Here is a 144,179-nt window from a genome sequence, read left to right as displayed (position 1 = left end):
GTAACTTGTGACTTCCCTGTATCTGGAGCCCCGGGGCATGGATGGTCAGGTGTGCTGGGCCCAGAACAGATGCCGCAGATTCTTTCATTTATCATGTTAATTGTTCCTGCACCCACCTAAGTATGTGTCCATCATTTTACTTTTTATCCTATCACAGAGGTTTCCCCCGCTTCGCTTAATCCCACCTCCTTAAATCTGTCACCAATGAATTTCATGTGTAAATACGGATGTAACCCTGCCATTCTCCGGAGCACTATCTCAATTCGTTGAGGTTCTGCTTCCCGGCATATGTCGACAGTTTGGCTCAAATAAACTCACAAAAATTCTTTACAGGTTTCAATGGTTTTTTACGTTAACACATCTTATATGTGAGGAGAATGAGGTGAAGAGAGACCAAAGGGACTTGCCAAGCTCAGCAACTAAGGACATAAAAAAGTAGCACCTGCTTCCTAATTCTCTTGGTACATCCCCAGGGTCACAAATTAAATTTGGGAAGCTCTATGGAGTTAGTCACAGATGATCTGATCTTGTTATATTTCCCCCCTTAGTACTGGGTAAATAAGATATATTTTTAAAAACAAGAAAAAGAAAGTACACTCTCCATGAAGTTCCCTGATTTGGCATAACCACTGTTTACCAATGTGGCTGATGCATACAGTGACCGAATAATGGCAAGTGGATTTAAATCTCAGGATGAGGAAACTGTGTGTGTGTGTGTGTGTGTGTGTGTGTGTGTGTGTGTGTGTGTGTGTTCAGAACAATTATCTAAGAAATATAGTTGAGCTCTAGCTGGTTGTGTTCAGAACAATTATCTAAGAAATATAGTTGAGCTCTAGCTGGTTTGGCTCAATGGCTAGAGTGTTGGCCTGTGAACCAAAGCGCCGGGGTCCAACCCCAGCAGGTCCAGGGGTCCCCAAAGGTGTGGACGGAGTCGGCAATGAAGGAATGACACAGAGACAGCGTTCAGTTGATCAGCAGCCTAGCCAGGATCTCTAGCCACGTTCTGGTCAGGATCTCCAGCGAAGTTCTGGGTAGGATCTCCAGCCAGGTTCTGTGTCCATGTTCTCTCGGTAGGTTCTCCAGCCAGGTTCTGTAGCCATGTTCCCTCGCTAGGTTCTCCAGCCAGGTTCTGTCCAGGTTCTGTCTAGGTTCTGTGTCTAGGTTCTGTGGCCAGTTTCTGTCCAGGATCTTTTGCCATGTTCTCTCCAGCGAAGTTCTTCTGTCTCTAGGTTCTGTGTAGGATCTGTGCCTAGGTTCTGTGTCTAGGTTCTGTGTCTAGGTTCTGTGTCCTGTTGTCTTGTTACATCTGTATTTATACCAGTTGATTCCAATCCTGTCAATCTCTATTCCAAAGGTTAGGGCGTTTTTTTTTTTATCTCCATTCCAGGGAGTAAAGATTATGTAGCTTAAGCATGATTGTTCATAGTTACCCGCCTGGCACTTATTTAAGGGTTTTTATTCCCTCCCTAACTTCAGGGGAAAATCCCTACCTGGGAAAACAACCTTTCTCAGAGAGGAGACCTTGGTTAAAACACATAGTGCCAAGAAGGTGAGCAAACATATTAAGAACAGTATGCCATATATGCCAGGTCCCTTGAAACAGCAAGGATGGACCGGCTCCCGGCACCAAAGGGTCCCAAGTTTGATTCTGGTCAAGGGCACATACCTTGGTTGCAGGCTCCTGGCCCTGGTTGGGGTGTGTACAGGAGCAACCAATCTATGTGTCTCTCTCATGTCAATGTTTTGCTATATCTCTCCCTCTCCTTCCACTCTCTCTAAAAGTCAATGGAAAAATATCCTCAGCTGAGGATTAACAACAACAAAAAACAAAACATACCTGAAATAAGTATGGAGGAAAATGTCTAGTTTCCTTGGAGTTTTTTTTTAGTGCTTGTTTTTCTTTGAAATTTATAGAAAAATATTTGTTGAGAGACCACTGTGTGTGAGAATCCTAGGTTCTGAGAAAAAGACAACAGAAGGAGGTTGAGATTTATTATTTATGACTTGAATTTCTCAAGCATCTAAAAATACAGAGAAAAACAAGTTGAAATGTTAAAATACAATAATCCTGAAGTTACATAAGTAGGGCATTGAATGAGAATAATTGATTATGTGGCATGTTAAAAAATGTGAAGTGCAGTGTTGTTGTTGTTTTTTTTTAATTCCTTGTGGATGGGAACCTATTGCCCTGCTCAAGCTGAATTGCTTAATCTGCCAAAATTAGACAAGCCAACATACTTAGGCGTGGTTAGGGTATAGAAATGCACAATATGGGAAAATCCTGATGCAAATGAGAGAAATAATTTGCACCTGTTTGAGCCCTTTGCCATTTTGGGTCATAGTTCTGTAAGGTCTGGTTTGCTGATATATGGCTTATTTTTCCTATGGTATTTGTTAAATCGGTTTTTTTTCCATACCGTAAATTACCCCAAAAGAGCAAAGCAGTTCACTTTGGAAATCAAATGAACACTTCCAGGTCATTGGGTGTCTTGCGCTACAGTTCACTCGTCACTATATTATGAACTATGGGAATATTTAGGAAAATTAGTAAACTAGAGACAATGTACATAATTCGACTCAGGGAAGCACTCACATTTTTACTTCTTTGTAGCCATGAGATCATCGGAAGGGGAATTAAGCAGAAAGAGGAGAGGAGAGAGATGGTGTTGAAAGGACATTTCTGAGATGAGTTGGAGTTGGTGGGGGAGAAGTTGGGCACCTTGAAAGCTAACATCGGTTTCAGATCATAACTCTTTACAACTTGCAAAGGTCTGAAGTTTCTGCAGAGGGCGGATGGATGGGAGCTGTCATCCTGTGCTGAGCAGGTCCGGCTTTGAGACTGACTGATCAGTCAAGCAATTTGGATAAGGACTTCTGGGTCAGAAATTGCACAAAGGACGATGGCAGCAGTGAGAAGTCTGGATGATATCATGGACCATCCTTCTCTTGAAGCAAACATCTTGGGTCTCTGTGCAGCCTTTAATAGAAAACCAGCTAATTCCACCTGAGGGCAACAAAGAGGCAAAGAGGCAGAGACAGTCTTTGGCGAGGTGCAACCTACCTGGCCTCAGATAACAGGTTCAAAAAATAAACAGCGCCCTCGCCGGTTTGGCTCAGTGGATAGAGCTTTGGAAGGGTCACAGGTTCGATTCTGGTCAAGGGCACATGCACAGGTTTGGGGCTTGATCCCCAGTAGTGGGTGTGCAGGAGGCAGCTGATTCTCTCTCATCATTGATGTTTCTCTCTCTCTCTCTCTCTCCCTTTCTTTCTAAACTCAATAAAAATATATTTTGAAAAATAAAACAGCCCTAGCTGGTTTGGTTCAGTGGATAGAGCATCGGCCTGCGGGCTGAAGGGTCCCAGGTTTGATTCCAGTCAAGGGCATATGCCCAGGTTGTGGGCTTGATCCCCAGTGGGGGGCAGGCGGGAGGCAGCCGATCAATGATTCTCTCTCATCATTGATGTCTCTATTTCTCTTTCTCCCTCTTCCTTCTTCTCTGAAACTAGTAAAGAAATATATTAAAAATAAAATTAAAAATAAAATAAACAGCAACAAACACTAAGCAAAAGTCTAAGGCTTTTTTGATACAATCATCTTGCCTTTAAGAATTCCCACCTAAAAGTATTCTAATTGAGGACATTGCAATACAAAAGCCCTGAAATTGTAAGACAAAAAAAGCTTTCAAACTCTAGGTAAAAGCCATGCGATTGCCATTGACTGTAAAACTGTTGAATGGTTAGCGGTTTGGAAGCTTCCTAATGCCCTCCCCCAGTTTAACCCAGGCCATGAATTATTCAAAGGGTTGAATCCTCAGAAGGACCATTCAGATGTGTGTTTCTCAAAAATGAGGTGTGTCCTTGACTTCACTGAATTTCCCCCATTGCAGAAGTAACGCTGTTCCCTGTAGAAGTAACGCTGTTCCCTGTAGAAGTAACGCTGTTCACTGCAGAAACTGAGGAAAATACACAGAAGTGCAAAGTCAGTGTCAGCCGTGTCCTGGACCCAGCATCCCAGCTTCGGTTGGGAAAGTGCAGAAGAGTAATTCCCCAAAGGCAGCAAAACATAGGGTGGTTGGAAACGTGAGCAACCAGTCGTCTCTTGAGGGGGGGGGGGGGCCCTTTTGCTCCCCCACCCCCAGGACAGTAAATGATGTGCAGGAGATATTTTTGTTGTTTGATTTGGAAGGTATTACTGGCATGTAGTGGGCAGAGGCCAGGATGTGCTAAATAAACATCGTACAATCCACAAGATAGCCCTGCACAACAAACAATTATCCTGCCAGTGTCAACAGTATCAAAGATGAGAAGCCCTGTTGATAAAACTGTCAAAAGGGTGAATCCCAGTTCTAATTGTTTCACATCCTTGAGATACTGAAGCAGGACTTGGGGGGGAACATAGGCAGGCTTAGGGATTTTTTAGAATTGGGGTCCATGGAAAAGCAGGGGGTGGGGGCTGCAGACTGGGAGAAGGTACATTTCCATTACACAAGGGAGCCGGGTGCAGCTACATCTCCATAAGACAAGGGAGTAGCAACAGGTATATTTCCATAAGACAAGGGAACTGGAAGTAGCCAAGAAAGGTCTATACTTACAAAATGAGGAGGAAGCAAGCCCAGAGGGAATAGGAGAACAATGAGGGAGGAGAGCCTCACACATCCCATGTGAGGATTGACCTTTGAGCTCAGGGTTGCTATAGTGACCAAAGGATACTGACCAATCAGAGGGGATATCAAGGCACAAAGATCTGCAGCCTTTATAAACTAGAGAAAAGGGACTCAGTGGGACCCTGTTCGCCTCCCTACGTGGGAGTCCATTCTGTAGGACTCTTCCCTCTCCCCACGTGGGAGTCTGTACTTGTTCTTCAATAAATCTCCACCTTTGCTATTCCACTTTCTGTCCGTGGAGTGGATTCATTCTTCGTTTCCAGCGGACAAAGAAACCGGGTTCCAGTCCAAAAATTCGGTATCAATATGGCTGTTAGGTTGGAGAGAGCCCAGGATCGGATACATGCAGACATGACAAGATAATGGACTTCCCCTGGAATTTCTCACAGATCAAGGTGCCAGACACAGATACCAGCTTCTTCTCCCTGAATTCACATACCCCCACACAGATAAGAACTTCGTCCTGAATATTCCGCCCATTCCCTGCAGCAGAGAATTCCTCAGCTCATGTCCCCGCCCCTCACCCAACCGCAGTATAAAAAAAGCGCCCCCCTCCCTGTTGGCGTGAATCCACGTGCCCTGTCCTTGGGGTACGTGGGTCTCCCGGGGACGCAGAATAAACCTTTTCCTTTCCTTTCTTTTCTGACTCACTGGACTCTATTTCTTGCGCCGCCTCCTGAGCCACCTAACCTAACATTTGGTGCCTTGAAACCCGGGTGGCGCGAGCACTCCCTTTGTCCGTCCCTCCACGGCTCTGGATGCCCGCCTCTCCCTCCTCGTGGCTCTGGACCCATCAGGACCTCATCTCTTCAGCTCAGCAACTTTTCCCAGTTTGGCAGCATCAGCGGTGAGTCCCGCCCTGCCCCGTGCCGGTCCCATGTGGCCGCCCGCCCGCCGGCATCTCTGTCCCTAAACCGTGGCCACGTCAGAGATTGCCTCTCCGGACCCTTCCAGGAAGGCTCCTCCGGACCTGGGGGGGTAGCAGGGATGCCTCTACCCCGCCCACGGTCCCTCCGTCCCTCCGTAGCGTGGGTTAAACCGCTGGGACGCCAGCCTTTAGCCCCGCTACAGGCCACAGGGATCAAGCACAGGGGGAATCCAAATTCCAAACCTGACCTGAGCACACCTCTAGGGTGCCTGCTCGCTGATCTGGCTAAATGCTGGGCCTGCCCCGGACCTGCGTCCTCAGTATGAAAACGGGACCCTGACTTTACCGTCACACCGACCTCAGTAATTTCTGCCAGCGAACTGGGAAATTTGCCCAAGTCTCTCTCAGTCTCTCTCAGTCTCTCTCTCAGCCTCTCTCCATCTCTCTGCGTTCCCCGCCCCCCCCCCCCACCCCAAAGTTCCTTCTGCCATTTCTCCTCCTCCTGTCCTTCCTCCTCCCTCCGGGCTGTCCCTGCGCCGTGCAGCTCCCCGCACCGCTGAGCCCGCGGTGTGTGCGGTGCATGTGGGGGTGGGTTCATGTGCTGTGTGTGGGTGGCGGAGCGCCGTAATCATCATCATTGTCTCCATGCTCTCCCACCCCCCCTTCACCAGAGGCCACCACAAATTCCCCCGGCGTAAGCCGCAGCTCTCCCACGGCCTCGTGCCCCAGTCCGTCCACACTCTCCCCTCCTCCCTCCCTGCTGGACTCTCCTCCAGCCACGCCTTCTGCGAACCAATGACCCCGCCTCCCCCCCCCCCCCCCCCCCCCCCCGCCCCACCGGGCCGAAAACTCAAACCGCCTTTCACAACCCCACCTCCCTCCCTGCATGCCTCCGGCGCCGCGCACCGCCGCAGCCGCTAAAGCCGTAGCCACTGCGGGAGCCGGCAACTCAAGTCCCCTGCCGCCTCTGCCTGCTTTCCCAGTCGGTGCACACACGTGTCCGTAGGCTCTACCTTCCTTCTGTCCTTCCTCCCCCGTTCTGCCCCTGGGAGGTTGCAGCTTTTAAACTCAACTGCCGATACCTCTCCCAAGCCCACCCAGGCCACCTCTCCCGCGCTCTCCCCTCCCCTTACAGCCTGCCTTAGTAACCAGTACCCCACTCAGTGCCCTCTGTAAGGTCTAACCGTCCGCCTTCCTCTGTGCACTCCGCCCCCATGACTGCCAGCACTTTAATTCACAGGTGGCCGACCAGTTCCCTTTGCGAGAGGTTGCAGCTGTGCTCTCTTCAGACCCTCTTAACGAGAAGCTTCCTTCTCCCCTAGAGCCCAAATCCTAAGAACGTCAGCTCCAAAACAGCCTCTCTAACCCGACCTTTAAGGTCTTTATTGGTCCTCAGACCCAGGTCCGAGATCGAGTGAAAAATGGCCTTGAAGGTTCTTAATGCCCTGGAGGAGCAGGCACAGTCAGAATGGGAGGCCTGCCTTCCACAGGAGGTAGACCTGCAGACACGTCTTAGTTGTTTGTGGCCCTGAGGTGGACGGCAGCCGCCATGGCCCTAAGGGGGCTGTGAGCGGTGGGGGTGCAACGAAAGGAACGCCACCGGAGAATGCTTCAAATGTGGAAATGAAGGCCACTGGGCAATGCAGTGCCCCTGGCCCCGAGCTCCGACCAAGCCCTGCCCGGCATGCGGTCAAAATGGTCACTGGAAGAGTGTCCCTGGAAAAGTGGCGGGCCCCTTGTGCCTCAGCATGGGGGGACCACCCTTCCAGTCCAGGACCACCCGCTGGCCATGTTGGAATTGGCTGAAGACTGAAGAAGCCCAGCCTCGATGACTCCAATCCCCTCGCTGAGCCTCGGGTCACAATGAAGGTAGTAGGTCACCTTCCCGGTTGACACGGGGGCTGCCTTCTCTGTCCTGCCCTCCTTTTTAGGGCCCCTTTATCCTTCCAAGATCTCGGACATGGGTATTGACGGCAAATCCACCTGCCCTCTGGCCACTGGACCCCTTCCCTGCCTCCTTGATGATAGCATGCCCCATGCCCCTGTTAGGACGAGACATCCTCACCATCCTAGTGGCCACTCTGCAGCTCATTCTGAGCCCTTCAGCTTCCCTGATCATCTCACTCCTGGCCCCCTCCCTTTACAGGGACACCGATCCTCCACTGCCTTGCATCCTGTCATGGGGCCCTGTTGTCCCAGACCACAGTAGCCTAGCTCAGTCGTCGCCTACCTCAGTCTTCGCTGTGAACGCCTTTTCTCCTTCTCTCCACCACAACTGTCCCCTCCTCTGAACTGAAAACTGCTCTGACCTCGCCCCATCCCCCTCCACCCTCCCCAAAGGAAAAATGCGGCAGTTTTAAAATCCAAGCGGCTAGAGGTCTGGGAACAGGCTGCGCGACCTGCTCCCTCCCTCTCTGCCTTTTCTTCAGCCTCCAGGTCCCTGGCTTCCACTGCTCCTTCCATTTTCCTTTGGATATCAGCGCATTCTAACGTTTTCTCCCACTTTCGCTGCAATACCTACCTCTCTCAGGCTCACCGAGTGCCTCCCACCATCCCCGAAGAAGATTCGGCGACAATCCAGGACCGGATGACCCATCATTCCTCACAGGCTCTTACCTGGCAAGGCACCCTCCAATTTTGCTCAGGTTTTTCATATTTTCAGGTGAAACGGACACGGAATGATGAGGGAATCATCAATTCTACTGTCTGGATGGGAAATCCTCTAATGTCGCTCTCTATTTACGAACCCTGGACCTACTCCTATGCCCACCCTCATCAACACAACTTTCCATCTACTCTCTAACATCAATCCCTCCTCCTCTACATCCTGCTGGATTTCTGTCACTGGCTCGAACCCTCATCATAGCCACTCAATTCCAACTTATTGAACCATCTAACTAAACTCTCTCTAGAAATTCGCAGCTCCTGGCCGGACCTCCTGCCCATGGCCCTGGCCAAACTCCAGCTACACCAAGGAGCCCCATTTTCTTGAGCCCTTTTGACTCTTCTTGCTCAACCACCATCTTCTTACTGATCCCCCTCCCCTGGGTACGTATCTCCCATATCTGTCTTTAACCAGGCAATTGCTCCGAGAACATGAGAACAGGTTTCTGCCCAAGCCAGAGCCGACCGACCAGGACTCCCAAGACCAGCCCTTCATCCTGGTGACTCGGTCCTCCTTAAGAACCTACAACCACAAGCCTTGGAGCCTAGGTGGACGGGACCTCACACTGTAATCCTCACAGCCCCCACCGCGGCCAAGCTGCTTGGCGACTCCAGCTTGACGACCTGTCCTGGCACCACCTCTCCAGACTCAAGAGGACCCCGGAGCAGCATGACTTCTATAAATGTGAGGTGTTGGGCCCCACTAAGGTCTGCCTTAACCGCCCTCCCCTCCTCCTTCTCCTCCTGGCCCTGAGCAACCTACACCCACCCCCACCCGCTTATGTGTGGAGGTTCAAGGTCCATGAAACCTACTACCAGAACAGCAAACAAGTCACCCGGCAGGTAGGATCTCAGGACTGCCCTCTGTTCGGATGTCAGACAAAGATCCAGATGGCTGTCGACATCCAGTCAGTGTCCAAAACTGGCTGACCCTATGTGTGTTTTGCTTACAACCAGCGGAACCCAGACAGATGTAATCAAGATGTCAACACCTATGGGGTTGCCACAGAAGAGACTATCATACCACACCGCAGTCAGTCTCACCAAGGCCAGCCCAGCCCCCTGCCTCCTCAAGTTCATCCACTCCCGGATCGCGGAGATGTCACGAGTGACTGTGAATCAGCTCCTGCTCCATCCCTACACTCGGCTCCCCTCCGACCTGCCTCTGCCAAACCCTGGCCTTTAACCGCCCCCCCTACGCCGCCCGTGGTCAGCTGGAAGTAGCTAGAAAGAGTCGTCGTCCCCTATCACCAAAAGGCCGGGATGTTAGGTTGGAGAGAGCCCAGGATCGGATACATGCAGACATGACAAGATAATGGACTTCCCCTGGAATTTCTCACAGATCAAGGTGCCAGACACAGATACCAGCTTCTTCTCCCTGAATTCACATACCCCCACACAGATAAGAACTTCGTCCTGAATATTCCGCCCATTCCCTGCAGCAGAGAATTCCTCAGCTCATGTCCCCGCCCCTCACCCAACCGCAGTATAAAAAAAGCGCCCCCCTCCCTGTTGGCGTGAATCCACGTGCCCTGTCCTTGGGGTACGTGGGTCTCCCGGGGACGCAGAATAAACCTTTTCCTTTCCTTTCTTTTCTGACTCACTGGACTCTATTTCTTGCGCCGCCTCCTGAGCCACCTAACCTAACAATGGCAACATCTCCAAGTGAGGAAACTGCTCTTCACAACATTGCAGTCACTAGGTCCTTGACCCACCAAGAACTGTTGTCAATGTTGTGCTGTATAAACTTCCAGGCTCGCTCTTCTGTGCAAAGTCCTCTAATACTTGTTTTCTTGAACAGACTGTCAAACCTCAGAGGGAAGGCAGGCATGGACACAGACAATAGGGTGGTGAAGGTCTGGGGTGGGGGTGAGGGAGGGGTGGGAGAGGTCAATGGGGGAAAAAGGGGATATATGTAATACTTTAAACAATAAAGATTTTTTAAAAAACCCACACAACTGGTTTTGATGTCGAGCTGACTAGATGACTGAAGAAGGGAGGGGGACTCCAGGGAGCCTTTGAAGTATGGTAGCAGCCATCTCAGGTAGAAACTGTAGTTTAACTCTAACCCTGCTGTTTGGCTTAACTATAGAAAAGTTATTTTGGTTTTCTGAATTGTATACATCATCCCATTCGATTGAATGACTATCCCATTGATTGTTATCTTACTGGCTTTAGAAAGCACATTCTTCTGTACCTGGGAAACAGGACAGCATAATTATCCTAAATTGTTTTAGTGGCCACAGATAATGCGTTCCAGTTGACTCAGTGGTCCCAAGACCAGGACAGCGCAATTACTCTAAATTACCTCGATGGCTCTAGATAATGAGTTCCTGGCAACTCAGTGGTCTCAAGACCTGAGGGCTCTAGATAAGGTGTTTCTGTCAATTCAGTGACCCTGAGACCCAAAACTATAATTAACATGCTTAATTCTGCTTCTGTAAACTGCTTTTTTGCAAAACCAGGTTCCTCAGTTGTAATGTACCCCGCGAATCACAGAAGGACGCCTCAAGAAGTCGAATTAAAGAGTCACATTTATTGCAATCTGGGACTATGAGGGGCCATTCCCCAAATCTCATAGTCATAAGATGGTGGCAAAACCAGACTTATATAGGCAAAGATCACAAAGGTATTGATTACATCTCAAGGTTTGGAATGTGGCACCTGGCTCCCAAAAAAGCAGATTACAGAAGCAGAATTAAGCATGTTAATTACAGTTTCGGGTCTCGGGGTCACTGAATTGACAGAAATACATTATCTAGAACCCTCGGGTCTCCCGACCACTGAGTTGTCAGGACAATTTAGAATAATTATACTGTTCTGGTCTCGGGACCACTAAGTCAGCTGGAACGCACCACCTGTGGCCACTAAAACAATTTAGGGTAATTGTGCTGTCCCGTTTCCAGGTACAGTAGAATGTGCTCTCTAAGACCAGTATGGTAACAATCAATGGAATAGTCATTCAATCGATAAGGCATTCAATCGAATGGGATGACTTATACAATTTAGAAAATCAAAGTAACTTTTATATTGTTAAGCCAAGCAACAGGGTTGGAGTTAAACTACAGTTTCCACCTGAAATGGTTGCTACCATACTTCACAACACCTTGGCACATTTCTCCTTCAAAAAGAAGGGGCCCTGACTGGCAAAGGTGCAAGTCACGGGGAACTCAAGGTGCAGAGAGGGGATCTAGACTGGACAAGGTGAACAAAGCTCAAGAAATCTTCTTAACCTATAACCCCAGCAGATTTGACCCCTGAATTCTATTCCTTTTTCCCAACTAAATTTGATCTCCTCTTCCAATTCCATTAGGAAATTTAGAGTTTTGCTTTGTGGAGATTTCTGTGCATAAGTGGTACACTATACATACTGTTTTGCAACTTTTTTTCTACTCAACAATGTTTTAGAGATGTTCCTATGTTAACAAAGGGATCTAGTTCATTCTAAGTGTTGCCTAGCATTTCATAGTGTGAATGTATCACAGTTTTAGTAACATCTAAAGGCAAACATTTAGGTTATTTCCATTACTTTACTATTAAATATGAAGTTGCGATGAGCTCAGCCGGCATGGCTCAGAGGTTGAGCGTTGACCTATGAACCAGGAGATGGTTCACTTCCAGGCCAGGGCATATGCCCTGGTTATGGGCTCGATCCCCAGTGTGGGGCATGTAGGAAGCAGCCAATCAATGATTCACTCTCATCATTGATGTTTACATCTCTCTCTCTCCCTCTCCCTTCCTCTCTGATATCAATAAAAATATATTTAAAGTTGCAATGATAACCTTAATACATGTCTTTTTTTGTGTTTCATGTAACTTTATTTCTCTGCAGTAGATACCAAGAAATAGAATTGCTTTCTACAAGGCAGTGCTCATTTAAAATCTTAACGAGGTTGTCTAAAATGCTAAATCAATCTAAGCTGTTATTGGCAATGTACGAGAGTTCCCATTTCCCCATACTCTCACTACACCTTGCTATTATAAACCTTTATAAGTTTTACCAATATAATGGGCTAAAATACATTATTTCTATAGCTTGCATTTCTTTGATATTCACTGATGAGTTGTGCAGATTTTTGTTTTCAGGTCAGGTCACTTCTATTTTCTCCTTTACATTTCCTTCAACATGTTTAAATTTTTGCCCTTGATTGTTGGTCTTTTAAAAAATTGTTTTTTGGGGAAGATCTTTATTCTGAATAGATAGTAATATTTTTTCTGTGATTTATATCTCAAATATTTTCATCCAGTTTATTCCTTATCCTTTACATTTTGGGGTTGTCATTCATTTAAACATTTTAAAATATTGATATATTAAAATTTATCTACCATCTTGTTTACCTTTGCCTTTTGGATGTTAAGGAGGCTTTCTCTCTTTCCATTGATTGGCTGCCTCCTGCACACCCCACACGGGGGATGGAGCCTAAAACCTAGGCATGTGCCTTTGGCCGGGATCGAACCTGGGACCCTTCAGTCTGCAGGCCGATGCTCTATCCACTGAACCAAGCCGGCTAGGGCCAAGCAAAATTTTTAATCTTTCTATTTCTTAGATTTCTCATGTTTCAAAACTGGAGATAGTGACCAGATCCAGCCCATACCATTGTTTTGTTTTGTGGGTGTAATGTACTTCAGGTAAATGCTCAGAGAATCTGCTCATTTTAAATGTTTTCTCTTTTTTAGGTGGCTTACCTTTAATGTGATACTCTTTAAAACAGTACTGACCAGGCTTTGTTCTGCAGGTTCCAAAGTCTAAAAGACATCCATGGAAGGGCAATGAAAGGTTGCATAACCTACAAATCACACCTTCAACATCTCCAAGGACTGGAGAGAAAATAGAAGGGGAAAATAGAGATGAAAACCAGAGAGAGGAAAAATAGGGGAAGAAAGAGAGATCCAAAAATAAAGCAGTGATTTTCAACTTTAAAAAGTAAGCAATATTTTAAAAATTTGGTTTCACATATGCTACATTTCATGAATTGCAAGTATTAGAAATTAGGCCAGGTGGTCTAAAAAACTTACTTGGTTAAAATGTATTTAGTTCCTCAGTGCCTAATTAAATCAATTCAAAGTTATTTAGCCAGAAAAATTCATTTCAGCCATATGGCCACTATTAGGTCTTCTTTTCAATGTCTAAAGCAGCACATTATACATAGTAAATTCTCTGTCAGTATTTATTGCTTGAGTCATGTTTATAGATTGCTTATCTTCAATACTTAAATTCAATGGCTCAAAAAATGTTATTCATTTTGGTTATGTAGAAATAGCCCAGAAATTCTTAAAACATGCTCAACATCCATAAGAGTGGAAGATATCATCTGGAAGATCTGTTTCCAAAATTGATTTTGAATTTGATTTACTTAAGTAGTTAAAATAAGCACAGATTCCCAGAGGGAACCCCCTCCCCCAAGTAAGAATCTACAGGGGTTGGGGCTCAGGAATCTGTATTTTAGACATGCAGAAACAGCAGAAGTCATGTGACTGAGATATAGATATCAAGACCAGTTTTTGAGAACCACTGGTTCTACCAAATTCAGGAATCTCCATTTTGATAACTCCTCAGGGAGCCTTGGCAAGTGATAGAGAGCTCATCACTACTAAAACCAGCTCTGATTATGAAAGATTCTTCTGAAATTCAGCTATAATTCATCTTCGTGTTCATATCCCCTTATCTACACTAATAAAAGAGAAAGATGCAAATTGACCATATGTTCATGACACCCACCAGCCAATCAGGAGTGAGTATGCAAATCAACCCAACAAAAATGGTGGTTTAATTTGCATAATGTTCTGCACTGCCCCAGCCACTCTGGGCCTCTGGGCAGTGTGGAAAGGCAGAAAGGCGGCTCTGAGCCAGTGTGAAGGCAGTGCCTGCAGCCAGGAGAAAGAAGGCCCATTCTTGCATGAATCTTCATGCATTGGGCCTCTAGTAATATATGAAGAGCATTGCCATTCACTCCTATTCATTGATAACTCAAAGAAGAGTTTACTAGACATTGTGTGCAGTGTAGTTTTTATATCTCCCTCTGTCATGTTGGGGTTAGAAGAGATCACTTTTAATAGAAAATAGTCTGGCTGATGAGGCTAATTAACCTCTCCTGACTATTCTTCCCAGTTTCAACCTCAACTGAAGACACTCTGGACATTTCACATTGGTTTTCCCATTAAGCATGACAGACTTTCAGTCCATAATCAAGTATCAATCAACAAATATCTTTAGGAACTAAACGTATGCCAATTGATAAGCCATTTACTAGTATTAGTCCAATTATTTCCCATAATAAACCTTTCCAGCAGGTGTTGTAGTTGCCCACATTTCACATAAAAGAAAACTGATTTCAGTCGTTTGCTCAACTGGCAGAGATAGGCTTAAAAGTGTTTGTTGGAATCCCAAACCCTTGTTCTTAGTAACCACACCAGGTCACTGGAGCTACCAACCTTTTGATGTCACAGCCTTCTTTCTCTCCCTCTCAGATGGTCCCTACTCTCTCTGATTCCACACCCAATATCCATGATCTTCTTCAAACCTTGTTTCCCACAGTCTTTATTATGACTGAAGAAGATGCCTTCACTTTTAGGCCTTCATGCTGATTGTAAATTTTCAGTTACCTGAATACTTATACACATATTCTCAGATCCCATTTACTTCCTTTTAAGTCTTTTTCTGTCTTAAAAATGTATTGTTGATTTTTAACACATGATACATTTTGATTTGACAATTAAATTTAAAGCTTCAGATTATATGTAAAATAAATAGTTTCTTTACATAGTTAATTCTGAAGTATGCTATTCTATTTTATAACTTTATTTGTTAGCTCATATTATGTTGTATAAGAGCTTATTCAGGCCTTGTTGTAAGCACCTTAATTAGACCACACACCACGTATATTATGCTTCTGTAACTTCTTAGAAAAATTCCCCTCGTATTTATTTATGCTTTTTTAATGACTCACCACCTAAAAGGCACAATAAGACAAAAACACGACTGATGACAATCCTCATTCTTAGGTTTCTAGACAAAAAAGAAGATGGAAGGAGAAATACATCCCACTGTTAAATCTTTCCTGGGGAAGTAATCAGTTACACATTTATGTTAGCTATTATGAAAAAGGGAAATGACAGGCAAAGTTTTTTTTTATTTCATTAATAAAGTATAAATAAATTTATTCTGTGATGGAGGAAAAATAAGGTACCTGTCTTTACAAAAAATTCACCATAAAACTTCTCAATCCAAGAAACATTTTAAGTTGAGATGTGTTCTCATCAAATACCACCCCCTCCCTTATTTCCCTGAATAGTAATTATTTAATGCAAAAATATAAAGTGAGATAGATGTGTTTCTAGATTGATATTGTGTTAAAAATCCTCTTAACCATTAGCCAAGAAGTAAGTATTTATTAATTCTTCTTTATAAACTAATACTTTCGTTGCAAATGATCATATTTATAAGGCAAAGTATTATATATAGTTAATAGTAACTAGTACTTATTAAAATGAAGAGAAAGACATTTCCAGATTGGCTAAAATGTAACATTTAGTTGTTCATGACTTACCTACTTGAGGTATTATAGATGTGAAGTTTTTTAAAGGATAGCAACAAGTAAACTTTGTGATGTAATGAAGTCCGTTATAACAGAAACCAACAAAGCAAGTCTCTGATCCACCAGATTCCAAACAGTTTAAACAGTAAAAATTGCCCAAGTAAAAACAGGTAATTTTTTTGTTTGAACACTCTGACCTATATAGAATTTAAATGCCTTAGTCATGAAATTAGCATATAAGACTAAGTCAATCAACAGTTAAATTGATTAAATTTTGCTGAAGATTTCTATATTCGCTATGGTATAGATTAATTAGTTCACATGCTCATAACCATGTGGGTATACTATCTGTTCATCATATAAAATACTTGGTCTTGATTATTAGAAATCTATGTATATAGCAGAACTAGGTACATTAAGAAAGCAATTTGATTTTTTAAAATGTGTATTTCAAGGGGAAAAGGGGAGGCATATGTAAAACTTTCAACAATAAAGAGTTTAAAAAATGTTTATTTCTAAATTAATATATAGTTCCAAATTAATACAGTCTTCTTGAACTGAATAAAAATACTAAGAATATTAAAATCTTTGACCATGCTCCCTACCAAATCCAGTGTCTTTCCGAATGTAACCACATTATTAAAATGATGAGTATCCTTTTTCATTCTGTGCATTTTATAATATATTTGCAACTTGGAAATATGCATAATATTGCTTTTTGTTTAATTTTTTCAAAAATAGTGTTACATATTATTTCCCTCTTGCTTAATTATGTTGAAAATCTATGTCAGTCTTTAATAGCAATTCATTATTTTTATTGCTATATAATATTTTTGGTATGGCTTATACCATTGTGATTTTGATTTGCATTTCTTTGATGATTAATAATGTAGAGCATCTTTTCATGTACCAGTTGGCCATGTGTATGTGTTTTTTGGAAAAATATCTATTCAAATCTTTTGCCCATTTTTTAATCAGATTTTTGTTGTTTTGTTATTGAGTTGTCTGAGTTTTTTTTGCATATTAAGTCTTTATTAAATATACTAGAGGCCTGGTGCATGAATTTGTGCACAGGTGGGGCTGGCTGGCCCAACCCAATGGGGGCCGATCGGGTCCAGGCTGGTGGGGGGAGGAGATATGGGGAGGTTGGCCATCAGCCCCACCCCTGATCAGGGTTGGGCTGGCCACGGGGGGCTGTGGGAGGTCTGCCGGCTCTGCACCAATGGGGGGGAGCTGATTGGGGGCCCAGCTGGCCAGGGGGAGAGGCTGTGGGAGGTTGGGTGGGGCCCAATCGGGCTGATTGGCTGCAGCAGTGTGTTGTCATAGCGACCAGTTGTTTCAGTCGTCCGGTTGTTCCGTTATTCTGGTCACTTGGCTTTTATATATACAGACTAGAGGCCTGATGCACGAATTCATGCACGGGTGGGGTCCCGAGGGCATGGGGGGTGGGGGGGAAGGACATGATAGGGACTCTCTGGGTGGGTGGTGGGATGCCCTTGCTGGCCTGGGATCTGGATCTGTCCCGCTGACATTTGCACCGGTTGTCAGAAGCCACCTGGTGGCTACTTTTATATTGTTTCTTCCTTGGGGAGTGCCGGAAGCCGGTCCATCCTTGCTGCTTGACACAGTCGCTGCAGGAAAGAAACATCTGCACAGCATATGTTTCAAGGGACCTGGCGTATATAGCATACTGTTCTTAATATGTTTGCTCCCCTTAGCGCTGTGTGTTTTAACCAAGGTCACCTCTCGGAGAAAGGTTGTTTCCCCAGGTAGGAATTTTTCCCTGAAGTCAGGGAGGGGATGAAACTCCTTAACTAAGTGCCAGGCGGGTAGTTAATCACTACAAACAATCATGCTTAAGCTACATAATCTTTACTCCCTGGAATGGAGATAAGAAACGCCCTAACCTTTGTAATAGAAATTGACAGGATTAAAATCAACTGGGATAAATATGGATGTAACAAGACAATAAACAGCAGAACTTCGCTGGAGATCCAGACCAGAACTTGGCTGGAGATCCTGGCTAGAGATCCTGGCTAGGCTGCTGATCAACTGAACGCTGTCTCTGTGTCATTCCTTCTTCGCCGACTCCATCCACACCTTTGGGGACCCCTGGACCTGCTGGGGTTGGACTCCGGCAGGGGAGCATCTAGGGAAGGGAAGCAGCCACGGTGCCCGAGGCTGACTTCCAGGAGGCCAGCAGTGCTGTCAGGATTGTGCCAACAACACTGGTTTGTTGGTGCCTGGCCCGTTCTCTGGAGATTGGACCTGCAGGACCACTGAGGGAGTGAGTGGCTGCCACCTGGCTGGTGGGCCACTGGGATGGGTTGGTCAGCTGAGCAGTGCTCCTGCTGTGGGAGCGCACTGACCACCAGGGGGCAGCTCCTGCACTGAGTATCTGCCCCTTGGTGGTCAGTGCATGTCATAGCGACCAGTTGTTCTGGTCATTCTGGTCGTTTGTTCACTTAGGCTTTTATATATATACTAGAGGTCTGTTGCACGAAAAGATTCGTGCAATAGGTCTTCCCTTCCCCTAGCTGCTGGCACTGGTTTTCCTCCGGCACCCGGGACCCAGGCCTTCGCTTTGGCCGGAGCCGCCTTCCGTCCTCCATCTTCGCAGCCCCTGCTGGAGCTGCCTTCCATCTTCCATCTTCGTGGCTCTGGCTTGCTTTCAGTCTTCGCTCCGCCGCTTGGAGCCTATGTATACAAATTAACCTCCATCTTTGTTGGCAGTTAATTTGCATATCATGCTGATTAGACAATGGGAGGCATAGCGAAGATATGGTCAATTACCCTGTTTCTCTATTATTAGATAGGATAGATGATTTGTAAATATTTTCTCCCATTCGGTAGGTTGCCATTTTTTGTTGATAGTTTCTTTGTTTGTGCTTAACCTTTATTTAAAGCTTTAGTGTTGAAAGTGTTACATTTGTCCCCTTTTTTCCTCTATTGACTCAAGAATGCTCCCTCTCCCCCTACTCTGTCTTGTTCCTGTTGTTAGGGGAAATGATTTTAGTTCTTGCCCACTGAGTATGATGTTGGTTGTAGGTTTGTCACATATGACCTTCATTATGTTGAGATATGATCCCTCTATTCCCACTTTGCTGAGAGTTCCTGTCAAAAAATGGGTGTTGGATTTTGTCAAATGCTTTTTCCTCATCTGTTGACATGATCATGTGAGTTTTGTCTTTCAATTTGTTTATGTGATGTATCACATTTATTGATTTGTGAATACCGCACCAGTCTTGCACCCCTTGCATCATACTTGGTCATGGTGTATGATGTTCTCAATATATTGCTGGATCTGATTTGCTAATATTTTGTTGAGGATTCTAGCATCTATGTTCATCAGGGATATTGGCCTGCAATTCTTTTTTTTTTCTGTAATGTCTTTATCTGGTTCTGGAATTTGTGCAGAAGCCTTTTAGTTTGATATAGTCCCACTATTTATTTTTGCTTCTGTTGCTTTTGGTGTCAGATTAAAAAAAAATTATTGCCAAGTTCTATGTCAAGGAGCTTATAGTTTCAGGTTCTACGTTTATGTTTTTACCGATAATCTCTTTTGATCTACTTTTTGGTCCAGTTTCATTCTTTTGCATCTGGCTGTTCAATTTTTCCAGCACCATTTATTGAAAAGACTGTCCTTTCCTCATTGTATATTTTTGGCTCCTTTGTTGTGAAATTAATTGGCCATATATGCATGGATATATTTCTGGGCTCTCTATTCTGTTCCAATGATCTATATGTCTATTTTTATGCCAGTACCATACTGTTTTTAAATGACATTTAAATAATATTCTGGAAAAGGCAAAACTATAGTGGTTTGCCAGAGTTGAGAGGGAGAGGAGGGACTGACTACAAATGATAACATGAGGAGAATTTTGAGGATGGCCCAATGATTCTGTATCTTGTTTGTGGTAGTGGTTACAAGACTATGCATTTGTGAATTTTAGTTAATATAAATTAAAAAATAAATTTAAAGTATTAATAGGAAAAAAATCTCTAAGTGCTGACAGGGAGAGATAATAGGAGTTAAAAGAAACAGTAAGAGGGGGTTCTAATTGATTATTTATATTGACAGATCAGGGAAGGCTCATGATAACAGAATTGAAAATTAAGCTGAACTGTGAAGAATAGTGAGGAATTGGCCAGGAGAGAGATGGGGAAAGAGGATTTCAGGCAGAGGAAATAGCTTTTAGAAAGTACTTGCCTTAATAAGACATGGAACTATTTTGGTTCTCAAATGCTAAGAGAAAACCAATGTGATTGTAGCCCAGAGCACTAGTGTAAGAGTAATGAGAGAGGGGCAAGTCCTGCCTGGCCTTATGGGCCACCCATTTAAGGATTTTGGCTTCTATCCAAAAACAATGGCATTTTTACTAGTGATTAGAACTAGCATGATTAGATTTATAACTGTACTTTAAAGATGAGTCTACAGGTTGAGAAAATGGGAGATGAGGTAGAGTGGAAGTTGGAATATTTGCATAAAAGAAAAAATGATCTGGGACACATCCTTTTACAGGCTGTAATTCACACCCTCTTTCTGGGGCAAATGAGCATTTCTTTTTTTTTTTTTTTTTAAATATATTTTATTGATTTTTTACAGAGAGGAAGGGAGAGAGATAGAGAGTTAGAAACATCGATGAGAGAGAAACATCGATCAGCTGCCTCCTGCACATCTCCCACTGGGGATGTGCCCGCAACCCAGGTACATGCCCTTGACTGGAATCGAACCTGGGACCTTTCAGTCCACAGGCCGACGCTCTATCCACTGAGCCAAGCCGGTTTCGGCTGAGCATTTCTAATAAACCCTTATGCCAGTTTCTAATGATGGAATAAAGCCTTGTTCTGGAGAGTGATACACCCAGTTGACTATCAGGTGACTACCAGTCAAGAATCTAGTGACCTTCAACCAGACAGTGTTTTCTATATCTGGTCCATTCCCATTTTCTAAAAAATTTTTCTACCAAGAAGAAATATTTTAATTGACCTACAAAGAGCATTTTTTCTTGCATGCATGCAAGATCTCAATAAGATGTTGACATATGTTAATTAGAAAAATTTTTTGAAAAAGTTTCTAGAAACAAGGTCAGTGTCCAAAAATTAATTGCCTTCCTGAATATCATCAATAAACCACTAACAAACATAAACTCTAAAAGTTGCCATTTACAATAACAATAAAAATAAGGAACTTGCAAATAAATATAACAAATGATATGCAAGATTATCATGGTGTTCCCAGGTGTCCTTGGCTTGTGGCTGTATAGCTCTGATTTCTGACTCCACCTTTGCATGGCCTTCTCTCTGTTTTCTGTCTCTTGTGGCATTTGCCATTAGATGTAATGTCCATCTGAATCATCCAGGGTGATAGCATCTTGAGATCCTTAATTACATCAAAGATTCTTTTTTTCAAATAAGGCCACATTCACAGGTTCCAGGGGTTAGAACATGGACATATCTTTGCGGGAGAGGGAGGGTACCATTTAACCCTTTACCCACAGTAAAGAACCAAATAAATGGAGGAATGGACCATGTTCAGATTAATGAAGACAAATATTTAAATGATGTAAATCCTTACCAAATTGATTCAATGCATATCAATTATATTCCCAAAGAATTTTTCAATGGAACCTGACGAATTGGTCCTAAAAGGGACAAATAGCCAGGATATTCTTTAGAAAGATCTGGGCTAGGAAATGTGACCAACTAGATATCAAGATTTATTTGAAAACTATAGTAAATAAGACCATGTGGTACTGGCACAAAGATAAGCATGCTGACCAATGAAACAGAAATTAACCTACGCATGTATTGAAACTTGCTATATAAATTATGAAAGATGTGGCATTGCAGGTCAATGGGAAAAGGATGTCTTTTTAGGAAATTTTTCTGAAGGGATAGGCTATCCACATTTAAAAAAAAACTGCAATCAGATTCCTACTTCACACAATATCCAAACATCAATTCCAAATGTATTAAAGCCCTACATGTGAAAGCCAAAACTTTAATACTATTTGAAGAAAATATAGAAAATTATCTTCATAACAACAGAATAGGAAATTATTTTTTCTTTTTTTATGCAAAAAGCTTTATTGTTTCATTTGGTTCAATGCATGAAAGAGGGCTTCAGGATGGTTAAAAGAATGGCTAGTAATTCAGGTAAAAGCCAGACCCAGGGGGATGCAGAGGGGCCCCTCAAAGGCCTCTGGGCTCCACAGGCTCCTAGTCCGCTTGAGGGGGAGCCTTTCAAAGAGATACCCGCCCCGCCCCGCCCAGCCTGGGGGCCGCCAGCCTGCGGAGGTGAGTCAGGTGTCGCCCATCCTCTTGATGAGTTTCACCTCCTCACCCGGAAGTGGTTCTCCAGGAAGCCACAGAGCTGAGGGTCTGCGCGGGTAGAACCAGGGCCTGCGGCTCCAAAAGGGCCTGGTTCAGTTCCTCTCCAAGGCCAGGGCGGTTTCCATGGCCCTGAGTTCTGCCCACTCATCCTGGGGAGGCTTCAGCAGGTCCTGGGAGAGAATGCGGCCACCGCGCTTTTTGCAACTTTAGGAGAAGCTCAGCGCCCTCGTGCTTCTTCTCCACCAACTGGCCCTCCAGAGCCACATCTTCACGGGGAAATAGAAGCCCAGAGAGAGGTAGGTGTCAGGCCCGCAGGTGCAGGATGGCCAGGCGGTTGACCGCAGCCTCCACCTGGGTGGAGTAATTCTGACGAATTTGGGAGCTCACGGTTGTTCAGCAATAAGGAGTTAAGGTAGAAAAAACACGGTGTGTTGGCTGGTCCAGGGGGTGGTTCTGAAGGTTGTGACTGGATGAGATGCAGGAGAGCGGCCTGAGGCTGGAAGAAGGGGTGTCCCTGGGTCTGTTCATTCCACACTGTTGAAGCAAGAGACAGATCCGGGACCACGAGGGCACTGCCGGAAATTATTTCTTACGCAAGAAACAAAAAGTACTAACAAAAAAAGATAAAGATGATAGCCCTGGCTGGTGTGGCTCAGTTGTTTGGGTGCCAAAAGTTGCCAGTTTGATTCCTACATGTCTGGGTTGTAGGATCCTTAATAGGGGGCAGCCAATCAGTATTTCACTTTCACATCAATGTTTCTCTCCCTCTCCTGTCTTCTCTCTCTAATAATAAAAATATTTAAAAAATAAAGATAAATTTGACTACATTAAGATTTTTTTTTGTCTATGAAAAGGTATTATAAAAAAAATAAAAAGACAAGTCAAAAACCTAGAGAAGACATTGGAATACATACAAAGGAGATTGATATTCAGAATATATTAAGAATTTCTGAAAAAATTAAGAAGAAAAAGACCAACATATTTTAAAGAGGAAATCTGAATACTCAATAAGCATACCAAAACATGTTCAATCTCATTATTAACCATGGAAATATAAAAAAATGAAAACATAAGTGAGATATCACTTGACACCCACTAGATTAACAAAAATTAAAAGGTTGTAAAAAGTTTTATTCTGTTGGGCCTGAGGAGCAACAGAAACTCTTGCTGGTGGTAGTGAATATTGGTACAAGCATTTCGGACCACAATATGGCATTATCTAGTAAATTCCAACTTGCCCATACCCTGTAACTCAGTAGTTCTCTTCCCAGGAATAGACTGGGCCTACAGAACCTCTCAAACTGTGGATAGTAGACATGTACAAGATGGTTCACTGAAGCAAGGTTTGTAATGACAAGTATCTGGAAACAACCCATGTATCTATCAGTAGGAAAATGGACAAGTAAATAAAGATGTTGTCATATGAAAGAACTGTGGATAACCAAGAAGATGGGTCAACTACAGCTGCTCACATAAGCACGGAGGACTTGTTGAGGCTTAATATCAAGTGAAGAAAAAACCATGGCTTAGAAGAATACTTTCAAGTTTTATAAAGTTTACACTGTAGTTTTTGTTAATCCTCACCCGAGGATATTTTTTCCATTGATTAACCACTGAGCCAAACTGGCTAGGGCTACAATTTAATTTTATAAAGTTTGCCAGCTAGCAAAATCAAACAACATTTCCCATTTCATACATTGGGCAGTGGACAGGGCTGTGAAAAAGCAGACGTTAAGTGAGGCACTGGCCTCAGGTACTAATTTAAGGGATGTCAAAAAGCTCAGTAGTAGAGATAAATCATATTTTAATACTATATTAAGAAAATCAAATTAGCAAATCACTGCACTCAGGCCAGCCACCTGGTTTTCTAAACAAAATTTTATTGCAAACAGAGTTCTGGGATTAGGGTGAGAAAGTATAGAAGTATAGAGTCAGATCCCACCTTTATCTAAAATTGTCATATTTTGTTTGCTTTTGCCTCTTAAATTTTGCACCCAAACCAATTGCCTCATTTGCCCCACCTTAATCCTGGTCCTGTATGGGTTGATTTTACTATTATGCTTCATCACTCACAGAAATGCTGTATGTATTCCTTTGAATGAATCTAATATTTCAAAATTTAAAAAATTATATAAAAAATAAAACACACAAAAAGAAAAGAGAGCTAGGGAAATAATTCTGGGAGCCCTCCAATTTTCAGTAATGTGAAAGAGATGTTGCAAGTTAAAGAGACCAAGAAGAAGCCAGCAAGATAAAAGGAAAACCAGAGACTGGTGTCTTCCAACAGTAGGAATATTTCCAAGTCCTTTGGGTCAAGGCAACTGCTGACAAAAATAGCTCGATAATCACCTATTAAATATGTACCTTTTCAATCACCTAGGCCTTGGCTTTAGAAACCTTGTCTAATAGCCTTGCTGAGAGAAGAAAACACGTGCATTCATGCACAGGAAACAAATTATAATGTGCAATTATGAAAAGCTGTATTCTTGAGGAATCAGAAGTTTAGGTATTGTCTTAAGCATTTTGAGTTGTTGACAAGGCCTGCTGAATTCATTTGAGAGACCACTGTGTCTCTACCTGTCTTACTTTGCTGACCAGTATATTCCTTTTATGCTTTGAGCCTCAGCTCAAGTGTAGTCTCCTCTTAGATACCTTCCTTGTGGCCAGCTGTTCTGTTTTTCACCTGGCATAATTGCACCCCAGAACACTGTGCATAAAAAAGCTTTGAGGAATGCTTTGGACAGGAGGAAGGGCAAAACTGGAAGTGAGGAGAGTAAATTTAGGATCTCTGATGATTTACGGCAATGGGGCAAGCTGAAATCCCCTGGAGAAAGAACTTGTAGTTATGACTGAGCTAGTTGGAATAGAAATGTTGGAGAATATGAACCAAAATTTGGACTTTAAAAAAAAAAATATTTTATTGATTTTTTACAGAGAGGAAGGGAGAGGGACAGAGAATTAGAAACATCGATGAGAGAGAAACATTGATCAGCTGCCTCCTGCACACTCCCTACTGGGGATTTGCCCGCAACCAAGGTACACGCCCTTGACAGGAATCGAACCTGCAACCCTTGAGTCCGCAGGCTGACGCTCTATCCACTGAGCCAAACCGGTTAGGGCCAAAATTTGGACTTTAAAAGAATGAAAGGGAAGAAGGTTATGTATCATTCTGAGGACTGTGTTCAGATGCTATATAGTCAAACCTGCCTCTCTCCCTCCTTTCTTCCTCTTTCCTTCCTTCCTTCCTTCCTTCCTTCCTTCCTTCCTTCCTTCCTTCCTTCCTTCCTTCCTCCCTCCCTCCCTCCCTCCCTCCCTCCCTCCCTCCCTCCCTCCCCCTTTCCCTTTTTCTTTCAGCATTTATTGACCACTTACTGTATGTCAAATGCTGACTTAGGGACAGAGGTTGCTAAAATTAAGACATCACCTGAACATGACAGATTAAGAGTGCTGTCATATTTTGTTGATTCTAATTTGTGCATTATTTTTTTTTACATTACATTATCTTTGATGTTGGACTATATCTTACAAACATATCATGGTGATAACATCTTTCTTTATTATGTCTTTTAGTTGAAAGTAACTTAGATTTAATAAAAGATCTTAGATACTCTGTGTCAATTTTACGTGATAGCCAGAGGTGTTGGAATGGAGCCTCCTGTATGGCTTCCTCTTAGAATTGCCAATAGGGGGATAGGGGACAAGCTCCTCAGCCCTCATGATGGAGTTAATTCATATCACTATGTCCCTTTAAATGACAAAGCTTGGAGAGAGAACTCTGGAGTGACCACATGACCACATCACTTCCTTCTCTCTTTCTTATCCTGCAACTTCTAACCTAACCCCAGGCAGAAAAAAAAATGTGTGGACTTTTACTTCCCTTATATCATACTAGAGGCCTGATGCATGAAAATTCGTGCAAGAGTAGGCCTTCCTTCCCCAAGCTGCCAGCACCGGCTTCCCTTTGGCACCAGGGACCTGGGCTCCTCCGGCTACCCTCAGGCACCTGGGACCCCGGCCAGCTTCCCTCCAGCCCTGGCTTTGTCAGGAAGGACGTCTGGTCTAATTAGCATATTACCCTTTTATTATTATAGATCAGTGGTTCTCAACCTACGGGTTGCGACCCCTTTCACAGGGTTCACCTAAGACCATCCTGCATATCAGATATTTACATTACGATTCATTACAGTAGCAACATTACAGTTATGAAGTAGCAACGAAAATAATTTTATGGTTGGGTCACAACATGAGGAACTGTATTTAAAGGGCCAGAAGGTTGAGAACCATTGTTATAGATGATCCTTGTCCAGATTTAAGATCAATGGTGAACATTACTATCTTCTCTAGTCTATAGGAGGGACTTTAGAATCTTATTCATAGGAATTAATATTTGACATGTTAAATGGGAACCAGAAGAATTTGGCAAAACTTATTTAGCAGCTGTTTTCTGCCCTGAGTTTTTAAGTCGCACAGGGTGAAAGGCTGTAAGAAATGTGATTTAGGATGGGCGTGGGGTGGGGAGGATTAAAGGAGATGCCAGCTTAATAGTTGTAAAATATCCTTTTGTACTCATCTCTTTTGTCTCATTGCTTTAGTAAGAACATTTAGAACAATATTAAGTACTAGGGGCCCAGTGCATGAATTTGTGTACCTTGAAATGAACTGTAGGCCTCAAGGCTGCAGTGGGCACAGGGGCAGGTCTCGGCCCATCCTCCATGCCCCCACCTGGCACCATCCTGCCACGGCCCCCGGTCCCCCATCTGCTGGCAGCCCCGCTCCCACCACCACCGCTCCCATTGTGCTGATGGTGCCAGCCCCACTTGCACTTACTGACAGTGCAGAGCGATTGGGGCCGGAGCTGGCAGCTGGTGCGAGCCGGGCCGGTGCCATCAGGGTGTGAGCGGCGGCTTCTGCCCCGATCACCCCTCAGGAGCAGGGGGAGGTGGAGAAGTCCTCAGGGGCGATCAGGGCTGGCAGCTGCTGTTCGAACCCACTGACGGCACCGAGCCATCAGGGCCGGTGCTGGCAGTGGGTGCGAGCAGTGGCTCTGGCACCGGCAGTGGGTGCAAGCAGGGCCATTGCTGGCAGCGGGTGCAAGAGGCATTTTCTGGCTCCGATCACCCCTCAGGAGCAGGGGGAGGTGGAGAAGCCCTGAGGGGAGATCGGGGCCAGCAGCTGCCACTCACACCCACTGACAGTGCTGAGTGATTGGGGCCGGCAGCAGGTGGGACTGCGGTGCATGGGAGCAAAGAATTTTCAGTAACCACCGGAGGTTCACCCCAATGCAGCGACCGGTGCCCCACCTTGGTCTGGCACCCCCACTCACCTGCTCCACCATCCCACTGCAGCCGACGCCCGCCATGTTCCACAGGTGCACTCCTGGTAGTCAGTGCACATCATAGCGACCGGTTGGTTGTTCGGTTGTTCCACCATTCAGTCTATTAGGGTTTTACATATATAGATTCCAAACTTCAATGGAAATATATCTAGGTTTCACTTGACTATTGTCCTGGCTGCTTTTTTGAGGGGGAAAAAAGTCTGAATCATATTAAGAAAATGTCTTAGAGTTTTTATTAGAAAATGACATTGACTTATATATTAAACTAGAGGCCCAGTGCATGAAATTGAGGCATGGGTAGGGTCCCTAGACCTGGCTGGCGATCAGGGCCAATCTGTGGGGTGACTGGCGGGGCTATCTGGGGGCTCTTATGGGCACCCGCCTGAGCCGCTTGGTGCCGCCTGCTCGCTGGCCCCACCCCCTGCTGCCACCGCTGGTCACCTCCCTCTCCAGGACGATCTGCAGAGCGATTGGGAGGCCCCTGCTGGCACCTGCCTTGGCTGGCCTTGGGCCTGCAGGCTGGGGGCAGCTTCTGTGTTCAGCATCTGCCCCCTGGTGGTCAGTGTGTGTCATAGCGACTGGCCGTTCTGCCAGTCATCCCACCGTTTGGTCAATTTGCATATTAGACTTTATTATATAGGATGCCTTTGATATATCAAATTTATCAAAATTATTATGGGATTTTTCCTTTGATCTATTAATACAATATTATACATTTTCTGAATAAATAACACTTGCATTACTGAAATAAACATTGTTATAGTGTATTATTTATTTTATTTTATTTTAATATACATTTGATTTTCTGGTGTTTTATTTTTGCTTTTTCCATCTCTATGTTAAGTGAACTTAATCTACATGGTGTGTGTGCATTTGCTATTTTGGTCAGGTTTGCTAACAACATTATGGAAGTTTTTAAAATAAATTGAGAAGCTTTCCATATTGTTTTAGATGCTGTGAAATTTCAAATTCATGCTCTGCTTCCTATAAGATATGTCATTTTTGGCAAGCTGCTTTATTTGTTTTTAAACTTATTTTTAAAAAAATTGACTACTCAGGCTTTTCCCACTTTTAAAATAATTTTTATAATTTATATTTATCATATATGTATATTTATAATTTATATATTTCTCTATAAATTTCAAATGTATTACCAGATACATACTAAGAATTTTTAAAAAATATTTTTATTGATTTTTATAGAGAGTAAGGGGGAGAGAGAGAGAAAGAGAGAGAAAGAGAAACATCCTTCAGCTGCCTTCCACGTCCCCTACTGGAGACCAAGTCTGCAACCCAGGCATGTGCTCTGACTGGGAATCAAAGCAGCAACTTTTTGGTGCATGGATGATGCCCAACCAACTGAGCCACACTGGCCAGGGCTATACTATTTAGCAAACATTTCTTCCTTTTCAAATGACCAGAATTGCTGTAAGATGTTTTCTTGTTTATAATAGTTACAGGTGATTCCAGTGGTTAACTTGGATGGAATAAAGGGTAGTTAAATGTATCCTCAAGTCACCATTTTTAGCTGAAAACCATCCGCTTTTCTGAAATCTGGGACAGCTACCAAATGAACACCCACATGTACTAGTGATGGCTGGCAGAGTAGGGAATTGGGGGCAAGAAGATTTATGCTATATACTTATTCCATTTTCTCAGTCATCACCTACAAACAGATGTCTTCTACAAGAGCATCAGTTCAGTGGCCAAGAGTGTCTTGGAAAGAGGAAGCCAAGCTATTTTCTGCAATGCTTGGTCTCCCGATATCTTTGATCCCTCAGAGCCACCAGATCAGTGAGATGTTCAGTCATGGCCTGCTGCTTGCTGCTTCCTTTAATCCCAGCTGTTGCTGCTGCCAGGGTCTTTCAGGAACACAGGTGGGCACCTTTATAACATCTCATTGTGCCCACTGTAAAGTAGTTTATGTTAATAAGATTTGCCTTCAAGTGGATGGAAATTCAAATCATTTCTTCCATATGTAAGTTTTCTTCTAAATTTAGATCATCAGCATCCCGTTGCACCTGTCCATCAAACTAGACTAAGCAATTTGGATAAGCATACCCAGGTTTCCTTTTAAAGCTCTAGAAGCATATACATAGCTTATCATTTTCCACTTAGGTTCAATTTCCCGTAGAATAATTTTCTTTAGGTTCTGGCTATATTTCCTCTTACCTCCCACTAACCACTATGTACTAGGCAGCGCTTAAATTCAGTGAGTTAGCAAAACTTTCAGAAATTTAGCATTTGGCCAAAGCCTCAAAGAAGAAGAATGCCAAGATTTCGGTTATTTCTGGGAGGTACATGGGGAAAGGACACTTGAGCAGAAAAGCCCGTTAGCAGCTGAGGTTTGAGGCGAGGTTACTAGAGGATTTGGTGCAGGATTAGCCAGGTGGTGTGACATTGAATGTGGAGAGGACCCAATCACAGGAAGATTGCCAGGGGCTATATTGTATAGTCATGCTCCACTTAAGAATGGCACTTAAGTGGAGGTGGGGGTGGGGGGTGGGGATAGGCCCTGAGAAATGCGTCATGAGGTGGTTTTTGTCCTTATGTGAGCACCATAGAGTGCACTTACACAAACTACTCTCATTGTATGTGCTCCACTTTTATAAGACCGGCAGCAGCGCTGTAGGTTTGTTTACACCAGTGTCACCACAAACACATGAGGAATTGCAGTGCAGGCGCCTGACTTAAGCTTAGATTGCCCAGGCAACCACTCCACTTCAAAACCACGATCTCTGATAAACACATTACCACGAAGCTGGATGAAGAGCCCCCTCCCTTAACTGAGGCTCCTTTGATTTTGAGATCTGGGTTGATTTCCATTACGGACCATTTGGGCTACTTGTTTTTTTTTCTTCCTGCACTTAAAATTCTTGCTCTTATGTTTTAAATTCACCAATAAAGAGTGAGCCTTGAAACCTATGCTCAACTCCAATAAAAGCAGAACCCAAGCCTGTCTCCTTTCTCCCTCTATCCCGCCCTCCCCCGCCCTCTCTTTCCCTGAGACCTTACAGTGTGCCTGTACACTCCAGGGCGTGTACTAGTAAGTAATGAACTCCTTTTTCTCTTCAAAATTTCCTAATGGTTATTGCCTACGGGTGTCTTGCAATCCTAGTAAGAACTACAGGAATCCAGGTGAATGCCCCCAGGTATTTCCAACTCTTGGTTTAGAAAGGAAGCAGCTGGATGAGAAACTGGAGCCCAGGTGAATGTCCCCAGGTATTTCTAACTCTGGGTTTAGAAAGGAAGCAGGTGGATGAGAAACTGGAGCCCAGGTGAATGCCCCCAGGTATTTCCAAGAAAGGAAGCAGGTGGATGAGAAACTGGAGCCCAGGTGAATGCCTCCAGGTATTTCTAACTCTGGGTTTAGAAAGGAAGCAGGTGGATGAGAAACTGGAGCCCAGGTGAATGTCCCCAGGTATTTCTCGCCCATGACATTCCTCTTTGCCCTAAGACCTTACCACAGCTATGTAGGACTTAACGATGCAGTAGGAATTTTCCAGCTCCATAGAAATCTATAGGGCACTGCTGTATATATGGTCTGTCGTTGACCATATGTTGCTGTGTGGCACATAAGTGTACTGCTAACAAAACCGGAAGCCTTCTAAACTTACAAGTGACTAACCAGTGGTTCTCAACCTTCCTAATGCCGTGACCCTTTAATACAGTTCCTCATGTTGTGGTGACCCCCAACCATAAAATTATTTTCGTTGCTACTTCATAACTGTAATTTTGCTATTGTTATGAATCGCAATGTAAATAACTGATATGCAGGATGTATTTTCATTGTTGGCGACCCACAGGTTGAGAACCGCTGGCAAATTTGACGAGAGTAATAGAGTGCTATTAATGCTAAAAGTGGTTATTGCCATTCAATAAACATTTATCAAGGGACTACTATATTCTGGACTCTGTGCAAAGACCATAGTATACCAAGATGCATAAGTTGTGCTAACCACGAAGTTGATCTGATTATTTAGGGAAAAGATTGTAGTAAAAAGAGGAGCTTATAAAATTCTGTGATTCGACCAATTATGTTTCCTCTAACTCCTTAATGAATATTGATATTTACATGTTTTTATTTTAGGAAATTTCAAATATGATATAAAGGTAGACAGAGTAGTTTAGTGAACTTAATGTATTCATCACTTAGCTTTAAAAATTAATATATGGTTGAGTCCCTTTTACCTATATTCCCTCAACTCTTCCCTCATTGAGATAATTTTGAAGTAAATCCTGAACATCATATAATTTTCTGTATAAATATTTCAGTATGTATCTTCTGAAATAAGGACTCCCTTTTTTAACATACCCACCCACCATCACCATCACATGCAAACAAATTGATAATAGCTCATCAGTGTCATCACTTAAATGTTCACATTGAACTGATTGCCCTATTTAAAAAAACTTTTCCTTACAGTTTTTTTTTTTTTTTTTTTTGGTTTGTTTGTTTTGCTCCTGGTTGGTGTGGCTCAGTTGGTTGAGCACCATCCAGTACACCCAAAGGTCTCTGGTTCGAATCCAGGTGAGGGCACATACCCATGTTGTGGGTTTGATTGTGCAAGCAGGAGGCAACCGATCAAAGTTTCTCTCTTTCATCGATGTTTCTTTCTCTCTCTCTCTCTTTCTCTCTCTCTCTCTCTCTCTCTCTCTCTCTCCCCCCTTCCCCCTTCCTCTCTTTCTAAAAAAAATCTTCTATTCCTGTTCTCTCTACCATGTCCTTTTTCTCCCTCCTATAACTATCTATTTCTAAAACTGGCTTATCTTTTCATTGTTTTAAAATACATATAATTGAATATATACATATAAAATAATTATTTATTTGGACCCTTGAGCCCAGCCTAGTTGAGTTAAAAATTTACAGGGAACAAAAGAATACCCAGGTGAGCCCTGCCCAAGTCCCTGTCTCACAGAACATGAAAAATATTAAAGCGTTGTTTTACATACAGTAACTGTGTATATATATCCCCAAGATGGCCCAAGCCACCACCTAAGTATCATCTTTAGCTAACAATAAAAAAACTACCCTTCTAAGTCCTTTGGCTGGTCTAATAATTAAAACAGATTAACAGGAGGAAAAAAAAAGTACATTTAATTCATACATACAGAGATCTCATAGATATGGGACTAAAGGAAATGTCCAAAGCAAGCAGCTTTTACGCATTTTAGACGAATAAACTATAAATTGGTGAAGAACTAATAAGACAAAAAAACTTAGGCTAATTAAGTGGGTACTTAGTTAGTGAAGAATGGAAACAGAGTTTGTTTATATCTTGGCCCCAAATTCCCTATCTCTGGCCGTAGAATGTCACTCTACTTCCCAGTGCAAGGAGGGTGCTTTTCATACCATGTATTTTCTGCTGACAGTGAGACAGAGGATGGTCAGAGTGTCCTTTTTGCACTGGCCGTTTCTTCAGTAACTTTCATTTAAAATAATGAACATGCCAAAGTGACCTACTTTAGGGCAGCCAGGCCCGAGCCACATCAGTATCCTGCTCCTCACATCCTGGACGGTGTTGCCAAATTCACTTCCTTTTCTTTGTCTCTCCCGAAACAATATCCATGAATCAAAATGGAAAGCAGAGAGATTATTGGCATCATTGCAATGTATCATGCCTTCTGATTGAGAATGTTTCTGGGTTCTTGTTGATGTTTGGAGTCCTGAGAAGCACCATAAGTTAAATAAGATAGCTGCTTCTCCTAGCAGGGCACTGGAATGACTCCAGCTAGGAACCGATCCAGTAACAAACAACTTAATTTATGATGGCATAACAAGCCTCCGCCTCAGAATATAATTAGGAAAAATCCAGCTGAGACTGAGGTGTGCTAAAATGAACATTCTCCTTTCTTCCTGCAACACACACCCTGTTTTTCTCAGATTCTCAGAGTCAGAATACTCTGTAAGAAATCTTTGGGCCTAGCATGTAGGCTTTTTGGCTTTTTGAATGAATAAAATATCCTGAAATTGGGATAATATTCTTTTTTAAAAAGTATTTTTTTATTGATTTCAGAGAGGAAGGGAGAGGGAGAGAGAGATAGAAACATCAGTGATCAGAGAGAATCGTTGATCAGCTGCCTCCTGCATACCTCCTACTGGGGACAGAGCCCACAATCCAGGCATGTGCCCTTGACCAGAATCGAACCTGGGACCCTTCAGTCCGCTGGCCAACGCTCTATCCACTGAGTCAAACTGGCTAGGGCTGGGATAATATTCTTAAAAAAAGACTTTATATGGTACTGTTTCTACTCTGGCATGTTTTTAGACTGCAAAATGGACTCAGTAATAAAAGTCTACCTGCCCTGCTTCCCGGTCATCTTGCCATCCTTCCTAAATCAGTTAGGATTAGCTGCAGCTATGAATGACACAAACTCCCACATGCCAGCAACTAATAAAGGTAGAAATCTATTTCTCTCTCATGAAGGCAGTATCCCAAGAAAAGCAGTCCCAAGTTTGGCCTGATGAAGCTGCTCTTATCATGGACCTTGATTCCTTTCTGCTGCTTTGCTATTGTCAAAATGAGGCTTTTCTCCCATGCCCAAGTAGTTTCAGGAAGCAGGTCCACAATCTGGCCGGTGTAAAGAAGTGGGAGAGGCCCGGCCAGTATGGCTCAGTGGTTGAGGGTAGATCTTTGAGCCAGTAGGTCAAGGTTCAATTCCTGGTCAGGGCACATGGCTGGGTTTCAGACTCAATCCCCAGTAGGGGTCATGCAGGAGGCAGACAATCAATGATTCTCTCTCATCATTGATGTTTCTCCCTCTCCCTTTCCCTCCCCCCCTCCCCCTTTCTCTTTCCCTCTCTCTCTCCCTTTCCCTTTCTCTCTGCTGCAAATAATAACTAAGACACATCCTGTTAATTTATGTCTCTTATTTTATTCTCTTGTCTAATTACATCAATTATACTAGCTAGTAGTTCTATAATAAAATAATAGAAAAACTTTTTTTTTTCAAATAAACTCCTTTTTAGGAACCAGATATAGAAAAGAAATAGCAGTAAAGCTTTTCTAGTTGATGTAAGCATAGGGGTCCCTGATGCCCACCAACTACCTCCCCCTGCCCCCCGCCCCCCATTAGCTGGATCCTTACATGCATCCTAATATACATATGAAAACCTGTAGGGTTAATGGAGCATAGTTTGAAAACTGCTTACAGATTCTAGCACTTTATTTTGCTGATGAGGAATCAGACCTTAAGATTTGTCCAAAGGAAAAAAAGGCACTGTTTTTAAAATAAAATGACTATATCATGTGAAACAATGAATTCAATTTATAGTTATTTTCATGTATTCATCAATTCACTCATTTAACAAATACTTATTTTGAACTTATTAAATATTAAGGAGACAACACAAAAGACAGTCTAGGGCTGAGGTCATAAACTATGGCACAAAGGCCAAATCTAGCCTGCTCCCTGTTTTTATATGACCTGTGAGCTAAGAATAAGAATTATGTGTATTATATATATAATTATATGTATTAATCCTCACCTGATGATATGTTTTTATTGATATTTTGGAGGGAGAGAGAGAAAGAGAGAGAGAGAGAGAGAGAGAGAGAGAGAGAGAGAGAGAGAGAGAGAAACATCTATGTGAAAGAGAACCATTGATCAGTTGTCCCGACTGGCAATCCAATCCACAGCCTTTGGGTGTGTGGGACAAAGTCTAATCAATTGAGCCTGGCCAGGGCTATTTTTTATATTTTAAATGCCTGAAAAAGATTAAAATAAGAATAACACATGGCACAAGAAAACTATATAAAATTTCAGTATCCACAAAGTTGTATTGAAACAGCCGTGCTCATTCATTTATGTATTGTCTACAGCTGATTTCTTGCTACAATGGCAAAGTTGAGTAGTTACGAAGGAGACTATATGACCCATACAGTGTAAAATATTTACTAGCTGGCCCTGGAAAATTCACCAATCTTTGGTCTAGGTTGGTGGTTCTCAAAGTATCAAAATCATTGAGGATGACCTAGGAATCTGTATTTTGAGAAAGTGTCTCGCCAAAATCGGTTTGGCTCAGTGGATAGAGTGTCGGCCTGTGGACTGAAAGGTGCCAGGTTCGATTCCGGTCAAGGGCATGTACCTGGGTTGCGGGCACATCCCCCGTAGGAGATGTGCGGAGGCAGCTGATTGATGTTTCTCTCTCATCAATGTTTCTGGCTCTCTATCTCTCTCCCTTCCTCTCTGTAAAAAATCAATAAAATATATATTTAAAAAAAAAAAGAAAGTGTCTTTCCTCTCTCCTTATGCCCATTATGAAAAACAAGCATGAAAATAAATAGAAACAATACAAGATGATAATTGTTTCAATGGCTGTGGGTGGGCATTGGGAGTAGATAATATAGCATCTAGATCTACCTCGGGGGAGACAGGAAGTCATCATCTCACATGGTGATATTGGAGGATGAACGGACTTTTTCCTGTAGAATAGCAGAAATAGAGCATTCCAGAGGTCAACTAAAGATAGCACAGGATGTTCTGAACATTGTTCCAGAGAGGTCATATCAAACAATGTTGAGGAATGTGGACTCTGAAGTGCCTCTCTCGCTTACTATCTAAGGGACCTGGGGCAAGTTATTTAACCTCCTGGTGCCTCAGTCTCCACATCTGCAACTGTATTTAGTGACTATGCTTCAGTTTACTCCCCTATTGATTGTGTTGTTATGAAAATAATAACTGTTATTAGGACAGTGTCTGGTACATACTAAGTGAGTTGCAAGAGTTATTATTATGGATGAAGGGTGAAGTCAGAGGGCAGAGTAGGGAAAGATAGGGTTAGGGAGGGAGGTAACTTTAGATACAATTTTGGTAGTGATGCACATCTGTGGAAGACTGTTAAATGGGTAGCCTCCAATGAACCACATCTCTCAGCATTCACAACCTTAGGTTATCCCTTCTTACATTGACTTTGGATATTGCCATGTGACTCGCTTTTACTAATTGAACATTAGCATGTGCAATGCAAGTAGAGGCTTGATAAGCACCTTGGAGCATATCCTCTTTAAATGCACCTTCTTAAAATCCTGACCACCATGTAAAGAGATCCAATTATCCTTATGGAGACACCATATGGAGGGATGCCTAGCCAGGTCCCAACTTTTCTAGCCACATCAGCTGAGATCCAGTAATCTTGGATTTCCAGTTGAGCTGTTAGATGACTGGAGCCACAAAAATGACCCTAGACAAGAACAAACAGTATTTCCTCTCCGTGCCCAGTCCTGATTTTAAAGCTGTGATCTAATAAATGGTTGTTGTTTTACATCACTAGGGAAACAGATAACTGAACTATCAGCACTAAGGAATTATGTCCATGAAAATGATTGGATTTGTATATATCAAAGGAGACTTTGGTGGCAGTATGTCCAATGAGAAGAAGGGATGCTGGTAAGGGTGTTATTTCAATACTCCAAAGAAAAATTATGAAGAGTTGAAATAAAACAGTGAGAGAGGGGATGGAAAAGAGAGAAATGAGAAGACTCTCTTCTCTGGATGTTAGCTCATCAGAATTCATCCTAACATTATAAATATGTACCATGTTTCTGTCAGTCCTTAAAGAGAAGCTAAGAATCTCACCAGGCACTCAGGATAACCTTTTCTTCTTCTCTGTTGCTTAATCAAGGTCTAACGTCACCTCCTGCCTACCTGGAATCTTCATTCCCAACTTGGTTTCCCTCTGATTTTGTTTTCCTCTCTCTGAACTTTGGGTTCCAGGACTTTCTCTGATCCTTTGATCTGACAGGGTTCATTTTCCTAGTCTATTGGGTTGATGCACATTTACCTCAGCTCCAAGACCCTCTTAGTTATCCATTTGGAGGTGACAGGGAAGGGTTGGAAAGAATCAAGATATTTATAAGGTGACGAAAGTAGGATTTGATCGATGGGTAAATGGAGAGGTGGGTTTCTAGTTTATGTGACTGGGAATATATTGGTGCTATTAACCAAGGTAGAGATATCAGGGGAAAGAGTAGATTTGGGGGAAGATGATATAAATTTAGCTTTAGAATTATTGCATTGAATGTGTCTATTGGACATTCAGATGGAGAAATTCAGTAGGCTCTTGTATATATAGATCACGAGTACAGAGTGTGGATTGGAGATAGAATCAGCATTCATGTGAAACATAAATACATGCCCAGGGAGAATGAGAAAAAGACAGAGCACAGACCCTAGCCATTTTGGCTCAGTGGATAGAGCGTTGGCCTGTGGACCGAAGGGTCTCAGGTTAGATTGCAGTCAAGGGCACATACCTAGGCCCTGGTCAGGACGCTTGAGGGAGGCAACTTCTCTCTGTCTTCCACTCTCTCTAAAGATATCCTTGGGTGAGGATTAAAAAAAAAAAAAAAAGGTAGAGCACAAGTCTCTGGGGATGCTGACTTTTAAGGGACAATGAGAAAAAAAATGAAGATTAACGGAAGCAATCAGAGGTGAGCCAGAAATTAGTATTATCATACAAAGAAGGCAAAGAAACAATGAAGGTAAGTATCAGATACCAAAGAGTTTCAGGTGAAATGATGACTGAAAAGTGCCCACTGGATTGAGGAATTAGGAGGGCACTGGTGATGGCCTTAATGAAAGAGGCTTCTGTGGAGTAGTGAGGAGAGTAGAGCCTGTTTGTTACAAGTTGAGGAATGAATGGAAAATGAGGAGAGGGACAGCACCCATAGACTGTTCTTCTTGAAAGTTTGACATGAAAGTACGAAGAAGCATAGGGCACATGCAAAAATTGGACATAAATTGTAGGAAACAACTTAAACATTTTAATATCTAAGTAAGATACAAGAAAAGTTAGAGAATCAAATGGTGCCAAGAGGCTTATTAGAATACTAGAGGCCTGGTGTACAAAATTCAGCCCAGCCTGCGCCCTCTCGCAGTCCAGGACCCCTCAGGGGATGTCTGCCTGGGGCTTGGGCTTAAGCCGGCAGTCAGATATCCCTCTCACAGTCCGGGGCTCTCACAATCCGGGACTCCTTGCTCCTTATGGCCCACCTGCAGGGGAGGCGGGAGAGGCTTCCACCATCGCTGCTGGCTCGCCTGCCGTGAGCTGGCTGAGCGTCGCTCACCTTGTGGGAGTGCACTGACCACCAGAGGACAGTTCCTGCGTTGAGCGTCTGTCCCTGGTGGTCAGTGTGGTCATAGCGACTGATCATTCTGTTCAGTCGATTTGCATATTAGCCTTTTATTATATAGGAAGAGCAATTCCTTGTTTCTTAGTAGTAACTACATTCAGTTCTTCTAGGTGTTTATAACTAATATGCTTATATTGTTATTTTATTGACCGTTCTGTTGTAGATTTACAAATATTCAAATAAGACTATCTATATCTATACCTACATACATTACTATATGCTAATATTTTTACTGTTGCAAATATAAAATCATGCTATTCATGTTGTTTGGTGCCTTTTCTCACAGACATATTTCTAACTTAGTACTTATAAATACTCCTCAGTGTGTTTCAAGCGATTCAGTGTATGGAGGTGCCACAATTTTTTAAACCACTACAGTTGTGCTTCTGCAGTCACCAATAATGAAATGACTCTTGCTGAGGCCACTAACAAACTTCATGTCTTTAAATCCAATGAGTCTCTTTTTAGAGTTCTATTCTTATAAAGGCCGTCCCTTGCAGTCGTCTTCTTTGATATGTTTTCTTTGATGTTGGTACTATGATTGATAGATTCTTTGCTTCAAGCCACACCCATTTCAGACATGATTTAAAAAGAATTAGAAAATGTGATAAATTCAAAGTCAAATCGTGATATAAGATTGAATGGGGTTTGTTTTTTTATGTCCTTTTTTTTAAAAATTTTCAAAGCTGTTTGCTCCCGAATTTTCTGTAAGCAAGGAAAAAACTCAAAAATGTTTGACTTGATCTTGGAAAAAGATATCTGCTAATTATAGTTTGTGGGCAAGTGCAACAAAATAACAGACATGTGGATTACAGCACTCTGTATGCTTTGTTGACACGGAGTGAAATTATTAGTTGAGAATCATGTGGGCAGGATATAGATGGGGAATTGTAACAATTAAGTAAAAAGACATCTTTATCTCCTTTCAATGTCAGTACATATTATTGTCTTTCAAACATTAGTTTTATTATTTGAAATATATATATATATATGTTTAGAGAGAATGGAAAAGAGAGGGAAAGACAGAGAGAAATATTGGTGTGAGAGAGACACATGGATTGGTTGCCTCCTGCATGAGCCCTGACCAGGGCCCAGTCTCGGAAAAACCTGCATCCGAAGGGAAGAATGTCTGTTGGGTTCTAACCAGCAATGTCTGCCACACCCTTTCCAATACCTCAGTTTTTGTATTTGCTCCATTTCCTCCTCACTTGCAGCACACTTTGGCCACTGGAATAAAATAATCATGTCCTCATTTTTAAAGAGTCTTTCATTGGACAGAAGTGGGCAGACTATCTGGCCTGTCTATGATTAAAATTAAGAAAAAGCCTAGCCATCCAAACCCTCCTCATCTTTGGAACTAGAATATAGCAAAGGCCTCCAAGGTGGCCTCCCTGCCTCCAGACATTCTGCTCTAATCCATGTTCCTCACAGTCAACGCAGTGACTTTTTAAATCCCAGACATAATAGTTTTGCTCTTCTGCTTAAACATTTCTATGGTTCCTATCACCTCTCATATCTAAACTCTTCCGCATCACAAACCATGCCCTTCACAGTCTTGTCTCACCCTACCTCCCCATCTTCAACTCCCTTTTCTTACGCATTCCAGCTTCGCTTTGTCATGAAAGACATTCTAATGAACCTGTGACTTGTACAATGGCATTTCTTCTTTCTGGAGCATCTTCCTCACTTTGTCTGCCTAAATACACCAGGTTTGTATTGAGAAAGAGAGAGGTGGAGAATGGTAGGGAGAGGGAAAGAGAGTGGAAAAAGATTGGAGGAGACACAAGGGCAGGAAGAGAGAAATGAGTAATTATTGTGTATTAGCTCCTTGTTGGTATGATATTTAATTCCAAGAAAAATAACCATATAGGCATTTTGACCCACATTTTATGAGGGAGGAAATGGAGGCTGAGTGAAAGGTTAAATTATTTACCCAAGATCCCTGAGCTTCTTAGCAGCTGAGCTGGAATTTAGACTGATGCACTGTCACTCCAATGTCCTGATAATTACCATACCTGTACCACTCACTGTCTGACCAAATATTCCCAATTAATCTGGTGGTACCTGAAACTCTACTTGAAGCTGGTTGCATTTGATGGATTTAAAAGAATATAAAAATCCTCCTCTCATTTGGACGGCGCTGGACTGAAACTCATGAAGCTGGAAGCCAACTCTGAGAGATAGTGGCACAGCATGCCTTCCACTTTGTCTCTGCAAGGGAAAGTCCAAATGCCCTCAGTTAACCAGTTCTAATGGCTCTGGATACACCTTTCTACAGGAAAGTGCTCCCCTGCTACTCTCTAATAACCTTTTTCTGAAGGGAGGCCTTTCACCAATGCCAGTGGTTTTCCACTATGAGCTCCTAAGAGGACGAAGCAATGGGACGCTCACTGCTGTCCATGAGACATTATACATGTTTATTTCTCTAGTCTAGAAAGAGTACCTTGTGTCCTCAGAATGTAAAGCTAAATGTTCCAGATGGACCAAAGCTCCTGGGATTGTAGGGGACAGTTTGTCCCTTTGCGCCTTCTTCTTTTTCAATGCCTCCTTGATGTCTCTGTGTCTACAGAACTCCTTTCAATTATTGCCTACTCCAGCTAAGACAAATGTCTGTGTCTGAAAGTCTCAGGTTAGTTTCAATCTAGTGATGTGAGGATTTGTCTTCTGCAGTGCATAGATTGTGCTGTGAACCCAGATTAAGAGGAAACGAATTGGCCCTTGACTGCTGTGTTACTAGAATGTCAAGTCAGCAGAATCTACTCAAGCATCCCACAGAACAAAGGATCTGAACATAGGCATTTCAGTCTGCTTGATTTATAAACTTGGGCTAGTCCTGAGGGAGGTCAACCCGAATTAAGAAAAACTCTGAATTATAGTTTAATGTACTAGAAAGAACATTTGTCTTTTATTTGCATTTAAGAAATAGAATTAATTCAGTCTAAAGTATTTCCAAGTTGAGATTCACCTTTTATATGTATAACCTATGCACCTAATAGTGCTATATTTTGTTCATTAGATGATATCCTATCTAATAAAAGAGAAACATGGTAATTAACCGTAGCTCCGACACGCTTCCCATTGGCTAATCAGCGAGATATGCAAATTAACTGCCAACCAAGATGGCGGCTGGCAGCCAGGCAGCTGAAGCGAACAGGGAGGCTTGCTTGCTCCAGTGACGGAGGAAGCCAGGTTCCCCGCCTGCCGCTGCCGGCCTCTCAGCTGCTCTCTAAGAAACAGTGTTGCAAATATAGAAGCTAAACAAACTCCAGAGACCTGCTTTCAGTCAGCCGGGATCTCAGAGCTGGAGTCGCAACAAAGTTTCAAATACAGAAGGTAAACAAAGTCCAGAAACCTGCTTTCAGCAGCCGAGGTCTGAGCTAAAGCCGGCTCTTAGCTCCAGTGACAGCCATAGAAGGTAAATAAATCCCAGAATTAAAAAAAAGGAAAAAAAGGAGAGGCTGGGAGCTTCAGTCACCCGCCAGCCTGAAAACGGCCCTCAGCCCCTCACCCAGACTGGCCAGGCACCCCGTGGGGACCCCCACCCTGAAGGGGGTGTGACCAGCTGGAAACAGCCATCATCCCCTCATCCAGGCTGGCCAGGCACCCCAGTGGGGACCCCCACCCTGAAGGGGGTGTGACCAGCTGGAAACAGCCATCATCCCCTCATCCAGGCTGGCTAGGCACCCAAGTGGGATCAGCGGAGCCGCGAGGCCTCCCGGCCTGGGATCAGCGGAGCCACAAGGCCTCCCGAACCCAGGGTCAGTGGAGCCGCAAGGCCTCCTGGCACCAGGATCAGTGGAGCCGCAAGGCCTCCTGGCACCGGGATCAGTGGAGCTGCAAGGCCTCCTGGCACCGGGATCAGCGGAGCCATGAGGCCTCCCGGTCTGGGATCAGTGGAGCCACAAGGCCTCCCGAACCCAGGATCAGCAGAGCCATGAGGCCTCCCAGCACTGGGATCAGCGGAGCCGTGAGGCCTCCTGGCCCCTGGAGCAGCGTGACGGGGCAGTGCCCAAACCCCCTAATCGCCCTGCGGCTCTGTGTGTGACAGAGGGCCACAACCTCCCTATCTGCCCTGCTCTGTTCGTGACAGGGAAAGGCGCCCCAACCCCCTGATCGGCCCTGCTCTGTGCCTGATAGGGGGGAGCTCCCCAACCCCCTGATTGGCCCTGCTCTGTGTGTGACGGGGTGGAGCCACAACCTCCCCATCGGCCCTCCCTTGAGTGTGACAGGGGGTGGCACCCCAACCCCCCAATCGGCCCTACCCTGAGCGTGACTTAGGGTGGCATCACAACTTCCTGATCCGCCCTGCTCTGTGCATGGCAGGGGGGATCTCCCCAACCCCCTGATTGGCCCTGCTCTGTGGGTGACAGGGGGGAGCTCCCCAACCCCTTGATCGACCCTGCTCTGTGTGTGACAGGGTACGGAGCCCCAACCCCCTGATCAGCCGGCTCTGAATATGACAGGGGTGGCGCCACAACCTCCTGATCTGCCCTGCTCTGTGCGTGACGGGGTGGCACCGCAACCTCCCCATCGACCCTGCCTTGAGCGTGACAGGGGGTGGCACCCCAACTCCCCAATCGACCCTGCCTTGAGCGTGACAGGGGGCGGCACCCCAACCCCCCAATCAGCCCTACCCTGAGCGTGACTGAGGGTGACATTGCAACCTCCTGATCTGCCCTGTTCTGTGCATGACAGGGGGCGGCGCCCCAACCCCCCAATCAGCCCTACCCTGAGCGTGACTGAGGGTGACATTGCAACCTCCTGATCTGCCCTGTTCTGTGCATGACAGGGGGCGGCGCCCCAACTCCCCAATCGGCCCTGCTCTGAGCCCGACCATGGGCTGCGGGGCAGGCACCTAGGGATTGGGCCTGCCCTCTGCCACCCGGGAGCAGGCCTAAGCCAGCAGGATGTTATCTCCCGAGGGGTCCCAGACTGTGAGAGGGCACAAGTGGGGCTGAGGGATACGCCCCCGCCAGTGCACAAATTTTTGTGCACCGGGCCTCTAGTTTAAAATAATAGTACAAGTTCTTAAAATATAGGCAGTTATCTTAAGTTATTGATCTTGAATATGATGTAAATTTAACAAAATCAGAAACTTGTACAAATGTAATCATAGCCCCACCAAGCTGAACTACTAGAAAATGGGGAAGAGGGAAGTGAGGTGACGTCCACAGATGGCAGTAACAGCTACTATTTATTGTGTGCTAGTACCATACCAGCAGCAGAACCTTAAGAGGTAATACTTTATCCTAACTTTTCAGTTAAGTCCCAGTGTCTGAGGGGTTTAAACGACTAGCCCAAAGCCACACTGCTAGTAAATAACAGAAAGAGCCCAGGCTCTAACTGAGATGGACTTGGTTGTAGTTCCTTTGTTCCTAATGCCCACTTTCCAATGCTATCACTTTAGGACTAACAGATTTGAGAGTTAATCTAGTTCAGTGTTTCTCAAGTAATGAACTTTTAGTGATGATCCCTGTTAAGGAAAATAACTCATGTGGATCCATGGTGTTGATATAAATTGTTTTTGTTATATGAAGCTTAAATATGTACTAAATATGTGCTTTTATGCCCATATTTTTATATAACCATGAAGTCAAACAACATTTCAAATTAAATACCAAGCAAATTGCAAAACCAATAAAATTTAAATTAGTTGCTTTACCATGACTGAAGATGCTGTTTTGCTGCAAATAAATTGCTCATACTAAAAAGATATCTACTAATCACCCCTATAGATAATCAGAGTTTATAGAAATGAGGTGTTCATATAAATGTTAATAACTTCAAGTCACTGAGAAATGCTTAATTGCCCATTTAAAAAAAATTAATCTTTATTCTTGAGATTATTACAGATGTCCCTCTTTTTTCCTCCCATAAATCCCCTCCACCAGGTTCCCACCCCACCCCAGGTCCTTGCCACCCTATTGTCTGTGTCCATAGGTAATGCATACATGCATATAAGATCTTTGTCTAATCTTTTCCCGTACCCACCCCATGTACTCCCTTCCCTCTGAGAATCATCAGTCTCTTCCATTTCCATGCCCCTGATTCTATGCCATTCACCAGTTTATTCTGTTCATCAGATTTTATATTTATTTGATTTTTAGATTCACTTGTTGATAGATATATATTTGTTGTCACTTTGTTGTTCATATTTTTATCTTTACTTTTTTCTTCTTCCTCTTCTTAAAGAATACCCTTCACCATTTCATATAATACTGGTTTGGTGGTGATGAACTCCTTTAGCTTTTTCTTATCTCTGAAGCTCTTTATCTGACCTTCAATTCTGAATGATAGCTTTCCTGAGTAAAGTAATCTTGATTGTAGGTTCTTGCTATTCATCACTTTGAATATTTCTTGCCATCCCCTTCTGGCCTGCATAGTTTCTGTTGAGAAATCAGCTGAAGTTAGTTACTTGTAGGTAACTAACTGTTTTTCTCCTGCTGCTTTTAAGATTCTCTCTTTGTCTTTTGCTCTTGGCATTTTAATTGTGATGTGTCTTGGTGTGGTCCTCTTTGGATTCCTTTTGTTTGGGGTTCTCTGCACTTCCTGGGCTTGTAAGTCTATTTCTTTCATGAGGTAGCGGAAGTTTTCTGTCATTATTTCTTCAAATAAGTTTTCAATATCTTGCTCCCTCTTTTCTTCTGGCACCCCCATAATTCAGATGTTGGTACGCTTGAAGTTGTCCCAGAGGCTCCTTACACTGTTTTCATATTTTTGGATTCTTTTTTCTTTTTGCTTTTCTGGTTGGGTGTTTTTTGCTTCCTCATATTTCAAATCATTGGTTTGATTCTCGGGATCCTCTAATCTACTGTTGAATCCTTGTATATTATTCTTTATTTAAGTCAGTGTATGCTTAATTTCTGACTGGTCCTTTTCCATTTTTTGGCATTATCACTAAGATCCTTGAAAGTCTCACTAAGTTCTTCGGTGTTTCTAGAAGATTCTTGATTAACCTTATAACTGTGGTTTTGAACTCTATATCCAGTAGTTTGCTTTCTTCCATTTCTTTCATTTGTGATATGTTTCTTTGTCTCTGTATTTTGTTTGCTTCCCTGTTTTGTTTCTATGTATTGGGTAGCTGCTAAGTCGCCTTGATTTGATAGAGTGGCCTTGTGTAGTAGGTGTCTTCTAGGGCCCAGTGGCTCAGCCTTCCCACTCACCTGAGGTGGACACTCTTGGTGCACCCCTTTGTGGGCTTTGTGCACAGTTTTGTTGTAGTTGAGCCTTGATTGCTGTTGGTGTCACTGGAGGAATTAACCTCCAAGCCCATTGTCTGTGGGGGACCAGCTGCGACTACAGTGGGAGAGCTGCTGTGCAGGAGACACCCTTATGGAGCAGGACTTGCTTCAGTGGGGCTTTGGTGCTCACTGAGTCTGCCACTTGAGTGTGTTGCTTATGGATGTGAACAGTTGTAATCTGGTATGGTCTCACAGTATCCACTGGTACACTGGCTTTTGGGTCTCCAGGGAGGTGCAAAGTCAGCCACTTCCTGAGGCCATTGAGCAGGAGCTACAGAGAAGTCTGTAGATTCCTCCTCTTTGTATTGGGTGTGGAAGTGCCCAGACAAGGCCCAGCTGTGAAGCAAGGCAGGCTGTGCCTGTTTTGGGGCCTTTTATTGACAGGTTTGGGGCTCTCGGACCCAGCTGCAGCTTGTTTGACAGGTTTTTAGCCCAAGAAAGGACAAACCATTCATATGCAAAAGCCACTGCGCACAACTTGGGTAGGGTTGTATATTGGGTGGGGTGGGGTCTTAGGGAATCACCAGGGTGGAGCATACAGAAATGGCTGCCAGTTAGCCCTGCACTGGGGAGGTCCCAGCATGGGAACAGTGACCACTAGGAGTACCTCTGTCTGGAAGAAAGCCGCCCCAGTGTTCCTGCCCCGATGCCAGAAAGTCCAGTTTCTCCCCATATGTGTCTGGGTTCCCCAGAGCCTCACCCAGCACTGGAGCTCAGAGGAAATGGGAGCTTGTAAATTCAGTTCGTGGTGCCTGCCTTTTAAGAGGAGCAGCTGGGTCTCAGTCTATTCTCTACATATATCTATGAGTCTGTTTCTATTTTGTTTGTTAGTTTATTTTGTTCATTAGATTCAAACATACAAGTGAAATCAAATCTGCGACTGACTTATTTCACTTAGCATAATATTCTCCAGATCCATCCATGTTGTCACAAAAGATAAGATTTCCTTTTTTTTTATGGCCAAGTAGCATTCCATTGTAAAATAATAGTTAAATAACAAGAATTCTCTATTAAACATTTATCTTATTGTAATTTATAGCATCAACAACAATAAAATAGTGGAGGAAATAATATTTAGTAATAAAGAATTTATATTCTAAATATTAGAAATTAAGATAACAGTTAATACAAAAATTGCAAATTACTTAATAACAATGAAGATATTCATAAATGTACATTATCAAGTCAAAAAAGGTTTCAAAATAGCATGATCTCTTGTTAAAAACATGGATATATGGAAATGCTTAGAAAAAATTGTGGAAACATATGCAAAAAAATGTGAACCGATTTTTTCACTATGATGGAAATATAGCTTATTCTTTTGTATATGTTTTTTATACTTGACATGTATTGTTTTTGTAACAAGGAAGAGAAGAATAAATATCCTTTTCTTCAAGTGCTTGATCTAAAAAATAATTTCTCTCCATTTGATTACTCCTAATCAAATTTCATTATTTTATTTTGGTAATGATGGCTTGAGGCTGGCATGGCTCAGTTGTTGATCATTGACCTATGAACCAGGAGGTCCTGGTTGAATTCCTGGTCAGGGCACATGCCAGGTTGCAGTCTCCATCCCCAGTGTGAGGCATGTAGGAGGCAGCCAATCAATGATTCTCTCTCATCATTGATGTTTCTTTCTCTCTCTTCCTCTCCCTTCCTCTCTGAAATCAATAAAAAATATACATTTTAAAAAAGATATAAACTTTATCAACCAAAATAAGCATAAAGAACCAATAAGTGGTATTTTTGTGACAGATTGTGGGATGTTTTCCCACTGTGAAAGTTGGATATTTTCCCACTTTTCTGCAGCAAAGATACAGGTTGTTAAATGCTATTGTAAAGATTAACAAAAGGAGTCGTAAATTTCCGTGTTGATTGTAGAATCACATCCTTTAGTTTGACCCTCACAATTAAGTGTATTGTATTCAAAGTGAAGCCTCAACCTTGTATATCTTATGTGCAAGAACAGCAACTTAATGTTTTTAAAAAGCTGCTTGCTTGCTTCTCTCTCTTTGCCAGTGCTATTAAAGAGTGGTATAAGCACACTTATCAATGAGTCATATCAATAGTTATGAGTAACAGAAATACTTTTACCAAAGATGTGCACCATCTTTTAAAAACTCTAAGTAAAATGGCATCTTTAAAACTCTAAGTAAAATGGCAAGTGAATGATGTGAGAGGCTGTTTTGAAGCAGTGGGGTCTTTTGTTGATTTTGGTCAATCCATATTGTAGGTGAGAAACAAGTGATCCAGTAAACATAAACCATGGCATTTTTATTTTATTTTATTTATTTATTTATTTTTTTTTTTTTGATTTTTTACAGAGAGGAAGGGAGAGAAATAGAGAGTCAGAAACATCGATGAGAGAGAAACATCGACCAGCTGCCTCCTGCACATCCCCCACTGAGGATATGCCCGCAACCCAGGCACATGCCCCCGACCGGAATCGAACCCAGGACCTGTCAGTCCGCAGGCCGACGCTCTATCCACTGAGCCAAACCGGTCTCGGCAACCATGGCATTTTTAATATGAACCATGTGATGCACATAGTATTGGGCATGGACTTGTTCTTAAGACATGATTAAAATTCCCTGACATGTTTTGTAAGGCCCATCATGTTTATTAGCAACCTCCAGGGAGATTCCTGGGATCTCCATCGTGGTTATTTAAAGATTTTTCTGCTTTTTTCAAGCCTACGCTTCTATATTCTGCTCCTTAACACATAACCTCCACCCTTGCATCATTCAGAAAACAGAAGCACCAGGCAGAAAAATGACTCTACTTTGCTCCACTGAATCTACAAACCTACCTACTTTAGCACCCACCAAGCCACTCTCCTTTCTGTAGCAGTTCCTCCACCTGTGCTCTGGATCTCAGCTTCCCCTACCTCTTTAGGGACTACACTCTACAACAGGCGTGGGCAACCCCTGGCACGCGTGCCAAACATGGCACGCCAGTAACTTTTGCTGGCACGTGAAACCCTCTCTTATAATCTTCCATTTACAATTGTTTTCCTTAATATTGACTTTTTTATTTTTCAGATAAATTCAGTGTAGGTGCATCTTAGATAAATAAATAATTTTACATAACAAGTTATCTTAAAGACGATAGACATGGATTGACAAGAGAGGGGAAGAACAATTTCAATAGTGTCAAAAACGAACTATTGAGGACTTGGAATGCCATTCCAGAAAATTTTTTCTGTTTAAAAAACTTTGCAACAGCATTACTCTCCATGTTTTCATCCACATACGCTTGTGAATCTTTGTTCTCAGTGATGAATTTTGTGAAGTCTCGTAATAGGAGTAGCCTGACGGATGAAAGTAGTAGCTCGTGCATATCTCTGAAGGTCACGAAATATAAACCTGATGTAAAATCTCTGTCATCAGTGATGCAGCAGCAAAAGTCCCACTGATAATATCAAACGGAGTCATAACGTTTTCTGTCGGACTATCAGTGTACATGTATACATTAAAAAATAAATGTATATTTCATCATCATATACTGTGTTTTTGTTGCTCGAATGAATTTTATTGTTTCTTCAAGGTTCTTCACATACGTACACCTTAAGAGATATCAAGTAGGTGTAGCATGTTCTCAAAAAATTAAGGTTGGCATGCAGAAGAATTTTGAGTTAGAGATTTTGCTGGTTTTGGCACGCACTCACAAAAAGGTTGCCCACCCCTGCTCTACAGTGAGCCTCCTTTCCCACATTTCAGTTTCTTACTTCCGTCATGGGCCTTTCAACATCCTTTTCAATAATATATGAATAGAATTAATAAAATGGCAATCCCCATTTACTAAGCATGTAGTCTATACTGGATATGGAACTAAAGGCTTTTCAATCTACGAACTTACTTTTTTTAACCTCTTTTAAAGGTTGATGTTGCTTTCCATATTATGCAGAAGAGGGAACTGAAGCTCAGAAATGGTAAGCACCAGGTAAGACTATGCAGTATGTTGTGACAAAGTAGGCATTCAAACCAAACTCTGTCTGATTAGAAGATTATATTTTAATCATTGTGTTATTCTGCCCTTGTTCATCCCTGAAAAACCCTCTCTTGGACCCAGCCTCTAGTTCATCATAGACAAACTGCCTGAAAGACTTGTATTCACTTGCTCTCTCCATCTCTCACACCTCAACCCACTGCAGTGTGGCGTGTGTCCCATGGCATCACTGAGACCACTCTGGGCAACATCATCAGTTATCTTCTCACTTCTTGAGTCCCCCTTACAGCTTGATTTGTAGCAAGCAGCCTTTGACTCTATTGACAGTTCTCTCCTTGAAACATTCTCTTCCATGGACTTTCAGAAAACACCTACTTTGTTAGTTTTTCTCCTACTTAATCTTTGGGGTTGCAAGTTGCTCTTTTTTCCTCTATTCCTTATGTGTTGAAATTCCTCAGATCTGTCTTCATTTTATTTCAAATACAAATACTTTCATTACAAATACTGTCCTGGAAATCTCACCCATGCCCATGGTTTTACTTCCATTTGCTGGTAAATGCCACATTTCTATTTGGAGCCCAGGCTGCTATCCTAATCCTCAGACCTGAATATCTGCTGCCTGTTTCACTCCTGGCTTTACACGTCCCACAGGCATAGGGCAAGAGCAGTGAAGTAGTGAGAGCATCCAGTTTAGACTCAGACCTCTGGGTTTGAATCCTGGCACCACCCCCCTTGAATCCTGTACCTCTGAGCATTCATTTCTCTGCACCTACGTTTCCTCATCTCACCTGCACTTTCTGAGTGCACACACAAACACACACACGTATACTTTTTCTCTTTTTAAGAAAAACATGTCTTATACAAATACAGACACTAACATACTATCACAGGTTTTTTTTCATAATTTTTATGTAGGCCACTGGCCACTCCACTATTAAATGAGTGATGATGTTATGCTCTTTAACATTTGATATCCTATTTATTGTGGATAAACAACTGAGAGAGAGAGATATTATGCTTGAAATTATTTTTAAAAAAGAAGGAAACCTGAATTTTCACAAAATTTTACACAAATAAATATTCACTAATGATAGCATTCAAGGTAACTAGTATAAATAACACACTAAGAGGGACTTGTTGCACTCAGGCAGAATGGTACTCAGTAAACAATAATTAAGGGTAGTGTTTCTCAAATCTGGTGATCATCAGAATCACTGCAGAAAACTTAAAATATATGCATGTGGATATCTCCCCAGGATCTCTGGAGACAGGAGCCAAGAATGTGTGCATTTTAAAGTTCCCATATGGTTTTGGTGGTCACTCTTATTTGGAAACCACTGATGAGCGAGGTTATAACTCTTATGTAATAAAACTAGAGGCCCGATGCATGAAAATTCATGCAAGAGTAAGCCTTCCTATCCCTGGCTGTCGGCATCAGCTTCCCTTTGGCACCCAGGACCTGGGCTTCCCTCCTCCGGCCACTGGCAGGCACCTGGTACTCGGGCTGACTTCCCTCCAGCTGCCCGCAGGAACCTAGGACCTGGGCTGGCTTCCCTCCAGCCCCAGCTTCATCAGGAAGGACGTCTGGAATGATGTCCGGAAGATGTCCGCTCTAATTAGCATATTACCCTTTTATTGTTATAGACTAGAGGACCGGTGCACAAAATTTGTGCACGTGGGGGACAGGGGTTGTCCCTCAGCCCAGCCTGTGCCCTCTCGCAGTTGGGAGCCCTTGGGGGATGTCCAGCTGACAGCTTAGGCCTGCTCCCCATGGGCATCCTTAGTGCTGCCACAGAGGCGAGAGAGGCTTCCCCCACCACTGCTGCACTCTCCAGCCATGAGCCAAGCTTCTGGCACACAGAACACCAGGAGGCAGTTCCTGCTTTGAGCATCTTCCCAGTTGTTCTGTGGTTTGGTTGATTTGCATATTAGCCTTTTATTATATAGGATAGTTATTATCTTTCTTAGAACAAATGAAAACTATTTTAGTGTTGTCTGATAGAAATATTTATCAATACATTCAATAACAAGACTTATGATCAGGTTAATGGCAGAATTATGAACATTAGGGCAGCTTGGAGTGAAGGTGGGAGAGAGATTTCAAGGTAGGTAATGTCTTAGATAGAGAACATTTAGGTTTCTCTGGCCTCTTAGATTGAATTAACTCTATTTTTATGTTTCCTAGTCCCTAAAAATTTCCAACTTTGTCCCCATCTTACCCAAAGTCTGATTCTTAACAAAAGTTACTTAGAGGAGAAAAAAAGTTATATATAATGGATACGGCTTTTCTTTTCTTTTTAAAAAATATATTTTTATTGATTTCAGAGAAGAAGGGAGAGGGAGAGAAAGAGAGAGAAACATCAATGATGAAAATCATTGATTGGCTGACTCCTGCACACCCCCTAATGGGGATTGAGCCCACAACCCAGACCTATGCCCTGACCGGGAAATGAACCTGTAACCTCCTAGTTCATAGTCGACACTCAATCACTGAGCCACGCCAGCTGGGCTGGATATAGCTTTTCAAAGAATTAGGAAAGTATAGGGTTGGTTCAGAAATATTTTGTGTGTGTGTGTGTGTGTGTGTGTGTGTGTGGCTTAAAACACATTTATTATGTATGGTTCTATAGCTCAGAAGTCTGGCATGGGTCTCACCAGGCTAAAATAAAGATGTTGGTAGGGTTGCATTTCTTTCTAGGAGAAAATCTGTTTCCAGCTTCTAGGGCTACTCTCATTCCTTGGACATGGATCTCTTCCTCCATCTTCAACACCAGCAGAATTGGACCGACTCCTCAAATCATATTTGTCTAACCTTTCTTCTACATTCACATCTCCTTTTAAGTCTAATCTCTGCAGGGAAATGTTCTCTGCTTTTAAGAACTCATGTGATTAGGTTGGATTCAGGAATGTGTTTTGTTTTGTTTTTAAATCAAGACAGGGGCCTTTTTAGAGTATGATGACCCTGGTTTCCTGGATTTTGTTAACCTGCCTGAAAGAAGCAATATTTCCTTTATTGGGCTCTTCAGTACCTACATTACTCATCCATCTATCCATCTATTCAACAAATATTTTTTGAGTGTCTGCTCTACTCCAGACACTGAGGTATTGTGCTGATTAATAAATGTTGGTGACTCACAAACCTGCCAGTGTTCAGTAGTGGTTATGACTTGTTGTGACAGACAAGTGGCATCTTAGCCTTAAGTCTTGTCCAATTAGAACAAGTTAGAAATGAGGTTTACAGAAAAGTATAAAGGGATATTGAGAAATTGGTTAGTTTTTTGCTCCCTATTTCAAATTGTCTTGTAACTGCCTGACACTTTCTTAGCCTATTTGGGTGTCTTTTTGAGCAAACTGTCAGCCTGCCATAGATCAGTTCAAAGAAAACATACAAAGTCATTCCTAGGACCCCGGCCGGTGTAGCTCAGTTGTTGATCATCAGCCTGTGAACCAGGAGGTCACCATTCAATTCCTGGTCAGGGCACATGCCTGGGTTGTGGGTTCGATCCCCAGTGTGGGGCATGCAGGAGACAGCCAATCAATGACACTCTATCATCATTGATGTTTCTCTCTCTCTCTCCCTCTCCCTTCTTCTCTGAAATCAATAAAAATATATTCTAAAAAAAAGCCATTACTAGGAAACATCCCAGAATAAAAAAATTCTCTGTGACCCTAAAAATACAAAATGGCCATCTGCATGGTTCAAGATCATTGGGAAATTTGTTGTATCCTACATTTCCATTTATTTATGCCTGACAGCCTGATCTTTTAAAAACTGCATGACACTTTTTATATTTCATGGGCTACTTAAAGTGGAGTAGAAATTATATCTTTCTTTTTAAGCATTTGAACCAGGTTGAATCAAAACCAAATTTTTAAAATTTAAATTGGATGATGGAAAAATAAACAAAAAACCCCCCAAAATGGTATGAAAGTAAATCTTACCTGAAAGAACCTACAACATGTCTGCAGGTTTAGTTGTTCTTTCCTTTCAGGCTAGTCCTTGGACATTCTTTCAGGTTATCTGCCTACACTGTCATTGTAAGGAGCAAATGAATGGTGTATGAGACAGGCCTCCTCAGCTCTCCTGTTGTTCTATGCAAAAATGCGGTATTGTCACTCTCAACTGATGACCTTGGAAGTCGTTTCCTCCAAAATAGGAAATGTATCTGTTGATCTTTTTTATCCATTCGGTTTCTATGTATCTGTTTACCTTTTAGTCTTGGCCTGCATGTTATTTTTCTTATCTACGTGTGACTGTAAACCATTTGTCAGAGAGGGCTTTGAGTTCTATCACAATTACATCCACTGTTTTGCTTGGTTTTACTTGAGCCAGACACTTCCAGATTTTCCTGTTTAGTGGGTTACTGGGTTTTTATTATTCGATACCCACATCCCCAAAGAAAGGGGATTTAAATAGGAAATCATGTCCTTTTAGAAGGACATGAACGTAACTGGCGTAGCAATAAATGGGTAAGATGAATGAGAGTTGTATGGCTGCTTTTATACATGCCTACCGCTGCTATATTACCCTTGCTGCATTTATAAAGCAGTCTCTATAACTAAGTGCATGGAAAGTGGCAAGTGTGTGTATTCACCACTCCATATTCTCTTAAATAAGGGGCTCGGATACTGGAATGGTGGTTGTACCAGAACGGGGACTCAGCCTAGAGCGAGTCTGCCTCGGGGTGGCCTGTAGTGTGTGAGTTCTTGACTACGTGCAGGGAAGATTTCACATCATGAGTCCGGGTGATTTTGAGAGTATGTTTACTGAAGCTGGGGACAGTGAAACAAGGAAGGGCTTAGGATAGAGCAGCAGCCGGAGAGAGCCTAGGTTTTGGCTCTCTAGAAAGTTATGGGAAAGAAGTGAGCCAAGGAGGGGCTGCTGTCAGCTCACTAGAGTCAGAGAAAAGGGAGCCTTGGGGACAGTTTCAGGGGGTTAACCTGGGACAAGCTGCTCCTACCATTGCTCCCTGGTTGCAAGCCTCCTGAGGTCCCTTAGAGTGTAGGACAGAGGTGTGGAATGTCCAGCCCGTGGGCCCATATAAGGCCTGAGAAATCATTTGGTCTGGCCCTGCCAAGGCAACCTCAGGCAGGACTCGAAATTCAGTAAATCTAGGAGCAAGTGAATTACACTGAGTGGCCAGATTATTATGACCAGCCAGATTATTATGACCACCCCATCAGTATAATGAAGTGATTTAGTTATGCAAATAATAATAATAATAAAACCTTGAGAGCATTTGCTTAGGAAATTTTCAATATTCAGTATTTTTGGAAGTGTCAATGAAGTACTGTTGGCGTGGTCATAATAATCTGGCTGGTCATAATAATCTGGCCACTCAGATTGTTATGACCACCTCACGTTTGTAGGCAAATTAGCTATAATTTCCTGCTGAAGTTGCTGGAGGGCCAGACCATTATAAATAGGGAAACAGGTTGTTTACCACGACAGTAGAAATGATTTTTTTTCTGAAGATATGGGTAAACAACGTGATTTAACAGCCTTTGAATGTGGGATATATATTATTACAAGTGGCCAGATTATTATGACCACCTGACGTTTGTAGGCAAATTAGCTGTACACTGCATTGTATGGGATATGGAAGCCGAAGGCCTGTTCGAACACCTTTGCTGTCTGCAGTTACCAAGATAAAACGTCTCCAATTTTCACAGGAACACAAGGATTGGACAGTCGAGCACTGGAAAAAAAGTCATGTGGTCCGATGAATCACGTTTCCAGTTGCATCATGCAGATGGCAGAGTGAGAATTTGGCAGAAACAGCATGAAAGTATGCACCCACATGCATGAGTACAACCTTTCAAGCTGGTGGGGGCAGTGTTATGGTTTGCGGCATGATTTGGGCCCTTTAATTCGTGTGGAACAACATCTGAATAGCACAACATACCTAAGTATCGTTGCTGATCAAGTTCATCCTATCATGTTGATGGCGTATCCCAATGGAGATGGCTTCTTTCAACAAGACAATGCTCCATGCCATGGTGCTTGTATTGTGCAGGAGTGGTTTCAAGAACATGAGGGAGACTTTACCTTGCTTAGGTGGCCCCCACAATCACCAGATCTCAATCCAATTGAGCATTTGTGGGATGAAATTAAAAGAGCCATCAGGCATCTGGTTCCACAACCATCAAATCTCACAGAACTGGACAGTGGTATTCATCAGGCATGGTGTCAGATTCCTCGCATCACCTTTCAACATCGCGTGGAGTCAATGCCAAGAAGAATCACCACAATATTGAAGGCAAAAGGTGGCCCAATGAAGGACTGATGGGGTGGTCATAACAATCTGGCCACTCACATTCAAATATATCCCACGTTCAAAGGCTGTTAAATTGCGTTGTTTACCCATATCTTCAGAATAAAATCACTTCTACTGTCGTGGTAAACAACCTGCTTCCCTATTATGATGGTCTGGCCCTCTAGCAACTTCAGGGGGAAATTATAGCTAATTTGCCTACAAATGTGAGGTGGTCATAATAATCTGGCCACTCAGTGTATATTAAATGAAAGATGTTATAAATACCAAAATGGACCTTGGCAGGAAAAAGGTTTCCCCCTGTGGGGGGAGCAAAAGGGGAAGGAAAAGGTACAGGGTGATCCTGAGAGGGAGAGGACACTGGATCCTTGGTCTTGAAGGCTTTAAAGGCTAGTAGTTTAGGGGAGATCTTCAAGGAGGATCTCAATAAAATATTCATCAGCTTTTCCAGGTGTTCCTTTCAGGGTCATGGTCTCCACTGATGGGTCGGTACTGGGGCAGAGGGTCATTAGTAATTGAAGCTGGTCCTGGCATTGCCCGCCTGTTTTGCTGATACAGCTGAGGTTTAGATGTCATCTCTAGGGAGGAAAGGTCAGAAGCATCTAAACTGTATAGCCAGCAATCACCCTGGGAGTGAGGTCCCATGCCAGTTTCACCCTTTGCTAGGCACCTGGGCTCTCCATCCTGGCGACCCTCTGTATCTGGCTGTAAATTGCTCTGCCAGTTGGTTCAGCTATCTGTCTCCGTTTCCCCATTCCACTTGCTGAGGGGTTTTCCTAGCTTCTTCTTACTCTGCCTCAGTGGAATGTGGTAGAGTGGGAGTGTGTTGGGTGGCTTTCTCTTCATTCTTCTGAAAATTTGCTTTACATTGTCAATCTCTTTGCTGATTGTAATATTAATAATGATAATTTTAAAGCAACTACTCATATTAAGTGAGGTAGAAATGATGGAATTGCTGTGACAGACAGCATTACACAACAGAGAAAGGAAAGAATGTGTTTGGCACCTTTCTTCTCTTGCCCTATTTGATGGTAAATGACATGTGCAGCAATATCAGTGTATTTATATTATGGCTATATTATTCTGACAATCTCCAAAACGAAGCCAGAGGATGTAGATTATTGTAAATAATACCACTCCAAGAATATCCCGTAGGGACTCAGTAGTCCAAACATACCAAGAGACTCCCAGGCCATGGATGGTTCTGCAGGACCCATGTAGTCCTCTCACCTCCCTCCACTCTATCCTCAACCTGACCTAATGGTCCACATTTGTGTCTCTGGCTTACAATACCCCATTATGTAGGGCAGCTCTGGATATATGTACCTCATTATCGTATGGGGTCCACCATTTTCAAGGACAAAGTGTAACCGAGGAAGAAAAGGAGACAGTTCCGTGTGCCCTGTGTGATCATTTCAGGGAACTGTTCATCTCTGATAACAAGAAGTAATTTCTGATTAGGAAGCAATCTCTGAGCTTTCTTTTTTATCTGGTCTCAATCTCTATCATCTATTGGTTTGCATGTTCCAGAATTTCAGCTATTTTAGATGACTTCTTTCCTATTCTAAAAATCAGCAAAGTGTATAATCTAGATACCGCTTAGACATCCCTTATGTACACGAACATTGTTCTTTGGGAATGTCAGGCTGAGAATGTTGGCTTTTAGATTATCCAAGTGACCTTAGCTCACATGGAAATTATTCCCTGGTCACTTGTTTTTAAACTCCAGGCCTTCCATCATCTTGACTTCCCATGGTCAGAATAGATCTTCACTCTGGTTACAATTTAAGGAGAATTAGGAAAACTACCTCATTTCTTCTTTCACTAACTGCCTTCCTAGAAGTATTCTCCCAAACAATACTAAAAATTGTACTACTGTAACTCTATGAATGGGGTCCAAAATAGTCACTGTATAATGCATTAAGTTTTATTCAATGCTTAGCAATTTGGCCCTTTGGGTGACATATGGTACTCTCTCTGTGTTTTTCATTTACTGCATAAGAACCGATCAGATTCTCTCTTTACTTCCTGTCTAAGATTGGAAACCATTGATATAATGGGGAGCAGGAAGACCATGAAAAGGAGAATAAATGAAGAGGAAAGGGAAGGGGCTTGGCAAATAGGGGTAAACACCAGTTTTTGGCTGGTATTTGCTCAAATAAAAGATCAAATAGAGTGATGGAAAGAGCTTTGAACTAATTGCCAAAAGTCCGAGGATCTTAGAGAAGCAGTACTGTGATTTTAGACATGGCATTTAATGTTTGTTTATCTTCATTCCTTCATCTGTAAAGTGCAAAGTTCTATGTCTGCCCTGCTTATCTTCCTGAGACTCAAATGTATATTTCTGAAGACTCTCCATAAAACATTACTGTGCTCTAGGAGGCACTTGGTTTTTATTAAGGGTTTTTAAGCATGCATAAATTCTGCCTCAAAAATCTATTGGGAAAGAAGTTGGGTACAAAAGGGTATATATGTCACAAATTAACATTTGTGAGATATATCAAGAGTAGAGGTACTTCTGCTTAACAGTTTTGCCTGGTAGCATTTGAGTACTCACAACTGTAAACCTACTTTTTTATTTATCTTATTTCAGTTAATTCTGATAGTGAAACAGAGTGGATATTTGAATTTCTGTCTTGAGAAAGTGAGATTTAAGATGAAACCACAAACACAAGATTGTGTATCCTGTAGATCCAGAATTCAGACCAGCTTTGTCTGATTTTGAACGCCAGGTCGTTATTCATTTTGCTCTCCTATATTCCTTCACCTGAGGGGGAAAGGATGAATAAACTGGTACTTCTGTTCTCATCAAGCCCCATTTAATGTTTGGATGAGCATTATAAAAACTATTATCAAGGGGCCCACAAGATTACTAAAATACTATTTTATAGAAATAATACATTTTTTACAATTTGAGAGGAAATATCCTATTTTTAAGCAATAAAATTAGTAACAGAATGTGTGGTATATATTGACTTCAACAAGGCATCAGACAATTTTTATTTTATAAAATCTTTGAGGAAGAGATGTAGAAATATTATGTAAATGACAGCGTGTATGGAGAATTTCAGAGCTGATTGAAGCTTTACATCAAAATGTGTTGCCTAATGTAGTCAAGATGAAGCTGGAGTTTAGGCTGGTTTTTACCACTTTCAACTTAAAGTCTTTACATTTACATACCTCAAACTCAAGTTACATTTTCTTCATTTTACAACATATGATAATATTATGTACACTATGGCAATTGTAATATTTTTATTTATTTTAGACAGAGGAAGGGAGAGGGAGAGATAGAAATATTGATGAGAAAGGAACATCATCTATTGGCTGCCTTCTGTATGTCCCCTACTGGGGATCAATCCTGCAACCTGGGCATTTGTCCTGAATGGGAATCGGACCATGACCTCCTGGTTCATGGGCAGATACTCAACTGCTGAGCACACGGGCTGGGCATACACTATGGCAATTTTAATGCTTGAGGAAGGAAATGAGTAAGTCTGAATTGGGATATTAGAGTATATAATCTGAGATTAATTCATCTACTATTTACTGAGTCTCTATTATGTGCCCTTGCATAAAGAATTCTGAAAAAACAAACCAAATTTATAAAAGCAACAACAAAAGTTGCTTCTTTTTTATGCTTTCCCCCTCCCATTTGGGCTAAATTTATAATTAGTGTCCTTTGCTTTTCATATGAAAGAGTCCTCCATAAATGGTAAGTTCCTTTATATATATATATAATATTAAAAATCATCCCTTTAGAAATATTCAGAGAGGAAGGAATTTTTGACATTCATTTATAGTTCCCCAAGTAAGTTTAATTTTATATATTCAAATAAGGCTATAAGGATTTCCAAAAATCTTTTATTTTCTTTATAAGCATTATTTTTTTTGTTACAATTTGATTTTCAGTTAGTTTTTAATTTCCATATGAAATATACACTTATCCAAAGGGACACTAAATGTGTAGCTTTTCTAAGGATTATAATAGTTGGCTTTCTGCTGGGGTAGAAGCCCAAATTTGGCATGGCTGCTAGGAGCATGGACTCACATGCATGCAACAGCTCTTAGTATATAGCCTATCACGTCATTAGTTGAGCTGAGCCTTTTCCCAACTTGGGAACCACTGTCAGCTCAAACTACTTGAGCTGTGCATGGACGTCTGTGAGAAAAACCAACCCTTCCTTGTTGTCTCAAGAATTAGTACGTAAATAGGATTTCATTCTCTAAGTCTCGCTTGTCAGTGTGGCATGTTGGATATGTATAAAGTGAACTCTTTTAGTTCAAGGCAGAAAAATTGACTAATTAAATGTGTGAAATCATGTTAATGATTCCCTACTCCAACAAATTCAAAACCATTTTTCTTAAGCTATTACTAACACTTGTCCAACAGGAGATAGATTGCATGAACTAAGTAAAATGGTAGGTCTGCTTTGGGTTTGAATTATGTTACTTCAACATGATAATACGAGATAGTTCATGTTGATCAGAAGCTGTGGAAGGTGGTTAATTTAGTCTTTCATTAATGAAAATGGGGTAATTCATGCAACAAGTTATATTGGGCATCTATCTTTTCTTCTTTATAGATAAAATGTTTTAAAAGGTCTGAGCCCTAGCTGGTTTGGGTAGGTAAATAGAGCGTCAGCCTGCGGACTTAAAGGTCCCAGGTTCGATTCTGGTCAAGGGCATATGCCCTGGTTGCGCAGGAGGCAGCTAATTAATGATTCTCTTTCTTTCCCTCTCCCTTCCTCTCTGAAATCAAGAAAAAAAATATATATATTTAAATATATTTTATTGATTTTTTTACAGAGAGGAAGGAAGAGGGATAGAGAGTTCGAAACATCGATGAGAGAGAAACATTGATCAGCTGCCTCCTGCACACTCCCTACTGGGGATGTGCCCGCAACCAAGGTACATGCCCTTGACCGGAATCGAACCTGGGACCCTTGAGTCCGCAGGCTGACACTCTATCCACTGAGCCAAACCAGTTAGGGCAAGAAAAAATATTTTTTAAAAATCTGAAACTATTCCATAATCTGCCACTTGAAAAATGCTGTTACAATATTTAGAAAAAATAAAATAAAATGTAAGGTCTGAGAAGGAGAAATAAAATGAGTTTTGGGGAGTGAAGAAGTATGGAACCAGTGATCGTATGTGATCTCCCATTTTACAGATGCAGAAACCAAGGTCTGAAGAGGTGGAATGACTCTCCCAATGTATCACTAGCTAGAGACTGAGCTGGAATAGAAACCCATAGATATTGATTCTATATAGTGCTTATCCTTTGGTGTTAAATGTGGGATATCTTTATAACCCATTTTAGGGTAGAAATGTAGATAAAGTAATACCAGGTCAATAGTAGTATTAGCTTTGAGCTTGCTGTCATAGCTAAGGTGCTACCTGATTCTAAGGATCTGCAGTAAGGGTAGTGATGGAGACAGTCTCTTATGTGGTACTGAAAGCTTTCTATCCAGGAAAAAAAAAATCTTCCTGCACCAGCCTGGCATAAAACCTTGTTCAAGTTGAAATTCAGTTCTCTTGTTTTGAAGTTCTCCTGTCTTCATTAAAATTCAGGTAAAACATATGTCTTTTCCCAATTTTCTCCAAATTTAGTTGCTATTCTACAAAGTAGAGGCAGCTTTTTTTCTAGCTTACTTTTCCCTCTACAAACCTCTAGTCTCTCATCTTTTGTCTTTTCTATATTTGAACTTTTCTAAGAAAACCTCCAGGATGCTAATGGTGATGATAGGTCTGGATTGTGAGATATGAATAGCTTTTAAAAATATTCCAATCTCTTAAAATGAACATACCAATTTTACAAAATAAAATATCTGCTTAAAAATATAGACCTCTTTAAAACAATGATAAAGAAATCACATCTGCATTCTTACCAATATGTGTCACTTTAGCTCTAATCTTAAGTGCCTTTTATTACATTCCTATCAAAATTTTATATGCAGTATATATGATAATATGCTATTCTCCAATCATGGTAGGGACATGTTATGCTAATACTATGAAAACTATTAATTCCACTCCTAGAGGTGAGAAGGAAGATTAGTGTAAGTTGCATATGGGTAGGACAACATGTATTTCATACATTGTCATATCCACAGTGCTTAGCATAATGCCTGCTATACTGTAGATTTCCAAAAAGTATTGGTTGCATGAGCAAACAGAATAAAATATATAGGGACTAGCACTACAGGTCATAAAAATTGGCTAAGTGAGGATTGAGCCATCTCTCTATTGCTAGTAAATGCTGCTAGTAAATGCAGAAGTGAGGCACCCACAGGCATAACTATGCTATAAAGATAAAGTAATTTGGGGAGGGGGGACAGAGTACTCCTTTGATGGGTATGCAAACTTGCATTCTCACTTAAGAACTGGAAAATTGAGATCATTATGATTTGCTATCCATCAAGGCTTCCTACTCAGAAGAACACAATTTTAAAAGGAATGCATTTATTCCATCTCAGATTTTTGGTGTGCCTTTTTTCCCCTTAAAGCATAACGAGCTTGTCAGTTTCCATGGTGAACATGGAGCACCATGGAAACTGATAGATTTAGCTACACAAAAAGAATAAATAAAATAGGCAGGCATTTACTTCCCTGTGCAACGACAACTTTTTCCTGGATAGGAGAGGAAAGCGGCTTCTCATTTAACCCTCCTGCCCTTTATTCTCTGCGCCTCCGAAAACACGCGTTATTTTCACTGGGTCATTTCACTAACCTATGCTGATTGGGTTGCTTATCTCCTCGAGGTCCTACTGTTATTCCTACTTTGGTTTTACTTCAGGGTGGGCCGGTGTGTCACTGACAATGGTTGGAAAACCCTGTACAATGTGGAAGTTGTAGATGACAACTCACAATGACCAAGTGAGTCATGGAAAAACTGAATGTAAAATTCTTCGCTGTCTATTAGGGGGAGACAATGTGTGAGGATAACTGCAGTCAAGGCCCAGGTCCATCTGCACTAAGTAGATAGGCAAGCCAAAGCCCCTGAACCTCAGTTTCCCCATCTCTGAAATGATTAAAGTACACCCTCTTCCTACTTTATAGGGTTGTTGTGTGGCTCAAAATGAGATAGAAGAAGAGAAAGCCTTTTAAAACAGGTCAAATTCTATCTAGCAGGAGAGTTTGATCAGCTGCTGGTATAATTACACCAATAAGGTGACCTGAATGTCAAAACTGATTATGCTATGATCCTGTCCTTTGCCTCAGGCAATTAGAGTTTCAGAATATATTTGACCCACCTAGTAGTTGGGGAATTTTGAGACCATTGTTTCCATTGGGGATGAATGTGGTCTTAAGAAATGAAGCTTTTCAACTTTTCGGTATGTTTGAAATTTTTCATAATAAAATGTTGAAAGACTAAATCAAGAAAATAAAGCTCTTTCTTTTTTAAAAATATAGTTTTATTGATTTTTAGAGAGAGGGAGAAACTGCCTCCTGCACGCCCCCTACTGGGGATGGAACCCACAACCTAGGCATGTGCCCTGATAGGGAATGGAGCTGCTGACCTTCTTGGGACTTTGGTCAACCAACCAAGCCACCCTGGCCCAGGGCTAAAGCTCTTTCTTAAATTCTAGTCCCAATAAAAATCTCACCATTAACACACTTACTATAGCCCTTTATTTTTTTAAGCACTAAACTATAGGCAATAGAGCCATCTCTTGAAATTCAGCATTTATATAAATCTCTTGAGCAGCTTCTCTTGGCCAGGCACTGTGTTAGGGGATACAGAGAAAGAAAGGGGGAAGAAAGAGAGAGCTTGGTCTTTTAGGCGACCACAATCTTCTGGGGAGATAGACTAATAAAGGAGAAGCACCTAACACCAGAGAGAGAGGGAGCATAAAGATTTCCTGGAGGGGGTTAAGAGTGAGCAATTAAGCTGAAGGATTTGATCAGGGGAAAGTAGGTAGTAAAATGAGGCCAGCACCATGGAAGGCAGAGAGATCACGAGCCAAGCAGATGCAACGTGTGTGGGAGAGGAGGAGGAAGAGCCGGAAGAAGCAGCCATATGAAGGAGAGTCTCTTTTCTTTGGAAGTGAAATGTGGGGGTTGGACCCTGAAAGTGCACACCATTGGTGGCTTTCCTTTTGAGGAACTGAGTAGGTGGGGGTTGAAAGGAGCCATTGCTGACAGGGAATGATAATACTAGAGAATAGCAGTGAAATGCACATTAAATAATAATTTGTAAGACTCTCAGTCCTAATATTGCATGGATTTAAACATGGGCTGTAGAAAGAACTGGAGAATAGAAACTGCCATTCCTTGAGACTTTGGAGGCACAATAAATGCCATTTGTTGCATACTTTGCCCTGTCGGGTAACCACACTAACCAGAAGCTGGCTTGCCACGTGCTTGGGCTATGTTTCAAAGGTGACTATAAAAGCTCTGCAACTCCTTTCCCCTCTAAACCTCAGTGACCTTGAGGACATTTCCCTGGGGAGACCAGGATGGGCTTCACAATTGCAGGAGGACCAACAATTTAAAGGAGTGTCTGAATCTTAGGGTGGAGGAGGGATGAGAGTTGTCCAGATTTTCTGATGTGTGGCTGAGCTGAGCGTGCTGGATGCTGAGCAAGGGGTCTACAACTGGGCTGTGAATGGGAGCAGAGCTGTGCACTTACCTGAGGAACACAAACGCCATGTCACCGGGAGGCCTGTGGCCATTCCTTCTGTGTAAGATGAACTTCGTTTAAATCTACACTGTAATTACTCATACCATGAGCCACAGACAACAATAGCAGTAAACATCAAAACAAAACGCCCTAGCAATTCCATTAGCCCAATAAGACCATAGCCACTGTTCGCTATACTTTTTCAAGTATATGCCTATAGGTGTTTCATGATTTGAACCAAGCATAAATACCTTTTTAAAAAAACTTAAAATTTTATTACATATAATTCCCAGATGCCTACATATTTGCCCTAATTGTTTTTAATAACTGCATAATATCCTACTGAGCAAATATATTCAAATTCACTAGTCTCAATTGTTGGATATTGAGATGGCTTTCATTAGAAATATACTAGCTGTATCTGTTTTAGGAGACCCACACATCTATTAGGAGCATTTAACTGATTTCTGTTTTTTACAATAATAGCCAGACACTTTCTTCACTTTTCCTTCTGAGGTTTGTGTGTATACAGGCCTAGATCAAGAGGATGTTTTCGGTGTTCTGGCTGTTGGGACTGCCAGGAGGGAGCGTGGTCTCCAGGATCAGGAGAAAGTGACAGGGAGAGAGGGCTAATGTCTCCACAAGGCAAGATTCAGGGCTTCCCAATCTGAGTCTTTGGCAGGGAGACCAACCTCCTTGGTGGACTCGGGACTGAGGAGTTTTCTGGGTTTCAAGACTTTCTGTTCTAAAACCAGGAAAGTCTCCCATAACTGGGATGAGGTGGTCACCCTAGACATTAGGGGGAATGAAGGAACTGAGAAAATAATAAATCATTCATATAAGCTAGCCCTGCATTATAAAAGCAGCAATTCAGGGAAAGCCTGCTCGTACATGGCAATGGGACATTCATTCTTTATGTCATCACCAAAACTGGATACTTATCTCAGGTTATTGTTCTGCTCCCAGGAAAACCATTTCTTCCTTTATTCAATAAATATGTATGCGACACCAGGCACTGTTCTAGGCACAAGACCCCTATTCTAGTGGTATTTCCATTACTGTGTGTGTATATTGGGAGAAGGGAAGCAGAAATAAATAGATAAAAAACATAAAATACATGATGGTGGATATAATCAATGCAATGGCAGATGTAGGATGCATTATGGAATAGAAATTTCAGGGGCAGGGGTTTGCTACTAGCTTGGTGGTGCGGGGGAAGGTTAAGAGCTGACAATTGAAGTAAACCAGTAACAGGAAGAGCTGGCCATGTGCAGACCCACAGGAGGCCTGAGGGGCAGGGGGAGCAGCAGGTGCAAAGGCCCTGAGGAGAACCCAGCTGGTTTTCTGGGAGGAACTTAGTGAGGAGCTGTGTGGGTGTCATGTGGGCAAGGAATATGGACCTAGAAGCAGTCTTTGCAGCACCCAATCCAAGTTCCATTTTCACAAAGGACGGTGATAAGGATGCTGAGGCCCACCTCGTGGACCATAGTCTCCCGATTCCTAACCCAGCACTTTTCCCACCATGCCATGTCACACTGCCAATCCTAGCTAGTTGGCTAGAGTATTTATTTTCTCCCCTTTGTACAACTGCAAATAAATCAAAGAGATTGATTTAGGTGTGAGAAAATTTAGAATTGTAATTGTCTGTGAATGGGCAGAAGGATCAACATATTGGCCTCAAAGTGAAGAGAGGTACTTTGGGGTCCAGATTAACCTCCAGCGGCGGGAGGGGGCGGGGGGCGCTCCTAGCAATTCTGTACAGTGATGGCGAACCTATGACATGCGTGTCAGAGGTGACACGCGAACTCATTTTTTTGGTTGATTTTTCTTTGTTAAATGGCACTTAAATATATAAAATAAATATCAAAAATAGAAGTCTTTGTTTTACTATGGTTGCAAATATCAAAAAATTTCTATATGTGACACAGCACCAGAATTAAGTTAGGGTTTTTCAAAATGCTGACACGCCAAGCTCAAAGGGTTCGCCATCACTGCTAGAATATGCTTCCAGACCATTAGGACAAATCTGCCGCTGGCAGAAGCTGAAAATGAAACTTGTCTGTAAGGTTGGCTGCTCTAACCGACCTTTCATCCGTGTCTGAACTTGTGCCAGGTCAGAGTGTGTGGGTGTGACAGGTCGAAGAGTCCAAGGTTTGGCCACAAACAGCCCTAGGAGCCTAAAGGAGCGAGAAAACAGGCAGGTACAACTCCAGGTGTGCCAACTAAAGGAAGGTGGAGAGGGTTGGGGGACAGAGAGCAAAAGCACCTTTAGTGACCAATTCGAGGTCCGGGGCTGGAATCCCGACTCCCCCAGCTCCTTCCTTCATCTCCTGCCCCCTGGGTGGGTGACAGCCACCACGGATCCAAAGAACTGCAGCGTGAGCCGTGATTTTGGAAACTCAAAGAGTTAATACATCAAAAACGAACGCGGTGGAGGAGGGAAAGACCACACCCACGGAGTGGAGCAGGGAGCCAACTCCAGGCAGGAACATCCCATTGGTATAGAAAAGACAGGGAGCCACCCCTGGGCGCGGCCTGCAGGGGGCAGGTGATTTCCAGAAAAGCAGGGGCAGGAGAAGCAGGAGCCGGTGCGGGTTCAGCAGCCGTCCACAGCCGCGGGAGCCTCGCTGCGCCTCCGCCTGGTGCGCCCCTCTCGGCCCGCTGCGCTCTGCCACTGACATGTGTGCCGCCGGGATGCCGCTCCTGTCGCACATCTTCCGAGGGACGTTCGTCCACTCCACCTGGACCTGCCCCATGGAGGTGCTGCGGGATCACCTCCTGGGAGTGAGCGACAGCGGCAAAGTAAGAGGGCGCGGGGTCTGGCGCAGCCCACGGGCGGGCGGGTGGAAGGAGTGGCGCCCGGTGCCCTGCGAGCCCAGAGCTCGCGAGTGCCAGCTCCGGAGTAGAACTCGAGGGCTTGGCTGCGGGGGAAGCCGGAAGACTCCTGGCGGGCCCGTGAGGAGCGTGTTCCTAGAAGCCAAACAGGTGTCCCAGAAGCCGGGAGCCCTTGGGCGACAGCCGTCCAGGTTGTCGAGGAAGGGAAGCGAGGCTGTGCCCTCGCAAATCCTGAGAGATTGCTACTAGACTAGAACCTTGTCTATCAGGTGCCTGGCTTAGGCTAGGCGCTTTGTAAATGTCTCATGAAAGGAATAACAGAGGAGGGGAAATTTGATCAGTGTTCTTAGTCCTCTCAGTGCATAGAATCAGCAAAGTACTAATTTCATTCATGTGATCATTCAACAGACAGTATGCTTACTAATGACTCAAACTAAACTTGGAATCCTAAAAGGAGAGTCTGCAGAAATTATCCACCCCACTCCCCCAACACACACCCAGAGCCATTTGCATCACAGCAAGCAGTTCCATTTTAAGGTGCAAAATGTCTCCTACCCGTGTATCTTCCACACTTCCTTTTCCAAAGTCAGGTTTCTACAAACAACAAGGGGAACTCGATGTCTGCTATTTACTGTTCCATATGCATCGGTGCTCACTGTAGTGGCGTGGCCAGTTTGATAAGTGAAAGGCATTCCATTTGTTTAGAAGGAAAAAACTAAGATGGGGATGGGATATTTTTAAGCTTTCCCCCACCAGTTTGTTTAGCAAAAGTACAGGTATTGTGACTTGTCAGCTTGAAGATGCTATTCCTGACTTAAAATTCTTCCGAGTCAGTGAGAGTTTTAAATAATGACTCTTACATTTGGGGATAACTAGACCTTGTTTTCTTATGGCGCTTAAAAAAAAATATTCTCTGTGCGTATTCAGGGAGCCTGCTCTGGTATTTCCAAGGTGATTGAACTCTCAGAGCTGCTCCAAATGGGGAGATTCCCATAAACCCCCAGACTGATGCACTATATTGCCTTGAGTACTTTACCCCCAAAGTTTCAGGGAACTCTTAGGCTCAAGGAAAGTCCCAGGAAGCCAATGAACAGAGACTGCTAAGCTGGGGAAAGGCCAGAGGAGTTTGCCTAACCACAAGGAGCTGTTCAACTCTTAGGGTTCTTTTTTTTAAATTAATTTCCCGTATCCTGAATTTTAATTGGTAGGGTAGCAGGCAACAGAGTGAGTTTGAGGACTGGGTTTAACCAGTGGAGAGGAATAAGAAAAGGAAGTAATTTATCTAAAAAAAAGTTACCTTTGCTAGGTGTTGTACAGAAGAAGAATCAAAGAGAGTCTCAAACATGCAATTAGTAGTTCAGTCAGGAAGTCTATCCTAACTAGGGGACATACTGAAGTAATAAATTTAGAAAAATGCCATTTCCCCACAAGATAACATTAATTAGGAGTTGAATGCAAAGGTGAGTTCATTAAGTGGCTTCCATTTGTGGTGTAAAATGCCCCCATCACTGAATTGGTAACTGTTGACAGCTCTGCTCCGAAGTACAAAGCAGTTGATTTCTGACTGCATACAGGGATAATGTGCCATCGATATGTCAAGACTTGATTTCCCTCATTTTCAAAGTGCGAATGCCTCTCCTTTAGAGCTGCTGGGATATTATCTTATTTACTTAAAAATTATATCTCCATGAAATAAATCTGAGGAATCATCACGGTCTTTGCATTTTTACTGAGCTCTGAGAGCTGTTCTCACACCGTGGGATGAATCAGAGCCATTGAGGGGTGCTTGCGACAGTGCTGGGTCCTGGGCATCATCCTCTGAGAAGGTGAATCTGTAGGCCTGGAGGGGGCCCCAGGAAGTGGCATTCCAACAACAGGCCCTGGAGGTTCCAACCCAGGTCATGGGTGGATTACATGTTGGGTAACCACAGTAAGTAGGTTGTGTGATAGAATCAGTTGTGTCGGGTCTTGGGAGCTTAGTTCTCCACTTTGAGCTCAGTTCTGGGGTAGCATCTCAGAGAGAGGGGACATGATTTCCTCTGACCCACTCTCTCTCCCTTCTAGACCTCATCCCTTATTTCATATAAATTCATTTTGGCTCAGAGAATGGCAATGACTCACTACTTTTAGTGTGTTAATTAAAGCTCATTCAAAATTAGGTTAATTAAAATTAATTCTCTAGTCAATATTTTAGTATGGGGCATTTTGAATTCAGAGTTAGTTTTTCTACTCAAGTGACATGTAGCTTTTCAAAAGAAAGACCCAGCCTGTATAATTCATTTGCAGATATTTAATTAATCGTGAGACACTGTGTGCTCACATATTACTAAACTGCCTGATTCCACATGCAGCAGGGTCAGGTTGACTTCAAAGACACATAAAGATGCTTTTGGTCTTTTAAAATATTTTTATTGATTTCATAGAGGAAGGGAGAGGGAGAGAGAGATAGAAACATCAATGATGAGAGAGAATCATTGATTGGCTGCCTCCTGCACTCCCCACACTGGGGCTCAAGCCTGCAATCTGGGCATGTGCCCCAACAGGGAATGGAACTGTGACCTCCTGGTTCATAGATTGACACTCAGCCACTGAGCCACACCTGCCAGGGAAGCTTTTTGGCCTTTTAATGAAAACTTACATGTAGGCAAGAGCAAGAAAGAGAATCATTTGGAGGTAATGTCCTGGGGTAGCAGGAGAAAGTTCTGTGGAGAAACAGAGACCTGGGTTCAAGTTCGGTCTTTACCGTTTACCTGCTCACTTACAACCTATGTGAATTTGATCAAATTATTAACAATTTATTTCTAAGTAATCTTATGTATAAAATATTACTATAGTCTACCTCATAGGGTCGTTGAGAAGATTAAATGAGTTAATAGTTGTAAAGTACATAGATTAATGCCTTGCATTATAGCCCATGCCCAATAAACACCAGCAGTTATTATCAGCAATTTAGATGGAGATAAGTGGTAGCTATTTATGTCAAGTCACCTGGATTTGATGATAGGGTTGGAAAGATATTTGTGAATGTCTTCAATTGTGTGGTGGGATACAGATTGGCCAGTGATAGAAAAAGCTTGATGAAGGAAGCCAAAATTGAGCTGGACATTAAGAACACACAGGACTTGGACATGCAGAAAAGGGTTAAATGGCTCTGGTGAAGGGAATGAGGAAATGTTCTTTGTTTCCTGAAGCTGTTGGGAGGACCAAGAGTTGTATTTCACCTGACAATGCATCACCATCTTGCTTTGCCAGTTCTCACAGTGAAAATCACACATCATAGTGGTTCTGAATCATCCTCTCCTTCTGCTTTGGCAAGTGAAGACCCATCTTCCTTGCCAAGCTCAGAACCCAGAGTATGCTGTGAATTTGAAGAGGGAATTTGGGCTAAGCCCTCCCTTCTGAAACTGCCAAATCAGAGCTTTGCTGTCATTAGAAACGTGTTCATGCCCAAATATCATGTTATTATCTTGTAAATTCCTACTTTCCGGAAGGCAGATTGTTTTGTTTAAAATGCTCATGGCAGGAACTGTTGGTTACCCCTTCAATAGCTATAACCCCTGCTTCCTTATTAGCGTGTCTGACTTTGATCTGCTTGTAATACACAGATACATTATGGGGTAAGCCAGTCTTGGTCATCATAATCTCGTTTGCCCGATACTTCTTTTCCCAGCTTCTTGGTCGCTCAGGGTGGCCAGGAAGACATTCTGACATGAAGGAAGCTGGCTCAAGGCTTCTGGTAAATATTTCTCTCCCTAATCAGTGGATACAGATGTGGGAAGATAACTCCTTTCTCTCTTTTTTTTTTATTATTGGTGGGAAAGTCAGTTATACCTCAACATTTTCTTACTCAGCAATTTTACTTTATGATTACTTCCTGGGTCAAACTATTTTATATTCCCACTCCTGGCTGAGCAGCTGGAGTGAAAAAAAAATGTTGTCTTGGGACACTCATATCTTTGTCATATATAGACTTCATCACAAAGATAAATATATAGGCAACCAATCTAGGAAGTTAGAAAGGACATTAGAAAATCCTATCTAATAAAAGAGAAACATGGTAATTAGCCGTACATCTGCTACCCTTCCCATTGGCTAATCAGGGCGATATGCAAATTAACTGCCAGCCAAGATGGTGGACGGCAGCCAGGCAGCTTGAAGCGAACATGAGGCTTGCTTGCTTCAGTGACGGAGGACTCCAATGTTCCCTGCCTGCCTTGCCAGCCTCTGAGCTTGCAATTTGAAACATTGTTGCAAATATAGAATCTAAACAAACTCCAGAAACCTGCTTTCAGCCAGCCGGGATCTCAGAGCTGGAGTTGAAACAGTGTTTGCATTATAGAAACCAAACAAACCGGATACCTGCTTTCAGCAGTGGAGGCTTTAGAGCTGGAGCCAAGCCTCAGAGCTAAAGCTGGCCCAGGATAAAAGAAAAAAAGGAGCGGTTGGGAGCTTCAGTCACCCGCCAGCCTGAAAACAGCCCTCAGCCCCTCACCCAGACTGGCCAGGCACCCCAATGGGGAGCCCCATACTGAAGGGTGTGTGACCAGCTGCAAACAGCCCTCAGCCCCTCATCCAGGCTGGCCAGGCACCCCAGTGGGGACCCCCACCCTGATCCAGGACACCCTTCAGGGCAAACCAGCCGGCCCCCAACCGTGCACTAGGCCTCTATCCTATATAGTAAAAGGGTAATATGCCTCCCAGCACCGGGATCAGCGGAGCAGTGAGGCCTCCCGGCACCGGGATCAGCGTGACAGGGGGCAGCGCCCAAACCCCCTGATCGCCCTGCGGCTCTGTGTGTGACAGGGGGCGGGGCCACAACCTCCCTATCCGCCCTGCTCTGTTCGTGACAGGGGAAGGTGCCCCAACCCCCTGATCAGCCCTGCTCTGTGCCTGATAGGGGGGAGCTCCCCAACCCCTGATCGTCCTGTGGTTCTGTGTGTGATAGGGTGCAGCGCCCCAACCCCCCCACCCCCCACAGGCCCTGCTCTGTGTGTGACGGGGTAGAGCCATAACCTCCCCATCGGCCCTGCCCTGAGTGTGACAGTGGCGGTGCCCCAACCCCCTGATCCACCCTGCTCTGTGTGTGACAGGGGGCGGTGCCCCAACTCCCCTATCGGCCCTACTCTGTGAGTGACAGGGGGGAGCTCCTCAACCTCCTGATGGGCCCTGCTCTGTGCGTGACAGGGTATGGAGCCCCAACCCCCCTGATGGGCCCTGCTCTGTGAGTGACAGGGGGCAGCGCCCCAACCTCCTGATTGGCCTTGTTCTGTGCGTGACAGGGGGTGGCGCCAAAACCTCCCCATCGACCCTGCCTTGAGTGTGACAGGGGGCGGTGCCCCAACCCCCCAATTGGCCCTGCCCTGAGCGTGACTGAGGGTGGCATTGCAACCTCCAGATCCGCCCTGCTCTGTGCATGACAGGGTGTGGTGCCCCAACTCCCCAATCAGCCCTGCTCTGAGCCCGACCAGGGGCTGCACCTATGGATTGGGCCTGCCCTCTGCCACCCTGGAGCAGGCCTAAGCCAGCAGGTCGTTATCTCCCGAGGGGTCCCAGACTGCGAGAAGGCACAGGCCAGGCTGAGGGACCACCCCCCCCCACCTCCCCGAGTGCACAAATTTTTGTGCACCGGGCCTCTAGTGAATATATAAGCAGAAAGAAAACTATCTGCAGGTTATCTGTACCAACCGCCAAAAACTATAGTATGAAGAACTATGACTCAAACATTGAAAAGAATATAGCCTGGTAATTATTACTCAACCTTCTGACCCTCAGATTCTTTTTTTTTCTTTTTTAATTAAATCTTTATTGTTCAGATTATTACAGTTGTTCCTCTTTTTCCCCCCATAGCTCCTCTCCACCTGGTTCCCACCCCACTCTCTGCCCTCACTCCACCCCCACTGTCCTCATCCATAGGTGCACGATTTTTGTCCAGTCTCTTCCTGCATCCCCCACACCCCTTTCCCCCCTAAGAATAGTCAGTCCACTCCCTTTCTATGCCCCTGATTCTATTATATTCACCAGTTTATTCTGTTCATCAGATTATTTATTCACTTGATTTTTAGATTCACTTGTTGATAGATGTGTATTTGTTGTTCATAATTTGTATCTTTACCTTCTTCTTCTTCCTCTTCTTAAAGGATACCTTTCAGCATTTCATATAATACTGGTTTGGTGGTGATGAACTCCTTTAGCTTTTTCTTATCTGTGAAGCTCTTTATCTGACCTTCAATTCCGAATGATAGCTTTGCTGGATAAAGTAATCTTGGTTGTAGGTTCTTGGCATTCATCACTTTGAATATTTCTTGCCACTCCCTTCTGGCCTGCAAAGTTTCTGTTGAGAAATCAGCTGACAGTTGTATGGGTACTGAGTTTCTTTCTCTTGCTGCTTTTAGGATTCTCTCTTTGTCTTTTGCTTTTGCATTTTAATTATGATGTGTCTTGGTGTGGTCCTCTTTGGATTCCTTTTGTTTGGGGTTCTCTGGGCTTCCTGGACTTGTAAGTCTATTTCTTTCACCAGGTAGGGGAAGTTTTCTGTCATTATTTCTTCAAATAGGTTTTCAATATCTTCCTCTCTCCTTCTGGCACCCCTATAATTCAGATGTTGGTACGCTTGAGGCTGTCCCAGAGACTCCTTACACTGTCTTCGTATTTTTGGATTCTTTTTTCATTTTGCTTTTCCAGTTGGGTGTTTTTTGCTTCTTCGTATTTCAAATCTTTGACTTGATTCTTGAGATCCTCTAGTCTGCTGTTGGAACTCTGCATAATATCTTTTATTTCAGTCAGTGTATGCTTAATTTCTAGTTGGTCCTTTTTTATAACCTCGAGGGTCTCACTAGATTTCTTGAGGGTCTCACTACATTTATTGGCGGTCTCACCAGTCTTTTTGAGGGTCTTACTAAATTTATCGGCAGTTTCTAGAAAGTTCTTGAAAAACCTTAAAAGTGTGGTTTTGAACTCTATATCCAGTCGTTTGCTTTCCTTCATTTCTGTCATTTGTGACCTGCTTCTTTGTCTCCGCATTTTTTATGCTTCTCTGTGTTGGTACAGTGGCTTTGTGTGCTAGGTGTCCTATAGGGCCCAGTGGCTCAGCCTCCCCAATTACCTGAGGTGGACACTCTTGGTGCACCCCTTTGTGGGCTTTGTGCACAGTCTTGTTGTAGTTAAGCCTTGGTTGTTGTAGTATCACTGGGAGGAATTGACCTCCAGGCCAATTGGCTGTGAGAGTCAGCTGTGTCTACAGTGGGAGAACTTCTGTGCTGAAGGCACCCTTATGAGGCTAGACTTGCTTCAGTGGGGCTTTGGTGCTCACTGAGTCTGCCCCCTGAGTGTGTCCCTTATGGATCTGAGGAGTTGTAATTGGATGGTCCCACTCTGACCACTGGGTACACTGGCTCTTGGATCTAAGGAGGTGCTAATTTAGCCTCTGCCTAAGGCTACCCAGCATGAGCTATGAGGAGATCTGCAGATTCCCCTTCCTTGTTTGGGGTTTGGAGGTGCCCAAATGAGGCCCAGCTGTGAAGCAATGCAAGCTGCTGTGGGGCCTTGGGCCTTCTTTTGGAAGTTCTGGGTCTGTCTGGCCCAGCTGCAGTTTGTTAGGTAATTTTCAGATTGCAAAGGGCCAGGGCATTCATATGCAAAAGCCTCTGCCACAGGTTGGGTGGGGCGGGGTCTCAGGGAATCAACAGGGCGGAGCAAGCAGCTATGGCTGATCCTCAGCCCTGCCCTAAGGGGCCCCGAATCTCAGTGTCCCGGTAATCGCTGCAAGCACCTTTAAGAGAAAGCCGCACTCGAGTTCCGAGTTCTGCCCGCTGCCAGACAGTCCAGTTTCTCCCCATATGAGTCTAGGTCCCCAGAGACTCACCCGGAACTGGAGTTCAGAGCATTCGGGGGTTTGTGACTCCCTCCTGATTCAAAAAGACAGCCTCGTCCTCAGTTGCCAGCCCTTGCCGTGTGCGCCTCTGTACCTCTGCACTTCTGCACCTCCTCTGAGTCTCAGTGCTTTTCTCTTTCCTTCTAGTTGTAGAATTTCCACTCAGCCAGCCTTTCTGTGGTTCTGGATGATGTCTGTTTTGTCTTTTAGTTGTATTTTTGAATTTGTTGTGGGAGGCAGCAATTTCCAGCGTTTACCTATGCCACCATCTTGGTTTCTCAGTCCTTTCTCTTTTTAATGCTCTCATGTGAGGAGCGGAGCTGCTGCTGCCACTGTTCACCTCCACCTAACCCCACCTCCTTTCCTTCTGGCTATCACTGTTGTCTGCGTTTATCTGTTATGTAGATATGTCTTCCAGTTAATCCCTTCACCTTTTTCCATCCAATCCCCCCTCCCTCTCCCCCCTGACAGTTGTCAGTCTGTTCCATGTATCCATGCCTGTTTGTTTTGTTCGCTAGATTCCACTTATTAGTGAGATCATATGGTACTTGTCTTTTTATCTGACTAGTTTATTTCATGTCTGAACCTCAGCATCCTTATTTATAAAATGTGGACAATAATAGCACTGTGAAGGAGTTGTGAGGCAGATGAGATGTGTGTAAAGCACTTGGCGCATAGTAGTTGCTCATTAACTATTGGCCATTGTTATTATTTTTCTTTCACTGAAGTAATGATTTCATTTTTGCCTTTGATTATACTTAGCTTAATAGAATGTTCTCACTCACTGAATTGATTTAAAGTTCTTGAAAAATGGGCGGACAACTGGAGAGAAGGTAACGTTAATTGTCATACTGTGTGTCAGATACTTAGCTAGATTCTTTGTACACTGACAACCCTAGACTAAATATCATCATCATCCCTGCTTTACAAATGAGGAAATGGAGGCTTAGAGAGTTCTCTGACTTGGCTGTAGTCACAGGGAGTAAGTGGCAAAGCCAAGATTCACACCCATGCCTGTCTTATGTCCAAGGCCCCTGTTCTTTCCAGCAGTCCCTGCTGCATCTTGTCATGAGGAGGGCTGAAGCTCTTTTGTGTTAGGGCCCCTCTACATAGTCTTATTGTTTTGACACAAAGTAGGTGGTCAGGAAAGTACATGGAATGTGATGTATAAAACAAAGACATTCATGAGAGATGTGGAACAAAACAGACATTTCTAATTCCAGAGAGGTAGTTAAAAAGCACAATTGCACTTCTTCTTTGAGGCTTTGAAGCAACATTGCTGGCATGGCTGGAGTTTGCTGCCCTTCCATTTGTGTAAAGTTGTCTATTGATTTCTGGAATTTCTTGGCAGCCCTGATTGATCTGGTGCTGTGGCTGCAGGCAGCCGAGGTGCTGGTTTATCTGACACACGGCTGCTTCCTGAAGGATCTGACAGTTACAGAGAGGGGCAGTATCTCCTGCAGGCTTATGGCATGCCCACTCACTTACAGGCATTGATCTGATGATTTAAGGATAAGGACCAGCTGGACTTCCCTCACCTGCAAGAAAATCAATCCAATCAGTCATATATTTATGATGCATGTTTCTGTAGAAAGGATTTAAGGCAGTTCCAAAGAGCATAGGCAGATAGTGATGCTTTTATACATTTACAGAGAGAAGAAAAATTCAACTGTTGACATGAAACAAAGCTAGGAATTATATTTAAAATGCATGGTGGGCCCTGGCCAGGTAGCTCAATTGTTAGAGTGTCTTCCTGATAAGCCAAAGGTTGCAGGTTCCATTCTTGGCCAGGACATATTACAAGAATCAACCAATGAATGCTGGATGGGTGGAATAACAAATTAATGTTTCTCTCTCTCTCTCTCTCTCTCTCTCTCTCTCTCAAATCAATTTAATTTTTTATAATTTATTGTGCCAGCTGATAAAAGGATATGTGTTACCTAATTAACAATATCTGTACTAAAAGCAACTGCTCAAGAAGAACACATCTATTTTTGATGCTGCATTCAGACTGGAATTTCTCCCAGATAGACACTGTGTCTTATAATTATGTTTAACAACTTTCTTACTCAAGGTAGAGTTTTGTAGGGTCACCTCTTTTGAGCACCTATGACTTGAACTGAAGATGTGACAAAAAGTAGGGGTCCATATATCTATTCTGTAGGGCTGAGGCTATGGGGAGGGGCAATAGGAGGTGATCCAAGTACCTAGGTCTTGGCTGATCAGAAAAGACCTGAAGATATACTTTATTATTATTATTATTATTATTTTTAAAATCTTTATTGTTGGAAGTATTACATATGTCCCTTCCCCGCTCCCCCATTAACCTCTCCCAGCCTGCCCACGGCCCCACCCCAGGCCTTCACCCTCCTATTGTCTGTGTCCATTGGTTATGCATCTATACATGCAAGTTCATTGGTTGTTCTCTAACCCCGCCCACCCTCCCCTGCCCTCTGAGGTTTGACAGTCTGTTCGATGCTCCTGTCTTCGGATCTATTTTTGTTCATCAGTTTATGCTGTTCATTATATTCCACAAACGAGTGAGATCATGCGATACTTATCTTTCTCTGACTGGCTTATTTTGCTTAGCATACTGCTCTCCAGGTCCATTCATGCTGTTGCAAATGGTAAGAGAGCCTTCTTTTTACAGCAGCATAGTATTCTACTGTGTAGATGTACCACAGTTTTTTAATACACTTATCTGCTGATGGGCACTTAGGCTGTTTTCAAATCTTAGCTATTATAAATTTCACTGCTATCAACATAGGGGTGCATATATCTTTCTGGTTGGTATTTTTATTTCTTGGGATATATTCCTAGAAGTGGGGTCACTGGGTCAAATGGAGAGAACGTTCCCTTTTTGGAGATAGACTTTAGGATGTCACAGGCAGGGCAGAAGCATGTGTCCTTCTGCACTCCTCCTAAAAGTAGTCCTGTCAGTGGAGTTTTGCTGAACACCAAGAGGCCGGAAGCCTGAGTAGATCTCCTTGGCAAAAGCCTGGAGTGCCACTGTTTTGTGTTGTGTGTAAAAATGCAGAAGCACGTGCCTTTATTAGTAATCCAGCTTTGAGGATGTTGAGGAGCTTAACCAGAGATTACTCAGTAATTTTAAATCCATTTACATTGGTGAGAAATGCTCTTCTCTTCCTAGAAGTTGTGCCAGTTTTAAGTCTGCTTGTCTTTCATTTCGCTTGTGCTTAAGTTCATTCTTTAAAGCTCAACTCAAGTGCCCTCTCCAAAATCTCTTTACTACTTCCCTACCCCAAAGTGACCTCTCCCTCCTATAAATGCCTCTTATTGTCATTCTTCTTATAGACTACTTATATACATTTGCTGACCATGTACCTTATTTGTATATATTTTCATCCAAATTGATTCTAAGTTCCTACTCACATGACATAAGAAGAAAAGAAGGAAATATTTACTTACATCTTAGCAAGCACAGGGCCTTGTAAATAGTGTAGGTACTCAATAAATGTTAAATGAATGAATGCTCCACAAAATTATAGAAACTGCTGTACAATTTGTTTTAATTTTGTTGAGAATATTTTAAAACAAATTTGCATATACTTTAGAAAGTAAAACATTGCGTGTAATTATATCTTGTCTTAAAGTGATTTCTATTACACAAAATGCAGATGTTTAGAAGTTGCTAATTATGTTGATTAAATCTATTCTGGTTTTAAAATTATGTTACTTTTAAAAAAAATATATTTTATTGATTCTTTACAGAGAGGAAGGGAGAAGGATAGAGAGTTAGAAACATCAATGAGAGAGAAACATCCATTAGCTGCCTCCTGCACATTCCCCACTGGGTATATGCCCGCAACCAAGGTACATGCCCTTGACCGAAATCGAACCTGGGACCCCTGAGTCTGCAGGCCGACGCTCTATCCACTGAGCCAAACCGGTTAGGGCAATTATGTTACTTTTTAATAAAATATCTTTTTTATTGATTTCAGAGAAGGGAGAGATAGAAACATCAATGATGAGAAAGAATCATTGATTAGCTGCCTCCTGTATGGCCCCCTAATGGGGATCGAGCCCGGAACCCGGGAAAGTGCCCTTGACCAGAATCGAACCTGGGACCATTCAGTCCGCAGGCCAACGCTCTATCCACTGAACCAAACCAGCTAGGGCAAAATTATGTTACTGTTAAAAGGTGTTGTTTCATGTCAAAACACAGAAATCGGCAGTTACTTTTTTTGTTTTTTTGGTTTTTTTGCACTCCATTAGGCATTCATTCTACAAATATTGAATACCTACTCTATGCTGTGTTTAACATGTTAAAGAACTGGAGTCTGTGGCCAATGATGAGATCACAGCAACACATTCCCTTCACAGTGTATTACGATTTACCACTTAAAGCCAAATGCTCAGTGTCACAGGGCAAAGGGCTGTACTCCATCGGTGGATACAATTATAAGGAGCATATTCTTTCCAGAGAAATTGTTAATAGCTTGCCCAGTGCTATTCAGCCAGGAAGGAAGGGAGCTGGGATTGGAATCTAGATGTTTCCTCTCCAGCATTTATTATCGCTCCAGATTTTATTTGAAGTCTCTGGTTACCATTTCAGCCACCTGAGCACTTAACTCTCAGCTCTGCCTTCTTCCTTGCTGTGCCTTTGAATCCTAGACAAAGAAAGCCATCTTCACGTGCAGCCAAGCCTCAGGTTCCTGCTAGTCCTGTTAGTCACCTCCTGGTTCTTCCCCACGGAAGCTGTGTCACCTTTTTCTTGATCTTTTCCCTCTGCACTGTTTGATGTGCTCTTGTCAATAAAGCTATTTTTGCATCTGGGTTCTCAGCACTCATGCAATTCAAAGTCTAGAAATATTCCCAACCTACAGCCATCCCACAATCCCAGGCTCCCTCACACAATGCAAAAATGGTGGCTCTCAAACTAATCTAATCGATATGCATATATCTGAATTTACAAAACTGATTAAGAAAGGATATGCATGCACTTCACAAAAGAGTTGGTAAGAAGGGATTTTAAATTTATTTTTATTGTTGACAATATTACAGATGTCTCCCATTTTTTCCCTCCCTTTACCTCCCTCCACCCAGCTCCTGTCCCACCCAGGCCTTCACCGCACTATTGTCTGTGTCCATGGGTTATGCATATATGCATATAAGCTCTTTGGTTAATCTCTCCCCCCACCCCGTCCTTCCCTCTGAGATATGCTTGTCTGTGTAGTCTGTTCCATGCATCCACGCCTCTGGACCTATTTTGTTCATGTAGACCAATAGAGATAGATTCAAAAGGGACCTTGGGTTCTTCTTATTCTGTTAAGCAGTCATCTATTAATCTCCTTGCTACCTCCTTTAATTGTTGCATTGTCTGCATATGGATATTTCTATGAGGTTCATAGCTTTCATCAGACCTCAAAAAAGAGTAAATGATCTCAAATTGTCAAAAACCTCAGATCATGTACTCTTGCACTTCAAATAGGACTATTCACCTGTACAACATTCATATCCATCTTTTGTATAAATGGCTTCGGTGATTAATATACCAGAACTGAATTGATCTACCCATTCGGTGCTAATCATGTCACTTTTTTTTCTATTTCTAAATTTTTAAGAGAATCAGTTTGAGCCATACCCACACAATTATTGGAAAGTCCATTATTAGTCACTTTGGGATTTCTCCTTTCTTTCTACTCTACCAGGATTCCCAGAGCCTTTTATGATCTAAGTGTTGGTTGCTTTCCAGATAGTGATTCAATGTTTATGATATGCCAGGTCCTAGTTCTTGTTTTGGGGCTAGAGCTTGTTGTTGGGGAACAAGACAAAGCTGCTGCCCTCGTGGAACTTGCTTTCAGTTTTGAAGGGGGGTCTTCATATGTGAAGCTCTAAGGCTATGGTGGCCATGGCTGCCCTTGTCCTTTGTGGCCACATGATGCTGCAACTGGGTGCTGATCCCAGCCATCTGTCTGTTATTACTACTCTGCCCTGTCCAGGCTGGATATGGCCTTCACCAAGGCCAGCTCAGTAGCAACTCTGTACCCCTAGGCTCAGCCTGTTCTAGAACAACTCATACAGGCCCCTGTGGTCACACTGGTCTTAATATTTGGCTTCCCCTCTGGAGAAGAACAATGTTTCATTCTTTCTTGGTGCATCCAAGGCACTAAAAAAACAAAGTACAAGGTAAAGTCTCAACTGGTCACTCAACTACAATGGTAACCTTTAAAAGTGTTCCATGGTGCCCTAACCGGTTTGGCTCAGTGGATAGAGCGTCGGCCTGCGGACTGAAAGGTCCCAGGTTTGATTTCGGCCAAGGGCATGGACCTTGGTTGCGGGCACATCCCCAGTAAGAGATGTGCAGGAGGCAGCTGATAGATGTTTCTTTCTCATCAATGTTTCTAACTCTCTATCCCTCTCCCTTCCTCTCTGTGAAAATCAATAAAATATATTTAAAAAAATAAAATAAAATAAAAGTGTTCCATGGTACATTTAAATTATGATTTTAAAAGTTTGATTAGTTAAAATATTAGTAGCACATCTCTTATATTAAGCAGTTGTGCATTCGGATACTATCACATGAATAAAAAGAAAATAAATTTTGGGTATAAGTCATCTTCTTGCATTGCATTTGGCTTCTTGCCTATGACACTGGATTATAAGCTTGGAGACAGGAGCCACACTGATGATGATAGTGAGCATGTATTGGACACTTGTTATGTGCTAGGTCCTGTGCTGGGTGCTTTGCAAAGCCCAATTCTCCTGATTGCTTTATGAAGTGAAACTGTTCTCCTTATATATAGGCAAGAAAACTGAGGCTCAGAGTGTTAACATTAACCCTGGAAATAATATCTGATGATACATTGAATGAATTTTCTCTCTCCTGAAACCATCGTGTAGCTCTTTGTTTTCAAATAGTCAAATGGCCAACTTACAATAGCTTCCATTACTTAAATTGTTAATATGGATTCAATCCTTAAGATTAAAGAGAAGGACTAATTCATCTCTTCTGATGCATTTTCTGAACTTGAGCAATTAATGTTAATCTTCTCTCACAAGATCTTACTTCATGCATGACATTGTTTCCTAACTTTTTAAAAGCCACACCCTTTCCTTTGTGAAAACATTGTTTAGTCGCCGGTGTCACATTAATTACATTAACTTTAAATTTAACTTCTAATTGAGATCTGTTTCTCAAAGCCTTTTGACTATTGAAGTTGGTGCCTCTGCATATGAAATACTAATCCTCCCCATGAATTAGTGATCTATGCACTAATACAACTGCAGCCATTTTCCAATAAATATCTGTCACATCTTCCTGGTGTGATCCTGCTCGGTTGGCATCACAGGGGACCTGTCGCTATAGTCACAATGCTCTTTCTCTTCTCTGTGTTACTGGTTTTTAAAAACTACTTGGACAGAGTGAACCTTTCTCAGTAAACCCCACCTGAAAATCCGAGCTTGTTAGCAAGCTATTGCTTCATGAGTTTAAAAATAAAATCTTTGAAAGCTAAAGCAGTTACAAGGTGATTCTGACTTAAAGGGACTTCTTCTAGGCTTACACATGATGTAGGGATTTCAAAATCCTGAGATTCCCAAACAAGTTAAACTGACAGCAAAAGTGTATGCTATGACCATTCAGCCCCCTCCGTGCACATATAAGACACATTTCTGGAAAGCCATATTAAAATTCAGAACACAAGTAATACTTAAAGATTGGGGATGTGGAAAAGAATTTTTACTTTCCACTTTATAACTTTTCATATTGTTAGTTTTCTTGTTTTACTTTTATTTTATTTTTTTATTATTTTTTTATTGTTTTATTGCTTAAAGTATTACAAAGGATATTACATTTGTGTCCTTCCCCCCCCGCCCCACCCCCAGCCCTTGACAATCCCCTGATTGTTTTACTTTTATAACTTAACATAAAACTCACCCTTGGAAAGTGTGCAATTTAGTGTCATTTATTACATTAACAAAGTTGTGTAACCATCACCACTATCTGATTCCAGAATATGCTTATCAACCCAAAGGACAACCCATGAACCATGAAGCCGTCATTCCCTATTCTTCCCCCCACTGCCACCCCTCAGCAACCACTAATTTGCTTTCTGCCTCTCTAAGTTTGCCTATTCTCAATGTAAATCATGCAAATGGACATATACAATATGTGATCTTTTGTGCCTATTTCTTTTCCATGTAGGATAATGTTTTCATGGTGTATCCATATTGCAGTATGTGAGAACTCCATTCCTTAGTCGATGGACATTTGAATGATTTCCACCTTTGCCTGTTGTCAACAGTGCTGCTATGAACATCTGTGTACCAGTTTTTAAAACTAACTTATTCTTTAAAATCTTTTTATGGCTATTTATTGCTTACCTAGGGGATAAATCCAGGCCTGGCCTTGCTGACTGCTTGCCCAGTCTTCTATGTTGTTTATGGCTTTGCGTCTTTGTCTCTGTTCCTCCTTCACCTTTCATCGGCTGGATTAATACCTTGCAAGACCAATTAAGTGTCCCTTTCTCAATGAGGTCATTACTGACATCGCGCCAGCCCCTCTGTTGACAGGCAGAGCTAAGTCCTGGCTCCTTTGTGCCCCACTTTCTGCTTGGCACCTCTTTATGGCTCTTACTTTATCTCATGAGTCTTCCCTTTAACCCAACTTTGAAGGCAGGGACTACAACTTTATCACTTTCAGATCCATGACTCTTGGCACATGGTGGTTACTCAGATGAATATGTGTTAGATAAATGGTGCTTGGATTTTTGTCACCACAGGTAACCAGGTGGGAAAAATTCACTTTAGGAGTCAGCAAAATGTATAGTTTGCTAAAAATATCTCCCAAATAACCAATTATTAAATAAGAACTTTGGGTATTTCTAATATGGAGCTGAATACAACATATTTGGTTACTGGGTGCTGCTGTTAGTTTCATGTCCTACTGAATGATTAAGAACCCTGGAAGAGTAGATTTTACTGGAATTCTGAGACCTCAGAAAGTTCTCAAATGCCTTTATCGTGGACTATGTTGAGGATCTGGAATAAATGTAGATTATAAAGGCATGCTTACTCCCTTTGGTGTTTATATTATCATTTGTTACATGTTCACATCTTCATAAAATGGCAATTTACTGAAACTGTTGTTTGTGAATTGCCACTTAAAATTTTCAGTCCTGGAACCTGGTAGAGCCTGCATAAACAATAGCTCTTATGGCCCATCTCCTGTCCCTCGCAGTGCTTAGTGCTTTAGCACAAAATCAGCATTCACTAAATGCTTCAGAATGGATAGAATGGACTGCTGTGCTCTGTGTGTTATTCCCTTTGGGGCACAGGTAGTCCTGGCCAATATGTGTGAGGGTGCACACAAAAGTTACATTGTTAAGGTCTTCACCGGGTGGGGCAGGTTTTTCCTCTGTGCTATTTCACCTAGAAGTCATGTTCCTCCTCCATTGGCAGGGTGGTCCCATGGATGCCCTGACCCTTTTTTGAAATGCAAAGCACAGAAGCCACTCCAGGTCCCTAGCCTGGTGGGGGCTTGTGAACCTCCTTAAGCTCCAGCTCAGTGTGGACTCACCCGCCCTGTGTAACAGTGTGCTTAGCGTTCCTAAGAACTGATAATAGCTGAGAAGGACCAAAACCTTCCACGAGTTAGGTATAAATGGTGAGCAAAAAAGGGGCAGGTCCTGCCTTATTCTCACTCAGAGTCAATAATCAAATAAGCATCGGTATGTATATAATTTCTAAAACAGGAAAAGTGCAGAGTGCTATGGAAGTGTGGAACCAGAGGACATGGCTTATCTTGAGGAGATAAAATGTTATCTGAGCTGAGTCTGAAGGTTAAATGGGAGCTGACTAGGCAGAAAAAGATGAGGGGAAGGCTTGTGCAAAGACCCAGCAAGGAAGAGGAAGTAGGAACAGGTGTGGGATATTGCTGAAGATGGAAAAGGAGGGGGTTGAAGAAACAAATGAAGCCAGGGAGATAAACAATGGCCATTATTGTTCATGTTAGGAAGACTTACGTGGATGGAGAGAGAGGGTGGCGATTGGCTGGGTTTTGGAATGGGAGGCAGAGAGTGACCATAGACAACTCTTCTGAGATAACAAATATCTAATATTTTTATTCATCATATGGATACTGAAGTGCCTTCAACAGTAATAAAATACAAATGCAGTACTTATGTTTTATTTCCCTAGGTAAGGACTTTTGTACAAACATTTGCACTGGTAAAAGTTATGTAAGCATGCTGGTAGTGCCCATTTGCAAATATCTGAGTGGAAGCCGAAGTACTGGCAACCTGCATGTGCCCGAATTGAAATGAGTTGCAGCTTCCTTAAAAAGTATTTTACTGTCTTATCTCAGAAGTATAATTTAGCATCTCACTGCACTGGAAGTCTTGTTATTTAGTCAGAGTGAAGCTCTTTTCATTTCATTAAGATCAAATAGGGAAGGCATAATTCTTCAATAAATTTGGGATTATTTTTGAAATTAAAACAAACAAAGCCAGATAAGACGGTAGAACCAGATGTTTTCTGTATTAAAAAATACATTTTGGTTCTAGGGAATCATTTTTGGACTCTGCCTTCTCCAAGGGTTTGAGGAAACCTCACCCTCTTCATCCTTGCTGGTTGGATGACTGTACCAGAAACTTTAATCTGGCTAAAAAAGCAACATATAAATGACTCATATTAAGGAGGAAAACTACACCCCTCATCTGTAGGAATGGGGGCCTGTGCAATCATTCATTTTTTCTTTCTCTGTAGGAAGAAGAAAAACAAGACTAATTCTAGATATGCCACTGGGATTAGAATAAAAATAAAAAAACTATAAGTGTAATCTAGATAGTATTGGATGCTGCAAACATGCCATGTCGTTGGGTAGATAGAATGAGAGAACAGTAGGAAGAAAAGATGTAGAAAGGAAATGATGTGACAATTATGGCAATAGAACCACACACCAGTTTACATTTTTCCATGTCTTTGGGCTTCTCCATCTCTTTTTTCATATCCTGAACACCCTTCCCCCCTTTTTACCCCAATATATACCTTATCCATCACCTCCTCAAAACAACAACAAAACAAAACAAGACAAGACAACTGATTTTCTAGTCTTCTCTAGAAATGTCCTCCCTTCTCTGGAGTTTTCCAGCTTCGTCGGTAGTGCCAATTTGGCCATTAGAGAAACATGTCACCATGCATTGTCTTCAGTTTGCTATATGCACATAAATTTTATTCCCTCAGCTGAAAAATAAACTCTTGAAAGATGAGGGTTATTTCTTACACATTTAGCTGAATCCTTAGCAATTTGATAGCATCTGTGTACATTTACACAATCTGTACCGTCTTGGGCTGTTATCAGTTGAAATACATTACTGAACATGAGAAAAGGTAAGCCAAGAAGCATGCTTTTTATTTTTTTCACATTTACTAATTCTCTCTGTTTTTATTGAAACAATTGAGGTTAAGTGAAGACATCATGAGTTTCTTTAGCTTGCACCTGCTAGACTAAGGGTACTTTCCTACATAACCACAATACCATTATCACACTTTAGAAAATTAACAATAATTTCCCAATATCCTTTCATGACTCATAATCCATGTTCAGATTTTCCCAACTGTCCCTATCACTTCTTTATAGCTCAAACAAAAAACAGAATCCAATCAAGGTTTATGAATTTGTTGTTATGCTTCTTTTGTCCTTTTAAAAATATTTTCTTACTGATTTTTAGAGAGAGGAAGGGAAAAGGAGAGAGAGAAAAACATAGATGCAAGAATGAAGCATTAATCAAGTGTCTCTTGCACCCTCACTGCCAGGGATTGAGGCTTAGACCTGGGCATGTGCCCTGCCTGGGAATCGAACCAGCAACCTTTTAGTGCACGGTACCACGCCCAACCTACTGGGCCACACCAGCCAGGGTTCTTTTGTCTTTTTAAACGTAGAAGTCCCTGTTTTGGGGGGAGGGGAGGTATATATTTCAAAAAGTGCATTTTAAGCAACTTCCTGTCAAATCTTGGGGTTTCTTCTCCCCTCCTCTGTATGCAAGGATTTGATTGGCATGCATCTGCCACAGGCCCTTGGCATGCACAGGTGTGACCTTCACAGATGACCCTAGGAGATGCTTGCAGTTTGATGGAGGTGTTTGGATCCTGCCCGTAGGTGTGATGGTCAGTGTCACTTAACCAACCAGCAAGCTCAGCTGGCCTGACAGCGTCAACAGCTCAGCAATTTCTTATCCTTGTTGTATTTCCTGGTAACTCTCATGAAGTAGTTGAAAAACAACCCAAACTTAGCATTTTTATAAAATGTTGTAATAGTTCTTGGAAAATTGGTGGGCAAGTGAGAATGTGCTGCTATCAAAGTAGCTCCTTCTCACAGCTGTGTCCCAGTGAGCAAATGGAGAGAAGAGAGATGAATTGTAAGACACACAGAATGAAGCATAAAGATTTTTTCCCCTTTAAAATTAGGAAATATGACATTAAACACCAATCTCTGGTTGCCATAAAAATAGGACAAGAAAGTTGGACTAGACTCCCAGGTTTGACTAATGAATGCTGTGTTCATGAAAACACATAATTTCCCCTGAGTTCTTTTTTAAATGTATTTTATTGATTTTTTTACAGAGAGGAAGGGAGAGGGATAGAGAATTAGAAACATCGAACAGCTGCCTCCTGCACATTCCCTCCTGGGGATGTGCCCGCAACCAAGGTACATGCCCTTGACCGAAATCGAACCTGGGACCCTTGAGTCCACAGGCTGACGCTCTATCCAATGAGCCAAATCATCTAGGGCTCCCTGAGTTCTTGAAATGAATTAAGTGCAGTAGCTTTCTTTTTGGGGGCGGGGGGAAGGCAAAAGAATATTTGTATATGTTAATTTTAAAGATTATAGAATCTAAATTGGCAAGAATGGCTCTCCATGCACTATGTAAAGGATACAGCAGAAATCAAAGAATAGACATGAAAATGATGGGCTACTCAGAATCCTTTGTGGGTCTTTCTTCCTAACTCATCTGTGAAATGGGTATGGGGTGTGCTCCTCCAGAAAGGATTTTTATTTTCTTCTGTAGGGACTATTGGGATCACATGCATTTCATCTGAGCTTAGTATTTATGTCTCCTCTCTCAGCTTAGAGCCTCTTTTTAGTTTTTCCCTTTAAAACACACACACAAAACCTTTATACTTTCCCTATGTTCTGCATGTGCTACCTAAAAAGTCTTATACAGAATATAGTTATTATGTAGCTGGAGGACCCTTCAGAGTATCTTGCCCATTATATTATGGCAGCAGAATTGCTAACATTATTGAATGCTTATTCTATGCCAGACATTTTTTGAGCATTTTCCTTGTGTTATTAATGAGCACAACTTTATGAGGAAGGCAGTATTTTTAATCTCATTTTATAAGTGAGGAAATGGAGGCCCAGGGAGATTAAGTAACGAGTTGCCAATATTATACAGCTGATAAATGCTGGAACTGGGTTTTGGAAAAAAAATACCTAAAAAGAATCTATGCATATGATAGGAAATTCCAAGTACGCAAAATGATATGAAGTGGCTCATAAGTACCTTTCCTTTTTCTGTCCCTGAGATGTGACATTGCCCTTCCCAACAGGCAATCATCCCTACCAGTTCTTTGCTAGACATAGTGTATTTTCCTAGAGACAGTATACAAAATACACAAGCTAATATACATATTATATATTAAAATACTTATATAATTTTATATATTAATTTCCCCCCACAAATGGTAGTACACTAAATGTGCTATTTAATGCTTTGTCTAAAATTAATACATTTTAGACATGGTTTCATATCAGTACATAAAGATTTGCCTCATTTTTTCACTCTTCCAATTATTCATTTTGTGGTGATTTGCTACAGCAGCCTTTGCAGTCAACTGAAGGCTTGACTGGAGCGGAAGGATCCACCTACAGCATTCAAGTTCATCCACATGACTGTAAGCTGGTGCTTACAGTTGTTGGCGGCCATCTTTGGTCTCTCCCCATGAGAACTTCTCCCAGGGCTGCTTGAGTGCCCGCATGATATGCCTGGGGGCTTTCCCCAGAATAATAACCCAAGAGTGAAAGAGCCAGTGGAAAGCATCCTCCTAAAGTAGCCTTAGAAGTCACAGCATGTGAACCCTTCGTTCCAAGCACATCGCTAAGTTTGGCCCATCTCAAGGTTGGGGGAGGGAACTAGAGTCCACCTTTTGAAGAGAAGAATGTCAAAGAATTTGTGGACATATTTTAAAGCTACCACATGGATATTGGAATGTGAGTTGTGGATGGAGCCTCTTCTTCACCCTGAATAGGAATTAATTTTACAACATCCTGACAGATGGTCAGTCAGCCTCTGCCTGGCACTTCCAACCATGAGGCGCTCACTATGTTGTGAGTCACTGAGTTCCATTTATATCAATTGTTAGAAGCTTCTTTTATTCATGAAATTGAAAATCCCATTGCTGCGTATTCCATTATTGAAGCTCCTTCCCCTGCTCTAGAATGGCATTTTTAGGTGATGGTTTTTCCATTGTTTGCAACAGTGGTAATCTTGACTTCTTTCTGCTTTAGACAAAACAATGTCAGTTCTACTCAGAATCTCCTCTGAAGTTTTGATTTCAGGATTTCCCCACATCTTAGTCACCTTCCTGTAAAACATTTCAATTCAGTACATCCCTCCACAACTAAAAATCAGTAACTAGTTCTTTATCCCAATCTAAGCCTGAAAGGACATGACAAAGCAGTCCTCTCTTTGCACAGCAGTGCACGACTGAAAGAAATGACCGTGAAGCCTGGCAGAGTGACTCAGTGGTTGATCGGCCTATGAACCAGGAGGTCATGGTTCGATTCTCAGTCAGGGCACATGCCCAGGTTTGGGGCTCAATCCCCAATATGGGGCATGTAGGAGGCAGCCAATCAATGATTCTCTCATCATTGATGTTTCTATCTTTCTCCCTTGTCCTCTGAAATAAATAAAAAATATATTTTTAAAAAATGACCATGAAAATTGAAATCTTGCAAGGTACAATCATACTTGGAGATATTACAGGTTTGGTTCCAGATGACCACAATAAAGTGAGTGTCCCAATGAAGGAAATTATAATGCTTTTACCGATGGAAGGGATTGCCTTTATTATGTAAAAAATGCAACATCTATGAAGCCCAATAAAATGAGGTATGCTTGTAATCGTAACAATCATTGGGAAAAATTACAATGATTCTGGCACCTTTAGAAACTTCTGTTAAAACATTAAAATTTCTCTTTCAGATCTAAATACATGGAGAAATTAAAAAATAGTGAAACTAGTGTTCATTTAGTATACTGTAATCTAAAACATAAGAAACAGAGAATTAAAGTGTTTTATTTCTTTATTAATTAAACTTAAAAGTAGTTTGAACAGTGCTTGCCTTTTTTTAAAAAAAATATATTTTATTGATTTTTTACAGAGAGGAAGGGAGAGAGATAGAGAGTCAGAAACGTCGATGAGAGAGAAACATCGATCAGCTGCCTCCTGCACATCTCCCACTGGGGATATGTCCGCAACCCAGGTACATGCCCTTGACCGGAATCGAACCTGGGACCCTTCAGTCTGCAGGCCGACGCTCTATCCACTGAGCCAAACCGGTTTCGGCAGTGCTTGCCTTTTTCTTTTCATCATGTAACTTATAATATAGAGTGAGCACCTTTTGTTTGCCTTGGCACATTCTCACCCTGCTTTATAAATTTGAATCCACTTCCAACATTTCATCCTTTGAACTCTCACTGTGGTGAAATATCTCTAAGATATTGTGCCAAGAGTTCTTTTAATGGGAGGTGTTTTCATTTTGCTAGTGTCACTTCTGAGATATCTTCATTCACTGTCATCTTTTATGTCGATGAGTTCACCTCCGCTAAGTTTCTCTGGCTGTAGATCTAGTTTCTTGAATGGCGGCTATGTCAATGTTCCATGGCCAACTATTTCTTCTATAGCTCCTTTATGTTATATTCAAATTTTACTTCTTGTGTCATCACTTTTCAGTTCTTTGGTGTACTTTGTTAAGCAGCTCACTCTTCCAACTATTCATTTTTGTAAAATGCACGTGAGTTTATTGCTGGGAGGTGAGGAGGCAACACAACCACATGCTCTGCTGTGTGTGAGCTGAGTAACAAATGCATGGCAACCAATGATCACATACTTCAGAAGAAGGGATGTGGTTGGTCACTGGCCACTACGTACATCTATTATGTACGTGATGAGTTGTGGACTGAAGAGCTAGAAGCCACATTTGTACTTTATACAGTCACTCAGAGTTAATAGTCCATCATAACTGATATGAAGACAATTGATGAAGCATCACAAGAAAATGAAACTTGTGATGTGATTCTGGAGGGGGTCCTGAACCAGAAAGGGGAAGAAAGCTAGAAGGACAATATTGGGCCAATGGGCAACGTTTGAATGGATCTGTGGGTTATGTGGTGGAATTACATCGATGTTAATTTCCTGATCTAGATGATTGTACGTGATTATGTAAGATAGCATCCTTGTGGGTGTTTTTTTTTTAAAGAAATACACATCAAAGAATTTAAACTGGAACAGCATGTCTGTACTTTCTCAATTAGTTCAGAAAAAAACTGTGTGTATTTACAAACAATCATAAATTAAAATAATGCTCCCTAGAAATACTAGCGTAAGCCACAAATTATGCAGTCTCAATTTGCATGCATCTCACGAGGAGCCTGCATCAGAGGTTGGTTTATGCTGTTAGAGAAGCAGGCACAGGGGTGTGGAAGGATCTCTGAGAAGATGGGTCAAGTCCAGCAGGTGCTCCTGGCCTCCTCAGTGGCCTTGGCCAGTTCACATCACCGGGTCCGTTTCCTTACCTGTGAATTGAGAATCTCGGACCTGAACATCTAAGTACCTCATGCTTCCCTTTGGTGACATTGTAGCATGAATTTGCTACCTTTCTAGGCTGACGTTTTTTAATTTTTTTTAAAGCAATCTCACTTCATCTTTCTTTTCCATTAATCTGTTGGAGGAGAATTGAGCGAAAATGGCAATTTCCATCTGTGTCCAAAGCTTCAGAAATCTTGAGACCACATATTTTTATCTGATTTTATCTCCCATTACAGGGCCTAAGAGCGGATTTTGTGTAATGGGTTGCAATATATCTTACCTGGTTTTGTTGGGTGGCCGAGCTATTTCACAGTGGCCTGAAGAGGAGTTTACTCTGTTCCATAGCAACAAGCTTCTTGCCCAGATTGGCCATCTGGTGTTTGAAGCCTCTATCTTGCAGAGATTTTTTTCTTTAGCTGATAGTCATTACTCATCTGCTTTTGGCTTTAGTATTCTTGACATTCTCGTTATTGCTCATCCTAAATAGTCCCAGTTTCAAGGAAGGGAACACTTGGAGGCATTGCTTAACAGAAGGGATTTAATTTCCTCATCTGGAAAAGAAAGGGGTCAGATGGAAAGGTTCCTGATAGCTGGCACCATCTATGACTTTATGATTTGTTGAAATTTGTTTTTTTTAATGACTGCTGCATGTGCTTGCCAGCCCCCCTACACTCTGGCTGTGAAGAGGAAGACCATGGCCATAATAGGCACTCTTTTTTAAATATATATTTTTATTGATTTTTTACAGAGAGGAAGGGAGAGGGATAAAGAGTTAGAAACATCGATGAGAGAGAAACATTGACCAGCTGCCTCCCGCACACCTCCTACTGGGGATGTGCCCGCAACCAAGGTACATGCCCTTGACCGGAATCAAACCTGGGACCTTTCAGTCCGCAGGCTGACGCTCCATCCACTGAGCCAAACCGGTTTGTGATAATAGGCACTCTTAAAGGTGAATGCTTGAATAAGTGAATGAAGGGCGGCATAAACCCAGGTAACTCCAGGTTGAAAGACTCATCGCCCTAGAAAGAAAACATCAATGATATGTTGTAGTTTTGCCATATTTGTTTTCCAAAACATCTTTAGAGATTTCTTTCTTTTTATTTTTTATTTTTTTCTTAATTAAATCTTTATTGTTCAGATTATTACATTTGTTCCTCTTTTTTCCCCCCATAACTCCCCTCCTCCCAGTTCCCGCCCCACCATCCGCCCTCACTCCCCCACCCACTGTCCTCATCCATAGGTGCACGATTTTTGTCCAGTCTCTTCCCGCATCTCCCACACCCATTTCCCCCCCAAGAATAGTCAGTCCATTCCCTTTCAATGTCCCTGATTCTATTATGATCACCAGATTATTTATTCACTTGATTCTTAGATTCACTTGTTAATAGATGCATGTTTGTTGTTCATAATTTGTATCTTTACCTTTTTCTTCTTCTTCCTCTTCTTAAAGGATACCTTTCAGCATTTCATATAATCCTGGTTTGGTGGTGATGAACTCCTTTAGCTTTTCCTTATCTGTGAAGCTCTTTATCTGACCTTCAGTTCTGAATGATAGCTTTGCTGGATAAAGTAGTCTTGGTTGTAGGTTCTTGATATTCATCACTTTGAATATTTCTTGCCATTCCCTTCTGGCCTGCAAAGTTTCTGTTGAGAAATCAGCTGACAGTCGTATGGGTACTCCCTTGTAGGTAACTGAGTTTCTTTCTCTTGCTGCTCTTAAGAGTCTCTCTTTGTCTTTTGCTCTTGGCATTTTAATTATGATGTGTCTTGGTGTGGTCCTCTTTGGATTCCTTTTGTTTGGGGTTCTCTGTGCTTCCTGGACTTGTAAGTCTATTTCTTTCACCAGGTAGGGGAAGTTTTCTGTCATTATTTCTTCAAATAGGTTTTCAATATCTTGCTCTCTCTCATCTTCTGGCACCCCTATAATTCTGATGTTGGTACGTTTGAAGCTGTCCCAGGGGCTCCTTACACTATCTTCGTATTTTTGGATTCTTTTTTCATTTTGCTTTTCCGGTTGGGTGTTTTTAGCTTCTTCGCATTTCAAATCTTTGCCTTGATTCTTGCGGTCCTCTGGTCTGCTGTTGGGAGTCTGTATAATATTCGTTATTTCAGTCCGTGTATGTTTAATTTCTAGTTGGTTCTTTATCATAACATCTAGGGTCTCATTAGATTTGCTGAGGATCTCATTAAGTTTATCAGCGGCTTCTAGACAGTTCTTGAGAGACCTTAAAAGTGTGGTTCTGAACTGAATATCCTCCATTGACAGTTTTGTCCTGTTTCTTTGTCTCCGCATTTTTTATGCTTTCTTGGTGCACCCCCTGGTGGTCTTTGTGTGCAGTCCTCCTGTAGTTAAGCCTTGATTGTTGTAGTTAATACTAGGGGGATTTGACCTCCAGGCCAGCTGGCTGTGAGAATCAGCTGTGTCTGCAGTGGGAAAACTTCTGTCCTCTAGGGAGGTTCTAATCTAGCCTTTGCCTGAGGCTATCTGGCAAATGGCTCTGTGCAGGGCTTGGGCGGGGCGGGTGGGTCGCTCGGGCTCGGGATCAACAGGGTGGGCTGGAGAGAGCAGTTATGGCGGCTCTCAGTTCCGTCCCTAGGGGCTCTGCCTCACAGAGTCCCAGCAACCGCTGCAAACCTCGGAGAGAAAGCTGCCTTCGAGTTCCGACTGAAGCCAGACAGTCCCACTTCTCCCGTTTGAGTCTGGGTCCCTAGAGACTCGCCCAGATCTGGAGCTCAGAATCTGAGACTCCCTCCCGATTGAAAGCACCAACCGCGCCCTCTGCCGCCAGCCCGCTCCGCGCGCACTCCGTACCTGAGTATTTCACTTCCGCACTGTGTCTCCTCTGAGTCTGGGTATGATATTCTCTTTCCTCCTAGTTGTAGAATTTCCACTTAGCCAGCCTTCCTGTGGTTCTGGATGATGTCCGTTCCGCCTTTTAGGTGTGTTTTGATTTGGTTGTTCAAGGCAGCAATCTCTGGCGTTAACCTATGCTGCCATCTTGGTTCTCTCAATAAATTATAGTCTAAATAGCTGTGCCCTAGACATCCAGGAAATATTGCCTGGGGTGGGGAAAAGGACTAAAGTCTAGAGATTTCTTTAAAATAAATCTTGAACGCTGGCCAGAGTTCTCAGTGGTTAGAGCATCAGACAGTGCACCAAAGGGTCATAGGTTCGATTCCCAGTCAAGGGTGGGTTTGCTCTCTGCCCCTAGTCGAGGAGCATGCTGGAGGCAACCAATCGATGTGTCTTTCTCACTTTGGTGTTTCTCTCTCTCTCTCTCTCTCTCTCTCTCTCTCTCTCCCCTCTCCACTTCTTTATCTATTCATCTATTGATGGACACTGTGACATTATTTTCTAATGTGTTTGATGGAATGAAAATGTAGTGATTTGATATCTACTTTAACCAAGAATCATAAGCTAGCTCCTCCTTAAAGATCTAAAATGCTATGTAGTCCCTTTTTCTTCTTGAATTACTAATTCTATTCTACTTCCCTCACAAGGTTGTGCTAATGAAATCTAGTTTTACACTTGAATGTCTTTTATTGACCAACCAATAAAATAAAATTTGTGCTTGTAAATTTAAATGTTTAAAACTTCCTGGGACCAAAAGGAAGTTTTAAAATATATTACACATTTTGAAAGGCAATTTGTTATATGTGAAATTAAAAGGCTGTTTTTTACTCCAACTATATAAATATATCTATAGATGAGTGTTACTTTGTAGAATGAATGAAATATGAGCACCATCAATTTTTTCTTATTTTTTATTTTTACAGAAGAAAGTGCTGAGAATTATTTTCACATAAATCAAGTAGATGGTGATGGGAGGAGCAATATCTCTCAATTCTTTGAACTCCTGAGTTATTTGATAAAAATTATATATTAATCTATCATCAAAAATATTTTTAATAATCTCTCAGCAGATAAGCAATTAGGTCTCCTGTAAATTTTATTGAAAGTAAAGACCACAGTGCTAAAGAAATACCTTAGGTGCCAGGCACAGGCATTGGTAGTAGCACATTTGAGCTTGATGACTGGATATTCCATCTACCATGTGCAACTCAGTTGTGTTCGTTTAGGGTTGAACTTGTGCCAGGTGTAGGTTAATTAAAATTCATAAGCAATACGAAATAATACATGGTAGAATCTAAGCTGGACAAGGAAAATGGTGAAAGAAGACTGCTGATGAACTGAGGAAAAGTGGAGGGGAGAAGGTAAAGGGAGGGCTTTTTAAGATGGAAGATTGATTGGAGTAGTTGAAATGACAAATAGGTAAAAGAAGAAATCGTGATTTGGGAGTTTTCGAGGTAGAGCAGTTCATGAACAAATGACTGAAGATGTGTTCATGGAAGTAGCTGGCCATGGTTTCAAAAGGCTTGTCCAGGTTGATATTCTAAGGAAGGAAGAGCAGGGTGTGGAGTGGAGAGAAAGGGTGTGAGGCAGGCATCAACAGATTTGAACAATGAGAGAAAGGCTGGTAAAGGAGAACAACAAAAAGAGGGGTAGATGTTCTTGAAAGCTGAAAGGGGCAGGTCTTAGAGGAGCCTTCTTTGTTTACAAGAAGCTGAAGGAAAAATGTTTGGAAATGGCTGTGGTGGGTACCAAAGGCATCACACTCATTGCCTGCACCTGATGTCTGAACACCTGCCATTTGAGAAGCACAGGGGCAGCCATGTCCTTGGGGTAGAGCCCCAGCTACTAGGAGGGAGAAACCCAGAGCACATCTGAATGGACAGAGGAATTTGGTGCTTATGGAGGGGCAGTAACAAGAGGTCGCAGTGAAGGGTTTTGGTAAGTGGAGAGGGGTGGGACGGAGCTCAGTCAGGGACAAGGAATACAGAGCTTTAATGAAAATAATGATACAGATCAAGATCCCTGGTGTATATGTGAGGAGCAGGTGAATTCCAGCTTGAGTGTCAACTGAAGAGAATAGTAAAGAGGGTGGGTGGGTTTATACCCGCAGTTTTTTTTTTTTTTATAATATATTTTATTGATTTTTTACAGAGAGGAAGGGAGAGGGATAGAGAGTTAGAAACATTGATGAGAGAGAAACATCGATCAGCTGCCTCCTGCATACCCCCTACTGGGAATGTGCCCGCAACCATGTTACATGCCCTTGACTGGAATCGAACCTGGGACCCCTCAGTCCACAGGCCGAAGCTCTATCCACTGAGCCAAACCAGTCAGGGCTTTTTTTTTTTTTTTTTTTTTTTTTTTTTTTTCAGAGAGAGAGAGAGGAAGGGAGAGGGAGAGAGAGAAACATCAACGATGAGAGAGAATCATTGATTGGCTGCCTCCTGCATGCCCCCTACTAGGGATCAAGCCCATAATCCAGGCATGTGCCCTTGACTGGAATCAAACCTGGGACCATTCAGTCCGCAGGCCAACGCTCTATCTGCCGAGCCAAACCAGCTAGGGCTATTCTAGCAGTCTTTAAGGAGTTGGGTTCTTGCCTAACTACTAAAAATCTGTTATACCTTGATAGAAGATGTATCTTGCTTGGTCAGAATAATTGAGGCTTACGTGTCGCAGACATGCTGAATTATTATTTTAATATACTTTTGCTTTTTATTGCCAGCATATCATTGAGATTATTTTTGCATCCATATTATTAAATAACAAATGGCATTGGCTTGTAATTTTCACTCTCTGTCTGTATGTATGTGTTTATGTATGTGTGGCATGTGCTTTGTCAGGTTTTGTTATGAGGATTGTGCTAGCTTTGTAAACATAGAGGTCCATTCTTTTCCACGCTCTGGGCTCTTTACCGAGCACAGACATCATCTGTTCTTTGTTAGCCGGAAAGAACTTGGCTAAGAAATTCTCTGAATGAGTGCTGTCCAATGCAGTATATTAAGCACTTGAAATGTGGCTAGTAAGACCAATGAACTAACTTTTTTATTTCTTATTTTAATTTAATTTTCCATTTAAAAATTGATACTCATCTCAGTTTTGGAAAACTTTTAAGTGTTTTTGGAACAACCTGGATATGTGAGTCTACTTTTTGTAAATTACATAAAATCTAAATATATAAAATATTTCTCATGAAAATGTAGCAACTCAGTTGAAATATACTTTAAATGCAAAATACACCTGGGAATTCAAAGCCTGGAATACCCCCAAATACAATGTATAACTTTTATATTGATTTCAATTTGACAAGATAATCTTTTATCATGGCCATCTATGTTGTTTAATAAAACATTATTAAAATTAATTTTACCTGTTCTGTCTCACATGTTCAGTGTGGCTGCTAGAAAATTTAAGGTTATATCTGCATTTGTGATGGAAATTATATTTCTATTAGACAGCATGGTTCTGAACCATATGGTTTCCTGAATTAGTAAAATTTTCTCAGATTTTTCTAAAGCTATTGGTACATTCAGTTTTCCTATCTCTCCAGACTAAATTTTGATAATTTATATTTTTCTCAAAAACATCTATCTCAAATATATTTTTAAATGTGGGAATATCGTGTTTTACAAATATTTTATTATTGATTGATTGCTTTAATGTTAAATCGGTTCTGAGACATATTAACAAATTCTGTTTTTATGGTCCATTCTTTTGCATACTCTGGGGCTCTTTACCTGGCACAGATGTTATCTGTTCTTTGTTAGCTGTTTTTTGTTTTTGTTTTTGTTTTTTTTTTTGTTTTTGTTTTTTTTTAATTAAATCTTTATTGTTCAGATTATTACATTTGTTCCTCTTTTTCCCCCCCATAACTCCCCTCCTCCCAGTTCCCGCCCCACCCTCCGCCCTCACTCCCCACCCATTGTCCTCATCCATAGGTGCACGATTTTTGTCCAGTCTCTTCCCGCATCTCGTACACCCCTTTCCCCCCCAAGAATAGCCAGTCCATTCCCTTTCTATGTCCCTGATTCTATTATAGTCACCAGTTCATTCTGTTCATCAGATTATTTATTCACTTGATTCTTAGATTCACTTGTTGATAGATGCATGTTTGTTGTTCATAATTTGTATCTTTACCTTTTTCTTCCTCTTCCTCTTCTTAAAGGATACCTTTCAGCATTTCATATAATCCTGGTTTGGTGGTGATGAACTCCTTTAGCTTTTCCTTATCTGTGAAGCTCTTTATCTGACCTTCAATTCTGAATGATAGCTTTGCTGGATAAAGTAATCTTGGTTGTAGGTTCTTGGTATTCATCACTTTGAATATTTCTTGCCACTCCCTTCTGGCCTGCAAAGTTTCTGTTGAGAAATCAGCTGACAGTCATATGGGTATTCCCTGGTAGGTAACTGAGTTTCTTTCTCTTGCTGTTTTTAAGATTCTCTCTTTATCTTTTGCTCTTGGCATTTTAATTATGATGTGTCTTGGTGTGGTCCTCTTTGGATTCCTTTTGTTTGGGGTTCTCCGCGCTTCTTGGACCTGTAAGTCCATTTCTTTCACCAGGTGGGGGAAGTTTTCTGTCATTATTTCTTCAAATAGGTTTTCAATATCTTGCTGTCTCTCATCTTCTGGCACCCCTATAATTCTGATGTTGGTACGCTTGAAGCTGTCCCAGAGGCTCCTTACACTATCCTCGCATTTTTGGATTCTTTTTTCATTTTGCTTTTCCGGTTGGGTGTTTTTTGCTTCCTCGCATTTCAAATCATTGACTTGATTCTTGCGCTCCTCTGGTCTGCTGTCGGGAGTCTGTATAATATTCGTTATTTCAGTCCGTGTATGCTTAATTTCTAGTTGGTTCCCCAATATAAGATCGAGGGTCTCATTAGTTTTCTTGTAGATCTCATTAAGTTTATCGGCGGCTTCTAAACAGTTCTTGAGAGACCTTAAAAGTGTGGTTCTGAACTCTATATCTTCCATTGACAATTTTGTCCTGTTTCTTTGTCTCCGCATTTTGTTATGCTTCCTTGGTGCACCCCCTAGTGGTCTTTGTTCGCAGTCCTATAAACCTTGATTGTTGTAGCTAATACCAGGGAGGGTTTGACCTCCAGGCCAGGTGGCTATTGTTAGCTGTTTTGATTAATTATCTATCTTCTTTAATATTTATTTATTCTAGTGTATTTTTTGAATCATCAAATTACTTTTTCTTATTTGTAGGAATTAAATCTTCATTTCTCTTCTAAAAATAGTTGAATTTTTTAAAAAAGGATATCTTCAATGAACAAGGAAGTTTATTTTCAGTTCTATAAACAAATTTTTTTTGCAGTATATTGCCTTGCTTCTAATTAACTAGATTTATTTTATCTATAGGTGTGTTTTTTTAGTATTTCATGTTATGAAGTGTTTTTTTCTCACAATATTACATTTAAAAATGAAACAGTATTACATTTAAAAATTCCCTGCGTATATGTTTCATTGACCCTTGTCCTTTCTTGCTTTGCAAACCATTTTTATAGAGAAAGCAATCACACTTTACTTTAAAAATGATCAACAATAGGTATAATGTTTCTAAAATTTAACATGTTCCAAGGATGTGCTAACTTGTTTGCTCAAATGTTCATATTTAGGCCTCACAATAGCCTTGTGAAGTATGTGCTGGTGTTACCCCCTGTTTGCAGATGGGGAAACCAGACCAGAAAAAACTAGGAGACCCATTGAGGTTTCCCAGCTGTGGCCCATGGGCTTCAGACCTCATAAGTCTAACACGAGAGATCACTCTGTTTGTGTCTCCTACACAGTACTAGAAGAACATAGCAGACATCTAGTATCAAAACAACATCGTTCATGCTGACTCAATTGTCAGGCAATTATGAGCAGTTATATTCAGTGTTAATAAATTGCCCAATGATACACTACTAGGGCTAGACTTTAGTCTCCCATAGTAGCCTCACAAAAATCTTTCAGTCATCTGTAATTGAGGTATACCTTCTATAAACAATTGTTTTCTGTCATCATTTTCAGGGCTGGGAAAGAAAAAAAATATCAATTAGCTACTTTTAAAATTTTTTTATGGATTTTAGAGAGAGAGGAAGGGAGAGAGAGAGAGAGAGAGAGAGAGAGAGAGAGAGAGAGAGAGAGAGATCAATGTGAGGGGGAGACATCGATCTGTTGCCTACAACTGGGATCAAACTCACAGCCTGACTGTGTGTACTGACCAGCCTTTGGTGCATTGGGGGACACTCAACCAAGTGAACCACACCGGCCAGGGCCCAGTTAGCCATTTTTCGTACCCTGTATCTCCAAATTAGAATTTTGAAGCCATACTTATATCTATAGAATGGTAGAAAAGAAGAAATATCATGCAATTTACTTCTTTGGGCAAGCAAAGGCAAACACCTGCCTTTTTGCCTCTAAACTCAAGCCCGTTTGGTATCAACTACCTTTTAAAATGAACTTGGCTATAGTATAGTCTCTTGTAAAAAGATTTAGATCGGTGGCTCTCAACCTTCCTAATGCCGCGGCCCTTTAATACAGTTCCTCATGTTGTGGTGACCCCCAACCATAAAATTATTTTCATTGCTACTTCATAACTGTAATGTTGCTACTGTTATGAATCGTAATGTAAATATCTGATATGCAGCATGTATTTTCATTGTTACAAATTGGACATAATTAAAGCATAGTGATTAATCACAAAAACAGTATGTAATTATATATGTGTTTTCCGATGGTCTTAGGCGACCCCTGTGAAAGGGTCGTTCGACCCCCAAAGGGGTCGCAACCCACAGGTTGAGAACCGCTGATTTAGATATTTAGTAGTGACAAATGACGTGTCATTAATTTGTAATTCTTTTCTTTCTTTTAAAGATAGTGTTTTTAGAAGAAGCATCTCAACAAGAAAAGCTGGCCAAAGAATGGGGTTTCAAGCCATGTGAGATAAGAGAACTGAGCCAACAGTAAGTCTTAGCCAACTTCTTCCCTTTTGTGGATGCCATTAACTCATCTCAAATGATAAGAAAACTGCCTTGAGAGGCAAAGAGGCTTTTTTATTTCCTTAAGGTTGAGGTGGGAAGGGGAGGTAAATAGAGGACAGGGACAGGAGCTTTGAGTACTAGAGGCCACCATCATTCATTTACTTCTTTGGCACATGTTTGTTGAGCTTAGTATGTGCAAGAACTGGGTTTCGAAGGTGAAAATGGTCTATAAAGCCTTTGTCCCCACAGTGTTTACAGCCCTTTACAGCCCCTGGGGAACACAGAACCCAAACAAGTGCACAGATAGGGAAGCATGACAGTGCTGGCTTGTGAACCTTCTGTAAAGGAAACAAAGAAAGAGCATGACAGAGATCATTGTTGGGAGGATCGGAGGGAGATTTGGGGAGCAATAGCTGACAGCATGGTGAGGTAAGGCCTAGCTCTAAAAATGTATTTGAGCTGCAATTTCATATTCCAACTATTTTTAGTAGTTTTAAATAATTTGCTCAAAACGCGTTTCTTGTGATTGCCCACATTCATCGTAGTCTGCTTGATTTGTTTCATGGAAATGGAGATACTTTTTCTTTTTTAACTCAACGATTTAATCTTGTTTCAGGCCACATATATTTCCAAAGTCAGTGAAAGTTCCCAAGTCAATCACAATCATTTTCATTCTAAAAACATTTAACTTGGAAAGTGACTTTAGTGTAATGAGAAGAACACTGAAGTCGGAATTAGAACACGTGGAGTGAATCCTCATGCTACAGTTTGTGGCTGTTAACTGTAATGCAAGCCACTGCCTTTCTCCGAACTTGATTCCTGGGCTGTTAGCAAAAGGATTGTCCTAGGTCACAGTGTCCCCTGCAGCAGATCTGTGAACTGTGTTACCCCGAAGGCTTTAAGGCAGAGGGGCTGACCACAGCCCAGAGAGACGGAGGTAACGGGCCATAAAATTTTGTTGCATTTATATTCACATCTCCTACCTCCTTCCCTCCCTCTGCTGCCTCTCTGTTGGCCTGCATGCTTGCAGGCAATGGGCATAGAGATGAATCCAGTGAGCATGGAGAGAATTCCAGTGACTTCTACTGTTACCGTCTGCTTCCTGTTGCTAGATTTTCATGAGAATGTATGTTGAGGAACAAGGCTTGCGTGCCTTGGGAATCAGAGATTAGAAGAAGGCTTGGGAGTGGATGAGGTGGAGGCTGGGAGGGAGGGAGAGGATGGTGAAGTGGTTGGAGGATGGGGAGGGGGCGTCACATTTGTGGGTCATTTTTTTGTACCTCCTTATGAGGCTGCTTTTGGAATTAAATTCATCAAAGAAATGAAGATGCAAAGGCACCGCTAAGCACAAAACACCAATAAGAGGTAAGGTAAGAAAAAAAAGTTAAACTTTGGTGGAAGACTGAAGTCTTTGAAGAAAAATCATATATAAAATGCAAAGTAATTTACATATTAAACACGTAAGATATATGCTTTTGAATTTATTTAAGTCAGTATTAAAATACCACAGAAGATGCTGTCTCTGGTCTTCTGTTTCATAGATTCTGTGTATCTACCAGTATAGGTCTCTCTCAGCACAAGGTGTATTTTTAAAAAAACATGAAAATTGCAACTCTGCGCAGTCCCTTGGTAGGAGTGGTTCAGATTGTGGCCACGGACCATAGAGGGGTTGGCAGGGCCAAGATTAGGGTGAGACGAGTGAGGCATTTACCTGGGGCACAGAATTTATGGGGGGTGGGGTGAGCAAAAACTCAGTAATCAACATAAATATCAGTTTAATGCAATATTTAAAAAAATCAAAATTAATGCCAAAAAAAAATCTGTGATGAACAAAATACCAAAAGTTTAAATAAAGATAGGATGTTGGTTTCATATCCTTGTATTTTGTGTGTGCAAGAAAAGAGTGGTTTTCAAACAGTCCTGTGCTCCCAGAGCAGGTTAACAATGTTGCTCAAAGAGATTGAGTCACTCGGGCCTTTATAGACAGTCATATGTTTTAATTCTAAAGCTTTTATTAAGGTTTTCCACTTGGTTAGAAGACAGGTGGATGTTTCAATAAGCATATGTAGGGCACACTTTGTTCTTTTTCCTTCGGTTCTAAGGCAGCCTGGCCTGCACTACAGGTTTGAAATATGAAATTGATGTTCTTTTCTGGTGGAAGACGAGATTTGCTAAGGGAATTATGATAGTGATTAAGTCAGGTGAAAAGAGGAAAGAAGAAAGGAGAGCTTTTCACCTTGTCTGCTTCCTTCAAAGCCCCATCTCTGCTTTGCCTGCAGCTTGACTTTTTTTTTTATTGTCTCAAGTTTTACATATGTCTTCTTTTTGCAGCTTGACTTTTGATGGCTATGATTTAGCTGTAAGTAAGGGCTGGGGTGAGGAACAGAGTTCTAATCCTGGCTGGACCACTAACGAACTGCACGTCTGAAAATGACCTTGGCATCTCTGAGCTTCCTTTGGGGCTCTGTGACCTCTAATCTCACATAACACACACACTCTAGCATGTGCTACTATCAGTAATATAAGTCCTTGACTAGACCTTGATTATGTGAATGTTTCTATTACTAAGCCTTCCACAATGCTTCCTGTGTCCTAAAAAGGATTGTTAGCTTTTCTGGATGAAAATCACATTTCTGATGTAATAATTCGCTGGTGTCCCGTTGCCTCAGAAGACTTTGCACCCTGAATTATCTCCTTTACTTCTTTTATCTCTGCTGCCTTCAGAGCATGCTTGGGCTTCTCCTAATGGAAAAAACGGTAGCTTTCTCCCTCCTCCCCTACATTACCATTCCAACATTCATTACCAAATATTTCCAGAGCAAGCTCTCCATCTGTCCAGCAGTTTCTCTGACACCTGTCCTTTGTGTTCATGGCCCTCTCCTCAGCTTCTTCCTCCCTTCATCATCTGTGATTAACCTCACACCAGTCATTCCAACTTGGGAGCTCTCTCTCTCCTAGCAGAGCTTCATTTTTCTATCTTGATCTCTATATACTAGTACTAGATGAATTAAGTCGTCTGTTTGCATCAGCTCTAACTGGATGTGGGATGAACAGTTCAATCATGGCCAAGAGAAAACAAGATGTAAACATATGGAAAACGACGACAGATGCTATTAAATTCTTTTTTTCTCATCTTAATTTCCAGTGAGTTCTTCATGCCTGGGCTGGTTGATACACACATCCATGCTGCTCAGTATTCCTTTGTTGGGAGTAACGTAGACCTGCCGCTTCTGCAGTGGCTGACCAAGTACACGTTTCCTACAGAACTCAAGTTCCAGAACTTGGACTTTGCTGAAGAAGTATATACTAGAGTTGTTGTAAGTATCCTGCTTGTGAGTGCTGGCGTATGATGTTTGGTCACCTGTAGAAACATCCATTACTTGGAGCATGTTTTAAGTATAGAACACAGGCAGGTTAAGGCTAGAATGGGCTATAGAGGTTTATTTTAGTTCTTTCATGGCCCACTGAGTTTGTGACCACCTCATCTACACAGCTAGTCACCAGCAAAGAGTGAACTTGAGTTCAGATTCCCTGATTCCCCAATTAGATGGGCTCTCATCACTCTCCATCTTTTACTTTTTGTGTGTTACTTCACTAAATTGGGGTTTAATGCATATGCGTGTTCCCTTACTCCTCCTGCTAATTCACAATACTGTTCTGGGGACCATATAGAATACCTGAGTAACCTTTGGAAAGTTCTGTGGCTCATCTTGCCCATCTGTAAGAGATATGGGAGAGAGAGAGAGAGAGAGAGAGAGAGAGAGAGAGAGAGAGAGAGAGAGAGAGAGAGAGAGAATGAGAATGATAGCACCTATTTCACCAGATTGTTATGATAATTAAGCCAGTTAATTTGTAAGGTTCTTAGAATAGTACCTGACAGATGGAAGGTGTTCTATTTGCTTTAAAAAATACCCAAGGCAATTAAAAATTAAAAATTTAAACTACAGTTAGAAGGGCGTCATGCTATTTTGGTAGCTTTGCAAGAAGGGAAAATAGGATGGTCCCTTTACTGGGCATATGGGATTGTGACGAGCGTTAACACCACTAGAGGGAACTATGGGGCTAGTTCAGTCATTGAACAGTGGCCGTAGTGTGTGCCAAGTGTATGTTGAAGACTCCAAAAATATCCTTCCTTTCACTCTCTCAAGAAAATCGTTTCCCATCTTTCCACCCTAACCCTATGCCCAATCCACTTAGCAGCCAGAAACAGCTTCTGCAGTTGGGAATTAAAGCAGCTAATACCTCATTATCTGACCACTGCCTCTTATCATTCAGTACACATAGTCTGAATAATACTGCATTTTCTCCTAAAGTTATGGCTATGTGATGATGGCAATATTGTAAGCCTTATAGACTAACCAGTTATCCTGCCAGTTTCCTGGTTTTGTGTCACCCAGACTTTGAAGAATAAAGCAAGTGCTATCGTTTATACACCTGCCTCACTTAATTATAAATTCAGTGTAATTGTGGGTTTTCATACTTAGCATGCATCTGCATGACACCAGAAAAACTGAGGACTAAAGCTGTGTGTGGAGCTGCATTGTGTTAATGAATTGTGCTAACCACACCAAAGCTTTTTATTTTCAAAATTTATTTATACCTTGCATTGTTCTAAAAACGGTTTGAGATGTCTTAAAATTGCATAGTATCCAACAGAAGAAAATGAGTCACAAAGACATGGCAAAGGAAAAAAGGGGAGAGGAAAAATAAAATAAAACCAAGAGGCAAATATATGCCATGGGGATCCATGCATTTGTTAGAGTTTGTCACACATTTGGCTTTAAATGTCTAGGTAACCCAGAGAGAAAAATCAATTTTGAATTTTACACTGTCTGTATGATTTAAAAAAAACAAACAGTTGTTAAGGTAAAGCATATCTATTTATCATACTGAAATTTAAGAGAATTATGCCCAATATTCCAATATAGTTACATGCTCTGATGTCAAAATATATACTGTCAAGGTACTATAGTATCAAAAAAAATCCAGATATGTACATCTTTTATGTTTGGAGTTCTAGATACTCTCTCCAGGCCATACTCCATAAATTTTATTTCTTAAATCAGACGAGATTGGGCACGTTCAGGGTGGTATGGCCATAGACTTATTTCCTATATCAGCGATTTGAGTAAGAATTTGATGCCAGTGAGTACAAGATAGTTGTTATTCTCAACAGGTATTTGCAGTTCACACGTCCAATATTTCTGATTATGAGCAGGCCCGCACACTTTGAGAATTGCATGAGCCAAGGTTATGGCTAAGAAAGTTCAGATTTGTTAACTAGAGCCTGTCCTTAGGCTGAAGACTGCCCAGGGCAATGGATAGGGGTGCTAGGGCTGCACTCATGAATAGAATCGAGACATTTTGGGTTTTATTTTCTCCTTCAAAAAACAGCTCTAGATCTATACTTCAACAAATTGGCAATCAAGACCACAGAGTTTTGCACCATAGAGTTGTTGTTTTCTTTTACTTTTTCTTTTTACATCTATAGGTAATATTTCCATTGTCCTCATTGCTAAATAGCTTAAATTTTCCATTTTGATTCCATCTTCAAGCCCAGGTTTTATAAAAGTGATTAAAATTTTGAGAATTTAGAAAATGTTTGCTAATATTTCTGTTTTAATTTTGAGTTTCACTTTACTCTGGTTAGCAAATATAATTTGTATGATTATTTTTCTTGAGAAATGACTCATTGTTTTTTTATGACGCAACAAAAGGTTAATTTTTATAGTTATCTGCACATTTTTTTAAAGATTGTGTTTTCTCTGTTGACATGACATTTTTTACATCTCTATTAGACTAAGTTGTTAAGTGTTAACAAGTCTTCTAGCATTTTCCTCTATAGTAGGCAAGAATCTTACATCCCTTCCCTTCTTCACGTTATACCCTCCTGAGGTTTTTGTTCCAGTTTATTTTTTTACCATGCACACTTAATTTAAAATAAACTTTAACTTTTAAATTTACTATTTTAAATTTTATTTTAACTTAATTCCAGTTTATTATTTTTTAACATCAGCACTTAATTTAAAAATGAACTCTACTTTTGCTATTTGGATCCCCTGTCTTTCTTTTGCATTCTTTTTTTTATTTTCTTGGAATCCTTTTTAAATAAAGTGGGTGATAAACATTCCAAATCCTTGAATTACCAAAAATGGTTTTACTTTCTTATGACTCTCAAATGGTGATGCACTTTCACTGTAGAGAGAATTCTACTTGAAATGATTTTCCCATCAGCATCTAATACGCTGATGTCAATCTGATTCTCTTTCTATTCTGGCTAATTTGCTGGCTTCAGGATGTTCTGAAATTTCACTTATAGATTTTTTTTTCCAGTTTATTACCTTTCATATGTAGTTTATTCAATATGAGAACTACTGTCTTTCTTCTAATTTGGGAAATTTATTTCTCTCTCTTTCTCTCTGAGTATATTCTTCCCTGCAATCTACTCTTTGTTTTGGTAACTCCTATTAGAAAAATGTTAAAGCTTCTGTATATGCTTTTGTGTTACATTCTTAAAGAACACGTGGTCTAATTTTGCAAGTCATTCACTCACTCTACTGTTATTATAGCCCAGGGGTGGGCAAACTTTTTGACTCAAGGGCCACAATGGATTCTTAAACTGGACCAGAGGGCCGGAACAAAAGCATGGATGGAGTGTTTGTGTGAACTAATATAAATTCAAAGTAAACATCATTACATAAAAGGGTACGGTCTTTTTTTTTTTTTTAGTTTTATTCATTTCAAACGGGCAGGATCCGGCCCACGGGCTGTAGTTTGCCCACGGCTGTTATAGCCTGTCCTCTTTCAAGGACACCGTGTCCTATTCTATTTATCTAAGAACTAGAGGCTCGGTGCACGAATTCATGTATGGCCAGGGGGAGGGGACGTGGGAGGTTGGCCAGCCGACCACGCACCCTGGTCGAACTCCTGATCAAACTTCCAGTCGATGGGACAATTTGCATATTAGCCTTTTATTATATAGGATACTGATTTTATGTCTCTTGTTGCTTAGTAATTCAGCTTCCTCGGGTGTTCATTCAGTAAATATTTACTGAGTGCACTGAATCCAAACACTTTTGGAGTTGCTGGAAGTTGAATTCGATGTCTCTGTCTGGTACTAGCTCTTCCCCTGGACTTGTGATTCTGAGAGAGGGCTCATCCTCGTCTTTAGCTGATGGGCTCTAATCATCCTCTATTAGCAGCCAGATGTATTTTATTCATGTGCAAAGTGTCTTAAAATTTGAAAAGATTGACATAAAAAAATCCAGCTTTTCAAATTCTCTTTACTTTTCGGACTAACCGACAATGTCACTGGGCTCATTTGCTTTCTTCAACATTTGGCTGACGCAGAGTACAGACTGCTGAGATATAGGGTATGCTCTTCCTTATTATTTAAGTTCAAAGTATTTTTTTCCCTGAGGGGTTTGCTTTTAATTTACCCTACAACACTTCTATTGACTTCCAAATTTCACTTATAAAATGTTTACTTTTGGAGAGCTCTTGTTCTTTGATTTTCATAGCATTCTGTTCTTGTCTTGTAGATGCGATTATCTCCTTTAATTCTTTCAGAATGTAATCATAGTTTGTTTGTTTTTAATCAAGCTTCCTTCTGACTCTGTTTCCTCTATTATTTTTTCCAGACTTTCTCTCCCCCTTCTCCTTTTCATAGCAGCTCTCCTCCAGAGTCTGTTGAACTTTGAACATACCTTCATATTTATTTATTTATTTTTATATTTTTTAAATTGATTTCAGAGAGAAAGGGAGAGGGAGAGAGAGATAGAAACATCATGATGAGAGAGAATCATTATTGGCTGCCTCCTGCAAGCTCCTACTGGGGATCGAGCTCACAACCGGGGCATGTGCCCTGAATGGGAATTGAACTATGACCCCCCGGTTCATAAGCTGCTGCTCAACCACTGAGCCACGCCAGCTGAGCCATACATTCACATTTAAGTGTGATTCCCTGAGATGTCAATCGGAAAGTCTGGGTGGAGGTAGCTCTTATTGACTAGTGAACTTCAGCTTAAGATGAACAATGAAAGAAGTAAATAGCCTTTTCAATTGTGGGCCTCACATGTCATTGTGAGGACATCTTTCTTGTAGAGCCACTCATCTTCGCTAGGGAAGAGTCCTTCCGTCTTGCCAGGAGTAGTGGTGGTAATACGTGTGGCCTTCTAGCAAGCTGACCAAGGGCCCCTGGAGATCAGCCAGATTTTCTCTTCAACCTCTTCTTTTCAGACTATGCCTTGCCTTGTCCTTTGGGGCTTACATACTCCAAATACTACTCAGTTTCTACAAAGAGTAAATCTCTCCTGCAAGGAGCAGGTTAGGGGTGATTGGCTGATTTCAACAGGAAGAAGAGTCCTGCCAGGGCTTAGTCATCTGTAGACGGACTTGGAGCCAATTTCCTGTTAACAACAACATCTCTCTCTCTCTCTCTCTCTTTCTCGTTCTGTCTCTCTCTCTTCCTAAGTTGCTTTCAGGTTCTCTTCCATATTCTTTGTGTTCCAAGGAGATGTTGAAATGTTTTGTCTGTTCATGTCTCTTCTTATGTTCCTCTTGATGGTGAATAAATTTTGTACTCTTTTACTGTTATTTTAGTGGAAATTCGCTAAGGAAGAGAGAGAGATGCATGTGACCAATCTGCCATCTTGAACGAGAAGTCTGGATGAATTATTTTACCCTGTAATAGACAGAAAAATCTCCTTTATTCACTCCCAGATGCAATAAGGTTTGCATATACTCAGCCAAACCTTAAAAGATAAGGAATTAATTAGCATCCTATTTAATGAATTCTGCAACATAGAACTATATGAATCTAGGAAATCAAAAATATCAACTTCTCCTCCAGCTCACACTTTTGGAATATCAGTACTTTGCCATTTATCTGAACTGTATTTCATATTGAGGTGTCATATCTTTAAATAAAAACATTTTAAAACTTGGACCTAGAATTCTATTTTCATCTGTATATGCCATGTGACTTTCTTGGCACATGTGACTTATGGTTTTTGTGGTGTATTTTTAGAGGAGAACACTGAAGAATGGAACAACCACAGCTTGTTACTTTACAACAATTTACACTGACTCATCCCTGCTCCTTGCGGAAATTACAGGTGAGGAGATGAAGGCACACTTTATGGGCACAACCAGCAAAGCCAGCCAGACCATGTCTGGCAGGGAGTTAAACTTATGTGCAGTCTTGCCTTTTAATTACTAAAATTTGACATTGCATTCCTTACAAGTAATTAGGTGTTTTTGTATTACTGTGGCCCCTGGATGTTTTTTATTGTTTAGGTAATTTGATTATTCACTTATGGTTTTTGGTTCCAGAATCATGTGTATAGGTCTGAATTTTGTGTATTAACTTAGGGCATTTTGGAGCAGGTTTATTAATTCTAGTAATGGCAACAGTTTATTATAATCAACAGACATATATCTTGGCTGTTGGTTAGACTCAGGGCACTGTGCAAATTGCTGGGAACACAAGAGCCAGATAGGACTAATTGATTAATAACTACACACATTGATCAGTAACTTTAGGAACAGCTGTAGTGCACTTTTTAAAAAATATTTTTTTATTGATTTCAGAGAGGAAGGCAGAGGGAGAGAGAGATAGAAACATCAATGATGAGAGAGAATCATTGATTGGATGCCTCCTCCACACTCAAACTGGGGATCGAGCCTGAAACCCAGGCATGTTCCCTGACCATGAATTGAACCATGACCTCCTGGTTCATAGGTTGATGCTCAACTACTACTAGCCGGGCTGTAGTGCTCTTATTAAGATGCCTGGATTGTGCAAAGCACTCTACATGGATTATGTCAGCTCAGTTGCAAACAGCCTTCCAAGATAGTTATTGTGTCCCCATGTTACAGATGGATAAACTGATGCTCAGAGAGGCTATAAAACATGCTCACTCACATAGGTAGTAAGGAAGGAAACTTGATTTAGGTCAATGATTCTGAAACTTGTATCCAACACAGTGCCCAGCACTTAGCAGGTGCTAGTAAATGGTGTTGGCTGATATGCTGACGCTACTGCTTGCTGACATAGGTCATTGATGTCAAAGGCCTAGAAGATGATGCTGAAATTAACTATTGCCATTTTGGGAAGAGACAGAGAGAACCCAGAACTGGAACATCTAGGAAGACTTCATGGAAGGGAAGGGAGTCTTAAACTTGGCTTTAAAGGGAAGATAAAATGGGGAAAGAGAAAATGTCTTTCAGACAGGGGAAATAACATCAACAAAGGCATGGAGACAGGAATGTGTATAGTGACACTGGAAGCATGGAACAGAGTACCTGAACTGGAGGACAGGACTCATTACACGGGGGCTGGGAGATGCATGGGAGAGGGGGTTGGGTAAATGGGATGATTCGGACTGTGGAGAGATTTGAATATGCATCAAAAAATCAAAGAAGGTTTTGATGCCAGATGAGGTATGTGATCAAGGTGCTGTTTTAAGAAAGAGCAATCTAATGGCCAGTTATTAAAATGAATTACAGGGAAAGATAAAGGCAGAAAGATTTCTGTAAGATTCTTATGACAGGTGGAGACATTGTAAAAAAAGTTAACATTGCCCAATACAGAGTCAACTTCCTAGCTGGTGTTACACGAGGGTCTGAGGCTGCCCTCTCTTTTTCCAGGCAATAAAATGGGAACAAGCATAGTTATGACTTGAGTAAAAATATAGACAAACTGTGTAAGCAAAGAAAAAAACTGAGTAATAAGTAAAAACACCCAATTATTACCTGGCCAGCCTAGAAGTGGGAGTTGGGGAGGGGGTGGTTGAAGTGATGGGTGGAAGAATATTTGCTACTTATAGAACTTAGTGGGGTTTTGTTGTTGTTATTGTTCTTAATGAATAGTCTTTCATATTCTCACCTATGTTTTCATAATGATTTTAATTTAAACATGTTTTAAAAGGCTCAGAGAAGGTACTGTGTAGGAAAGACACATGACTTTAGGTCCTTTTTCTGTGTGCCTCACAGATAAATTTGGGCAGCGGGCATTTGTGGGCAAAGTCTGCATGGATATGAATGACACAGTTCCAGAATACAAGGAAACCACTGAGGAATCAATCAAGGAAACAGAGAGGTATGTTCATCTACATTTGTCTTGTGAGCGGTCCTTCTGCTGCACTGATGGAGTTGGAGATGAAGCGAGAAAACCTCTCTGAACCAGGTGGGATGTGCACATGTTACAGCGTGGGTTTGCCCAACTTTATGAAATTGATCTGGTCCTAAAAAAAATCGCATTCAATACTATTTTTGTATACCAAATTATATTTTAAAGCCTCTGGGAACTTGTGTGTGTTTTTTCAAATATATTTTTATTGATTTCAGAGAGGAAAGGAGAAATAGAAACAGCAGTGATGAGAGAGAATCATTGATTGGCTGCCTCCTGCAGAATCCGAGCCGGCAATCTGGGCATGTGCCCTGACTGGGAATTGAACTGTGACCTCCTGGTTCATAGGTCAATGCTCAACCACTGAGCCACGCCAGCTGGGCAGGAACTTGTTACAGGAGTCCTAGGATAAGCCCCTTTGTAAAATGAGGGGTTCTTTTTTTGAAGTAAATGATTTACCCCCTTCCTCCCCTTTATTATAGATCTGGTCTTCTCCTGTATGTTGGACTTGCTTTAAGTGTGTGTGTGGCCTGCTCCTTAAGTTACAGTTGACTCTTGAGCAACACTGGTTTGAACTCTTTATCTTACATTGGCATATTCTACTGATCCTATAAGTACTTTTTCTACTTTTCTCTAATGGCTTTTTCATGGTGCCTTGAGGATTTGACAAGGAATTGTGTTGTATGACACAAAACACCCAAGAGCTATACATAGAAGAAATTTCTTTAGATTTAAATCTTCCCCAGACCAAACATGTCCCCATGCACATTTTAGAAGTCCAACTTTTCTTGATTCCCCAGACCTCCTTCACCTACAGTGTGTCCTCTGAAAAGGGAGGCTCAGGAGCTGCTACCTGCCCCAGAGAAAAGGAAGCGTGCACCTTCGCCTTAGCATTGGCCATCAGCTCAACTTTTCTATGAATGTGTGTTTGTGGTCATAGTAAACCTTAATTCACATTTTATTCTGAAACAAAAGTAAAAAGGACTTCCAGAAGACAGGAAGCTTAGCTAATAAATATTCCCAGCCGGGGCAGAATTGATCATTTTATGGGTCATGCAAATACCACCATCCCTGCAGATACAATTGGTAAGATCGCCACCCCAGCACCACCCATTTCACAACCTTTGTCTTCTACCTTGCTCCAGAATCCCAGTGGAAATTAAGGGTGATTTAGTGGGAGCAAGAAGCTTCCACTTTAGGGAAATTAGGAGTAGAGAGCCCCATAGCTTCTAAATGTTTCCAGGTGCATAGCATTTAGGGACTCTAACATCCCTGTAGCATCACATTTTGCAATAGTCCCTCACCCCAAACTAAAGCTGGTAGAATGGCTTGAGTGTCATGGGAATACTCATGAACAACCCAGTTGACGTTAGATGATAAAATTGCATTTCTCTGTGACTTTGCACTCCATCTCTGCAAACGAGAAAGCAGAGTAATTACTACTTGTTCATCGTTAATTAGTGTGGTGAAACGTGTGCAGTGCTAGAGTGTTTGCATGGAAAATGGGACATGGAAATTTCGTGTTTACCTCTTTTTAAAAAAATTTTTTGAAAATGCCTAAATTTTTTAACTTCCCATTTGTTGCCTTATTTCAGGTTCGTGTCAGAAATGCTCCAAAGGAACGTAAGTAAACTTATTCTCAGCTTGTATTTTGATTGCCTTGGTCTTAGTCGTAGGCTTCGTTATGAAGTTGTTCGGCAGAGAAAGATCTGTGTGCGTTTGGCTTATCCCATGCATGCAGAGGTATTTTCCTAGAACCGCAAGTTGTTTTCACAGAGGACCTGTCAACTCAGCTCAGTGAGGTCAGGCATTTTTTGCTTTCTTGGTGGTTTTCTCTTCCTCCCCTTTGGGACCACCTCATTTCACTGGGCTGATCTGTGGGAAGGTGGAGTGGGCTGCATGGCTGTGGACAGATTGGTGGCAACTGGAAATTGAAGTGTGATGTTTGCTAGCTATGCTGATATTGGCTGTGGCCTGTTAGATCTGATCTGAAACATAGGTGGTGTCCAGCCCAGATGCCCCTGCCACAGGCTGCCTTGGCCCACATATGTATGTGTGGCTTGTCACGTGGCCTGCGGGCACTCAGTCAGGCACTCCCCTTTGCAGGCCCTGGGGTTGGTGAGCCTAGGGAGGCAGTGCTGTTTTCTGCCTCCATCCCCAGCAGGCTGGCTCATGGTTCCCTGGTGCCATCTCTTAAATTGCCAGACCCTTCCCTTCCCATCTTTTGAGGTCTGATTGGAAACCACAGTGAACCTTGGAATTTCTTTCCATCTAACCTTGGGAGACTTAGGTCGAGTCTTGTGGGTCCTTATTCTCTCCATCCCTCTATAAGTTCTTTCCTGCTCAGACCCTCACTTCGGGTGACATCAGAGCCAGTTCTACTATGGAACAGTTCTTGGGGATGCCATGGCCAGCACTGCCTCCCTGCTAGTCTCCCAGATCTCTCCTTTAAAAGTTCTCCTTGTGCCTCTCATTTCTCTTGATGAGGCCACCAGTGCAGCCTCGGCGGAGCCCTGCTGTGGATGTGGAGCAGGGGTGGCTATCATTTGGGACAAGCTCTTCTTCCATTGAACTGGGTGCTACAGAATATACTCTCCTTTGTCCTCAGCCATGAGCCATTTCCATGAAACCCAGCACTTCCACCCACTCCTAGAAAGGACTGTCCCCAAATATCAAGACATAAATTACCCAGATGTAAGATATGCATTCAGGGTATGCTACACATTCAGGGTATCAATATTTTCCTTATCCACTTGTTTTTACTATTTCCAGTATTCTAGAGTGAAGCCCATAGTGACACCACGCTTTGCCCTTTCCTGCTCTGAGACGATGCTGGCCGATCTTGGAAACATCGCGAAGACCCGTGATTTGCACATTCAGGTGGGTATTTTTCTCTTGCTTGTGCTTCTGCCAGACCTGCGAGGCTTCTCATTATCCTGCATTCTGGCAGTAATCTCTAATTCTACTGAGATCTAGAGGTGTAGCATTATGGAACAGGGAAGGTCCTTACAGACGTCACCCAAATCCAATTCTTTAACTTTTCAGCTAAAAAACCGGAAGTTCCTTTTCCTCTCAATCATCTCTGATCAGGCTTGCAGAGATGAGGCTATCACAAGTAATCCAGCAAGATCTAAGGCAGACTGGCTCCCTGTTGTCTGTAGGATACATCTAATGCATTTCTTTTTTGCTTCTTTTTCATTTGATGCTTTCTCAGCATTCGAGCCCTTCATTTTTGAAGGAGCCACCTATTATTTAAAAAGGAATAAGAGCCTCATTTCCACCTTACAAAATGCATTTAAAAGCCCCTTTGTTCCAAGTTTCTTAATTTAAAACCAGGAACAAAAAAAGTATATATTACTTTGTCATTAAGCAGGTGCAACTTAGGAATAAAACCCGTTTTAAAGCTTCCAGCTGGGTTAAAATTGGAAGTTGGGAACATCCAAGCTTCATTATATACTGCACTAAAATTTCCCCTGGTAAGAGTTGGCTATCTTATAACAAAGGGCAAGTCAGGGGAAAGGCAGCACATTGATTCTTTATCATTTGTAGGGTGGAGGGTGGTGGTTGTTTTTTTCGTGTGTGTTTTTTTAAAGATTTATCTTAATGGGTCTCATTCACCATTATCATCATTCCCCATTCTCTTTCTGTTTGTTTGTTTGTGTGTGTGTGGCGGGGGGAGGGGGGCTGAGGTGCAGCCTGGGATATTTGAATTTTTTATTTAATTCCACAGTTGTAAGGGAGGGAAATGTTTTTCCTCAACCTTCTTGGAGTTCCTGTTTGGGTTTGGAAACTAAATGCAAAGATAGATTAACAGGAGGAAAGCATGCAAATGTATTTAATGTACGTTTTACATGACACAGGACCCTTCATGGGAAATGAAAACCCAGAGAAATGATTAGACCTGAGTATTTTTGAACATTACAGGCTTGTTGAAGAATGCCCGGTTGTGGAGGAATAGGAGAGGTTCAGGGATATGACCTTAGGCAGCTTAGCAAGCCCTTCTTGTTCGGCTTCTTCTTGGCTCCCTTTGTCATTAGAGATAAAGGTGCTCTTTTCCCCCTGGGTGTAGGGCAGGCACCTCTCACATGTGGGTGTTATGACCTGTTTCGGGTAAGGAAGGGTGAGAGAAGCACCAGAATGACCTTCTTGCTTCTGCCCTTATCAAACCCCTTTACCTTAATGTGGCATTTTTCAATATGCCAAGATGCCATATTTTGTGGCAGTAGATACTGAACCCCATCAACACACAGCAAAAGCAGGTATATCCTTGTGTGGGGTGTATGTCTGTATGTAGGTGTATTTACTCAAATTTATCAAAATGACACAAATCATCCGGTTGTCCTTTCTTCTGGTGCCCATGCTTTTCTTCAGTGGTCTGGGCTTTCCTCAAAGCCAAGGATAGAGTTCATCCCATAGGTGGGAGACTGTTTTTTAGAATATTGCTGGTTTTTTCTTTGATTTATTTGGCTATGGAGAGAGGGAAATGGCACTGCTTTTCTTGGAAGTGGTAGCTTGCTCATGAGTTATTTCCCATAATATATACCCACCACCAGTTGGCCTGAAATGACTTCTGTGTTAGGCCAGGGGTGGGTGTGGTTCCACTTCAGTGTTTGTCTCTGAAACACTTCACCTGCTCTCCAGTTTTGTGGTGCCTGGAGAGAGGTTGGTGTGGGAGCCGGGACTCACTTGTTTTGCTTGCATGTGAGTCTTCACGGGCTCTTTCTATGTGACTGCAGGATTGTCTAGCCCAGTTGTTTTCAAATTGTTTTCTGCAGAAGAACTCATTCTGGAAGCCAAAAAAGGGGACAGAATGGAGACAGATTCCCAGAGTCCCAATCCTGCTTCATTCTGAGAGGCAACTTGTTTATGCCTTTTACATCCTGGATTCCTATGAATTTTTATCAGAATAACATGGCCAAAGCTAAAAGAAGTTGGAAAATTGCTTATCCAGCCAAACCCTTTTATTTGAGAGATGAGGGAATGGAGACCTAAATAAAAGAACTGACTCACCCTAAGACCCATGAGTAGGGTCTGAACTTGGCCTAAAATTCAGCTCTCTTTATTCAAATCCAGTTTTCTTATGAGTGAAAGATGCCGTCTGTCCTGTTGATGGTCTCTTTCTTAAAGGACAACAGCAGAAGAAATAGGTGGCCACAAAGAGCTAGGCTGTTAACTTTCTTTAAGGAACACTTTTTATTTTTGTTTGTTCTTACTCTAGTTTGGAATTTGAAAAGACCTTATTGAAACATTACATGGGTTAGAATATTACATGCTTGTGCAATTACATATTCATAGTTTCTTTGTCACGTGATTGCTTTAAATGAATGTACAGTCTTCAGTGTCTCTCTATGTGACCCCTCACATAGACAAGTAGAAACCACCCATACATTTTGGGGTAGGACGTATAATTTCTAGTGGCATTTTACCTTAAAAATTGAAAATATTATTTTTTTTCTTGTAGAGCCATATAAGTGAAAATCTTGATGAAGTTGAAGCTGTGAAACAGTTATTCCCCAGTTATAAAAACTATACAGATGTGTATGATAAAAACAATCTTCTAACAAATAAGGTAAATTGCATCTCATGACATAATCTGTATCAAAGAGGGCATATATATCTGAATTCTGAGATCTCAGTAGTGCTCTTGAGACTTCTATGACATGTGCATTTCCCAGACTAAAGCTTAGAGTGTGCATATGTGTGTGTGTGTACGTAATTAAAAATGGGCCTGAACTCTCATCCTGGTAAATAAGTCCAAAGGCTTCACTGAGGGTGGGAATGTCATTTAGTCCAAGGACATTTTGTCAGTGTTTATTAGAATGTAACTGTACATTTCTTTGAGTTAGAAGACCATATCTAAGGATCCATTCTGCAAGAAATATGATTAGGAATGTTAATCACATATGAAAATTAAAAAATGGTTCTCATGGGGGATTGTTTAAATGATAGAATTTACATAATTATAATTTTACCCAACGTTCACAAAGAATGAGGCATACAGGCTTACGAGATGGATGTCTGTGTGTATACATGTGGGTGCATGCTCACCTAGAAAAACTGCATGGGAGACACATATTGAATGTTAAAGGTTATTCTTCCTGAGGGAGAAACAGAAGGACTTTCTTTGTATTTTTAAACACCTTGAGGTTGCTTTTATGAGTGTGCATTGTTTTCATAATTAAACCATTTTAAGTTCATTAAAATTAATGTGAGTGAGCAGAGACCTCATTAGAACAAGACACCCCTTGGCCGTGGCCTTAGCTATGGCAGCAACTAAATTCTTAGGGACTTGGTGAAAGGAGATGTGGCTGTGACTAATTTGAAAGGCTAATATTCTGCATAAATCTTATACAAGCTGCACCTTAATCTTCATCCTCCATAACATATATTTCCATATGATTAATACATTAACCTTCAATTTGCATGTTTCTTTGCTTTGCACAGAGGTTATGAAAATTATATTTTAATAATAATTATGTGGCCACCGAACCATGCCTCCTAAAGAAGAAAGCTAATCAGATACAGGTTTTGTACTGAGAACAAAGGAATTTTGAAAGAGCAAAGCCTTATTCAGGAAAACCCACCAATATTACCAAGCCTGAAAATGAAGAGAAGTCTCTTATGTGTGCAGTGCCTGCTTTCTTGGATCAATTTTACCTTCTGAATTCATGCATATTAGATATTACATTTCTTAATTTTTAGGAAAATGTAAAAAAAAAATGAAATAACGAAAGTGTGTTCGGTTATGTGTCAAGTCCATTGTTCCTCTATCTAACTTGGGGCAGAATTAAAGAACAACTCCTTCCCAGATCACTCCCCCAGCTCCCATGTGCTGAGAAAGGAAAGCTCACTTCTAGAAAGCATTGATTAGAATAGGAACAAACACAGCCCCACCAGACACCCACTAGATTTAGAAAAGAAAGTAACTTGGTTATTTTCTAAAGTGGAGATGAAGGAATCACAATATCTTCAAACTGGATGGGTGTTCTATGCTGTAGATGACCTGGATCAACCCTCCTTATGTTATAGATTTAAAAAGAAAAGAAAAGAAAGAATATGATGATAAGATCTACACATGTACTGAAACTTTTGTAATCTATTGTCTTGACATGTACTGAGTGATTTTATACAGACAGGTAATCATAAATGTCCTTGTGAAGATGCTTACAGACATCTTCATGCACAGGCGAGCAGGTCCAGATGTCACAGCTTCTCTCTGTGCCTATACTGTCTTGTTGTGAGTGAGGACTAACTGAAGCATTTTTAAGTGGTAAACTCCACACAGGACACTCTTCTCTCCAGACAGTGATGGCACATGGCTGCTACCTTTCCGCAGAAGAACTGGATGTTTTCAGGGAGCGAGGAGCATCGATCGCACATTGTCCCAATTCTAACTTATCGTAAGTAGGCAATGATTGGTTGGTAAATTACGAACATTTGGGTTGCAAAACAGCAGCCTTTGTTTTCTGAGTCATCCCTTCAGTATCTCCCTTCTCTAGTTATGTTTGATTGGGGTGGGAGCTAGATAGACAGGCGCGTACCTTTGCGTCTGAAGAGAAAGAAAGCACTTAACAGGGCATTTCTTGCAGAGTATGTATTTGAAGAGCACCACATCTCTTAAAATTTCTGAGTTTGTGCAAAAGAGGAAAGTGGAAATGCAACAGAAAGAGTTCAGAACCAATAGCATTCAGAACTTCCAGCAGGGCCTGAAAGGGCACATACTCCAGCAGGTGTTCCAGGGAGAGGTGCTCACTTCCCATTGCTTTGTGTTGTGCAAACTGCTAGAAACACTCACACTAGTAGAAATGATGCAGTGCTACTGGAAATCTACACCCTTCATATGGTGTATGTCACCTGCTGGATCAGATAGGATGCCAGTTCATGTGAAAGCGACCTTGCCCTTTATAGTTCACCAGAATACAAAAGCTTTATTTATAACTGGTTTTTAACATTTTGAAAGGTTATATATTCACAGGTTAATCGGATGAAAGTTTTGGCCTGTATCTTCAGGGAAAAAAGTCCAGAGATATAAACATGCTGCACCTAATTTCAGGGAATTCATAGATCCCAGGACGCTCACCCATGGATGCTAGGTTAAGAATTCATGGTCCAGGATTAGATACAGGCAGGCGCTCTCCTTTCTGGTATTAGTCAACCCAGAACAGAGCTGCTTCCTCTTAGAGGAAGGCTGGGGTGGATCACTCATATATTCATTCAATACATTTATTTAGCTTCTGCTAGATTTTCATCTTTTCAAGGGTTACTTTGTGTTCTCTTGATTTGAATTCTTGCAGAAGTAGACCATGAGACGAGGATTCATGTACAAGTAGCTTATTGGGGAGGTGATCTCAGGAAACACCTTTAGGGGGGTAAGACAGAGAAGGGAAGGAAGTCAGCAAAGAGTGCATCATTAACCGAGTTACCAGCATGGGCTCCTGGAGTCTAATCCTTCTGGAAATCCCAGGAAGTCAGTGTCCAAAGCAGACCTCCAAGTCATTCTGCACAAGGGGTGGGGGACCTGGTTATACCCAAACACCCACCAGTCATTATTGGGTGATTGCTGGGTGGGATGAAGAGGCATTGATTCCCTGGAGCTTCTGACCTTCCCCAAACCGGGGCGGAGCAGGCTCTACTGGCTGAAGAGAGCCCTCAGCAAAGAGTTGGAGGTGTCAGCAGTTAGAAGTCTAGGGACCTTGTAAATGAAAAACCTATGTCAGTGGCAGCATGGGAAGGCACAAGATACACAGCGACTTATTTCTAGAGTGTTCTGAGAGGTTCTAGAGGCTTCCAGTTTTAAGACATTGAGTGGTAACGCATGCCAGGGAATTCTGCCCATATACAGCTTAGTGATCATAATCTGATCTAGTAGCCAGATAGGGGAAGGGTTTAACACCCTTTCCATTAATTACACAACATCTAAACTAAAACGTGATCCAAATGAAGGTTTAAAGTTCTTTATGGATACATTTCTGTTTACATGGCCACTGTTATTCTTTCTCCAACAACTTTGAGAGTTTTATGGCGTGTACATTGGGGCTTTGAAAATTATAATCATGTGTGTCTTTGAGCAGACCACTTTGACCTTTGCATTTTCTCAGACTTCTAAGGATTGCTTTAGTTTTCCTTCGTTTCTTCAGAAAGGCGCATATCTAGTAAGCTCAGGGCCACGAGGTCCAGACTTCAGCACAGGAACCATCTCTCCTAGTTTCTGCTTCCTCAGTGGCCTCATTTGAACTGGCAGGCCTGGACTCACCAGCCTGCATGCCCTTTTCCAGTTATACTCCCTTTCTTTGATCTTAAAAGTCACTACTTATTCAGGGTAACAAATTATCTGAGATGGAGAGGAAAGACAAAGCTTTATCATTTCTACTTCCTAACATAGGAGGATGGGTTGGTTAAAAAAAATATTAAAGACCGGTAAGACTTTTGGACTAATTGCAAGATTTAATTTCTTCATTTACTTTTCCTTGCAAACGATCCCCTGCTTTCTGTTTTTGCTCTTGCTTCTTTGTACCCTCCTGAGATTAACCTCTGTGCCAGGAGTTAAGCTCCTTTGTGGTCTGCTTTTACTCCAGGACTCAGATGTTCTGATCTGATGAATGTGTGTGTGTCAGCATTAGCGCTGATGTGACGGAGAATACAAGTTTCAGTGACATCTCCATCACTACTGTTAGGTGCTTCTGTTGTTGGGCCCACATAGGTGTCCTGGTTCTGACAGTCTCCTCTCTCTGCAGGCTCAGCAGCGGCTTACTCAATGTGCTAGAAGTGCTGAAACATGACGTGAAAATAGGGCTGGGTACAGGTTAGTAGTGCACCATTTTGGGCCATGGCTAACTGGTTGCTTAAGTGCATAACGTTCTAATGGGACTAATTTTCAGTTTGCATTTCCATGTTAAAAAATTAGTTTTATTTTTCTGGTAACAATATCTTGAGCTAATAAAATAGTGAGATTGGAAGCAGTAAGAAGATATATGCAAAGGAAGACGTTTGGATATCACTAAGCTTCTGAAAGCTATTCTCTGCATTTATTATCAGAGGCTCTAAAGCAAGCATGTCAAACTCGCGGCCTATGGCCCGCATGCCTCATTTATTTGGCCCGTGTTAGCCTTTGAGTTTGACATGCTTGCTCTAAAGGATGGGTCCTTCTCTAGTGTTTTCGAGATTCATTTAAAGAAGTCCTTGATTTTTTTCTCTTTTGTTTTGTCCTTCTGGCAAGGCTTTAATAGTTTGGATTTGTATGTTTTTGGTTTTAAATAAATGTGCCATCACAAATACTGTCTCAAAAGAAAATTATTTGGCCTTGCCATAGCAAGCACAGGCTCAATTTATGCCAGCGTCGCGAACTCTGAGTTACAGAACTTGCTTTCCTTGTAAGCAGTGTTTAACAAAATGAGATTCCATTCCCACAGGCAGTCTGATGCTTGCTGGGCTGAAGGACGTTCTCAATGGCTGATAAATTAAGGATACCTCTTTTTAAATGATTTTTTTCCTGAATTTGTGCAGTGTTACTAACTTTGAAAGCATGCGTAAGACCCAAATGTCTAGGCGTATCAACTGTGAACCTTTTACTATTGTGTGTGAATGAACTAAATTTTTTAAAATATATTTTTATTGATTTCAGAGAGGAAGAAAGGGAGAGAGATAGAAACATCAATGATGAGAGAGAATCATTGATTGCCTTCCTCCTGCACGCCCCCTACTGGCATTGAGCCTGCAACAGGGCATATGCCCTTGATTGGAATTGAACCCGGGACCCTTCAGATCACAGGTCAACGCTCTATCTGCTGAGCCAAACCAGCTGGGACATAGATTTCTTTTTAAGTGGGTGTAGGGCACAAGGACTTATTTTCCATTCTTGATGCACTTGTCCTCCTGATATTCAAGAGCATGTTTGCTTGTTGACAATGATAGTCTGGTAAAGCTCAAGTCTCAGTTAACTTTATACCAAGCAATTCCTTGGTAAGACACACAATAACACAAAGAGATTTATTAATATTTTTAAATAGGTATGCTAATGTAGAAGTTTTCCTTAATTCTATATGAATTAAGGTTTATTCTATATGAATTAAGGTTTATTCTATATGAAAAGAATTAATTTTTTTAAAAATTCTAATTTAAGCCTTGAATCACTGAGATTGTGTAATACCTGGATATAGTCACAGGTGCCAAGGCAGGAAACTGGCTGTTTTCCCTTAACAGAAAAGCTTTAATAGATAAGGAAAAAATGTCCAAGAGTTTCTGTTACATAGTATAGTCAATTAATTAAAAATTTAGCGGACATGCAAAATAAGGTAGGTATTTGCTTTCAAATTTCCTGGGAGTTTGGTCTCTATGAGTTAAATTCATCACCTAACTTCTAGTTCTTGGCTTTTGATTGTGTAGCAATAGCTTAATACAATTAGGTAAAGCTCTCACTGTCACTTATTAGCTGTAAAACATTGAACAAATTAATGTTCTAAGGCTTCAATTTCTAATTTCTGTAACAATAACAACAATCATAACGATATCTATCTTACAAGCTTATTTTGAGGCTTAAATGAAAAAAATCATACTAGTCAATAAAGATTGGCTTACAAGGGAAAGAGCAATGTTGGCATATTGACCAAATGTTTGCTTAAATATGATGTATTTGCTTATTAAGTTGGAGAATGCATTTCACATCATCTCTGCTGTGGCAGCCACCCTATGCTCCACTGTTTCCTAAACATGACCTTTGTGTATGAATTTGCACTTCATTTGTAGACTTTAGAAGATTATTTAAACTGCTATCATTGACAGAGATCAGTTCCAAAAGCAGGTCATTCACTGTATCTGTATCAGGTGTGGGTAGGTCCTGACTTGCTCCATATTAAGAGGAAACCCACCAGAAGCTTCATGAACATATTGCAAAGCAAGAGAAAATGGTATCAAAAAGAATAAAAGGATGAGCATATTTCTGCAAATGGTTTACTTCAGGGTCCAGAAGAAAATTTCAGAACATTACCATCATCCTTGGAGTACAAGAAGACATGGCACTATGAAAAGACCACAAGTTGTGATGGAAAAGGAAATTTTTAAAATGAGAGAAGAGAACTGAAAAGAAAAAGAAAAGAATAAGAAGCATGTAGACTCTCATACACAGCTGGAGGGAGGGTGAATGCGCAACCACTTTGGAGAACTCTTTGGCAGTTCCTTATAAAGTTAAATAAAAATCCACATATGACCTAGTCATTCCATTTTGGAATTTACACTAGAGACATGAACACGTATGTTTGCAAAAAGAGTTGTACAAGAATGTTTATACCACTTTATTCATAACAGCCTATCCTCCATAAAGTCCCTCCTTCATTCATAACAGCCTATCCTCCATAAAGTCCCTCCTTCAATTTAAGGCAAAACCTAAATTAAATCCTTTGACCACTAACTCTCCTGCATCATCATTATCTCCTCACTACTGAACCATTCCTAACAGCACACACATATTCCCTAGTATCTTCTAAGCAATGAAATGAAAACACACACACACACACACACACACACACACCACCTCTCTTTTAATCAGACACCCCCCTCTGGCTCCTACCCCACCTCTCTATTCCCCTTCAAAGCAAAACTTCTTCAAAGAGTGGGGACCCACACACACCACTACCATTTTCTCGGCACTCTTCCATTCCTCCACCCACTCCAGGCTGGCTTTTTGCCCCACCATCCATGGTGATGATCCTTGTCTTTTCTCCCTTGAGCTATTACTCCTGTGATCTCTTGCTGCCAACTCCAAAGGACACCACTCTGCCCTTATTATACTGGGTTTCTGAGCAGTATTTGCCATTGTTGACCACTCTCTCTTTTGCCCAAACAGCCCTATATTGAATTCAGTGGAACTGCACTGTTCTCATTACCCTTCTTCCTCTCTCACCAGCCCTTTATCTACTCTGAAGGTCCTTTCTCCTCTCCCTGGCCACTCAAGGCTCGGTCCTAGGCTGTCTCCCCTTTTGACTTTATGCTTTCTTCCTAAGAGATTTCATTCACAACTATGGCTTTCCATGATTACATGTGTGTAAATCACTCAGATTTTTATATCCTGCTCAGATTTCTCTTTGAATTCCAAACCTGTATTTTCAATTGCTTAGTTTCTCCTTCCTCTTTGACCCCTCCTCATAGGTCCTCCGAAGTTCATTGTATTCCAAAACACATTTAAGCCTGGTTATTTTAGAAGGCTCTCCTTTTCAGAGAATTCGGTTTCTCAAAGTGGAAACTTGGGCACTGTCTTTGAGACCTTCTTCTCCCTCACCTCTCCCCCATGTCTAAGCCAGTACAATGTCTTACCTCATGACTCCTTTACAGCCCCTGAATCTATACTCTTTTTCCATATCAGCCACCAACCCCTAATGCAAGCTACCATCATTTCTGGCCTGAACTTTTGCACTAGCTTCCTAAACCATCTCATTCATCCTGGGCTAATCCAGCCTTCTCTTTTCAAAAGAATCTCAGTGAAAAATCTGGCCATTTTACCCCCTCCTTCTTACCACCCTTCAGAGAGATTTTGCATGTGCAAACCACATTACAAGGCGACAAAACTCTGCACATTTGACACCCATCCGTCTCCCAGCCTCTTCTCCCAACACTCTCATCTCCCTAAACGGGCTATCTTTAAATTCCCTTTATGAATCTCACTCCCTTCTACCAAAACAATCTTTGTGCATTCTGTTCCTCTGCCTGGAATGCCCTTTATACCTCTGTTTACATGGCTGAGTTCTTCTCATTTCTGTATTAGTCTAAATGCTGTTACCCGAAAGAGGTCTTCTCTGACCATGTCTGTCTAAATGGGCTTTCCACCTCCGTCTTCTCTGTCACTAACTGAACACAATTTATAGTTAATACTTGTTTGTTTATTTGTCTCTTTTCTTCCTCCTCCACTAGCTTGTCAGCTCATATGGAGCCCATCAGTTTTATTTATGAGTACTTATTCTCATAGAAGATGCTCAGTAAAGTGACTGTCAATAAATGAATGAATGCATAAGAAGTTAATACACACATATTAAATAATTTCCTTTTATCTTTTCATTGCCCTCTGGCTCAAATTTTTACTCTTGTATGGTTTGTTTAGAGTCTTCTTGTAAATACTGTGTCCTTATGCTGACTCTGGTAAATAAATAACAATGCCATTCTTTATCATGATCATAGAGAGACATGGGTTGGGAATAGGTTTCTGAGAAAATGCATCCATTTTTCTCTACCATTTCCCCATGCAGTTTCTACCCTTAAGTCCTCATTCCCTAGCACTTATGTTACTCACTTGAATTTTTCCAGCAACTGTCAAAATAGATGATATTATTTCTATTTTCTGAGAAAATTGAGGCTCACAGGTACTAAGTAACTGAACAAAGGTCAACAAAAAAGTTCCAGATCCACAGTCTAAAACCAGGTCTGCAAAATGTGATGTTCATTATCTCTCTTTTCACGCCATCACACTGCCTCTCATTATATGATAAAGTGGGGATTCTACCTGCACTAATGTGTTGCAGGGAGGAGAAGCCACTGAGCTCACCCAGCTGGGCACAGATCAGGAAGTTGCTATCACAGTGGAAATCCCTGGAAGAAAAGTTTGACTAAAATACCACAGTTTATGTAGTCCAGGGTTTCTTTTTTGATCAGCTCAATATTGTTCCTTAGTTGGAACTTTATTAACATAACAACCAGAAGAGTATAGGATGATTAAGTCATCCTGTAAGGCAGCAACATAGTAAGACAGCTCTCAAAATTTTCTCAATAAATTGTTTTCTAAATCCAATGATGGGTGTCTTATAAGAGAAAATGAGAGACACTTGAAGACACAAGGGAAGACACAGATGAAGTTGGAGCCAGGTGTTGGAATTACACTGCCACAAGCCAAGGGCTGCCAGGAGCCGCCAGAAACTGAGGGCAGCAAGGGAAGATTCTTCTAGGGAGCCTTTATAGAGATAGTGGCCTGTGAACACTGATTTAAGACTTCTGCCCCCCAAAGCTGTGAGAGAATAAATTCCTGCTGTTCTGTGCTACCAAATTTGTGGTAACTTGTTGCAGAAACCCTAGGAAACTAATGCAGGTGCACATTTGATACTAATTACTGGTTTTTAATTCCGTTACATGTTAGTCTATGTCTAGTCTGTGTTTATAGATCTTTTCTTTGAAGTATATTAAAGACTCAATATCTGTCACTAAAACAAACAAAACACTTAACCTATTAATAGTTGGTTGTTACAAAATAGTGATTGGGCTGTAAAGTACGACATAGGGAATGAAGTCAATAGTACTGTAATTACTATGTGTGGTGCCAGGTGGGTACTTGAAATATTGGGGGTAGCACTTTGTAATGTGTATTATTGTCTAACCACTATGCTGTCCACCTGAAACCCATGCAAAATAACATTGAATATAAACTGTAATTGAAAAATAAAATTTAAAAATTCAACCTTATATACTTAATATTCCCTTTATCTCATAAGGTTACTGTTTTGGCTTTATTTTCTCTACCCTAGATGTGGCTGGTGGTTATTCACCCTCCATTCTTGATGCAATCAGAAGAACAGTGATGGTTTCCAATACCCTTTCATTTACTAAGATAAATGAGAGAAGCCTCACCCTCAAAGAGGTATTCAGACTAGCGACTCTCGGAGGCAGCCAAGGTAATAACCATTTTTTTCCTCTAACAATGTACACCATGCCAATCTGTGTCCTTGGATGCACTATGAAGGTACATGCATCAATGTTCATGACGGTTGCATCTCATATAGCTTACCCCAAACTTAGCAAGTAAGTCCATGTTCAAGCATGTGGTGGAGGCATAATTCTTTCAGGATGCTCCCTTTCTTTGGCAGAAGAGATGATTAATACACAGTTACCATATTAATTGTTTTAATGGATGCATTTGCAATGGTCACATGCATACAAGTTCTTTAAAATAATCAGTTTTTCCACTGAGTCAAGTAATACACTCTATTGCCCCGAGTGAAGATGATGATAATAATACTAATAGTAAAAATATGCCCAGCTGGCATGGCTCAGTGGTTGAGTGTTGACCTAAGAACCAGGAGCTCACAGTTCGATTCCCTGTCTGGGCACATGGATTGTGGGCTCAGTTCCCAGTATGGGGTTTGTGGGAGGCAGACAATCAATGATTCTCTCATCACTGATGTTTCTATCTCTTTCTCCATCTTCTTTCCTCTCTGAAATCAATAAAAATATACTTAAAAAATAAAAATAATAGCCAAGAGCTCTTACTATGTGATAGGCACTATGCAATATGCGTTATATATCTTGTTATTTACCTCCAACCAGTTATTAATTCTATTTAATCAACAAGGTACCTGGTGGAAGCTTACACAGCTCTCAAGCTATACTGTGTCATGATTTGAATCCAAAATCTGCTGCCAGAGTGTAGGCTCTTATCCTTTCACTGTGATACCTTCCTGTGTAAATCCCAGCTTAGAGTATGCATTATTTCTTTCTTTTTTTTTTTTTTGGAGTATGAATTCTTTATGTAATTAAGTACAGTAATTACCCAAGTCTCTTTAAGTGGAGAGAGATGTTGAAATATAGTGGGTTGATATGCAAATATTGTTCACCAGCTTTTCCCAGTTCTCACATGTAACTATTTTTATGGGGGAAAAATAGAAATTAGTAATTGTATTGCTTTCAGTCACTTTAGCATTTTGGTATATTCTAGATGAATGATAGTGAACATAGCATGAAACCTTAGGTAGCTTGTGTGAGATAACAACATACATATCAAGACAAATATAGATAAACTAGAGGCCTGGTGCACGAATTCATACACAGGTGGGTTCCTGAGGGGGATGGGGGGGGGGGCCAGGATGCGATTGGCCCTCCAGGCAGGTGGTGGGATGCCCTTGCCACCCTGGGATCTGGATCCATCCCACTGACATTTGCACTGGTTGTCAGAAGCCACCTGGTAGCCACTTCTATATTGTTTCTTCCTTGCGGAGCTTCTAGGGAGGGGAAGTGGCCGCAGTGCCCAAGGCCAACTTCCAGGAGGCCAGTGGTGCTGGTCTGTCGGTGCCTGGCCCATTCTCCAGAGATTGGACCTGCAGGACTACTGAAGGAGTGAGTGGCTGCCACTGGGCTGGTGGACCACTGGGATGGGTCGGTCAGCTGAGTGGTGCTCTGGCTGTGGGAATGCACTGACCACCAGGGAGCAGCTACTGCATTGAGTGTCTGCCCCCTGGTGGTCAGTGTGCATTATAGGTCGTTCAGTCCTGAAGTCACTTAAGCTTTTATATATATAGATGTGTAGATTTATATATAGCTAATCTGGGTCTTAAAAATGGAGGAGGATGAAAACCAAAAATATCCTGTGAAGAGAAACTTCCTGGCTCTTCTTTGAATGCTCGGGGCTATGATGAATATCATTAAGAACCTTTCAAGACAACCAAGTAGAGGTCATGCTCCTTGCATTTCCAAGGCTTAGGATTTCATGTGAAGCTCCATGTTCTAAGTCACCATTCTTTTAACAAGTGTAGCGCTCCTCACCCCCACCCTCACTGTGTTTGTGCATCTGAGTTCAAGCAGTTGGCCAACCATCTTATTTTCATGGTGCAAATGAGTTTTATTTAAATTGTGCCTTCTTTTTTTTCTTCTGGGCTCTCTGTGAGTTGCTTCATCAAGATTTTTTCTGTCTGATCAAGCCAGCCTAGGGTGCTTACCAACTCATTTCTGCCTTGCTGTATAGCTTCCAAATCCATTTTCTTGGCTGCAGGGCTTACTGTTATGGAATTTCTTCTCCTTAACTCATGTCTCTACAAGAGTCAGAGTGAAATGAGATTAATGGATTCCTATTTAAAGTGTGTCATCTTCCTGGCTTGCCACGACCTTTATATTCAAGATGTTGCATAAATCCCCTTCCCAGAGCCAACATTCACTCTAAAGGCAGCAAAACTGTATTTCCTGAAATGCATTTAAGGTGTTTACCAACCCAGCTGGGCCTTACTGCAATGATGTTAACTAGGTCCATTTACAAATCCACCAAAAGCAATTCTGTCTTCTTTGGTTAGTTCATGCCTGAACTCTCCAGGTTCGAATAAATAGTTCAATTAGTTTATATATATTATCAAACTCTGACAAATGAACCTGGTTATCTGGTCTATTAGACACACAAGTTTATGTTGAATACAGTTATTAAAAACATATTTGTCATGTTTCCTTGTCAAGGGCAAATGGGTGAAGGAGGAGAGAATTTCCAGTGATTTTTTTCTATAACATTCAGTCCTTCTACACACTACTAGTAGAAGTCACCTAACTGCTTTTAACATTTCTAATTATTTTTGCTCCCCTTTCTTCCTATAAGAATTTTTAGCTAAAAAAAAACTTTCTTTTCTGAGAATAAAAGAGGTGCTCTTTAAATAACCTATTAAGAATAAGTAGGGTTTCTAAGTCAGTGATTAGCACATTGCCAATACATATTCATACATCCATCTATACATATATAAAAGCCTATGTGACTGTCAACTGGTAGACTAAACAATCAGTTGTACTGGTCGCTATGATGAGCACTGACCACCAGGGGGCATATGCTCAACACAGGAGCTGCCCCTGATGGTCAGTGCGCTCCCACAGCCAACCTCCCACGGTCCCTCCCCCCAGCCAGCCAGCCCCAATCAGCCCCAATCGCAGGCCAGGCTGAGGGACCCCACCCATGCACGAATTCATTCACTGGGCCTCTAGTAGAAATATAATCTAGGTATTGTCTAACAGGGACATGCCATCCAATATTTTCACATTGGACTGTATCCTGACAGTGAAAGAATAGAAAAAACGCATGTAAGAATTTAAATAAAAGTGCTGCATTCCAGTTGACCCTCCCTTTATGCATGCTTCCATTTCGTACCTCAGTGTATACCTTTCTCAAATTACAGGCTTTCCTGAGCTCAAGATTCAATACCTTCATTGACCAGGAAAGTCAACTGTTCCCATCTTGTGAAACTAAATCATGTTAGTGAAAGAGATGCTCTTTGTCGTCTAATACACATGGAACATGAATGCTAGCCATGAGGTGAATCAAATTAATAGAGACATCAACCTATGCCCTATTTTAGAAAACCATTCTTCTCTGGCAATGAGAAAATCTTTGAGGTTGCAAAGAAATTGGTTTGCTTTTATTTTTTTTTAAATATTTTTATTGATTTTTTTACAGAGAGGAAGGGAGAGGAATAGAGAGTTAGAAACATCGATGAGAGAGAAACATCAATCAGCTGCCTCCTGCACACCCCCTACTGGGGATGTGCCCGCAACCAAGGTACATGCCCTTGACTGGAATCGAACCTGGGACCCTTCAGTCCGCAGGCCGTCGCTCTATCCACTGAGCCAAACCATTTAGGGCTGGTTTGCTTTTAAAGGATTGGGGCTTTTAAGTCATGAGCATCTGTTTATTTTCAGAAGTGAATTTTTTCTCTTCCAAGGATTTAAACTAAGGAACTTATGATGGATATGCCTGCATTGGCCAATGTGCAAAAGGATAATTATTTTTTATTTATTTGAGGTTTATTTCACTGCCATGAAAATAGATCTTGTCAGCTATTTCAGAAAACGAAAGGATCCAGAAGGGCAAGGATGGGAGTGTTGTGGGGGAGACTAGGAGGCAAAAAGAAAAAAGATATGTTGTCAGTTGCCATGTTTCTTGGAGGGATGAATGAAAGTCATAGACCAGCTGGACTATGAAGTGCACTGATAGAGCTGAAATAGAGAGACACTATCAGAATTATGATCATGGTGATGAAGGGAAGTGTTTTTATTCTCAGATTTGCTTGCCCTGTGCTTACTCTGATTTCTGTAAGTCTAAGTCTTGTGACCTGTTGGAATGAGAGAGTTTTTACGCTTCACTATTAAGATACTAATTCTTTTTTTTCTTTTTTTATGTACTTTTTAAAAATTTTGATTTTTACTTCTTGTTGTGTACTTTCTTACTACATTGGAAGTTTCATTTATGCAAGATTAATAATATAAATTAGGAAAATGTATGTTGTTGTTTTTTTTACTAATTCTTTTTCTAGTGACATGTTGGCTGACTTTGTCCTTGCAAACTGGGACATTGACATGGTCTGATGGCTCAAAATACTAACTGTTTATTAATTTATTCCACCCTGTAGCCCTGGGGCTTGACAGAGAAATCGGAAACTTTGAAGTGGGCAAGGAATTTGATGCCCTCTTGATCAACCCCAAAGCATCTGATTCTCCCATTGACCTGTTTTCTGGGGATTTTGTTGGTGACGTAAGTAAAAAAAAAGTTAATCAAAAGGCATCTATTTCCTGAAGTAATCACAGAAGCTTCCTTGTAGAAAACAAAATAGAAACAATCATTTTAATGGAATACAAGAGACTCTTAAGAGGGAAGCTAGATTTTTAAAAGTTAACATAATTTCATGACAATAATGTTAGCAATAATGGTACCAATAGAATATTTGTATTTTGAATATATTTGTATATTTTAATGGTTTGGGCTATAAGAAGCTGTAATATAGCTAGCACTTACTGAATACACTTGCTGGGTGCTAGATGGTATAGCATTAAGCACTTGCATACGTAATTTTGTTTAATGATCAAAACAACTCTTATGAGAGGCAGATACTATTTATATTGCCATGTAATCTGTGGGGCAGTGAGGCTTAGGGAGGCTAAGGATTCATGGCTAGTAATTAGTAGACAGAGTTGGGATTCAAGCCCAGGACTTCATGACTTCCAGAGTCTCGGTGATTGACCACAATGCTACATTGATTTTCTTAATTATAAGAAAATGAGTTTTATTACTTTGTTCCTTTCATTATAAAGTGTTTCCCTATATAGAAAATAAACTGGTTCTTCTTACTTTAATAACAATTAGTTGTAAAATATTGAGTTTTTCTAAAAACATTAATTACCATTTATAAATTGATCCACTTATAAAAGTAAATATGTAAATATAACATAGTAGAGGTTTTTAGAATAAAGATGCTGGTTGTTATTTTTATATTATTTATTCTTTTGCTCCTTTATTAGAATGGATTTCTTGGAATAAGGCTCAGCCCTATTCATTCAATCATTTTTCTTATATACATTTCTTAAAATATTTGCATTATTTCATTAATTAATTTATGTAGCACTTTTGTTCTAAAGTTTCCAAGGTTTTATATACCAAGAACTTTCAGGCAATAGATAAACATTTGTTAATAGTCACAATTTTTTTTTTAAGCAAAAGACCACTTCTTTTTCATTAATAAAAGTAGATTTTACCATTGAGAAATGAATTTATATTTCTGGGTTTTGCCAATCCACTACTGACTGTGAATTTTTCTAAATGCACAAAAATAATTATTTCTTATTATTACCTTTATTTTCCATTTTAGGCTTTTATCCAGAAGTTTCTCTATCTAGGTAAGTAGAAATATGTCTCTATGCTAAATAAAATCTTTCTTTGTCTCTATCTTGGGTATGACTCTGCATTTATGATACCACATGTAAAACCCTATGTGTGATCATTTGCTTTGGTTTTTTAAAAACATTTCTCAGCATGGAGTCCATTTGTGGCACAATATTTAAAGACACAATGTGAAATTGGCATGCTCCTCTAGAACAGACAGTCATAAATCCTAATCTGAGGAGTGGCAGGCCCAGGGGATGGCTAATCATGCCTCTTCCCTCTGCACTCATTCTCCATCCCGAGGCTGCCCGACCAGGTCGTACTCACAATAAGGATGTGGTGGGATCTTTTCACACATGCGTTTTCACATACTCACATTCCGTTGTATTCTCTGAGGGAGGGAAATAAATAATGTACAAGATTCTACTCTGCCGCCCACTCGGTTGAGTGTCCTCTGAGCCCTGAGTGAACTTGGGATGGGAGAGACACCTGTTGCATTCCTTGTGGAACTCCGTTCTCACAGGTCCTGCATCTCACCTCGCTAAGTGTATTCTGGGGTGTAAAGCTAAGTACTTCCTTCACATTTGGGGCCATAAAGGCAAACCACTCACTTCAGCTGAAAGGACGGTGATAGGGGTCAATTCAGCTTTATGTGCTTTCTGCCTTAGTGGCAGATTTCACACCCCAGTCCTCAGTTTAGATGCAGCATCTTCTATTGGTCATGTCCCCCTGTCTATATTTTAAACAATCTGAGAGAAACAAAGGCCGTCTTTTTTATGTTCTCTTTTAGAAGTGTGTTTTGCTTTTAAATATCTCCCAGGGGCAATTAAAATACTTATTTCAGAGGGGAGGAGGATGGGAAGAGATTAACCAAGTAACTTATATACATACATGCATAGCCCATGGACACAGACAATAGTGTGGTGAATGCCTAGGGTGGGGCAGGTGCTGGGTGGAGGGAGCAAAGAGGGGGAAAATGGGGGATATCTTTAATATTCTCAACAACAAAAATATATATACAGGGTATCCCCAAAAATGTGTATATATTTTGAACAATTATATATTCCAATCGGTTAAGTCTGAAAAGAAAGAAACATCAATTGAGCTCTCAGTTGTGCAAGTGTTGTATACATTTTGGGGGGACACTTTGTATATATCTTTAAAAATACTAATTGACACAAAACGGTTCCATGATTTTTTCTTCCAGGAGATGACCGAAATATTGAGGAGGTTTATGTGGGCGGAAAGCAGGTGGTTCCCTTTTCAAGCTCAGTCTAAGACCCTTGGCGTCTCCAAGTTCTCCTGGATAGCGTGGTTCTGCGCCCCCTTATGCCCAGGCAGAGTTAGAACGTCAAAAAATAGTACCTTGTTCTTGGGATGACTGTCTCTTTGTATGCTTACTTACAGTGCTCACTTGACAAATCGAAGGAAGTTTCACTAATTCTCAACTCTCTTGTTGGGAGGATTCAAAATGTATCCCTTCTGAGCTGTTCAGATTTACTTTAAGCTTAAATATAAAAGAATGTTATGACTAGTGGTGTTCTTGTTATGAGATTTAAGTAAAATCTACCTAATATTTGGAAATGTGAAGAGGAAAGATATTCCTGTGAGGTTTGATATTTTGAGCTAGTAAATGTGAAAACTGGATATGGAAAATAAACCAGTGAATATATTTTTGAGGGAGAAAAAGACTACAACCATTGGAAAATCATTTTCAGATTGCTCGACAATTGTATACTGAGCTTACTAATTTAAAAAGAGAACTCATTGAGATGTGAAACGTGTTTCTAGGTTGACTTTGTGTTCTGGAAATTTGCACTTAATGGGATTTGCATTTCAGAGACTTGTTATTGTTGTGCTTTGCCTTCTTTGGGGATGAATCGTCAGAAATTGAATGCCACGTGCTTTCTTCATATAGTTCTGTGCTTCAAAATGTTTGACAGAGTTGGGCAGTAAAGATTTAAAGTCTCTTAGGAATAGTACTCACATAACTGCGTGGCATAAACAGTTGTATTTTTGTGTCCTTTAAGTCACCTTCATGTATAACTGGGCGGCGCTGTTACTGCTTCAGTTTTACTAGAAGAGAAACAAATTCCACACTCCGCTGTTGGGTAGACTGAAGTCTTCATAAATTGGGGACAAGTGCTGGGCACTCACGAGCTGTTAATACTGAAAGGAAGGGTTTCATTGCAATGACCTCGTCTCCCCAAGGACTATGCCAGTGATGGCAAACCTATGACACGCGTGTCAGAGGTGACACGCGAACTCATTTTTTTGGTTGATTTTTCTTTGTTAAATGGCATTCAAATATATAACATAAATATCAAAACTATAAATCTTTGTTTTACTATGGTTGCAAATATCAAAAAATTTCTCTATGCGACACGGCACCAGAGTTAAGTTAGGGCTTTTCAGAATGCTGACATGCCGAGCTCAAAAGGTTCGCCGCCACTGGCCTATGCCATAGTCGTTGGCAATTTCATACTCGGATCAATCTGTTAGAACTTTTAAATGAAGGCAAATCCTATTAAAAGAAATATTAAAACTCTAAACCTTGCATATCGCAGGCACTCTATTTTCCAAATTTTATCCTATCGTAGGACATTAGAGTTTTAGTATAGTGAAAAATATGTAGACATCCCACATAATGTTTATATTAATAGGACATAATCTGCACCAGACATCTAGGAAGATTAAGCAAAGCAAGGAGTATTTTTCTGCCTCCTAACTAATTAGGGTACTGTCCCATAACCTAGAATTAAAAGCAAATTATGACTATGATAAATCCTTTACAAGTATTGATGTGAATGCTATTTAAATACTATATTTTTCTCCTTTAATTTCAAATAATATAAACTAACAATGAAAAGGAGTAGGTTTTCTTAATATTTCATAGCACTTATTAATACCTTATAATAGAGAACTTTATGCTACAGAGCTAACTCCATATATAGAGAAGTAAGGACAAAATTCTCCCTCTTGCATATAATTTTATTCTCATATAATCATGCTTATTCAGCAGTAATTTGCCCAGTTATTGTTGTTGTTTTTCCTTTGTGGAAGCACTTTTAGAGTTGACAAATATTTAGTTTGATTTTTTTCAATGACAGATTTTTTTTTTTAGGATATTAAAAAACTCAGTAAATCTAATTTCTAGTCTCAACAGCTGTATTTCCAGAATCCCTGCGCCATGTCAAAGACGGCCCACCAGACTTCTCCCCATTCCTCTGCAGTGCCGGCATGAGTTTTCTGCTCTATCTCTTAATCCGTGCCACAGGAACTCAACTACCTGGTGTTTGACCCACAAGAGTGGGCTTAGGAATTTGGACGAGCTATTCAAGATTCACGAACAGGCAGCAGCTGTCCCCAGCCTTTGCAAGATCCTATATTTTTACCTTCCTCAAGGGTGTACATTTTAAGGTTGAACATCAGTTTTCATTTAGATTTAGGATTCATATGCAGTAAGTATAAATAAGTGTAGTGTCAGAAGCAGGAAGAACGGCCATAGACAAGCACTTTGTCAAATGTTAAATTTAGCCCTGATAGTATGTTAAGACCTGAATATCTTGTCTAATAAATATAGAATGTCTTGAAATGTGACATGTGCTTTGATCTTCCTACACCGCTTAGAACTTGTGTGCTTTATCCTCCAAGTGCCGCGTTCCTGAATGGTGCATATGCTCTTTGCAGTACTTCGGGCCTTAGCCATACATGGGCCCAGATGTTCTGCACTTTGAAATGTGGCCTTTGCCTAATGTGGGTTGACTTGCTGAATTGTGGGGAGACAGTACCCCCAGCCAATTCTGTTTGTTGTTTTGTGTTTAAATATTTTGCTTTCAAACAGGAAAGAATTAACACTTCTAATCAGCCCCCTCACTTCACCCTACACTCTTTTGCCTCAGGTTTTGTGGAGTTTTTAATGGAGTACACGTTAAGAGGCCAAAACATTTCCAGTAGGATCGACTGCCATACATTTAAAAGAATATGTTTGCAATTAGAACACAAAAGCAGGCTAATCAGCTAAGATGAATTTAATTTTCAAAAGAGAGTGAGCCCTAACCGGTTTGGCTCAGTGGATAGAGCATCGACCTGCAGACTCAAGGGTCCCAGGTTCGATTCCGGCCAAGGGCATGTACCTTGGTTGCAGGCACATCCCCAGTTGGGGGTGTGCAGGAGGCAGCTGATCGATGTTTCTCTCTCATCAATGTTTCTAGCTCTCTATCCCTCTCCCCTCCTCTCTGTAAAAAATCAATAAAATATATCAAAAGAGAGTGAAACATGGAGGAGGGCGCGAGAGGTTGTCCTAGTCTTCGTGAACTGAGGCCAAGGAGGCTCGGCTCTCATTTATTCTCCCAGCTTTTTCTCTGATTCAATTGTTAAAGGTTCGAGAATCTAGGAGGATATCTCGGAATAAGCTCCCTTCATGGCAGCAGGAGGTCTTTCTAAATTGATACCATGAGCATCAAACCCCATTGACTCTCTGTTTTACTGCCATGAGAGTTCTGCACAGTTAGGAAAGGAAGGCGGTAGGGAAACACTCCTGCGTGCTTTGCGGATGTTGAAGTGTGCCTTCAGTATCCCTGTTGGCAGCTAGAGCTGAGACGTCAGAGAGGAAACAAGGGGTGTGAGGTCCAGGAACGTATTTTGAATCTTCACTCCTTTCCAAATTCTTCCTATTTTGAATCGTTTCATCTCAGAAGCAGACATATGGGAAGCCTGAAGGGCAAGCTGGAAGGCACGTTGGAGCCGGTCTATCTTACACATGGAAGAGATGCAGCATCAGGTGCTTCTGTAGCCTATTGGACACCGTGTCATTGTTGTCCAAGTTTTGAAGCTGCTGATGAGGCCAGAAACGTTCACATGTTTAATAAGAGTGTTCCGAGTCATGAAAAGGTGGACTAATAAATGTGGCATGTCCAAAGTCTTGGCATTAAGTTTTAAATGGTGTGCATCATTGTGAAAATTTTTTTCCCTGAAGGCTTACAAGAGACATTTGCAGTTTCCAATTGACCTAGCCATTTTAGGTATGACTTTGAACCCTGACACACTTTAATGCCTCTACAGGAAAATCATGGAAAGAGGCGCACAAATGAATAGACAGTCTTAGGAAACCCTGGCATTGGTCCCCATGCGTGTTTTCATGCCCAGGCCCTCCTCCCTTTTTCTCCCACAGCCCCGAGTGTGCGGGGGGAAGTACTGAGGGGTTAGTTCTGGTCCAGATTTCGTGAAATGCAAACGCTGAACAGAGTAATGATGAAGCTAAATATATATAAATCCCAAGGTGGCTTTCACCGTCCTTGGGGATCAAGAGACTGAGTACCGGTGTTATATGGCAGTAATTACCTGTCCATTTCCTCCTCAAAAGCCTGTCAGAAAGCGTTCTTTATTGAAAACCACTTCACATTGTTGTCAAACTCCTGATTGCTGCTCTGAAGAATAAATATCTATATGTATGTATTCATGGGGACGTTTTTCTCAAAATTTGTGTGGTTTGCTTATTGTTTATGTGCAGGGTGAGCTCCTTTGTGCTTTAGAAAAAATAAATGCGATTTTGTGTTTACATTATTTTCTTGTTGTGAGTTCTATCGATCTGATAGAAGGGGGTTAATCTTACAATGTTTTTCTCCTTTTAACATGAATTTTAAAAACCAGAACAGAATATTTAGCCTTGGGCCACCATATGTCTTCCAACCTATGATAATCACTATACATAGCTTTTAAAAATTAAGGTCTAATGTTCAGCCCTTTAGACTCATAATGCTACTGCTTTTGATTTCAGCATAGTTAATATTTAATATGTGTTTTAAGCCTCAACCCAGAGCGAGAATGCTTTAACATCGAGAATTAGTTTACATGCCCTGGCCAGTGTTGCTCAGTGATTAGAGCATCGGTCAGTCTACCAAAGCGTCCAGGGGTTGATTCCTGGTCAAGGGTGCGTAGCTGGGTTGCAAGTTTGATTCCTGGTCCTGGCTGGGACGTGTGCAGGAGGCAACCAATCAATGTGTCTCTCTCACATCTCTTCTCTCTCTTTCTCTGTTTCTCTCCCTCCCTTCCACTCTATCTTCTACGTAAAAATCAATGTAGAAATATCCTTGGGTGAAGATTAATAACAACAACAACAAAAAGAATTAGTTCACACATACATGTATATTAAAAACAAAAATCTCAAAAATAACAAATTTCCTATCTCTGATGGCCTGGGCTATTTTCTGCACTATTTTATTCTGTTCTGTCCTATTCTTTTATATTTTATCTGTTTAATCATTTTTATTCTGTTTAATTATTTTTGGTTTCTTGAAGCTGCATGGAAGCAGTTTCCAGTGTCCTTGAGCTTATACACTCAGTCTCCGTGCCTCCATCCTGTGATTTGGGCATGACATGCACCCCTGCCTTAGAGTCATGAGAGCCAAATAAGCGAATCCATAGCCAGCACTTAAGATAGCACCAGGACAAACTGAGTGCTCACCATAGAGTAGTTACTTTTTAAATGAATACACACTGAACAGAAACAAAAATAATTTTAAATGTATTTTTATCAGTCTAGTTTTTAGAACCTTAATCAGGTGATGCTACAGATCGCTCTGTACATAAAAATATCCTTTAAGGATTAAATCTGATTTAGGGGCACTATTATGTTCATTATTTTTTATTTATAACATGAAGCATAAGAGAGTAGTAGATTTGGTCTATAAATTCACCCTCAATGTTCTAAGCACTTACTAGGCACCTTTTCCCCCCCTCCTAAAGAACAACTTAGTTAAAATACCCAGAAGAGAATCTTTATGTGCATTATCTTGCAAAATGTGTGCCTCATTTACATACTGTGGGCGCTGTGAGTTCTGTAATAGGTAATGAATAGATACATGCAAATTACTGCATGGTACTAAATCCAATATTTAAATAAAATAAAGTTTAGACATAAAACAGGGCCAGTGGTAGGATATTTTAAGGCTCCATTGGGGAAGCCTCTCAGTTAAAGGCACAAGACCCACAAGTAGTTGTCACCAACAGGAGGAGGTTTTTTGTATTTTGTTTTTTCAAAATCTTATTTTAAAATGGGATAAGTGAAGAATTGTCTGTTCTTTAACGTGATAGAACATTATTTTAACGTATAATTATTTTTTTTTCACTAATTCATACTCATGTGCTTTTACCATCAAGCTTGCCTACACCATCATGGTAAAATTACATTAAATTTGTCATACTTCCATATTTTTTCATGCCTCTATATTAGTTGAGTTTATATCTTGGGTAAGAAACAAGGTCACTATAAAAGCATTCTCTATAGCAAAACCTTTGTTGGGAAATTTTTCAGTGGTAACTCAGAAAAAAACCACTTTATTTATTTATTTATTTATTTGGCCTTAATGTAAAAAGTGATAAAATACAAACAGATGACATGAAGTTTTTCTCAGGCCGCTTGGACTCCCCCTCGATTGCCTAAATTCTGCCCATCCCTATAGGAAATCAAGCAAACATCGGTTTCCCCATCTTCAGCCCTACAGCAAATTAGATTGATAGCCGTAAAATCTAAGTAAATGTAAGAGAAATAAAGGCCCTAGAAGGATTTTTCTTTAGTCACATAACAAGAAGTTCTCATACGCTTGCTTGAAATCTGACACTTGTAGCTTCACTGTGAAATTAATTTCTGCCCTTTTTTTTTTTTTTATTAGTTAAGGTATTACAAATGTGTCCTCATCCCCCCATTAACCCCCAACCTCCCCCCCACACACAAACTCATGCTCCCATCCCCCCGTTGTCCATGTCCATTGGTTTGGCTTATATACATGTATACAAGTCCTTCGGTTGATCTCTTCCCCTTACCCTCGCCCTCCCCTACTTTCCTTCTGGGGATTGATAGCCTGATCGCTGTTTCTCAGTCTTATCTTGGGCGGTCTCTGCTGTCAAATGAAGCCACAGCCCCCAAATGAATAGCCCACGGGAGAGTTTTACTCTTGTGTTTTGTTTTGTTTTTCCTAAATTTGCTTCCCGGAGCACTTGAAAGACTTTAAACAGCTTTGGTGTTTTGTTTTGTTTTGTTTTCTTCCTGAAAAAACCGATTCCATCCATACCTGAGTTTGGGAACAAAGATAGGGATGTCTTTGTGTTTGGAAAGTACTTTGAAAGCCTTGACTGAAGCACATAGACAAATACTGACATGAGGGGCTTTTGTTATTTCAAAGGATAAATTAAGAGGCTCGGAAAAAGCAGTGAATGCACTTCTTTCAAGTCATGGAAACTTTCCTGCTGGCAGAACAATGAAAGAGGAATCAGGCCTGGCAAATTATGTATTCTGGATTAATTTACATAAATTACAATAAACCCTTCCGCATCGCGAACATGTCCTGGCTCAATCCAATAGCATGCTATGCATCCAGGAAATCTTGTATTTATGATAACAGGTATGGTATTCATGAGTAAAGTAGTATGGGTGTAAAAGAGAAGCGATGGAATTTAGGTTGTTTGGGGTAGTTGTTATTTTAAACTCAGTGATAGATTTTTTTAAAAAAATATTTTTATTGATTTCTTACAGAGAGGAAGGGAGAAGGATAGAGAGTGAGAAACATCGATCAGCTGCCTCCTGCACACTCCCCACTGGGGATGTGCCTGCAACCAAGGTACATGCCCCTGACTGGAATCGAACCTGAGACCCTTGAGTCCTCAGGCCGATGCTCTATCCACTGAGCCAAACCGGTCAGGGCTAGATTTTTTTTTTTATATCCAGGACAATTGTGCAATCTCTTGCACATCCTGGTGATTATTTAGGGTAACTTACAGGAGGAAGAAACCTCATTATGTAGAAACATGCACAAAATCATGTTCTGTATAAAATTACCACCCAAGTAAAATAAGAAAGAGATCAACTTAAATGCATATAAAAGCTTCATTTAATGTCATTTGTGGTGCTGTGGACCTTTTAACATGGTATAATTGTTTCTAAAAGAAATCTCAATCAGCCAGGCTCCCCTGAGACGTACACAGCTGTTCTCTCATGCTTTTCATGTGTTGGTAAAATTGAATACTTGAAATTAGTTGCTTTTTTAACAAGTTAGAAACCCATACATGCAGAAAGCATAAATCATCGTCAATTAAGTAATTTTCATTAACTAATCATGAGGTTGGTAAATTTTAAACCATATTCATCCAAGTGATTATTAAGTGCACACGAGATACAGGTACAGGCCAGCTTTGAGGGCTAAAAACAACATCCTTTGAGAAACTCAGTCTGAGATGGTAGGTGGAGAGACTATGCAGACAAATCCATACATTAAGTTCAGGACAGATGTACAGAGGCCTAAGGGGGCTCAGAGGGGAAAGCGGGAGTGTGTTGGGCATATTGTGAGTGAGAAGAACAGAGGGCAAAGGATAACAGTGAATATTTCTCAGAGGAAGTGACATCTAAGCTGAGAAGAAGAATAGGAATTTATTTTCCATGTGAAGAATCTCAAAAGTGTATTCCGAACAGCATACAGCATAAAGAACTTGACCTCTGGAAAAGGTAAGATAAGGATGAGATGGACTAGTCTAGTGACCATCAGGGTCCCCATTGTGTTGATGCAAAGTCCGGACTTGGGCCCATGAATCTCTATTATGAATAGATACCTTGGTAAGGGCACAGGTAGAGTGTAGTAAAGAGGCCCATCCTGGTGATGACAAGGACCAGGTGTGATCACAGGTGTGAACTGCTGA

General features: G+C 41.5%; 2 protein-coding genes across 2 annotated transcripts; one reads left to right on the top strand and one right to left on the bottom strand.

Annotated features, from left to right (window-relative positions):
- Window positions 1-2,879: 2,879 nt before the first annotated feature.
- On the bottom strand, window positions 2,880-15,257 carry CUNH9orf57 (chromosome unknown C9orf57 homolog). Its single transcript, XM_036330840.1, has 3 exons — window positions 15,144-15,257; window positions 12,883-13,014; window positions 2,880-3,004 (listed from the first exon to the last, which is right to left on the bottom strand). The coding sequence occupies exons 1-3, from the start codon at window positions 15,190-15,192 to the stop codon at window positions 2,880-2,882; spliced, it is 306 nt and encodes a 101-aa protein (XP_036186733.1). The 5' UTR covers window positions 15,193-15,257.
- A 51,919-nt stretch (window positions 15,258-67,176) lies between these two features.
- On the top strand, window positions 67,177-138,642 carry GDA (guanine deaminase). Its single transcript, XM_036330838.1, has 14 exons — window positions 67,177-67,426; window positions 101,885-101,973; window positions 105,137-105,308; window positions 111,020-111,107; window positions 112,987-113,092; window positions 114,718-114,745; window positions 115,895-116,002; window positions 118,584-118,691; window positions 120,425-120,522; window positions 122,857-122,924; window positions 128,620-128,766; window positions 133,243-133,364; window positions 134,476-134,503; window positions 135,697-138,642. Exons 1-14 carry the CDS (start codon window positions 67,304-67,306, stop codon window positions 135,765-135,767), a joined length of 1,356 nt encoding a protein of 451 aa, XP_036186731.1. The 5' UTR covers window positions 67,177-67,303; the 3' UTR covers window positions 135,768-138,642.
- The last annotated feature ends 5,537 nt before the right edge of the window (window positions 138,643-144,179 follow it).

This window comes from Myotis myotis, unplaced genomic scaffold (genome assembly GCF_014108235.1).
Source record: "Myotis myotis isolate mMyoMyo1 unplaced genomic scaffold, mMyoMyo1.p scaffold_m19_p_12, whole genome shotgun sequence".
Lineage (NCBI taxonomy): Eukaryota > Metazoa > Chordata > Mammalia > Chiroptera > Vespertilionidae > Myotis > Myotis myotis.
Note: the sequence above shows the minus strand (reverse complement) of the source record. Positions and strands in the feature narration are given on the sequence as shown.

Bases quoted from the DNA above. Each gene is read 5' to 3' on its own strand.
- CUNH9orf57 (XM_036330840.1), bottom strand. From the start codon at position 15,192: ATGAGGATTGTCATCAGTCGTGTTTTTGTCTTATTGTGCCTTTTAGGT. The intron at 13,015-15,143 runs GTGAGTCATTAA...TTTTCTCTCCAG, and splicing joins CTTATTGTGCCTTTTAGGTG to TCCTTGGAGATGTTGAAGGT. The intron at 3,005-12,882 runs GTAAGCCACCTA...TGTTGCCCTCAG, and splicing joins TAAAGAGTATCACATTAAAG to GTGGAATTAGCTGGTTTTCT.
- GDA (XM_036330838.1), top strand. From the start codon at position 67,304: ATGTGTGCCGCCGGGATGCCGCTCCTGTCGCACATCTTCCGAGGGACG. The intron at 105,309-111,019 runs GTAAGTATCCTG...GTGTATTTTTAG, and splicing joins AAGTATATACTAGAGTTGTT to AGGAGAACACTGAAGAATGG. The intron at 116,003-118,583 runs GTGGGTATTTTT...TTTTTCTTGTAG, and splicing joins CCCGTGATTTGCACATTCAG to AGCCATATAAGTGAAAATCT.